Raw genomic sequence first — 144,179 nt, 5'->3', positions numbered from 1 at the left:
TATCGAATTCTTCATAAATGTAGATGACAAGAGCTATGACATACTAAACAGCTGAAACATTTTGAGCAATGGACATCAAGACCATAGTGAAAGACTAGTCTTAGAGGATGACTGTGGTATTACAACTTGGATCTTTGTAGATTTAGCCATCATTCCTGTTAGTGGTAGTATGATTGTAACAAAGTAAATTAGGTGTTAAGATCTGGGAATACAGCGGCATTGTTAAAAAGAAGTCTGACAGGACAAGCAAACCCCTGAGGTTGGACTACCTAGCCTGGACAAAAAAAGACCAAGGCAAACAGTAAAACTATTAGCCAAACTGTCCTCTGTAAACAACCATCACAGTTAACAGACTGACTTCCTGATAAAGCTTTGACCTGCTATACTAGCTGTACTTTGCCTGTGCAATGAGGAATTTCCCACATTTTGGGTGAACTAACTTTTGCTTTTACTTTCAGATAAAGTGACTGGGTGTAACTATTATACAACATAACTGATTATCTTGGTGCCATCTCTTTTCTTGTTCATTTTTTTTTTTACTTTTTACATTTTTATATCTTTCCCCACCTGAGATGTGACAATATGTGAGCAATATGACACAATAATTTGAAAGGAATAGACTTAAATAATAAAATGAATTGAAAATGCATCTGTCTTATATGAACTCAGTTGTGATGTTGCACGTGGGATTGGAATTCAGACCAAATATTCTGTATATGCAAATGAAACCAAGTCACACTTAAATGGATGGAAGAAGACATACTATGTTTAGAGGCATGAGTTCCTAATGCTTTGAAATCCTGGCATAGCAAAAAAGAAGTGCGATTAAATCTGGACTTTGTACTAACAGTAACACTGGACTTCCTGAACATCTAAAACAGAGCAGAGAAAACAGACACATTCTACATCACTTGTTTGTGGTCATATGTCAGTTTTACCCAAACTGTCGTCAAGCATGTGACTTTTTGGTTAAAATAAATAAGGCTAAGAAAAACCAACCAAAACCAAAACAACAACCCAAAAAGGTAAACTTTTTCACTGCCCCAACCCCATTTAGATGCAACTGTACCTACAACTTATTTCTCTGGAACCAAAAATCTAAGAGCAGCTGCTTCTAACAGATGTGAAAACAACATTTTCTCCTCTGTGAAATTCTAAAAGTTTGCATTAATTTTCCCATGGTGGCCTTTTTATGAATAATCATGAGTGACCGCCTGGTACAAAGTGTTACCCCAGTCATTTTGTATGCAGCCGATGTTAGTCATTTTGCACTTATGTGAAGATGGCTGTGTGAGTGATGTGAAACGTCTAAGTATTCTGCGCTCTCATCTCCATACCTCTCATGCCTGTAGCAGGTGATTACCTTTCTCACTCTTCCCTCTCCCTTTCTCATTCCATCTCTCTCTCTATCTTTATGTCTTGTTGTCAGTAGTAACCTCTCCAGGGAGATGTATTGCTTTAGGCGATACAAGAGACTATGTATTGTATGCTCTATCTCTTTCTTACTCTCCCTCTGCCTATTACTTCTTCTCAGTGGCTGTCACTTTTTTTATTTGATGGGAACCATTGATACCAGACAGACTGATGAACCTTAAGGGAAAACTCAGGTTTAATACAACTTGGGCTTTATTTTTTGTAATTTGGGCCATTCTTTTGGTAACATTATGTGCATTTGTACTTAATAGCTAAAGCCCAGTTCAGACATGATTTGGGACAAAAACAAACAAAAAAATCAATTCAGAATGTTGAAATAAAGTTTTAGTCATGTGAGCTGGCCAGTCTCAGCTTGACTCTAGTCGGCTGATAGAGTCATCTGCGATTTAGCTTGTCCAGTTGCCACTGGCTAGTTTTACAATGTATGGCACGTGACCTGTTTGAATAGCCAATCATCTGCAATTATCTCTGTAGCAAAGACTGCTGGCCATGTCATTTAGAAACACGTGTTTGCTTGCTGTGGCATTCTCAACAGCCGCCTGTCCCCTCTGAGCCCAAGTCTGTTTCATTTACATCCCTGCAGCAGCTTACACGTACATTATGTCTGTCTCCATCCTAATGACATGACAGTGTAGGACTGTGAGCTGCTGCTGCTTTTTGCTATATAAGTGCATGTCATACACACATACTCATTGACAAATTGGTGCTGTTTTTTTTTAATTATTGTGGCACATATATTATAAATACATTCAATGTGATGCTTGGTTATTTTGTTCATGCTTTTGCTGTTTCATCAATACTAGAAATGCAACTCTAGCATGATCTCACCATCATCATTTGTGTTTAAAAAAAGCTACAAATTATATCCAGCGTCAAAATAAGCCTGGAAATTAGAAAGGAAGTACAGAGATTTGTCGCTATGCAGATGATACCCTGCATCGCTGTACTGGTGTAAAATGAAAGGTTTTCTGAATGTTGCAGACAGAGACATAACAATTAGTTGCAAGTTTCAACTCGTCTGAACTGGGCTATAGATGTTTGACTTTGCGTGAACATGGTCAGATGGGGCAATAAATGATTGGTCAACAATCTGATAGGTTGTACACAAGACAACATTCCAGCCACATTAGAATTCTAAAGCAGTTAATCTGAAAGTAAAATGTGAAATGACTCCACCCAAAACACTGGTTATAGTTCCTCAATGCATATGATAAAAAACAAAACTTTACCATGACATTTGGTTTGGTACAGAGCAATTTAGATTTGATAGATTCTTTAAATTGGGGCGTTTCAAACATGCTGTTTGTTGACACCTTTTGTCGTGGCTTTCCAACTTCTATAAGTTCCTCTGTACACATCAATATATATCTGCAGAATGAGCAAACATTATTTTACACAGTGCAGTCAGTGCCCCTCTGTTTGGGAGCCTGCTGAGTTAATAATAATAATCATCACGACGCACTCATATTGCAATGCAACCCTTCAATCATTGTGCACTGAGCTCCACTCAAGCCTTGAATGAAAAAGCAAATCAAGAGCATCTAACATCTTTAAATCCTCACTCTGAACAGCAACTGTTGCCTGCAGATAAAGACAAATTAACCTCCGAACAGTCAGTGCAGTGCTCTCAGCTGCACTAGACAACAAAATGACATTCATCCAACACTTTTATCTCACATTTTAGACATTTAGCTGATGCTCTTATCCAAACAGAGTGAGCGCAGCAGAATAAATCATCAGTTTATATGATATTACTACAAATGACAGGTTGAGGAGTGTAACTGTGGCCCTGTCTACACCTGATAATAACATGCTTTTTGGGTGATTGGTTCACAAGAGAATAGCTCTAAGTACAAGTGTCCTCAATGCATTTTGAGACTTTTTTGCATTTTGCTAATGTTTCCACCACGAAAGAACAGTCTCTGTTTTAGTTTGGTGAGTAGTGACAGGAATATGCAAATGACGAGAATTTAACCTACATAAGATTAAATGACAAATGAGATAGAATAGCTGTCAATCCAGCCGATGATGAGCGTGTGTGACAGCTGAAACAATGGTCCGTTTCACCTGTGCAATTGTAAGACAACATCCTGTCTATTAATCTTATACTAAAAAGAATAATGTAACAAGTCCAGAACTGTGTATACTTGATATGTGGCAATCTGTGTGTGTCCGAGAAAGTAAGTTGTGTTGTCATCAGTTTATGTTGGCTTCACTACACATATCCTACCAAAATACAATATTGATCACAGACAAAAAGAAAAAAAAAAATCCCTTTTCACTATTACTGACTTTTTTCTGTCTCTGGTTTGCAAGTGTCTCCTGCCTTGTTTTTGTTTTTTGTTTATGTTTGTTATTATTTCAGACTCCCTCATTGTATCTGCTAACACTGCACTGAACACTCAAGGGACTATTGTAAATTGCTGCAGTTTTAGCTAATTAATGCAAAGCTTCTCCTCTACAACAAGTTAAGTCCTTCTGGATACAGATTCTAAACACAGCAGTCAACATGGGGACCTTCATAAGATGTGAACTCAAGGGATGATGACAAAAATACTCAAAACTTATTTTAGTAAAACAAATCCCTATAAAGTCCCTTTTCTAGAACATATAGGACAGTGAGTGTAGGCTAGAACAGGTGGTGGTGGTGATGGTGTTGCTTTTGTTTGACATTTTTTTTAGTTTTGTTTGCTTCATCCTGTGGATGATGAATGGACAGAAATACCAGGATGAGACAACCTAAAAGAAGAAGCTATGTGAAATTAGGCCTTTTCAGACTGCTGACCAGAAGTGTTTGTGAAACACATGTTTGAACAGCAAGTCAAACTGGTTTCCTGTAAACATGACGACTGTTGTCCTAGATAGGTGTGGACAGCCGTCATCACTCTGGTAGACCTCTGAGCTCTTGCTCCATCCATCCTTCCGCCTTCGTTCACCCAAACCCTCCCCCACCCTCCCTTGTTCTTTCAGGTGGCTACTGTACTGCATGGTGATGAGAGATTTATAGACTGATGCGGGTTAAGAAAGAAATGCATCTGGGAAAGAAAAGGGGAAGATGACAGGCTAAAACTTTGGGTTGATAGGGATCTGAAAACCATGCAGGTATGCACTGTTGCACTTTTGCTGTGATAAGACAAACAGTTTCAAAATGTATAACAAGGAAGACTTAAGCTACGATTGTGGACAAGATAGCAGACATTATGACTACTCCGAGTCTTCAATACCTGCATTGCAGTGTTCAATAATCACCAATAAAGCTTTTATCTACTTGCTGCACTGTTGTTAAGAATGTAGCATATTCATTACCTGCCACACACAGTTTTTCTCAGGGCTCGGGGAAAAGTATAAGGTCGGTGAAGTTCTTGGCAAATATCAGCAAAAGGGGGAAAAAAAGGTATCACCCAATGTATTACGTCCTGCACAGGGCAAGAATGTCTGTACCAAATTCAAGGGTAATCAATCAGTTAGGTGTTAAGATATTTTAGTGGATAAATGAAAAGTTTGGTTGGGCGAGAGAAGTCAGCGGTTCACCAAAGTCAGTACAATTCATTCTTGGGGTACTATGACTGTGTATACCAAAATCTCAAGGCAATCCATCAAATAGCTGTCAGGACAAGTCTCTAAAAAACAAAAATGTTCTAGTGGTGACAGTACAAGACAAGTCACAGCATCTTGACAATGGGAGGGCACTGTCATTGGAGGATTATGAGACAGTGGGCCCATGTGCTCAGACATGTAATGAGCCCCACAACCTTTCCAACAGAGGACTACATATGGTTTTGTGTCTCTTTGTAGTTTTTCTGCATCTTTATGTGTTTTGTGTCTCTGTGGTCATCCTGTGTCTTTTTGTAGTTGTTTTGTGTATCTTGGAGGTAATTTTAGGAATTTTTATGTAGTTCTATACCTCTTTCTAGTCACCCTGTGTCTCCTTGTGGTTGTTTTGTGTCTCTGTAATGCTTTTGCATCTCTTTGTGGTTGTTTTGCCATCTTTTTTATTATTTTGTGTTCTTTTGCAACTCTCTTTGGTCTTTTTGTGTCTCTTTATTGTCATTTGAGTCTTTTACTGGTCACCACATGTCAATTTGAGATTTTGACATTTTGTAAGGGAAGGCAAGGTGCCCCCTGACACTTTGGGTCCCCGGCCTGTGCCTGGTGGGCCCACTCAGTGGTCCATAATTTCCATCCATCCATTTTATTTTTGTCATATATAACCTATTTATTTTCTGTTTGTTGTAGGCATACATTGATAAGGGTAAACATTTGAAAGATGAAGGTGAAGAAGAGGAAAGAAGACCAATGAGTCATGTTACATAATGAAAATAAACTTTACATATCAGTCATGATAATGGTCCGTGAAGGCTTCATTCTGTACATAACAATACACAAGTAATGATGGAGGTAAAACAGCTTAAACGACTAATTCTGCCTTTCTCTGTATACACTGTAATTGATATTAAGGGGATTTTCACTCTAAAGGTATGCTGATGTACACAATGAACATATTGTAGCCCCATTTTGTAACCGACTATTTGATAAGTCCTCTCATGTCTTGTGACACACATATCATGTGCCTATGATAACGATCCATTTAAAATAACAATATTCTATCCTTACATTATTTAAATGTATGATTTATGTTACCATTCTGGTAGAATGCTCTGGTGAGGCTTATGTAAGACCATGGAAAACATGGAAAATCATATTCAATTTTTTTTCATAAACAATTTGTGTCTACTGCTCATTGCCAGACCCTGTGCTCACACACCAGCTGATAAAGGCTCAGTGTAGTTTCTTTATCTTGGCTACGAGTTGAGTCACAGCGTGTTATTGTGGCGAGGTGTCCTTTGTTGTTGTGTTTACCTCCTCTCTGCCTGTTGTTGTCTTTGCTGTTCCAGCCCCCTGGCACGTACGCAAAGTGCTGTGTTCTTGTTTTATCTGATACTGTTGAGTTCCAACTTCCTACAACCTTTACTCTACTGTCCTCTCATGGCATGTATCCATTAACATCAGGGGCTCGGAGGTTCAAGGAGAGAATATGCTGGGTGTAGTCCCCCTCTGGTACCCACTGTATTGCATGAGGTGGGTGGTTTGGATACACAGACTGTAAAGGACTGGACATAATTTATTTGTGTTTGTGGAGGATGTGATAACAGCTGTTGTGCTAAATTTTAATTTACCAAAAATAATGAAACATCTGAATACATTTGTTTTATACCATGGTCTGGGTGGACACTCAATTCTGATTTGCTGCAGGGTGTCCATAAATTCCTGTTAATGGACACCTACTAAGTAGTTCCTGGGAAACTGTCTGTTCACTGTTCTAAATAAATTTGCTGGCTTCACAGTATCAGCCTGTATCTAAAATGAGCAACCATAACAACAAGGATGCAGCGTCTGTTTACAATTTATTGCAACATTTTAGCTTGCTGACATCTAATTCAACACAAGTGACTTAAAGTTTCTTTTAGCCTATACCTATTTGGAGAATATGACAATATTGAAATATAGCTAGTCTGGCCTACCAACCTCTGGTGGCAATGGCATCAGCTGGCTGCAGACACCTCAACATTAGAAATAAAATACATGGGAAAAAAAAAAGAATATTTTTTTTCCAAAACTGAATGTAGTCCTTCGGTGACTCATCCTCTGAACAACACATAATGTCAACTGAAACACACAAGCTGCAAGAAGCACACTGCCCCTCTGAACTTAGTGATAATTTGTATCATATTTTAATTATGATCTCACATCCCATTCGCTATTCAACTCACTACGTCAGGCAGCGGCCAACAGTACACATGCCCTGTCATTTGTCTGTGAAAATCTTAACATGGGTTTGGGGACAATTGATTTTTGGACAATAGCATGACTCTACTGCCACTTTACTCTATGTCAACTGTAGGCAATGATATTTGCTTTGAATCTTGTTAGCATAATGTTAGTCTTTTGGGTCATAACTGAGCCAAAGTATTCTCTGAAGTGAGCAGAGATAACTCCCATGGCCAAGTCATCCATTTATTAGAGCAGTAAACAACATTTCCATCACATAAGAACCTTGTGAAATGGTAACAATTGTTCCAGGTAATAGCAGCGAAACTGAGTTAAGGCTTCTGAAAACTTTAAATTTTGATCGCAAAAACATCAAAATTTAAATGGACAGAAAAGACCACATTTCTTTGGCAAGTGATCAAAGTATGAGCAGGATAATTCCTTTCAAGGTTTCCATTGTCAGGAATATTGGACAACAGGTAGGCCAGACATGCAACCGTCTGACATGTTGCATTTGCATACCCTTCTTATAAATCCTTTAATCACAGCAACAAATTGCCTCAATAAAGCAATCTTTATGCACACAAAGAAGCAAATTCACAAATAAGTGATGAATCGTGCATCACTTGCAATTGCTATCTGTGCCGTCTCAAGGGCCAATTCACAAAAGATATTTCACTAGTTTTATTAAAGCGCAAAAAAAGCCCCTAAAATTTTGCAGCTGAGTGCAAATTGGCCTTTTTTTGTGTTTGACTTCAATATTCAAAGTGGCAAAGTATACAGTAGGCAGAGTAACGGTAAATTTTTGGCAGTGAGCTTTAGGTACGGTTGAATGAGATGCAGAGGCATTCCTCAAAACCCCCAGCAAGGAATTTAAACATGCTTTTAAAATGTGCTTCAGTTACCAATATATCTCTGAAGATGCTAATAACTTTACTGTAACTGCATGTGACTATTACTGTTTTGCTGATGTTTGCAAATTGGACTTTTTATGCAATGAGGCTCATTTGCATAGAAAGGGGCCAATTTTGCACAAGATGTAAGCATAAATATGTGCAAATAGCACAGGAGCACTGAGACACATTTGTTTGGCAGCACTGTTAGGGGTGCATTTTACCCTTTGCAGGTGCTTTGAGGAATACACAGTTTGTTTTTGTCTTATTTGTGAACGTTTAGCAGCTGCAAAAGCCCTGAAATCCTTGTGCAATTCACCAGTGTCTTAAAATACTGAAAATGCTGAAGCATTCTGAAATGCTTAATCTCAAAAAAGACCACCCATCCACATTGCTGCTTCATCTCTTCTTATCCTATCAGTGTGTTACAGACTGCCAAGAGATAGGCTAAAGCAATGCATAGTGCCCTTGGATAGAATCAAGCCTGTTTAGACATGCAGATGTCTGGCGACGTAAGTACTCCCTTACTTGTGCAAAAGCATCTTAACAATGCCTCAGTGTCTGATGCTCTCTTTCCCTCTTTGCTGTTATCTCAAATGTTGGTTTGACCACGTCAACCTTTGTATCTGCCCTTTAACTGTGTCTTGTGATCACTGCCCTATTCACTTCCATGCTATTTATAGCTGTTTACAAAGAACAAAATGAGACAATATGTCAAGGAAGACTATAGGTGCTTTCGTATCTTTGAATCCTTTCACGCGTGGATTTCAGCTTTAATGTCCTACCTCACATGGTACATCAGATACACACTCCAACAGAAGCTGTGTCAGAAATCTGATATACCTTTTTTTTGTCCTTTTTAAATGAATGCATTGTACTGGTAGTGAATAGAGGCCTAATATGTCACAAATGTTGCTGCAGTGGCATTCAAAGCACATCAAAACAAAAAGGAGAAAAGGACCATAAAGTGTCGTAACAGGTCTTTGTATCAACAAAACAAAGACACAAATAAAAAAAAAGCTTGTTTCTATTGAGAGCTAAAAAAAAAAAGGGGGTGTCAAAGTCAAAAGTGAATGATCTCCTGTACCATTGAGCCCTTGCTTTATGGACTGCTTTTGTTGTTGTTTTAAGGTTGTCTTTATAAAAAAAAACTGAATAAACTTGTGTAACAGCTCACTCATTGTTACCTCTGTTAAAGCCCTTTGTTAAGGCTTTCAGGTCAGCTCAGGTAAGGGATATGAAAACTCTTTTTCCTCACCAACCTAAATGTATTTCCACCCAGTTTTTTTCCCCACTGGTACTTTTCATAACCATGACTCAGGGTGGAAAAATCCTGCCTTTAAACGCAGGGGTATTTTCTTTAGCGAGAGCATGAGTTAGTGTGCATAATTACTCTTAAAATTGAGAGTAATCGCTGCATTCACAGTGTAAATACACACGGGACTCCAGCATGCAAATACCTGAGAAATCTCTTTTTTTTTCTTGTTCTTTTCTCAGTTTAATATACACCTTCAAATATGAGCTAGTGAGCTAAATGTTAGGGCCAGATTAAACCGTTTTTTTTTGTTTTGTTTTGTTTTTTTGAGCGCATTTACGTTTCTATTTTAAACCCTTTGTGTATAATGCCCTAGGGAGGTTTGGGGCATATTCAAGTGCTCCTGTATCTGACCGTGTAATTATTTGGGTCTTATATAAGTAATGAATCTGCTTGGTATTTACAATTGGCCCTTGGGCAGCATTCCAAAATGACTGTCGCCAAACAAAACAAGCAAATTGTTCCTGGGAGTAATGCTTAATCCTTGAGACAGTGTGCAAGATCTCTATCTGTGTTTCTTGTAAGAAAGGAAGGAGTTGGCCTAAAGTTGCACATATAGCTCATTGACAGTAAGGAATCACAGGGAACATGCAGGTTATTTGACTGTGCAGTCATGGATATAATTCTCTCTTCAGCAACCACCTGTCATAAGGCATTTGTCTTTATTCCTACCACTGCACACAATATTGGTTATGTGAGGACCACAGAGAGGGCATCTGAGTAGCAGCAGTGTCTGACATAGTGCTTTATAAACTCAGGGTTGGATTCGTATACAAATGTAGTTTGGGGTGCTGCGTGGTGCTTGATATCATTTTCAGAAGTAAGGAGTCATAATGAAAGAGGTTTGAAATATTCTGTTCTGTGCTACTGACAAATCCTTTATTCTTAAGTAATATCATCTGATGGATAGATGGATAGATAGACAGACAGACAGACAGACAGATAGATCGACAGATGGGTTGGGGGGAGGGGGAGTTTGATTAAAGTTATACCACGTTGTTTTTTTTTTCATATTTACGAAAAAACCCCAAACTTGGACATTTTCTGAGATTTAAGTGATAAATGTACAAAACCTCAGTTAGACGTTTAGTGAAACTCATAGAAAGAACTCCGGATTCACTGAAACTTCTTTTGATAAATATACAACTTTAATTTCAAAGATCCTCCTTTTTTTTCTCAAGCATATTACTATCTTTCTCTGGCTGTTATGAAATCATGACCAAACCCATGACCTATGATACACCAAAAAAAATAAATAAATAAAACAAATAAAATAAATTTAAAAAGAACACACGCTCAAAACAGTCAGAGATATACATAGCAATCTCCAGTGAACATGCAGTGAGGTTTCGCTAACCATTTCTCTAACAAATAAGGTAAACTACATGCCTTGCTCTCTGCACTGTGGCCATTGAAACGTGTAACCATTTTTCACCCTTTCAGCATTTCTACAGAGAGAGAATATGGTGTAAACACTGCCATGAACATACTGTATTTACTAGAGCCTGTCAGCAGCAGTGTGCTGATGTCAGCCAAAGAGAACGCATCATCACACACTGTGTGACTAAAGACATCTGATAATAAGACAGCTCTGACTGCACCCTCACAATTAATGACTGGAGTGCAGTGATATTTGTCTCGATGTTACTCTGACTCAGATACTAGTATACAACTCAGAGCGGCTAAATTGCTGAAATTATCGCCTGGTGTACAGCCAGTCTAACTGTAATGTGCAAAGAAAAGATGCCTGACTCTCAGACAGGCATCTCTTACCAGACACATTAAGTGTATTTCCCCAAAATCAGATAAATCGAGGTGTTTTGCACAGCCATTAACTCACCAACCCGTCTTGTGCTGAAGGAAAAAGGAACATTATGAGAAAACAGCTCAAAGAAAATAGTACTGCAACACTGAGTTGAACTAAGATTTCCCTGCTGAAATACAGCTGGATGACCCAGTGATAAGCAACCACGGCAAAAAGGCCCTGTTTAGTAAACCCTTTAGTGTAACATCGCTTGTGACAGAAACTGTCTTTATGTTTCTAAAGACACATTAGGAAAGTGCTTAAGCTGGACCCCATTCGGCCCACACTTCTGTCAGGATCAGGGACAGGTTTTTAAACGCACGACACTTTTGCAACGCTCAAGAGACAATGTTGCTTTCAGCAAGAGTGAGGACACACCAGCTGGTGGTGTTGCCAATTCAAAAGGGAGCAGGGCTTAAGCTGCCAGTGGGGACACATAAATTAGCATCCTGAAAGACACCACCTAGATTTACTTTCCAAATGGGAGAGTAAAACTCGACAGGGGTCACTGTTCTCTAAATGAGCAACCTTAAATGTAGACCCCATCCTCCGCCAACCGACTGCAATATACACACCACAGGGACGGCCTCTTTGGCAGGGAATAATTGCTTGATTTGAATGCAGCCCTCTTAGGCGAGTTAAGGGTTCACTGTCAATCAATGAGGTCTGTTGGCCAATGAGGACTTGCTCTGAACCATCCAAATGCATTGTGCTTAGTAGCCTAATTTTCTTCTGATTTCCACTGGGGTTGTGTGATTAGAGGCGTTTGCTGGAACAAAAAGGCAGAATGGTCAAAGTTAAAAAGTGTAAAAGATCAAATAAAACATCACAAGACACGTAATGAGTCTGACACTTAGGGATATTTTGGCATCTCAAGGCATCTGTGCAATGTAAACTCAAGTGTTGTTTTCAATTTATGACACAGAAAGTTTGATAAATGTGGATGATTTTTGCTGGATGAGGAAAAGTTTGAAAATTACTGTCATGCACTTTCAGCATTGTGTGCCTGACGCAAAACAGCACGTCTGACCCCAAAAACAGCATATTTTCAACATGACGTTTTGACGACTTTGTTGTGAGGAGGAGAAGAGATAGTGATAATGGCCAGTAATAAAATGCTCTGCAGGTTTCTCGATGATGATGATGTTCTCGTCAGCGGTCCAAGTCAAACACAAGAGTTTGATGAACCTGGACCTTGGCAGATACCCCCACTGCTCCTCCCTACATACTCCCTTTATCGTTTCTCCCATCCCAGCCTGATATATCATCCTTGTAGCTGGACTTGGAGAGCCTGGGGAGGGTCCTGCAGCTCCAGATAACTCAAGACAACACAGACATCCTCGCCTCCCCTCGTGTCAGGGAGTCAAAGCCATATCGCTGGCTTATTCTGCTGACTTAACTTGTGTTTAAACAAGTAGGAAGTGGCGACAGTGCTCTGTGACTCTCGTGTTTAAACAAGGATCAATTCATCGAATTCAAGGGAAAACTACTAAGACACAGATGGGTGTTTTAGACTCTACGCAAATAAAAACAAACTACAGCCCTAAAGTCACATAACCATGCTTTATGCAGTATTTCCTTGGAAGTTACAGTGCCTTTCATGCAGTACAATGAAGTAGCAAGGCGTAACGCGGCCACAAAGACTTAAAACAATATTTTAATAGCTTAATCTCACTTAACATCGGCGACAGTTGTCTGTACACAGGTTAAACAAACGCACGATGAGCTCTGCTTGTTACTTTTTTTTTTCTTTCTTATCTGCGGTGCTGAAGCCTTCGTTATTCCACTGCAACCTTAGCATTTGGGAAAACACAAGGGCCTATTAAAATAATAGGCCTTTCACTCATGGCAGCACATACCTTCCCTGTCCTCTGAGGTAGTCTGCTAGACAATGTTTGTTCTGTTATGGGATCTCACACAGCTGACTGTGTGTGTGTCTGGGTGTTTCTGTATGAGACGCGGAAAGATAGCACGTATGTATACACGGGCGACTGCATGTCTGTGCATGTGTGTGTGTGTGTGTGTGTGTGTGTGTGTGTGCGATAAAGAGAGCCTGTTATCACTGCATATCAGCAAGGATCTAGCACAAGACCCATGCCACTCCTGAATATGGTACTTGTTCTGAGGAGTTCGGCTTACGTCTCTCTTAAGGCACAGCTTGACTCACAAAACACAGCAGCTTGGATCTGATCCACTCTCCAGGTTTGAGTTTGGTCTCTGTGCGCCTGCTGTGAAAACCATGATAGTCATACCAAGTCCTGCTTTATACCTGGAGCTGATAATATCAACTTGAAAGTTTGACTGTTCCCACAGGATGTCCAGTAAGCTTTTAACACTGTGAAAATTTCACAGTTCTTTACAAAGCAAAAAGATTATATTTAGCTGAAACTGATACTGTATAAGCACAGTTTTCCACTATGTGTCAGCCATGACCTCAATACAAGCTCCTTAAAAACAATGTACCAAATGTAAATGTCACTAAATGCCGAGAGGATGTCAAATGTATATGGCATCTTGACCAATATCACCAATTATCACATCCATATCAGTTGGGTCATTAGTGGTTTATTACACAATTAAAACCATTATTATAGTAAAGGCAGCATACAACATACAATTCAATTTAACACTTTGCTGAAGAATGTTTTCCTGTAAATTATCCTAAAGTCTTTGAAATATATTGCAATCACCACTCATCAGACATCCCTATTGACACTGGAGTGAAGCTTTTTTTTTGTTTTGTTTGTTTTGATTTTTAGGGCAACTGGGCTCTGTGCATAAGACACAAAGTAGGGCATGATGTCTGGGTTATGTGCTCCCAGTGTAAGGCTCACAGGAACGATCTTATTGGCAGTGTGACACAGCGGGATAGAGCAGGACCTGCATGCAGATTAAAGTTTTAGTTGATCACTCAGTTTTTTCAAGTTAAAGCAGCTCTAGGAGTGCAGACATAATCGTATTGGTTAAGTTAAAGTTTGCATATTGGCTGAATATCAGACTTGTCAAAATACAGAGAAAGGTAAAGAGGATAACAACTACAATTACCTTTTTTCTGTTTTTAACTCCAACACTGATCACATTTACTGACTCACTCTGAGGCTAGTTAACTTCACGTGTTCCCAGTGTGTCAGTCTCAGTCAAATAATTTAGTGGGTGGAAAAATTAGTTAATATTAGTATTTCACAGAGGTTTTCTTCTTACATCTCACATGGAACTTTGCCAGCAAGTTTATGATAAAGACTTATGGGATAATGCTACTTAGATTTAAAAATTAAAAAAGGGACCCTTTTTGTACACTTTAGTTTAAAAGATAATTTATGTGTACTGGTTATTTCTGTAAAGTCAAAGTAAGAGTCGAACATTTTGGGCAATTCACTTCTTAACTTTCTTGCTAAGAGTTAGAAGAAACAATTGATAGCAAACTCACGTCTGTACAGTGAATATGTAGCTAGAGCCAGCAGCAGGTTACCATGCCATAACCTAGCCAGTGCATTAACATTTTTAGAAAATGTTGATTTTTTTATTCTTATTTTTTTATCTATTTAATGAATCCAGTTTTAATATGCTAAGCTTTAGTAAATCAGTATGTTTGTATTTTTCAAAACAGCTAGGCCTTCATCATTTAGTGCATTCTCATGGTCTGAGGCAGTTCTTAATTTGTTCGCAGACTACAAACAAATTCAGGTAACAAAATATTTATTAAGGAAAAATGTGTGTGTAAAAGGTTATCATGCACACTTTAAGCACATATGTGTGCATACTAACTGTTTGTGGATGAGGCCCAATGTGCTGATTTTATACTTTAGTATAAAAAATAACTTTGGTAGATAAAACATCTTAATTTGTGAGCTTAAGGGGTGCTGGTAGGTGGATTTTGATATCTCTAAATAGGGCCAGTAGAGCTGTATCCTCTCAAATCGTTCTGCTAAGCTAACCAGGTGGTGCCTTCATATTTATCAAACAGACATGAGTGTGGTACCTCTCTTCTCAACACTTGGCAAGACAGAAAAAAACATTTAATTAACTTAAATCTGTTTTTGTAACTTGTCCAGTGTTTGTTTGTTTGTGTGTGTGTGTGTGTGTGTGTGTGTGTGTGTGTGTGTGTGTGTGTGTGTGTGTGTGTGTGTGCATAAGTACATTTGTACAGTTTATATTTGTGTCCATAATGCTGTTTTCTTTGCATGCGTATTCACTTTTGAACTACTCAGTTTATACAGAGGGCAGAGGATTGCTTGGTTTGATAGGGCATTTTTCATCCCTTAATGATATCCACCTGCGACGACAGTGGGGTGGGGGGGCTCAGGGGCTATCGATCACATTCTGAGGCAGGAAGGGGGGAAACATCACTGAGGCTGTCAGATGAGTGGGCGAGGAGACAGATAGGCCTTCTTGACAAGTTGCAGACCATTAAAGCATGCAGATAATGTGAGAAAAGGGGTCCTGAGAGAGACACAGTCAGAGCCATGGAGAACCATGTGAGACACTGCTGCAAAAAGCAGGAGGACCAGAGAAATTCCAGCTGGTTAATTTAGAGCTTCAACTTCTCGAAAGAAAAAGAAGAAGGTAAAAAAAAGCAGCACGGGTCAAACTTCATATGCAAATGAATTGTTTTCAGATCTTCTTGAAGGGCCAGATGGGTGTGATTTCTTCTGAAACAGTCAGATCAAGCATGACGCATTATGAGAAAAATTGACTTTTAGATATTTTGTTGTAGCTGTCTAAACTTTTTGGTGCTCATTTCTCTCTTTCATGTGTAAAATGTCAGACATCTGCTATTCTAGGCAGGCTGAAAGAAAAGAATTGTGTGCAAATCTTCCACCTGGGCTCGGCAGGTGAGACACGTATCATAGATTTGACAATATACACTTACTCTTGTATGAAAATAAACATTATCATGACACCTTCTCAATGTAGCCTAGTGTGCTACAGCTGAGATCTCTGTGGCACAAACCCTGAAGAGTTATCTTGACTCAGAACAGCACATATGTTCTGTGTTTGAAGAAAAATTCAACGCCACACACTGTAGCTTTTAATAAAACTGCACAAGAGCTGAGACAGCAGCAATAAAACAAAAGGAGTGTTGGCAGAGGCCTCGAACCGTTGTCTCAAGGTTACCGAGGTATCTGCTGGAACGCCTGTGAACAGGTGTACTGATGCCCTGTTAGCCATGTTAATGAAATCATTAGTGCCAGGCTTCTGGATGCGAGTGTCTCCATGGGATTAGGGGAAGAAACCCTCGACCGTCTGTTTTGCTCACCTGTCACACTCGAGATGGCGCTCATGATTTAATTAAGTAAACAAATGCCACCGAAAGCTCCCCTTTGAGAATGTGGCTCAAATCTCAGCTGTGTCCATTCATTAAGGTAGATGACGCTTTCATCAAGCACTGTGACATGTTTTAAAAGGATGCATGACACAAAAACAACCACATAGGCCCAAATGTGAACTTCACTGGGTAAGTGCACAAGCTTTACTTATTTGGAACCCCATTAGCCACTACCAAGGTACAACCTACAGTATACTTCCTAGGGTACACCCAAACATTTAATCAGGCAGAACAAGTGGCACCAATTTATTCTAGACCTACTATATTATAAAAGTATTGCCGGTGCAACCTCAAAATTAGTTTTGTATGTTATCAAACTGCTGTCTTGAATATGTTGTTGTAGTAACGTGACTGCTGACTGGATTATATTCCGAGACAACGTGTCTTTCAGGTAACGAAACACAACATTCATGTGCTGCGTAGGCTTCGGAGGGGGGATGGTTGAGAAAGAGGTTGTGCGTTCAAAGTTCAGGACTTTGACACCAGAACTTCAAGTTCTCGTGCAGACTCAAGTCTAAGGTTTAGGCCTGGTGGCAGCCTCTGAGGCTGAAAATTCAAACCAATGCACAAGTACAAAAAACTGTAGTTCTTCTAATGGCCACTTGAGGCTGGCTCCAAAAGAGAGTCAATCCCCATAGGACCCCATGTTGAAATGCTCACCTTTACAGCAGAAATAAACATGTCTACAGCCTCGTACATGAATGGTTTTGGTCTCTATAGCTAATTTCAACAACCAGGGGGTTGAAATTTTATATAACTAAACTGTTTACATTTCATTAAGGGCCAAAGTTATGCAAATTTAAGGGTGGGGCTGCTTGAGTGACAGGCTGTAACCACAATCTATGAGTCAGATCCATCTCTCGCTCCTCCACAGCTCCAGCCTCTCATCCCTATATGATCACTTCTGGATTCAAAAAACCAAGAAAGCGACAGCTGAAATGCCTAACTTGTGACTTTAAAACAGTGCTCCACAGAGGGTGATGTTACAGTAGCTACATCCATTATTTATACAGTCTATGGTTTAGGCAAAAAAATCACTTTGGTTAAGGTTATGGAAAGATCATGATATTAAATTTTAATTAACAAAAAATATTTGAAAAAAATATAAGTTGATTAGAGAAGGGATGTTAAACCTCCACAACAAACGTACACCTTTTGTCTCTCTTACTAACAATTAACAATATTGAATCTCAAATACAAAGCATTAACCTCCATTGTCAGACTTTTAAAAAGCCTGTGTGTGGGAGTTTCCTTATAAGCTTAAATAATTTAGTTCAGCTGCGCACCAGTGACAACAAAAAAAGGGAGGTCTGAATCGGCAGCACTAATAATTAAAGTGTTGACTGAGGCATAAAATGCATTTTACTTTATGACCTTAAGAAATTAAAAACTGGAAAAAAAACAGAGAGAAAGACAAGCAAAGCATTGTATAGGTAAAACCTATTCAACAGAATCACAATGAAATGAACTGAACAGAACTGAACTAAACTAAACTGAACTGAACTGAACTGAACCAAAAGATCAATGGACTTAAATAAGGCTCAAAATCATTGATTTCCACATCTGTTTGATTTTTATTGACAAATGTCATTTTGGCTGAATTACAGGTCATTGTGGGAAAGTGGGAAGAAACATAGCAGATGGTTGTGTATGTGTATGACTGGCTTAGTTGCCAGTATGACCAGCTGAAAGCTGAATTATTTGACAAGTAGCAGGTGGAAGACTGTACCAAATCCCGGACCATTTACTTTTACTGCACAGCTCCATGCCTTTTCTAACATTTCTGTTTATTTCCTGTGCATGTGCATAATGTGATAAAATAGAAAAAAAACTTATTTATTTTGAGGGAAGAAATTAATTTTTGATGTGATGCTAGAAGCAGACTTTAAAGCTTGCTTCCTGTTACTGACAACAATTGTTCAACTGCTTCAAGGATGATTGGTACTCATTGGGGCTCATTGATTGCTGTTCAGCTATACAACTAACACACATACTTGTCATGTGAAAATCCACAATTATTCAAAGTTGCCTAAAGGGGTTCGCACGGGTGCACATACACAGCTGTCACACATACTGGCTTTCACTCCTACTCGTAAAATGTCCATCTGTAGGGAAGCTTTGACAGCCAGATTCACATGCCCGGTTTATCTTGCTCATTTTATCGAGCATCTCCTCCAGCTGAAGACAGAAAACACTGTAGTGGAATTGATTGGTTGTCAGCATGCGGAGTAATAGCTCTGCTCATTTTGCATTGAAAATACATATTTTTCCCCTTCTGCTTTGGGAAACTGATGCAGTGATGAGAGGGAGCAGAGTGATCAATGAGCTGCTGCCTTTGTGGGGTTGAATACACCGAAGATGTAACATTGATTCTTGCACTGAATGATTCAGTGGATCAGCTGACACTGATTTGGGTTATATCATACTCCTTCGGTGAAACATGCACCACCAAACCTCTAATCTTGTGACAGGGTTTATGGCAACACTAATGGATGTATGATGAAACCATGGGTGCCAAGATGAAGTGCAAAAACTGTCTGACCACGCTTGTAAAGCAATTTCAGCATCCCTGAAAGACACTTCATAAGATCCATTTACGAGTCAGTTAATGCACACTCTCCAAGCACCAGTGTTGTTTTTCCCCGGCGTGTCCTGCAGTCAAACAATGCCACATTCATCCTGCACCCCGAGACGTAACAAGAGGGTGATGCAAATTAAAGTGGCATTAATTTCATTACAAGCGGAGAACAGTGCGGGATAAAACATTAGAGTAATTCAATTGAGAGGCTGACAGCACGCTGAGAAGGCAGCAGTCCACTTGCCTGCAGCCAGCACAATACAAAAGCCCCAGAATAACCCTAGAAAGCGAGTTTTTTTTTTCTTTTGTAACACGACTGCTACTGGCTAATGTGATACAAAGCCACTCTATAAGCTGACGGCACTGATTATGCATTTGTAGTAGCACTTCAAAACACTGCCATCCACCAGTGGGCCAATTTTCAGCAGCAGTTTAGAATAATATACATTAATTTCTCTTAGACAGAAAAAATTAGTTGAGGTTTTGTATTACAAGCCTTGGCAGCTAATGGAAAAATAAATCATATAAACAAACCACATGCAGAGTGTTTGTGCTGGTTATCTCGTCTAGTTCCATGTAAATGGCAGGCACTCGCTCGGTCACTGTGGGGGTGCGCTGTGCCAACCTGCTAGGGTTATTTTGGGTGGTTGTGTGAAATGTGTGTTGGTACTTGAGTCTCAAGTGGACTGCTGGCTCTGACAGGAAGGGAGGCTCACAGACATCCTTTAAGTGTCACTTTACAAAGCACATTGCAGAGCGCAGCGCAGTGGAGACCTCATGTTACCAGTGGTTCTCCAGGTGGAAACATCCCACACTTTGTAAGATTAAACTCGGCAACGTGTTTGCCATTTGAACACCGTATGGGTGATATTTGCACTGTAAGATGTATTCAAACCCAGATGCTGGTTTCACATTATAAAGTGTCATCAGAGCAAGTGCTCTCGCAAGCAAATGCAAACATAAACTTTGATCAAAGGGCACATATTCGATGAAGCAGTGTTGTGGCTAGATGTGTCTGCCGAACCTGTTTGTCTTGTGGTTGCTTTATCATATGAATGTGCTGAAGAATGACTAAGCCACCCAGAGCCAAATAATCATAAGCAGTCTGCAGTCTGAGGCTGAAGAGTGGACAGATTTGTGACATCAAAGGAGCTCCCATACTGCGAACACCCATGCTGCAGCCGTTTTCATGGCACAATGATGAAATAATTAGCTTCCCGTTGTTGCGTGAGAAATGGAGACAGTGTCGGTTTAGCGCAGTTTTATAAACCCTTCCAAAGCAGCTCAACTAGTTATTAAGTACAGTGTTGAGTGGTTTTATGTGTTTACGTACGGTTCCAGTTTGATCATTAGCGGCTTGGCTCAGACTATAGGGGAGTATCATTAAAACGGCAGGGTAATGTGACCAGGGCGCTATTTGGCGTTAAATGCCATTTACAGTAGGTTGCAAGCAGATCTGTTTCTTTGGTGGAGGCCACTACTTGCTTTGAGTGAAGCTCCATACAGCTAAAAGATTTTGAACATGTTGGCATTCCATTCGACAAATGCTCCTTCTTATTTCACTTGTTACATGACATATATGCTAATTATCTTTACAGACCTACACTTTTTATGTTTATGATTTTATGTTACCTCTATGATTTTATCTCTGTTAATGGTTTGCAATATCTTTAAATTCATGATTACTTACTAAGCGGGTGATGCAAATTAAAGTGGAATGCGTGATAGCTTTTTGCCTTGCATTCAAACTTTGTGGCTTGACCAAGGTTAAACAGGATCATGAATAAAAAGGAAGGGAATGAAAAAAATGCTGCTGATAATCATCAAGATGCAGGATGTGTACCTCATTTAACAGGTAAAATGCTTGTGATTCCTGATTCATAATACAAGCACAGTTCAAACAGGAACTCATATCCACATGTAGCCTTTATGCATGTTAATTTGACATGGAAGCTAAGCAATGTACTGTTGTGGAGGAACAAACCATATTTTAGCCACCTAGTAAAATTTCCACCCAAAATAATCAATATCAGTTTAGGTGGCTAAAAGATGTTTGTTAGAAACTGCCAAACAGTTTTTACAAGTACAGCTGAAATGATTAGTTGATTAATCAATTAGCCAATTGACAGAAAATAAATTGCCAACTATTTTTTCTATTTTTAAGTTATTTTTTTCTGCAGTGGGTAACTTCAAGTATATTCTCTAGATTATAATAACTTACTTTTACTTAAGTAACACTTTCAAGTCAAGACTTTTACTTGAAACAGAGTATTTTCACAATGTGGTATTTGTACTTTACTTAAGTAAAGGAACTACATATTTCTTTCGCCACTGGTTACTGACCCATCCACATCAGTACATCTCTTGGCTTCCTTGTCTGACACCAGCCTGCCTCTCTAAACTGACAGTGTGCTGTCTGATAACTACTGAATGTCACAAACTGACTGTCGATAAATAACCCAAAAAACCCCACTTCAAAAAATCTGAACTGGCCCTTTAGGCAGGGTCGAACGTGGTATCATTATGAGCATCATGTTCACTGCTGAAGAGATAAAAAGTGACAAAGCAGATGAGCCATAGTGCTCAGTTGGAGGCAAAATGGCCTCAATGTTAAGCATAAATGTTAGTGGCTGTGGTGCTTTAAATGTCCCCAATTGGATAAGCTCTAAGCTGAGCTGGTTCTCATTGGGAAAGCTTCATTAAGCACATGCCATCAGAGTCTGTGTGACTGAGCAGTACCCATTATTATTGTGTCTCAAGTCGAAATGCAGAATTACTGTCAGCATTATGAAATGACAAACCAACGGGCCTAGCTGCCAAATCAACCTGCAAGGCTTTTATGAGGGAAGTTTGCTTTGCAGCACTGTAAACAACATGCCTACTTAAGTTCAGGTTATAGAATTATAAGGAAGATTTTTATTTTTTTCTGGTTCTCAAAATATGCAAGCATGCAAAGAATCAGCCTAGTAAGGACTAACAGGAGATGTAGGCACAAGAGAGACGGGGGGAGGAGGAGAAAGTAAAAGCTTGAGAGAGCAGCTGATGCAGGGGGGAGTAAATGCTGTAAGGAGAAATGAGAGCTACAAACGATTCTGTGACAGTGCTGTGTGTCGCATTGGCAGAGGCTTAGACATACGGGTTGCTGTGACACTGACATGCCTTGCAGACGACAGCACATCACAGGGTGTCCGGTGCTGTAGCGGTGGGCAGTGATGATGATACACTGTCTGATGACAGAAAGAGAGAGCTTGTTCCTGGCAGAGCTCTTTGGCTAATTGGGGATAATCTTCAGCACTGTTCAGGGCTTTTTTTTTTGTTTTGGGTCAAAAAGTGGAGCAATATGCTTTGTAAAAATGAAGGACGCGGTAATATGAGGGAAACGGTGAAGCAACACACATGGAGGATAACACCTGCAAGTCATTACATGATGGAAATTTAAGATCATACCATATTGTACCTGGAATTTGCTGAAAGTGATATTTGATCACCCCCCCTTCCTTACACACAAGCCAAAACACACTCTGTAACTGAACTTGTTTTGCTTTTGCAGCGCCAACAGCCGTTACTGTACCTCAAACTCTCATTAACATACCAGGATGAATTGATTCCAGTAATGTTTTAATAAACAGATGAAAAGACCGACTGCTGTACACTCATTTCCTTCCTTAGTTTCATTCTATGTACTCGGCCAAAAGCTTTAATTGAGTTAGATGCATGAACTCGAACTATGGCCTTTCTCCAAAGTTTGATGCTTAATTAAACTATATGGATGTTAGCGATTAAGATCAACTTAACAAAAAAGCCTGTAGAAAAAAAAACAGCTGCAAAGGTATGTTCAAGGTGTTACCTCTAAACCACATCCATGATCCAATGCCTCTTCCCACAAGCCAACTGTAGACCCTAGTCTTACAGTAAACTGTCAGTCAGACTCCCTTCTTGAAAACTAACTCCTGCGTTTGGAATATGTGGTGCTGCTGGAAGATAGCGGGCCTGAATGGAATCAAGCGCAAATGAGTCCAAAAAGAAGCGATCAATTCTAAATAACAAGAAATTAATCTTGCAAGCACATTCCGCAAAGGGATTTGGGAGAGCAGATTGCCGTCGTCAGCCTCCTGGAAGAAGTTAAAAACATTGTCCAGACTTTCTCATTCCAATGTTCCCCTTATGCCCATGAGGGCTGACTCCATTCACTCTGATCCACTCAGCAGATTCCATCCCATTTTCCCATCGATTTCCCCCAGCGAAAGCCCTCCAATCTCACCTCCCAAAGAAGAGCAAATTAAAAGCCCGACACATGGTGTTAGAGTTCAGGTTGAGGCGCAAAAGAAAGAGTGACACAACTGGAGACCTTGTTGCTACAGTTTTGTTCTCAGCACGAATGAGTAAATTAGACAAAGTATAGTAATTAGGGTCAAAACGGTGGCAGATAATAAGCTTGCTTGCCATTGAAAGTGAAAGGCAGGGCATTGTCCCTCTATAAAAACATCAGAAAATTATATTGAGTTATTAAATTGTATCTGCAGAACCTCACATGTGGACCTCCTACAGTAGGTGATATAAAAAGTCTGTTATTTTAAGAATTGTATTTTTAATAATATACATGCCCCATTTATTATATTATTACATTTCCTTCCTTTTCCTGTCTAAAGATCCTGACTCATTTCCAAAACTCAATAAAAATCATATCCTTTCAATTTTGCAGCTGCCTAATAAGTCTGACAATCAAGTTAGGGCTTTCATGGTAAAGACACTTAGCTTGTAAAATAATGTCAAGCATATGAGAAGAAATTATGGCGTACTTCTAATATGCCAATTCTAAACTGAGGGCTCTGGGCTTAATAAATCCAGACTAATTCAGAAATGTATTTCTGAATTATGTCTGGTCTGTTAAGTGCGTTATAATTCTGTTCCATTGTGCAGTCCTCATCTGAACAGTTGTTTTTATGTCGATGGTGGCTGTAAGTGTGAGCACTTTTGTGTCTGAGAACAACATTTTATAATAAAATGTATGTTAACAAATATTTTACACTTACAGCTGAGTTTTAAAACTATCATGGCAGGTCGCTGAATCTATAGCTCCTTTTACACTGTCTGTCCAAGGCTGGCCACTTTTAAGCTGTTATCCTGCCTTGCCGTTCTGTATAAACATTGTGATTTCAAAATGGAGGGACATGGAGTTGTCTCACCTTTAACTCTGCAGTGGAGGAAGTAACAGTGCTGAAACAGTGTCTGTGTATAAGGGACAGATGGCAGAACAGGATGATGTGAGGTTGTGATATGACATGTTACACATGTTAAAGTACTGAAAACCACTAAAAACAATTAGATTTGGCAGCTCTTTACCCTCCGATAAACTAACAACATTAGCTATCATATAACAAAGAAGGCTAATGACTGTTATTGCTGTCATATGCCATTGTAATTGATTTTAAAGCGCTGCCGACACGTATGTTATATGTCATACTAGGGGCCAATGCTGTTGTGTTAAACTTCACATACATCTCTTTTGTGTCCACGATTCCAACATTCTATCTAAAAACCAACACTGGAATAGCATATTGCAGCTGTTGTTTGGTTCTGTGTAAAAATGCAAAGGCAGTGTAAAGGAGGGACTTTGTAGCATCCCTATTGTGCAATCTGTGTGAATAAAGGGATTATGAATGTGCTACACTACACACAGTTACACAATGGTTGTTGTACCCCATGCTACACTGTTGCTCCATTTATTTGTAGTCTTGCTTTGCATCCCTGTTGCTACATTAGTGCACTGCTTCATTATTTCAATTAGGCCCTGTAATTACAAAATAATTACCCTGTAATTTGCAGTCCGTAACGAACACAGTGGGCCTATCTTTAGCCTGTTTCCTTCAGTCTGCACTCCAAAACACTGGGATGCCCCAGAAGTCAGCTGGATTTGGCTCTGTTAACCTGCTAACACTCAGATGTCTGATGTTGTTTTTTTTTTACTTGATAGGAAACATTAGCTATTGCACAGGCCAGGTGTGTTTCGAATACATTAAAAACTAAAAACTTTTTTAAAAAAAGCACAGAATTACACAGTACACTACATACTACTTAGATATGTGTTTCCAACTATTATGTGAAAATTTGCTAAAAGGCTTCTACTAATCAAGTTTACTGGTAGTGATATTGTTGAGTATGTATAAACATTCAAGATGCTATAAATGCAATCACAGCTGTGACAGACATGAATTATCATAGCTGTTCATCCTCGTTGCCAATTAAGCGTAAATGAAAGACCTCCTTTTTCACACTAACCGGAATGTGTGCATGTTTGTCCTACCAACCTATCACTGCTGGGAACTCCAGACAGGTTACAACAGCTCTGCTGCTCTCTTACATCCTGGAGGGGAAATGGTACCTTTCCTTTGTTAAGGGAGGTGGTAAAATGCTTTCATCTTGGATAGCAGAAGCATCTTGACACTGATGAAACTTTGGGGCCAGTTATTCATGGATGCAAGCCCATTTTGTGTGTCATATCTGTTTTTGGTCATTTTATTACATTGCTGTTTAACTCAGTGGATCATCCTTGCTTTCCCATTACCACTGCCATAGATGTTTCATTCAAACTTGGAGTTTAGGACAGCAATTTGGAATGAATTGTCCTCCAAATGGCATATGTTAATCAGAGCAGAGCACTCCTCATGGAGTACAAATCACCTGCACTCCAAAAAGCAGTATTTATCCACTTGGTGAATGCTCCTATATGCATTAACCTTAATAAAATCTATTTGCTCTGGTTCCCTACAATAGCTTGTGAATGACATCAACAAATAAGTCATATTTTCAATATGAATGAAGCTAAGTGAAGCGCAGATCCAATACATTAATCAATATGTCTTTTAAACACTCACTGTTATTAGAGTTCTTTTGTGTAACTGGACAGTAAAAACTTTATTGCTCTTTTATCTCATTCCCCATTAAACTGAACCTGAATATGATGGCCAGAAGTGCAGTGCAGTGAATTTGATTTTAGAGAGGATAGAGGAGGGGTTTTGTTTACTTAGTTTTATAATCGGTCTTATTCACATATCAAAGGATTTACATGCACAGCTAAATGACCTCACCGATATACTGTATGGACTCCATTCAGTAATGACACATGCATATGAGTGCTTTCATTATGAATACACCCTTCATTGCCATTTAACTTTCTAGAGCATTCTTTTCCTATGATCTGTTGAGGTGGCGAACAATGGAGGTCTTTTCAGCCTTTTCATTTATAAAAGCCCATAGAGAAACAACATGCCATACATGAGTCATAAGCCTGGTCATATTCTTTCGTGAGACACTTGATCTTTTTGGATGACAACGCTTCTGGTTTGGCTAGTTAGACCAAGCCCTCTTTTTTAGCAGAATGCTTTATAATCCTTTGTTGTCTATTCTGTTTTTGTTCAGATGATCTAATGATTATTTAGACTGAGCCACCTGTGCATACTTTACCCCGCATGAGTGAATTGTGCCAGTTACGGCTGACGTCCTTCAACCTTGTGATGACACATATCTCCCTGAATGGATCTAAATTGGCTACATGGAGCATGGGCATCATTTGATTTCATACGGAGACATTACTATTGATATTTTCAATAAACAAGACCATTGTGGAGAATCCCTGTAACCTGTAACTGCGTCTATGCTGCATCTTACACATCTCTTTAATAGTACACTCTAGGTCAAAGTTAAGCAAAACAGTCTTTATCAGGTGAGTCAGCTGATAATCCTTACAGTGATTATGAAGATGGTGTGTGTGTGTGTCTTTACATAATTGCTGTTGTGGGTACACATGACTTTTTTGTCTGAGCCAATCACTGGGACATGGCAGGAAAAAAATACATCATGTTGTTCTCTCAATACTGATGATATCTGGATCTCTCTTCTTCTCTTTGTCTCAGCTAGTTGTCATAGTTCCCAGTTACAGGCACACCATTGATCTTTGTTTGTGCGTGTGTGTGTTTTCGGAGGAAGCGCAAGGTTATGTGTGGTGTTTGTCAGGGCTTGCCTTTTCTTGCCTCATATGGACCCCGAGAGCAAGAAAACATGACACAGACAGAAGAATCCCCCCCACCCCACTGTTTGCTATATTTTTTCCTGTGACAAAAACCTTTTATATTGTCCCATCTGCCATTCTAAGTGAAAGATTCTTCTGTTTTGTCAATTTAAATGAAAGGTTTATTCTCTTGAAAACATCTGTCTATCTATCTATCTATCTATCTATCTATCTATCTATCTATCTATCTATCTATCTATCTATCTGTCTGTCTGTCTGTCTGTCTGTCTGTCTGTCTGTCTGTCTGTCTGTCTGTCTGTCTGTCTGTCATTTTATTCTGAACAATCAATCTAGAATTAAGAGCACAGGACTGACAGCAGGCATAAAGAAAGACTGTCATTGTGTCTGGGGAGTTAACTGTCTAAATTGCACTTGCACAGTATCAAAAACAACACCAGATAAGTGATAAGACAGGAACACTTAACTGAGGCAATAGAAGGCATTATCATTCATCTATGCCTAAAGGTAGTGACCTCCTAACAGCTTACAGGTTATGTATGAGTTGCATTAGTGGGGACCGTTTTACCTGCCCACCCCCAGCCTAGAAGATGGCTCCTTTAATGGCCTCTGTGAAACAGGGGGCTAACACAAAGACTAGCTATACGCATGTCAGGAATGATTGAAGTGGCAATAAACCATTCTGTCCATTAGTGGGGTGTTTTTTGCTATTAACAGAGCCAGGGATGGTGTTTTAGCTTGTCAGTGCCTTCAGCGATCCCATATTGCCTGTATGAATTGGTGGGTGGGTGGAAATTGCTGGATCTGTGGAGTTAAAAATACACAAGGGGGTGATTTTGTGTTTAGTTAGGGGGTGAATCTCATCCGTCTTTCCCCCCTGACATATGGTATTGAAGGAGAAGGAGACAGGATGCTAACAAACACCACTGAACGTCCTGTGTGTGTTGGTCCTCCGCCCCTCTCAACAGTGATCCGTCTCCCTAGTGTCAAACTGAGTTGAGATGACTCCGAGGCCATGTTGACCCACCGAGAAGCTTCCCCTCAGAACACACGCACACACTCATGCACACTCACATCAGCCCCAAAGCTCTGGATAAACACAATTAAACGACCCCACCCTCCACTGTCAGTCTTATCTTATCTTGCCCTCTATCCCTAACCCCATCCCCAACACATACACACTGGAAAAGGCCCCAGGGTGGCCCCTGAATCCTCACCTTCCTCCATACACACAGACAGACAGCCAGAGCTAATTAATTTCCCCTTAGTCACTCCATCATTTTCTTATTCCATGTCCCACCCCTTTCCTTTCCTTAACCTCTGTCTTTTTCTCACACCAAAGTATCACAATGAGAGGCTGCCCATAGAAAAAAAAAAAGATTTAGCGCTTTGCTCAAACCTTTCACACATGTAACAATAAATTGCATTGAGGTGTAGTGTATCACAACCTACTTACTGTATTCTATTAGTGTCAATTTTCCTAGATGGAACAGTTCACGGCTCACTGTTTTCAGCTCGACTTATTGCTGTATGTGTTTAAACCATTATGTAGAATGAGATGCCTCGATGCCAGGAGAACCTTTTGGCATGGCTGCAGAGAGGGACAGAATGAGACATTCGGTGTCATTTTCCACCGCTCTGACTGCATAATGGCCAACGTTGGGCCCTGCCCTCAGCCTGTTATATCTGATGTATCGCACCTTGGGGTGCGTTGTTGAATATATGAACTAGCTGGCACAGATGGCTCAACGCTTGGCCGCCTTGGGTAAATAGGTAGCATACTTCTCGGACACTGATTTCTGTATTGCCTAGGAGCCTAAATTTATGACAAACAAAACAGAAGGTATTATCATGTATCACAACCCTCCAGGTAGCTACAGGGCCAATAATGGATTGTGTGGCATGGCCGATGATACATTCGGCCCTCTGTCTGCTCGTGGTGGAATGGCTTCATCAGTCACTCTCTGTTTCAAGAGCAGTGGAAATGAATGATTGTGTTGCTGTTGTGAATCAGTACATGTCCAGTAACTTCTGCACCGGTCAGGGTTGTGGGTTGTTTCTAGGCTGTAATTGAATATTTTAAAGTGTTACCCTGGTGTGTGGTACACCAGTTCTGTGTACCAGAAACACCATGCACTGCTCCATACGTAAAATGGAATAACAGGGTTTTCCACACATTAATTTCTTTGTGGCAGCCCGACACATTGCACTGCATTGTGTACTCTGGGCACAGACAGAGCAGCAGAAAGTTAGGTGCATTGAAAGTGAAACTTAACCACTCATTCTGCTGGATATAAAAGTTTGCATTCACTTGCAGCAGCTGCTCCTCTTATCCATCAATCAGATCAGCTCTGAACGAATCGACAAATTAATTAATTACCCTGCAAGTCACCAACTGCTGCTGAGGAAAAACAGAAAATCATGGAGAGCTCTGCCTGCACTGAGTTCAAAGACCGGACCCCCAAAAAGCTCAGATTCTAGAAACACTGAATAGTCTCTGAGAAATTCAATACCACTTTTGAAATAGTTGTTGATCAAATGTAGTTACCAAAATGTTTTACTATTTTTTTAAGAGCCACATATTAAAAAAATACACATTTCCCAAATGTTACTGATACTGTCAACATCTACACCTGACTTCAGCAAAGATTATTTCCAGTGGCCTTTATCAAAATACGATTTCAATGGGCATTTGCAAGGAGAGGCTCTAAAAAATAACCAAGGGCATCCACCAACAAGACCGTGATAAAATATGGCGTCTGACCTGCTCAGACAGTTACTTATACTCTTTTTCATTTCTAGTCAGCCAAGCTAGACAGGAGTGTAAGGCTATCTAGTGGAATGTAACGATCTCTACACCTCCGTAGAACAAAGACTCTTATCTCCCTGTGCCTTCTGCCATTTCCTTTGCCCCCAGGCTCCATGGACATGAAGACGAAAAAGGAGTGTAAATCACCGCCTCAATATCTCTTCTCCTTTTCCTTTCTTTCCTTCCTTCCTTCTGTCTGTAGCGTCACACTTAGTATGGTGCTACAGGGTGGATCTGTCTTCTGCAATAGCAAGAAATCTCACGCTGTTTATTCGCTCTGTATATTTTTCCTCCCTGTGGCTGTTTTTTCCTGCATGGCAAAACAATGCTTAATTTCCTATTTATCTCAAGCTCATCCTCTCACTCTCTTTGATACATCCTCTGTCTTACTCTGCCTCATTTTTCTTCCCCTCCTCCCTCCCTGCTCCTGCTTCCTCCCTTCCTTACAGTAATGGTTTAATTGGAGCCTTTTAAGGTGGTTGCGGTGGATGCAGAGGGTAGTGAGGGGGTGTTGCACTGTGGAGGCTGCAGTTGCCTCTGCCGCTGTTGGGCTGTCTGTTGAAGCATGGTGTGGCCAGCTAGAGATAAAGCAGTTCTGTGTGTGCTGTGCGAGAGACCAGCAATTAAGGCCCGCTGCAATACAGAGGCTAGGAGAAGAGCCGACGTCAGCCTCTGTTCCACCACATTGGATGTGGAGTGATGGCAGGATGCACGAACAGAGAGAGAGAGAGCCAGAGAGAGAGAGAGAGAGAGAGAGAGAGACAGAAGCAGATAGAGATAGAGTGAGAGAGTGATGACGAGTGATGGGACAGAAGTGGAGGGATTAAGTGAGAACGGGGATTGGAGGCAGGAGATTGACAACAGAGGAAAGACGATAAATAATTCTCATTAACCATAAAATAATCATTTAAATATAAGCATGGGAGGCATACAAACACAGTGAAAGACTGAAAGACTAAGAATGATTTGCAGCTATAACCCCTGAACCCATAAAGGCTCTACTAAGCTAAAACATGTCATGGTATATAACTTGGAATTACACTTTTTTAATTAGCTCGCATTGTAATGACTTCACTACAACAAAGTACCTTAGATGTTTTGTTTATTGCCTTCGTGGGGGATTCTGCAACACTGGCAATCGACTAACTAACCTTCCATTACTGCATTATCTAAAAGTGTCCAATAAATGTATAGTTCTTCACCTCAAATCCAAATCCAACCAGCTGCTTTAAACTAGTTTCTCAACTTTTATTTATTTCGGAGGCTACCCTGTTCATGTGGCCTAATACAAATGGCTGAGATAGAGAGCATCACCGAATGATGTCAGTGGCCTGTGGCGTCACTTACAGTAGAGTCATTTCTATGGTTAATTGTCTCACTAACACAGACCATTATGACATTGGTGTGGCACGACTGTGCTGGCTAAAGAAATAATCTGTTAGCATTTGGATAAACACTGTAGATAACTGTTCTAATTCGCTCTAACACACATTGGCCTCTAAAAATTACATGCATTCATCTTTTTAAGGTCCAGTCTGTAGGATTTAGGGAAATATATCTGCAGAAATGGAATATAAGATTATAAGTTTGTTTTCATAAGTGTGTAAAAGCTGGTCCTTGTCTACAGAGATTTCCATGTTGCATGGCCATGTTTCTATAGCAGCCCAGAACAGACAAACCAAACACTGGCTCTAGATAGATCTGTTCGCGTATTCACATCGGCCACCATAGTTTGCATTCCCTCTGCAGTGAGAGTGTTAAAAAAACACAGATTTTTTTCAACATGAAAGTGCTTTATTAAGTGTTTTTAGCTGTTTAAATCAGCGGGTCTGTTTGTTTTGGATAGGAAGAGACCTTTGCGGATAATTTAGTTGCAGGTAAAAATCTCCTGAAAGTCTGTATCTAAAGTTATCAGGCGCTGGGCTGGCAGACCGTTTCAAAACATGCCAGACGGTATACGAAAAACATTGATCTGTGACATGAAACTGCTATATTCAGTGATTTAACAAAGAGGAGACCTGATGATTATTCGGCTTATGGTAAAAACCTCCTAAACAATGAACACTTAAGGAATTCTAACCAGTAAAAGTTAAAGCTTATTACAACCTGCATGACCAATAGATGCCACTGAGTGCCCCTAAATCTTACTCACTGCTCCCTGACATATATCTTTTGTTGCACAAGTAACCTTAGCATAAGCAATTATAAAAATAACTAACTACTACCTACAGAAAAGGGAACTTTATGAAGCTAAAATAAGTGATAGGACTGGTCAAACTTGACAGATAATCTACGAGAATTGTAGTGCCATTACTTATGCATGAGCAGTAAAGAAGTGTTCCCTCACTACATTTTCTTTCTATCTTCCTTTTCTTTTCTTTTGATCTTGTTACATCACCATCTTTCCTGTCACTCAGCAACCATTAGCATCTTAATTACCTTGTAATGGTAGCAGCAACATAGTGACTGCAACAAAATTGACTTTCCTTCACCACAATTTAAGTCGTTGACCAGGGATAAATAGGTGCTCCCTCCCGTTGGTAATCGCAAGGATAATGGTGTATGGTTGAGAATTGTTCGTTTCCAGAAGGACAGTTTGAGAACTGATGCTCAGGGTATCAGTTTTCCTCAGAAATTTATTAATGGGTTCAAAATATCAGGATTTATCAGAAATCTCAGTATTGTACTGTACAGAAGTATTCCTAAACTGCTGCCTGTGTATACAGGGGTTAATAGAATGAAAGACAGTTGGAGCACTGTAGGGAATAGACTTTAGTGGAAACAAATGATTACAGCTTGAACTCTGATATATGGCAAAACATTATATTACAATACAGTAACAATGGAATCCACTAAATATATATCATATATACAGACATATCATGTTCAAGAAAATATTAGATCTTTATCTGACATTTGAGCCAATATATGCACTTGAGTTGGCAACTAACAGACTTCACACTTAACTGGCAACCCATCTTTCACTGACTTCAGCCTTGACTCAGACTCATTCATAACTACTTCTATAATGAATTCAAAGAACAAACAACAGCAACAACTCCCACAAGTTTCACAACACAAACACATTGGATTGGCTAAAACTAACCCAATTAAAAAACAAATCAGTATATTTTTCCTGGTAGAACTATGTCACGGCTGTTCTTGCTGTACTATTAGATGTGCTGGCCGCTTGTTAAATGTAAATAGTACTGAGTGTGTTCACACTTTATCATTCTGACAGTTTTTTGCACTACATTGCAAGAGGTTGTTGATAGCTTGGTTTGTACCAATACTGCTTGCAATCTTGTTAGCTGTTGATGTTAACTTTCAACTACTTATTAGAAAATATTGTTTATTTAACTGAAATAAAAAAACAAAACTATCACAAATCATAACTTTGCATGTCTTAATGGCTTAATCTGTATGCTCTCCCTGGTTTCAGTTGGCCTTAAACATGTTCAGTGCAATATTGTGCTGTAAAGTCATTGCATATCTTTTGTTTTATTATTTTCTTTTGAATTGCATGTAGTGAATGGGAGATGCATTCTAGCCATGCTGATGTTAAACCACCACACTTGCGTGACTTGAGTCTTCGTTTTGTGACTTAAGAACATCTGGTTTGATCTTAGTGATTCTTATTCCCTCAGTACGCAGACAGGTAGTCGTGTTTCAGCCTTGACTGTTTGCATGTGGGAAGGTTTGTTATGTCTGTATGTGGGTTTCACCCTATGATTCACTGGCCTCTATTATTTTATTGCAGTCGCTCTGAAAAGTGAAATAAAAATGTTTGTTTATTTCCTTAGCAGAAATAACTGGGAATTCCTTTGAAAGTCATTGTGTAGGTTGGTCATAGCTCTCACGCCTTAGTATGTCATGAGAGTTATCACGCAATCATGCCCCATTGTTGGGGTCTGGTCCTAATGCATGGCATCAGTCAATGCTGGTCACTGGAAGGGAAGGCTAGCAGTGAGCCTAAAGTTGGAGGCTGAGCAGGAATAGGTTTTGGCTTTTTACAGAGGAAGAAGTTTGTATGTACAGACATGTTCTCCCTTCCTCATGCAAACTCACAACCAGCATGACAGACCTACTACAGTATATAAAATGCTCATTCATTCTCACGAGTGCACATGCATGCACCCCATTACAAACTCCTGACTGAACTCTTAGATCTAGATTTGATTTTCTTCTCAAAGAGCTCCTTTGTCAGATAACCCTTGCCTATTAAGTAAAGTACATACAGTACTGTGACTTGATTTGAACTCGGAAATCAGATGCTGTAATGTGTCCTCCTATATCAGATTACTAGCTTTACCCCTCGTGACTGTTCTGACTGATGTTCTTCCTCTGATTTCTGCCTTTGCTTTTGAATGAAACAGTTCATTCATGTTTTGAAAGATATATCTGCTTCATCCAAGATCTACTGTAGATAAAAAGATCCAGAGTACTGTGGCAGGAGAGGGACAGAGTAGAGCGATACAACTTTAAGTCCCTCTCCAGACATGTTTTAAAGTAAAAAATACTTAAACTAAAACAAATATTTGGATTAACACAGTTCTTCCAAGTAATAGTTTAAAAAAGAAAAAAACAACAACCCCTGAAAAAGGGTCTGGAAGCAGATCTACTCTTTCTCCCTTTTGGAGAAATTTCCATGCTAAGTTTTGCTTTCTGCTTTCTCCAGCACAGCTCGTGGTTGTTTGACTGATGCAAGAGCTGTGTGCACCAAGTCAGACCCAAATGTGGACCAAAAGTTTGTTGTGGACCAAAATCACAACTAACCAGTCAATCAGAATGGTAATTATAGTTGGCATCTTTTATTTTTATGTTGCTTGTTAGCGTGTAGGCTAACTGACGGTGGCTATGTAAGCCACCGTCAGTGTTTGCGAAACATACAGTAGGATGGGGTTTTTGGTAGAAAGTGAAAGGAAGCTCCAGGGTTTGGTTTGCATCCAAAAATGGTACAATCTACACTGTCTGCTGTCAGAACTTTCACCATCCTAATGCTAACTCTGCTATCTACTGACAAGTCTGCTCCATGCTGGAGGTTTCAGGTTACTTTTTTTGTATTGCGTCAAAGTCTGTCCCTCTGCCAGTATGCGTTTCCCCTAATAGACAGTGACTGGCTTTTGTATTAGTGATGTACCTAATCTATCTTTCCCAACATTCTTTGGATCTCAGCTTTTGGGAAAGTGCACAAACATCGCCCCCCTCAGTAGAGGAATATGAAAACACCTCTCTAGTGACGCGCTGAGGTCAGACATTTTAGGGGATATGACCAGAAGAAAAAAAGAAACATTTCTGATTGGAGTTGGACTCTAAAGTTAGAGAAACAAATGTTACAGGGCAACCAACAGCAGAAAAGTTGAAACTTGAAGAGACAGAGTTTTTTCATGCATAGAAAATTTAAAGGAAGCTGTCTTACACCTTTAACAAAATCTGACCATATACACTAGTTTATCAATTAGGCAAATACTCCTGAAAAAAACATTATCACAACTGTTACATATTTCAATTTCTCTCCCTACAAAAAAATCCAGTTTCAGGGTTGAGATTCCACCTTTGACACATAAGCAAATAAAAAGCCTGAAATTACATTGAATCACATGTTAAAGTGCATGAAGTCAGGCATGGAGCGGAAGCTGATAACAAGTGAAAAGGAAAGGGAGCCACAACAAGCTTGTCCTGAACATAAATCTGTGAAGCAGACCTGAAGTACAGATGTAATGATGCAGAAGATATGCTGAATTCACCACGGTTGACTTTCTGCCCCCTTGAAGGAAAAAAAAAACCAAAAGAACTTCCTCTTGCCCTTCCCTTCTGTCTCACAGCATAGCCAAATGAAAGGCATGGGATTGCCAAGATTATTTAAAAAAGATATTCTATTTTTCTTTGTTTAAAAAAGGGAAATTATTGAGAAATCATTTAAAGAATTGATATTGAGCTGAAAAGAACTGCAAATAATTAGTAAGGTAGGGCTGACCTGCACCACAGGAAGCAATGCTAATGTATGGTAACTCAATTTCGTCTCTCTCTCGTTGGCCCTACACAACAGAGCCTCAAGACGACTGGTCACGTTTTTCTCCTACCCCAGAATTAAACATCTGCTTCTGACACAAAACATGCCATCTGTCCTTTCTCTCTCTCGTCATCTCATCCCATTTCATCTTATGCAATTATGTGCAAGGCAGCTTTTAGGTCAAAGGTGTGGCATGCCTTTTCTAATGGCCACATAGCTGAAGCTGTGATAAATATAAATAAATGTCAAGAAGTGAACACCCAACACTATAATGTTACTGTGTGCACTCATAGGGGCAGTTACTCCATCCTGTAAATGGCTTTTGGTCTGCCCAGATGAGCGTGCCTAAGATCTCCAGTTTGGGGACAAAGACCTCTTATCAAAGTGAAACCGGAGATCTCCAAGGAAGCATCTGGCAACCTGGACACTGGATGAGCCATGTAGATGATCTAGGGATGAAAAATGCCAATAATGCATGCCTCTGTCAGGTCTCTTGGCAGGAGTAGGCAAACTTGATACATTCCTTCCTCAATGTTTCTCTCTCTCTCTCTCTCTTTGGCTATGTCCAACTCTCTCTCCCTGCCACTCTGTCTTCCCCACTCTCTCATTTGTTCGTCACCCTCAACGCTGGCCGGGAGAGGGAGAGGTGGGCTGACAGAGACAGGATACGCTGTTTGTCAGCCAGCAGCGGACGTGCCTGGCGGAGCTCCGCTTTCAGCCGAGGTGTCAAACAAAGAGTCACTCGGTCCAGGAACTGCGGGACAAGCTGTAAGTCTGTCCGCCCTCAGAGTCACACCCCCCTCCTCCTGAGATAGTGCTTGCCAGTGCTCTCCCTCTCTCACTACCTGACCCCCCTCCCTCTTTCATCCTTTGCTGGCAAGAGCTGCCTGAAAAACAAAAAGAAACTAGGCAATAAGGTGACACCGTAGACGTCTAACAAATTGCTTTCTTGTGTATTTCCCTCCTCGCCCCCCTGAGAGCTGAAAGGTGACAAGTCAAAGAGCCACTGTGTTTCCGTGTGTGTGTGTGTGTGTGTGTGTGTGTGTGTGTGTGTGTGCATACTAAAGGCGGTGCAGGGGGGCACGCAGGGCAAACACAAGTAGATTTCCTCTTGGACACAATCTCATCATCTTTTGTTGCCGCTGTCAGGCAGATGGTGCCGCCTGGTTCCTCATTTAACACACACACACACACACACACACACACACACACACACGTGCGTGTGCTATCAGACATACAAGCACACACACACACGCCCAGTAAAAGACCATACATCATTTCATTACCCGTCTTCGGTTTTGTACAATAACATCCGCTGGGGTAATAACCACATGCTCTCCCAGAACATTTCATCAGGGATATCAGCCCGTACTGCTGGGCAATGTTGCCAGGTCTCGTCTTTTCTTGTAAAACTATCCATGCATTTCCCCTCCAACACCGCCAGCACCTTCAATCAAACAACACCTGATACTTTTGATTAAATGAGAATCTACTTCATTCAGGCTGGTGGCACCAGTGCTGGAAAGTGGCTACAATTTTTCAGACCATATTGTGCCTTAAGCAAACTATCACAGAAGGAATGTAAATAATGGAAATCACAACCTCAAACACAAGATAAATATTCTAATTTATGTTTCAGCTGTAATAACCAGTAGCTCAATAGCCATACAGTATGAAAAAAAGAAACTGGCAATACTGCTTCTTCATGTATGATTTTGAACACAAAGTGGTTCGGAAAATATCTATGCTTCTGGGTTCTGACAAACTAAAACCAAACTAGGCATTTAAAATTGCACTGACTGATTTTTGAGGCACTTAGCACTTTTGTCTGTCTGCCATTTAGTATTTGTAAGGTAGTGTAAAGACTTTTTTTTAGAACTACTTCAAAGAAAACAGCTGCCTTATGTGGCTGTAAACAGGGTTGGTGGGAGTAAACCAAGTCAGCCCGTTTTCACACAGAAAAAATACCATATAGGTGGACTGTGCATGCAGCGTATTATAACACATACTTAAGTTTATTGTTCGGTGCCAGACAAGAACAGATAACAAACTGACGTGAAGTATCATACAAGTTTGTGTAATGTTGTAGAAGCTGGAAGGAAATGCTGATCCTGGTGATAATTGTCACTATAACTAACACTGTTCACACTGCACACAGTAATCTGACTGTGCATGAGTTGGTGCAGCCATAAAGATGATGTGTTGTACTGTAGAAATCTTAGGTGCCATCAAACCCCTTTGGTATCTAATGGAAATATCCCTATATCATGCCATATTGTCTCTCTTTGGGTAGGATTCCACAAGCAAAATACACCAATGACTACACAAGGGGGCCAAAAGCGTTTTTTTTGTGTGTGACAGTGCATCTTTCCATACACCTCCCTCTGTGTTTACAAGCTTGAGTGAACACAGTCATGCATGTGCCTCCACATGTAAGTGCATATCGCTGTACACTCGTGTGAGCATAATCCTTCATTGTTTTCACACCACTTTGTATATGTTTCAGCTTTCACTGTGTCCCAGCTTTGACAACAGAGCTGTCATACAAGGAAGCAAATCATCATCACAATGACTCAACGGTCGAGTGATAACACAAAGAATCAGCATTGACACATCAACACTGAGCCAGGGCACCGTGTCATAACTGTTTATAGACCCACGCATGCACAGCTGCCTCCTTTACAATCTCCCATCAACACCACCCCTAACCATGCAGGGGCAGGAACACTGACGGTTTGGATGACTTTCCTCTATTTGACTGCTGACATTGTTTTAAAGTGTTGTCTGTTCAATTAAGCCTTAATGCAATGGGAATGTGTACGATAGGCATTCACACCCGGGTCAATTGACTCTGCAGTAGACCTCAGTAAATACTGCCTCCGGCTCTGATCGGCATCGATATGAACACAACACCCGAGTGAATGCAGTAATTTCAGCTCCTTAACCAGCAAGATGCATCGGCATGCCTTCAACTGTCCATCTCCTCCTACGCAGCACTCAAACATTATTTAAGTTAGTCTGCACTGAGTTTAAGAGAGACTGAATAACTATAAGATCATATAAAGAGAAGAAACCACAGACCTCTGTTCCTATTGCTGTCTAATGTTTACCTGTTCTCCTGCCTGTCCATGATGTCACATGCACCCACCCACACCCACCCACCCACGCATGCACGCATGCACACACACACACACACACACACACAAGCTGACAGAAAGTCACATGACACATGTGCTGCAGCGCTGTGTTCACAGGCAATGGAAATGCAGTCTTTCACCTATGTTTAGCGGTTATACCCGTGTTTAAAAAAACCAATGTGCAAGTATTAATTTTGGTGGGAAAGGGGTATTAGAGATTCCAGTGAGTTATGAATCATCATTGACAATTTGTAACTCCAAGTAAAGGAATTTCTGTTAAAATGTCAGTTTCTCTTTTTTTTAATAAAATAAGTATAAGATCTTTAAGCAGTTGCTAACTACTATTTGGTGCTGTAGCAAATAACTGATCTACCAGATTTACAATACTTATTCATAGAACATTTTGACATATATACAAATGCATCTTTAACACTGTTCTATGAATTTTCAGTATAATTGTAAATAATATACATTTAAGCAAAGCAAAGGCAGACGCACATAATGTTATATGTAGGAACTGTTCTTCTTGCATCCTTTTTGTGCATATAATTAGGTCTATAATCATTAGTCAACTACCTTTTTACATAATGTGAGGACAAATATCAATGTCAACAGCCATGAAACCTGGATTACTGCAAACACTAATGTGTTATGACTCCACCAACTTTGGGTGTCCTGATCGTGAGGGAAATGTGTCTGTGCATGTGAATGTGGAAGACAAAAGTAAGTGTGTGTGCGTGTGTGTGTGTGTGTGTGTGTGCGCGCATGTGTGTATTGTAAACCAGCCAAGCTTAAGCCACACAGCAGATGGACAGTTTGAATAAATAAATGTTGTGCATGACATGATTGCTCTTTCTCCAATCTCCCTCTCTCTCTGTCTTTCTCTCCATTGCTCTCTCTCTCTCTCTCTCTCTCTCCCTCCCTCTGTCCATGACTACACGAAGGCCAAGTCATGAGCTGACTCTTTGCTTTCAGAAGCCTTTTGTCTGGCTTGGCAGCAGAACAGATCCAATCATGTCTGAAGGTCAAGAAGTTAAAAAGCCCCGAGTTGCCTCCTGTTTCTCTCTCCATGAGACGGCAAGAATGGATACAGGGAAGGCTTTAAAAAAAAGCAGACATTCAAACTAGAGGAAATCATTCTGCAAGTAAACATTGCCTCATTTTTTTCTAGGGAAGCAGTCAGTATTGACATACACAAACATGCACACGCTGGATACACACCATTCCTCAGAAACATAGCCAAGCATAGGAAGGAAATAAACAGTAGCCCCGAGTGGAATTTATCTTGTATTTCAGGAGTGCGCAGTGCAAGAGCAGACAGTCCTTCCATTTACACCTACATACACACAGAGTTCGTAATGTGTATGTAGCAAGGAAAATGACAGTTTGACAGTTTAAAATGTAAAACAACTTGCAGATGGTTGCTTTAACAAATAGCTTATTGGTGAGTTAGGTAAATAACTGCAAAAATAAATCCCATTAAAATACAATCACACCATGTGACACCACGTAAAATAGTTGCTGTGGTGATTGTAGGGGTTTTAATGAAAAAAAAATCCTTTTAGTTGTTTAAATTGTGAACCATCCAAGAGATTCTACTTGCGTTATCTGATGTGGATCACTTCTGTAACATTACGTAAAGTTACGCAGAAGCAGCTGCAGAGCGGGGCCGATGCCCATGGTGCGAGAGAAGTAACCATGTGGTCATCTCATTGGGGTCAGGATGTGTAAAAAGTTAAACCATTCCACGACCAGAAACCACAGATTTACAGAACCATCCTGAAACATGGACAATATAAAGCAGCAGCCAACAATGTCAGAAGACACAAAAAAGGAAATCAACAGAAAGGTCAGAAGAGCTGATGGGATCACACTGTGACAAATGATTGATTGAAATGATAGTTAATTTTTTTTTTCATATTTTTACTTTTAAAAACTGAAATTCAACAAGAGTCACTGTCTTCCACGTGCTGTACATCTCATTTAAAAGTGATCCTATACGCTGGCAGTTAAAGTCTTTCAGTGAGATTTATCATCCATCAAAAGCAGAATGAACATGAAGTCATTAAATGTTCAGTAGAAAGTAGCCCTCCAGGAACAAAAATGGCCACTCACATTTTTTCTTTCCCCTTTTCCTGACAATTCATTTAATCAAAAGGTGTTTAAAGATGGAACCTGCAAAATATTTTGGTGTTTTAGTCTGGAGAGCTGGCAGTTTTGGGCTAAGAGAGAAGTGTATGGTCTTACCACAAGCAGTAGTGGTGGACAACCAAATCCTTTTTAAGCAACGGGGTTGAGGATTATTGAAGTGTGTGTGCTGGGGAGGACTGACCAGATTAACATTCCTGGGGGAATTTTAACACTCTGGGCGACAAATTTGCAACACTGTTCCCTCTTGTGTTCCTCCTGTGCGCTAAGCCCAGGACCCAAGTTTAGAGGAGGTCATCTGGAAAGAGCAGAGCAAAATCCCTTCTTCCCTGAGAGCTGTCGGACTCCACTAAAGAGAAGGCCCAGGGTGTGCGTGTGTGTGTGTGTGTATCTGTGTGGTAGGGAGGAATTAAGCAGCAGTGGGAGGAGGAGATATGTTTTTCAGTCTCCCTGTTCCCACTGGCTGAAACTGAGCCTTTTATTGGAGGTGGTCCCTGCCATTGTTTTGGATGCTGGCGCACAAAGAGCTGAGGATTTGGTATTGGAATGTAAATTGATGCAGTTTAGAGTTATCTCCATTAGCTAATGCTCTAAACACTGAAAATCTAGACTTAAAGGAGCATGTCGAGGTTTTGGAAGATTGCTCTGTTGGTCAGCTTACATATTTTGGAGTAAGTACAATGACACAAGATTATCATTGTGTCTTTGCACAGGTCATTGACTCTGTGCTCTGTGCTGCCACTCGCATTTGCATTTTTATTACCAATCTGATTGTTTTGTGATGATCAACGCTGGTAGACATTTCTGCATGAGTTGTGTAATGCATGTCCCAAAATCCCACTCATTTATTTTCAAGGGTAAGTTTGCCCAAATCAAAAGAAAATTATATTTTCTCATTAACCCTTGTGACTTAAGTGAGAGAAACTTATGTAGAAGTAGTACCACTGACATTGGGACTCATGCAAGAATTTATTTGTATTTTTATCTTAAAATCCTCTTTTCAGTTGCTTTTTTGTGCAGTGGGTTCATATACTAAGTCAGCAAACCCTCCGAACTTCAGCTAATTGTCAAAATACCTGTATAAAACATGATGGATGCTACCTGTGGGTAAATAAATGTGCATTCATGACAACTGAAAATTAGCATAATTAACTATCAAAAATACCATATAAGGCCATCCTGCCCCACATGTCCTATTTTGAAGTTATTTTCGGAGATCCTTACCATATTAAGCCAAGGAATAAGAAAAAATAATAAGGGTCGTGTCACCTGAGGGTTTCACTGTCACTGAGGAATACTGGGAATAGTTCATATGAAAAACATCTCACCACAGCAAGGAGAGCCATGACTGACACCGGAGAGGGTCTAATAATTTAAGTTAAGATATACTTATATTGACATTGTCATTGATGATGGCATAGTTTGTAATAAACCTGCATTGGTCGTAATGTAACGTAAGCTTTCAGAAATGTGCATAAATATGGATGAAACAAACACAGTACAGACAGAAGGCTCCTTCCATGTCCTCTAGGTATCAATTGATGAACATAAATAAGTCTAAATCAAATGGCATGAATCTATTTCCACGTAACTCAACTAAAGTGGAAAGGAGGTGGAAATCTAAAAACTACCTGCATAGCTACAAATATCAGGGGGTAAGAGAAAATGTGAAAATGGGATTCAGTTAGCTGACCACGTAATGCATTTTTCTTCATTTACATTTAGATTTTTGAGAATATTACAGTATATACAGTCCATATGCTTGAAAAAAAAAGGTGGACCTGGTTGAGAAAAAAAGCCATTATTTTGGTTTAGGGCTGACAAACAATGGTTGAGTCTAAAGTACAGCTGAGATTAGAGACCAAGTCAGCAAGATTCAAATCCAAGTCTACCGGAAAGTGACCAGCTGAGCAATCTCCTCAAAACTCTTTGTATTCACATAACCTTGCCAGTAAAATTGACCTTGTGATATTTACAGTAATGCACTCATCTCCGTGGCAGAACTGGTGTCTGCGGTTAAATGTGTCAGGCTGGCTAAGTGGAGCCAGTGAAAAATATCTCAGTCGCTCTCCCACAGCTTATCTGTTAGCAGCTCTTGTGTGAGTCAGGGCAGGGCAGGCGTGGGAGGCAAGATACCACAGTGTCATCAGCTCCACACCAAAAAACTCAGGTATCTAAATAAAGCATAAAGTGTAGCACTGGCATAAAAACAGATAAGCACTCTCATTCCACTCACACTGTCACGCACAAACGCAAACAGCATCCTGACACAAAGTCTTCAAAAGGATGTTTTCAACATGTCCATGGGCAACATCTATTCGTGTTTCTCTTCAAAGTTGTCCCCTGCTGCCGTTGTGAAAATTTGAATTTCGATCACTTACATGTTAGCGAATAGGTTAATGCTACAAGCTTCTGTCTGTTTAAACATTTCAAAACATTCAGAAAAAGCAGTCATTTTGGAGATACAGGGTTTCCTCCTGACTGTGACAGTGTGTTGAACAGAGCATGCATTAGGTTTGGTTGTTATGTTTAAAATGACTTCTTTTTTAGGGTAAGAGCAATGAAAAATGCGCCAAGTGAGCACAATGGAATGACAGTGACATGCAGATCTTCACATGACAAATACTTATATAAGCTGTAAATCAGAACTACAAATACCGCCTTACGGCTGTATGCCTCTGTACACCTGTCAAGTTGCAGTTACATCCGTGTCTGTGAAACCACAGATACTATACACAGAGGACCTATTTTAATCAGCATAATTTGAAGGTTGATGCCCAAAATGAATGTCAATTATTTGGTATTTGACTACATGTAACCCCTTCTGTTCCTGAGCAATGACATTGATTAATGGCCAGAAAAGGCAGAACATTATGATGTCACAGTTAAGATGACCTTTTACCTTTTGGATATAAAATGTTATCAATGATCATTTCATCGTCCAACGTGAAATTTTGTCTTAATCACATGTGAATTCTTGAAGTATGGACAACACAGTATGTTTTGTGATGTCACAGTGACCGTGACAATATTTTAATCAGGTCATTCTTGAGTCTAAGGCCTTCTTGAGAAATCATGTTAACAAGAATAAGACAGATGCAAGGTCACAATGATCTTGATCTTCAGCCTCCAAAATTTAATCAGTTCGTTGTTGAGTCAAAGTGTATGTCTGTGCCAAATTTGAAGAAACTAACTCAAGGTGTTCTTCAGATATCCCATTCATGAGAATGAGAGCGATAAAAGGTCACATTAACTTTGATCTTTGACCTATGACCACCAACATCTAATCAGTCCATCATCGAGTCCAAGTGGATATTTGTGCCAAATTCGAAGTAATTCCCTGAAGATGTTCTTGAGATACTGCATTCACAAGTATGGGATGTACGGACGGACATATAAACAGACTGAAAACATACTGCCTCCGGGCCATGGCTATTGCCAGAGCAGAGGCACAAAAATAAACACTTAAAGTCTGGTTTGTCTTACATCTAAACCAGTACACACACACCCTCATCCACACACATACTACAAGTGCTACACATATCATCCTAATGGAACACAATTGTTGCTTCCCCTTTCCCAGCATGCTCTTACAGCTGCAGTGGAGTGGTTAAAACAGCAGGCACTGATATGAGTTTGTGTGTGTTAACGCGTGTGTCTGGTAGCTGTATTACTGGGGCTGTTCATAACACACTGTCGGCTGCAGGGCACCAGCAGCGGGAAGAGATTGTGCAACGACAAACCAGGGGATGAGAAAGAGAAGCAGAGTCAGGGTCAGCATCTGGTGTTTGGGTTAAGGCAACACTTAAAAAACTCCTTCCCCAAGACATGGCAAAGTGTGTCTGCTGACATGGAAATAAGAAGACTGCTGAATCTAGATTGCCTACTTGCATACTCAGGGAAATAAAGTGCTTGTGTGATGAGACAAGCTATGGTTACATTTTTCTCACTTATTTTTTTTTTTTGGATATGCTTAAGAAGCTGTGATGACACACAATATCTTATTTACACAACCAACCAATAACAGTACTTAAAGTATGTATCATATACTGTAAATAATGGTAATAATGTCCCTATGCTCCCTTTGTATGGCCTAATAGCAGTAATATACACTGTGTGCCTGCAGTGTATGTGGTGCACACATTCAGAGCTGTCAGTCATGTCCCTGGGGCTTCAGGTGACAAAAACAGCAATAAAGGTGTAGCCATAACAGAGATGACAAGCTGTGGAGGCTGAAGAGCACAAAGTGATAACTGAGTCTGGCAGAACCTTGGCTTGTATAGCTTCCTGGCCAGTATAACTGAGTTGAAACATTGTCAGTTATCTTTCCCATGTGTGCCCAGTCCACTTTTGTCTCTCTCAAAGCCCTCTGTTCTTTCCTTTCAATTCAAAATCACCCAAACTAATGAATGCAAACAAAAGCATATGCTAATAAACTGAAATTATAAATACTGCACTGAATACTACCACCTATGGGAGTTTGGCATAGTCCCTGATAGAGATTAGACAAAAAACAGTATGCAAAGGGAGAAATGAGACTGTAAATACGCAAATTAAGGGGGACTTTTTTTTAGATGTTTCCGCATGCCATAATAGGGAATGGCGAGTGAGTGAGAAAAACACACAGCAGGAGCTTGTAAAGACAATGGGACATATTTTCAACTTGAATCATAGCCAAGAAGCGATACAACCCCCTGGCTCCACCAAAGTTCAACATCGCATTAAAGTTGACTTTGAGGTGACTTTAACGGTCTACTGCGTTGACCTACCTAACCGTGACAGGAAGACAAATAGGTGAGCCACTTAATAAAGATATCATCAAAGAAAGAGAAAAGTTTGTAAAGATACTGTGCAAACTGATGAGATGCTCCCCGAGCCAGGGTGTTAAAGGCCTCCCTCTTTTGTAGGCCAATAGAAAAAAGCTAACACACACGCAAATACACTCAGGTGTACCCACACACACCTGTCCAAACATGGGCTGTGTCAGAATGGTGTGTGGACTAAACACGACTGATGGGTCGTTCATTTCCAGGCTCAGACAGTAAAGTGGAGAGAGGAAAACTGGCATGACGGATGTGTTTATACTCTGTTTATGCTTCTGTATAGTATAAAAGATTTCATCCCTAAACTGTGTTTTAAAACAACAAATTTATGTGCTTGAATGAACAAATCTTATTGAAATACATTCAGATTCACATATTATTATGGTTAACTAGTAGACTGAAGACCTTAAGAATGAAAGTCAAACATTATTGCAGAATTTATGGGACAAGAATAACATTTGATTACAGCTTGAGCTCACAAAAAAGTATGCAAAATATAAAAATAAAAAAAAATATTTAAGTGACATCATTCCTTAATAACCCTTTGAAGCCTGATCTATTTGATTTCTATTTAAAAAAAAAAAACATGGCAGGAAAGGCAATGACCAACTTGGCAAGAAATGTTCCACAAACGTCAAGAACTTGCAATCCTATTGAATATAGGCATAAAGAAGCCAAAAAATAATTTAAAAAAAAAGAAAAAGAAGAAAAAGGTGACAAGAAAATGACCTCAACATCAGTTGAAAAGAAATTGAGCAGGGTTGGAAAAATATTTAAAATCTAGGGAAGAATGACATCAAATTTATATTAACTATAGTTTTAAATTTAAAATGGAGTTACAAGAAACCAAATTATATATAAATACATTTTGAAAAGCAATTTACAGTACTATTTTGGGGATCACTGTCTTGTTTGCTTTCATTTTTTACTTTACTTTGTTGCGTTTTTTTCCCACTTTTCTTGTAACTTTTTTACTTATTTGCTTCTAATGTTTTGGGTCATGTTTTAGTGAGTTGCTCATTGCCTCTTCCTATCTTTTTGAAAGAAATCAAACTAATTTGCTCAGGTTTCAAAGGGTTAAAAGCTGGCAACACCACTTTGTGAGTCTTTGGCAACTGAAGTCATGCTGCAAATACACAGCTTCAGCTGGCTTTCAAAGGAAATGAGAAATTGGTGAGGACAAAAACCTGAGCAAGAGAAAAAAATAATCTTCTTTTAAAAACCAAGCAGAGGCAGCAGAATTATAAAGGCCTGCTTTATGTATCACCAAAGTGAAATGACCTCCGTAGCAAATAAATAACAGGGGAGTTTAACATATTACCTGTCAACCACTCGGCGTATTTGGCAGAGGATAAAATGCAATTTTACAAACCAGCAACTAATTATGAAACAGGGACGCTGGCTGGAGGTTGGCCGTCCTTGATTGAGTCATCAATAACGCTTTAGCTCTTTCCACCATTATCATTGCCCTAACACTGTTATTAATTCCTCTACCTCGTTTCTATTCATTCACCAACCGATCTGAGGGGAGATAAATAAACGTTTTCAGGTGGAGGATGGCCATGCCACTGTGAGTCGATGATGAATCAGTTTGGACAGAAGTGAGACCTGTCAACTGGGACCAGCCAGGCTGTCAAAGATCTGCATCACTCATGTTTAATTTGGGTTTTGTTTTTCTAACTCAACAAGGGTTACGGGCTCCTTTCATTATTCATAGTGTAGAAAAGCTGACGTGGCTTTTTGCGCTAAATGGATTAAAGGCAGTGGAGGTTTTTGATATATGGCGGTCTTGAGAGAGAGAAATCATCATAAACGTCTGCATTAGTGCTGTTTTCATTGATTCTTCCGACTTCAAACTGTTCATTCTATGCTAATCTAAGATAAGGTGCAGCACGTCTTCTGTATTTGACGTTGTAAGTTAGACATGTTGAAGATTCCTTGTGACAGACCCTCATGAAGAAGTTATATCATGACATTCAGCAGTGATGTATCATTTGATCTGCACAGCAGAAGTCTTGGCATTTTCTATTTTAGTATTTCCAAAAGGTCTCTTCACTTATGCATGCAGAGGAATGCCATGTGAATTGCTCCAAAATGACTTTGGGGTCGTCCCAATTCAGCCCAAGCTTCCATTTTCTATCTACTGCCTCCTGCGGGTGAGCTGTTTAAACCTTAACAACCACCAAAATGTCAACCACTCCCCTGACTGGCAACTCTGCCGTCTCCTACCTCGTCAGAGCACATGTGTAATGGAATACTGGGACATAAAACAAAAGGTTAACTAGGAGGTTACGGTGTGACAGAATCCAGGGGCAGAGCAGACCCTTTATGCCTGAGACAGACTTGATCTAGACCTACCGCTGCGAGCCTCTTTGAGCGCTGCCGATTTACAGTATCCTGTGTGGTTTGTATCTGCCTTTCCTGCGTATGTGGGATTTGACTTATCGAGATCTGTATCTGAATGCAGTCATGCTGCATTCCTCCCTCTGTTTACATGGGGATTGTGTGCGATATGTCCATAATTGTTCAGGGCTTTGGGATGTTTTCTTCTCCGTGGTGGTTTCGCCTTACAATATCACCACTAATGATTTTAACTTTGTTATCATCATGTGTTTGGTGTTGCAATCGCTATTAGAGGCTTGCAGTTAACCATAAAATAATCCACTAAGTGGTGAATCAAGTTTTTAGAGACAAAATTTAAAAAAAAAAAATTGATTAATGGAAATCGTTGTTTGTGATAAGTAAAGCATTTTATGTTTTCCAACATCTTAAAACCTTGACTTCAGATTCATATCACATTTGCATCTATACCTCCTCTACTTAGCTCAGGAAGCCATTACTTTCCCAAACAGACAAAGACTGCATTTTATGACTGGTCAACTATTCTTTCCTGGATTGTTTAGTCTAAAAGCATTTCTCATGGCCAGCTTAGGAGGAATTATGTGGCCTTGTGTCTTGAAACAAATGCAGTAAAGAGCCAGAAACATGACTCTTGTAGAAACAAGGCGGTAATAAATGTGTCAGAGTCCTGTGAACTGGTTTACATCCTGGTTCTTTCTCAAGCACACTGGTGTCTCAAGGCTACTTGCACAAGCATTTCACCAAACTTTAATAAAATAAATATCATAAAAGAAGCTCTCAAAAACAGATAGAAACCTGAACAAATTTACTCAATTTCTAAGCAACGTAACAAGAAAAACTTAAAAATTACCTTAAAATATGCACAAATAAATAAATAAATAAAATAAAACAAACACCAAAACCAAAAAGAAAAAAAATACCTAAAGAAAGTGCTAACAAACATTTTCTTTTTCATGTAACTTAATTTCAAATGCATGATAAAGTAAATACTTTTTAAAATTAGTTTTCTGGAGATTTTTCACTTGTTCTTTAATCATATCTCGTAATCCCCCCTAGCTAATTTTCTTGTCACCTTTGCTTTTTATTTGTATTTAATAATTTATTTTTGGACACTTTGCCCTATCTAGACAATCTATAGCGCATGGTCTAAAGCGCATGGCGCAAATGCATTTAGGTCATGCCAGAGTACATTTGGCATACGGTGCAGAGGGGTTGTATTTAGACTCTGAATTAGTCATGGGCGTGTTTTGGGCGGAACATGAATTAACCAATCTGTGAAGCAGCTCCCATTTCCTTTTGAAGCCAGGTGTGCCAGGAATTGGCGGATTGCGATCGAAATGACAGATTTGGCAAATTAGAGATGTGAGGGGTGTTCTGCCGAAGAAACCAATCTTTGCTGGAATTCATCAAATATCCCCATCTGACCCTTGCCTTCCAACTTAAAAGAAAACAAGTAAACAAGTAAATAAAACAAAAAAGGTCTGGCAGTCATTTATAACATGTTCTAACATGTTAAGAGCTGTAAACTGCATACAACACTATAATTGTGTCTGGACTTGAGTGTTGCAAGACTGTCCAACAAATTTAATAGTTCCTAGTTTACCTTTACTTTTGTTTTGCAATTTGTAGTTTGCAGGACATCTCTTGCCAGGTTGCTCTTTTTTTGCTGTGTTTTTCATTGAAATGAAACCAACTTCTTGGGTTTCAGAGTTTTCAATTCTGCTGAGAAGGGTCTAAATGCAGTACAAGAAGACTGATGTCGGTCTAGGTGTTAAAGGTTTAACAGCGATACAACTTTTGTTTATTTTAAATTTTAGGGTATACTGTACAGCAAGGGCAAGGTTTTGTTCATGGTGGTATATCAGAACTTGATTAAACATTAAAAATCTGAACTTTAGAAAGAGTAGAAAACGTTTTAGTTGAGTTGGAACTGAACAGGAGACCAGAGTTGAAGGTAAATGTATCCATACTCTTGATTCAGTGTCAACCTACCTGCTTCTGGTCGTCTTTCCTTCATGTTTGGTGCCATTAAATATTTCTCACTTTTTCAGCATATCTTGTGTCATTTGCTCCTTAAGACAGTGACTGATCCCTACTGTCAATGACCAATGACATCCATTCACACCTCTACAGGAACACTAGATCAAGATTAATTGCATCTGTTACTCCAGGATGTAGTCAACCACAATCTCACAGTCCAGCATGTAAAATATCACCACCATGAGGCTTCTAGCAGCTAAATCTGATACTTCACTGAGTCCATTACTCCCTAACCTTTCTACCATTAACATGCACTTAGTCATACATGTTTACGGCCATTGCATTTAAGAGCTCAGAGAGAGCATGCCTTCCTCTGGCAAATAAAAGCCCTAAAGGAAGTCCAGACATGCAACGACCTCCTCAGAGTTTTATGCTGTAATAAAACATGTTTACATGCTTTTCGCCTGTTTGGACCCCAAGGGCACAAGGGTGAAAAGGTTATCATGAGGCCGCCATCTTCCACAACCTTCAAAGGATTCTTTTTTTTATTCCTTGCCCAGGGGCACTTTTGATATATTACATTTTTACTGTCTTTGATTTCTCACCCCTATCTTTCACAGAAGTAATGTTTTAGCAGAATCTCTGAATGAGAGGAGGGCTGGACAAAGTAGCCAGTGTTTGTGAGAAAGCAGAGGGTTTCTTTTGCCCTCCTAAAACTGCTTTGAAGGATTTATTACAAAGATCAATACTTGGATTTGGATGGGAATCAAACACAGACCTTGACCTCGGTTGAGTCCTTCAGAAGGAAAACTAAATGTTTCTTTTGGGGTGGCAAAAAGACTGAGAATCTGAACCCATTAGAAACCACCACTCACCCCTCTTTGCTGTTTAGTAAACTCAGCTTACCCATCAGCCTCTCTTATGTCTAGTTTTCATTTCTTAATCTTTTCCCTGTTAGCTGGCTCTTTGTGACTCACTCTTTTATTCTCTCCCCCTTCAGTCTCTCTCTCTCTCTATCCCTCTCCCATTACCCTTGGTGCCCTGCTACACATCGTTGTCATCAAAAAATGGTCGGGTCTCAGTTTTATTAGTGCCCCTGTTTAAAACTGGCTTTCTGAGGGGAGCGCAAAGGTTCCTCTGCATGGCTGGGCCCATCTGTACTGTGGCATAATGATTTTTTCACGCCGCATTAAGTTAACACTGTGCTTCCAGCAAAGCTAGCCAAGAGCCAGTCTCTAATTGGACTAAGAGAGGGAGAGAAGCAGGAACAAGTGCAACACAACAAAACATCAGGCACCTTTTAACCTCAACTTCATCCATTCTTTTTATCAATTTTCCCATCAATTGCTATGTGGCTGTGGCCTAATACTTATTGTATTTCCCCCAATCCCATCTGTTGTTCCTATGTGTCCAGGTTTGGACGTGGACAATGGAAAAAAAGGATTGACATTTTGCTTTTTTTGCTTTGTTTTTACCCCAGGCAGATTAAAAGTCAGTGTCAGGTCATAGGGTTGGCCAGATTAGGTATTTGGGATTTGGGATTGTGCGCAAGGCCAGGCTGCTGGTCACAGCCAACAAGCTACTCATGGGTGAATTTCCCCAGTAGGCTTAAGCTGCAGTCAAGCGCGCTGACCCACTGGACTCTGTTAATGCAGTTTTCTTCTTTGGCAAGGGAAGCCACCCCGGAGCTCTAACAATCATTTAGCTAGTTGGCTTTGAAGGAGAGGGAAGGAGAGGTACATTGACCTGTTGAAGTTGGATTCAGAGTTGCTAACATAATTAACAAAATAACTTTGACCACTCAATTTCAACCAGGCAAGAATACTGCTTATATCAAAAAGTGCATGATTAATTTTTGGTAATTATGTAGCCAAATTTGGGAGTTCACAGGGCACAATTTCCAGAGCAAAATCCTCTCTGGTCGACGACAAAAAACTTTTGAGTTGCTTACAAAACAGAGAAAGAAATCCCCCACTCTGCAGATACAAACACTCTCAGTTTTTACCATATGAAGAGGTTCAAGTCTGAGAAAATAATATGTGTTGCCTTAAATCTCAGGTTTATGCAGTCACATTTGCTGTCTCCTCACTTGTCATAACCAGTCATGCATGTGTGCTGATAACGGAAATGTAATCATGACATGACATGTATTGGTGGGAATCACAGCTCTCTGCATGACTGCTTTTTGGAGATGCTAATATTGGTATGACATGTTTTAATTTGCTCTGTTACTAGAAGGGCGGCCTCTAGGACATTCCTGCACTGTGGAACCCATGAGGCCCAATGTACCTGACATACTGATTATAGACAGGTGAGCAGGAATTGACAAGCACGGTAATCTCTCCTGCTCTGTTAGGGACTATATTGATGTGCACTGGAATCTGCTCTCTTACTGCGCCTCCCCAACCCTATCCTTCATGTCAAGATCTGACAAGTGCTATGTCAGTGACAACTGCTGTGCAAGACCACGCTCATAGCACTAGGGCCTCATGCTGAACTCTGATGTCATGTGTAATGTATGACCTACTGCATACTATATCTGACACCAATACCATACTGTATATAACTGTCATGTCACAAAGAGCTGTGTTTACAAAAGACAGCATGTTACTTCAACACATTTTGCTTTGGTAGGAACTAGCACTGCCAATGGGAAATGTTCGACTGTGGTACCAGAGGCTTAAAATTTCCATATTTTAAGGAAAACTTGTCATTTGCAAGTTATGTTATCAAAAACACATCTAAAAATGACTTTTTGACACCCCTAAGCAAGCTGACATAGCTATGATGCATGAAAGGGAGTCCATTAGTCCACCAGTGTGACTATTTTTTTAACAGTGTTCTATTACTACATTAAATTACAAGACAGCATGACTGTCTTTTCATAATGTATAAAGGGAGTGAAGGCCATAATGTTAATCAGATTAAATAAATATTTTGAGTTGGTTTTTTTTCAAAATAACTCAATTTGAATGCAGCATACCATAGCGAGAAAGTTCAAGCTATTGAACAGTAATGCACGCAGGTCATGTTTGTAATAGCCCACAGAAAGCCTAGTTGGCTGAAAAGAATCATGAGATTTGTAAACTGATAAACAGAGACACAGGATTCATATTTTTTTTCCTGATAATGTCAAGAAATTAATTAAAAAGAGGCAATGCGGACTAAACCCAACTACAAATTGTAAGTATTACAAAATGGTCAATTATTGTAAATCATGGCAATTTTTGGCATTATTGAACATGCACACTGTAAAAGACAAAAAAAGAAACCTTTTTGTTTTAACTTTTAAAAAAAAAGTTAGCGTCCAGGCTGCCTTAAAATTTGAAGTTGACTGACTTGAGGGTAATATCCTGCCTAGCCGCAGGGAGGTTTATTGTACCAGCTATCATAGGCCAGCAGAGATTTAAGTTCATCCCAGTAAACACAGGTGTTGCTGATTAAGGGAAGCAAACAGTTTTTAACTGTGCTCTGATGTTTTTTTTTTGTTTTTGGCCTAATTTGTTTTAATAACTGTGATTGTGATAACACTTATTGGAAGTTATAAAGACATGCCGGACGCTTGATGAGAACAAAAACATATATGATATAAGCACGAGCAGAGACTGGAAATACTTTCACTGAGCACACGTCAAAGCAGCTCGTGAATTAGCAGCCAGTATCAGCTAAATTATAGGGCTTCAGTCATTACAATTTGAGAAGACAAGTTCTGGTAATTTTGTAATAAGTAATTTTTCCCTGTTGTGTCTCATGCCTACCATGCTAATGCTAGCTCAAGCCACCATGCAGCCTAAATGAAAACATGTTGAGTTACTATTGCCACAAATTCCATCTAAATGTCAAGAGACTTGAATGCCAAGTCACATGCAGATTGCTTCCCCTGAGATTTAATGTGTGAGATTGAATCTGAGTAAAAATCAACACAATGATGTTTCCTGTTAAAATGCCAGGGAAACATAAGATCTAACTCACATGCAAAGGAAGATGAGCCGTTATGTAGCCACATATAATATATAGAGGTACAGAAAAAGCCACATTGATCATTGCGCATTGACAACAAGTGAATATCTTGTAAATAAGTAATGGTGCCATGTTAAATGCAGCACTACAATGAAGCCTGTAATGCGGCCACTGACTGATGTGCATATGTCTGGATGTAGCTGGATGACAATGTAGAAACTTCAAAAGCTTCTTAGCTCCTCTGAAGAAAAACAACCCATCACATTAAATGGGCCATCACACGTCTGTACTGTTATCATGAGTTCAGAATGAGTTTCATGAGGATGAATATAATTTTAATTAGAAGCAAGCAAATTGAAATTCTGATATTTTCAGGTCTGCACAGGTAAAGTTTTACAAGTTGTACACCGCAATCAGAAGTAGTGATGCAGTCATTCATTGTCAAATCATGTATAGCATGTGTACTACAAGGCTATGTTATCATACTTTAAGCAGGGATGTGGGCATTTGGTCTGTCTGATAAGAAAGCCTTTTTGTCCAGTGTTTGAGACTCATCAAAATATATTAAAATTTTTAAATTAAAAAAAAGTACATGTACATTATTTCGGCCCTTGGGGACCCACAGACACTTTCGCAAAAGTGCTCACTTGCGGTCCATTAGAAGAAGCCTGATTCAGCAGTAGTCATTGCCATGTTGATTAAGTTTAAGTCTGTTCTAAATATAGGTACAGTTTGAATTTAAATAGAGTCAGATGAAGTGGTATGATCTTGAATTATGCAATAAAGGCCATGACCAGAACAAAAAATAAATAATGTCATTCCGAAAAGTAACAGCAATAATAAAGGGATTATCTACTGATCAATAGACCGGTTCTAACACGTTCTTATCCCAAGTCATCACATGTGGGCTCTTTGCAGTTGAATTCCGCATCTACATTATGCTCTCGGTCTCCTTCTCTGTCTGCTTTATATGTTCCAGGATGCAGCTACAGTGATGTCAACACAAGCACATGGTTAGAGGACTCTGCATGTGTTTATATTTTAAAAACACAAGCACATGGTAACCAACACCGGGACCCCAACAAACACACATGCTGGCACGGATGGTTAGGATTAGGCAACGAGGGCATGGATGGTTAGGGTCAGGGGAAGGAGGCACATACTGTGGTGTAGGCAAAAAAAAAATCACATTTAGACAAGTAGCAAACATTGGACTCCTGCATGAAAGTCAAGGTTTGATGGACCCACCCAGCACTCCTCCTATAGGCACCCTTGCATTCCATCATCACTTATAGAGTTTTAACCTGATGCTGGATCATGTGCACGCGACTGGCAGGATAGTTTGGCTGTGTTCTCAAGAGACGCCTCCCAAACCTTTATATTATGCAAACATGGCAGGTGCTGTCTGGCCAACCGCCGGCGTACAATAAGACCGCAACCAGTTCTGCCCAGGCGTGTTCTCATCTAACGCAGAAAAAAATCAATTGCCCATTGTCTAACTAGAAGTGACTGATGTAACCTTCAATTTAAAAAAAAAAAAATCAAAAAGAAATCAACAAATTGTGATGTTTGAGGGTCAGTGTAAAAGCTGATTCTTTACCATCGGTGTGCTTAATTAAAGAAAAAATGAAAAATTGAGAACCAACAAAAGTAGGCTAATTACTTAGATTACAGCTAAATATTCTATGACATATGTAAACCAGATGTGTCTCGATCAGTGGAGACTCAAAGACAAATCCAAGTCTTCATAAATGTCTCAAACACTATAGCCCTGTCACTTTGCACACTGATTAAATGCAACATCAGCTAAAGATACTGTACATACACTTCATGTGAAAGACAGACAGACACACACACACACACACACACACACACACACACACACACACACACACACACACGCACACACACACACACACACCAGTGGGCAGTGATGCAAGCCACCAGTGCCTCCTTCTATCTCAACCTATCTCACTTCCCTCCATCCCTCTCCCTCTTGCCTCTCTTGGGGTCCTCATCCTTCTTGCCTTGTGAACACTGGTGTCTTCTTCAGGTGATGAATGCTTCTTCCCTCGCACACTGTCTGGGTTTGGACACTCTTAAATTACCCCAAGCTGTGGAGAGGAGAGGAAAGAGGAACTTAAAAATAGCATTTGGACTTGGCTTTTTTTTTAGGCTAACAGTTGCCCCTCTCTGACCCTGCGTCAGCCCCCTTGTCACTCTGCCTTCACTACATTATTCCCTTCTTTCCACCTTCCCTCCTCTCTTTATGTCCAGGGGAGGGGAGGTGGGTTATTGATGGTAATTCTAGAGACCTCTGTTACTTCCACACATACACACACACACACACACACACACATACACTCACACCATTTTCCCCCACAGGCCTCATCTCTCTTTCTCTTCCTCTCCTCCGGCTCTCATATGAATAATGTTGTCCCCAAGCCAGAATGAGGTCAGGAAAGTAATGGCGAGACATATTGTGCAGTTAAGGCGGTCTGCAAATAGCCCATCAATAATCAAAGGCCACGCATTAGGAGATGCAACATTGTGTCTGTGTGTGTGTGTGTACAAGTGTAAAATAGATGGTGCAATTGATTGTCTTATCAGCTAATTCCTTTAGCTTTTAATGCAAAATTGATTGTCTTCGAAATCAAACCTAGCATTAAACAATATGCATTTGGAATTAATGGGATCCTAAAATTTTTTAACATCTTGAAGATATTTCGTATGGAAAAACCCTCTCTTTGAAATACATGTGTTTTTGTTTTTGTGTTGTTTTTCTAATTTGATTAATTAAGATTGACTATTGACATTCTGTGATTAATTGTGATTTTTAAAAAAATAATTGTTTGACAGCCCTACTAAAAATATTCCCACAGGTTGTAGGTACATGTGTTGTGGTTCGGGACTTGACAAATTAATTGTTATTCCTGCAGTTAAAGTGATGAAGAACCTACAGCTCCACCAGGGTCTGTTTGACCTCCACTCTTGGCACATCAGCAAGCAACACAACCTGTCATCAAAGTCCGTTTCAGCCCAAAGAGCTGCAGTTAACCTTTGACCTCTCACCTCTGCTGCCCCTCCGTAAAGTGGGCGCCCTTAACTTTGGGAGACTGACAGCTTTCTTAAAGAGCATTTTTGGTTGTTAGGGGTTCTGGGTCACAGATATTCAGGATGAGAAGAAGTGGGGGGTGGGGTGCAGCGTCATTGGCTTGTGGTACTGGTGAGGGGTGGGGGGCTGGCTTTGTGTTAAAAGTCTTAATTGTGCCCCCCAGCACTCTCCTCAATCTCCTTTTACAACTCCCCAGCTTAAATATTTACAAACAAACTAGCGCCATGACCACATGTTTGTCCATTTGCTCATTTGCTGGTGATTAGAGAGCTCTTGTTCCTACCTCAAAAGCCCACTTAGAGCCGACCTATCTTCCCCGGCCACACTCCCAAACTCCCTTCACCTATTACCATTTTTTGCCCAAGACACATTACTCATTTTATCATCTCTGAAACTATTTTCTGTTGAGTTTTTGTCCACAGTGGAATGATGAAAACCCAATTTCTTATATCTCTGTTAATCCTGGAGGTATCCTTGCTTATAAAAGTAAATAAAAGTAAGTCTTAGAATTGAACTTTAGCCAAACCTTACTAATGAACTTACACTTTAGGTCCATGTTAATCCAACTGCAGCATTTTTGAAAGGGTTAGACAAAGTTTACTGCGCTCTTTCAGGCCTTCCACATAACTGCGACTACAAGCACGCAACCGATTAAAAGTTTTAAACGGTGCAGAGTTTCCAGACGGTGGAGAAATCAAAGTATGCGTTTAAGACATCAATAAGCGTAGCATGCCAATAACAGCCAGGGAGGCCAGGGAAGACGGGCAGGCAGACAGGGCCTGTTAAAAGGAGCTGACTTCCATTCAAATAGCCTCCGATGCCGCTCTGCTCCACTGAACAAGCTGAACAAATCAATACCATTCATTTGAAGGCATTTCTTGGTGGATATATCAACAAGTGCTGAGGAACGTTTTCACCAGTGTGCATACGTGTGTGTTGTGCTTTATTGGCCCATTCACCGAAACAAAAAAACAGAAACATGCAAATATCCAACATGCATATTTCGCTCAGAGGATTTGCAAGACAAATTCATACAGCCTTTTATCGAGTCAGAAACGCACAGGCCCATGGGGCATACTTTAAAGGCTAAAGATGAGGTCCCGAGATATAAAGTGAAATAAATGCACTGTGATGAAATGGGGCTGCAGAATATGTCTTCTACTCTGCTGCTGTGGAGCAGAACAGATGCGTTATATTGAGCATATGGTTTTGATTGGGAGATCGTATTGACATTCAGACTCTTGCTTCAAACTCTCACTTTGAATGGCAGGTAAGGATATTGATCAAGAGGCATGTGAGGGGTGCTACAAGCAGCACCAGGGCTGTTAGTGTACTACATGGAGGCCAGGGGCCTGCTAAGGAGACAAGCCTTTTCTCTCACTTACAAACAATTCTTATTTGTGGGCTCTAGTTTAAATTTTCACTCACAATAACCAAACAAACAAATTAGTGTCATATCATGTTTGTAGGGTTAGGGAAGCTTTGTGTGATTATATAAACAGACAAAATTCCATATCAATTTTTTGATTTTTTTTGAAAGGAAGATGCAGATTCTTTTTAAAATTTTTGTCTGAAAATAATTTGCATTTGTTTCATACTATCAGATAGGACCAGAACTACAACTGCCTGACAGTCATAATCTTGCCGAATCACATGATATTGGCACCTGTGGTTGACCTGCTGCCATTGCCCCTGGCATTGAACATTTCTATAAACCACTGATATATACGTTTGTACATTTCATATGTAGTGTATGTGTCAATGCTTTCTTTCCATTTTCAATTTTATGTTGTGACAGTGCTGGTTAACATGTGGTTAGGTTTAGGCACATGAATCACTTAAGTAAGAGTGAGAAAATATCACAATTTTGGCCAGTCTTTTGCCCAGGTGTCATGCCATCCACCATACCCTCCTCCTACAGATGAGAATCTGAGCTCATATTCATGTGATCTTAACTGTCATATGACGTGTACAAATGTAACATATCCAAGGTCCGCAGAGATGTACAATGCCAACATTTTACTGTAGCGACTCGGCTGCAAATTTGAGGTCAGAATGCCATGCTATTTTTGCCACACACTTCAGAAAAAAAGATGTTAAACACAGAAATTTCAGTTGCCAAAAAGTAGTTCTGTTTGTCAAATCATAAATTGTTTGCACACTGATTTACAACTGACCTGTTTGAAATGAAAAGGAAACAGAGTTTTGTGAGCTCATTTTACAGCAGCCTCGTGTTGGTTGAGCATGATTTAATCAAGATAACCACAATGGATCATTATGCATAATAGCGCTCCACTTTGGTACGGCACTTTTCAAATTACAGGCTGCAGATGTAACACACATACAGTAGCTGTCCTGCTGGCTTCAGACGGCTGTGGAAGTTTAATCAGCTGGAGAGGAATGCTTTCATAGAATTCAGTGATGACAGATACTCTAGGAAAAAAAAAAATCACCCATTAATCTTTTGCTCATCGTGGCTGAATGGTTTACTGGCATTCTTGATACTATTATATTAAACTTGTATTTCTCATGTCAAACTTAACATGTTGATAACACTTAATGTAATATTACTACAACTGTATTGTCCTTCATTTTCTGTTTACACAGCAGCCTCCACTCACACCCTTTACCCACCAAAAATAGCATGCATATACAGTATTTATAAACATGGGAAATCTGTGAAATATAGGCAATAGACAGCTCTTCTATGCCAGTAGAGCAGAGCTGTGGACAAGGCCAAGCAGTAGACAAGTGACTTTTTAAAAAACAAAAAAATTATTACTAGTGTCTTACATTCAACTTCATGGAAAGGCATTACATGGAGTACAGTGAAGCATAACAGTGGTTATTTCTTTTTTTTTATATCCCTTACTTATTCAGTCTCTCACAAACTTGGTGCCGACTAAATTATGTGCAATTTTTAATTGCTTGCTCGTTCTAAGAAAGATGATATTTTGTGGCAGCATATCATTGTATTGCGCCTGCAAAGGGGGTAAAGTAAGTGTGTCCTCTCAGTGTTGTGTTTCCATTATTGTCAGTCGGAGGCAATTGGGGCTGGAGCCAATAAATATCCACGGCTACTGCCGGGTCATTTGTCCTGGGAGAGAATGCTGACTGTAACCTTTTCCATTAAATACAAAATCCAGATGTTAGTGAGTGTTAATGCTCATTTATTCTTCCTTTAGGTGCAGTCAGTTTCAAACAGTGTTAACGTCACTGCCCTGACACATGCGTCCTTTATGTTGACTCATTTCCATGCAAAACAGGTGAGCGACAGTAAATGACTAAGTGTGTGTGCTTGTCAATGAAAGCATATGCGGAAGCAAGTCAGTGTACGTGATAGTTTACCTGTCAACAAGACAGAATGATAGATATGAGAAGATAGAGGGCAATGAGTTTATTCGAATTTGCAAAGTGAGTGAGAGAAAGAGGGAGAGAGTAAGTAAAAATAATGTGTACATGTTTATGTGTCTATGCATGCCGCTGTGTGTCAGTTTAGATAGTTTTGGAGTATTATGAGTACTCGGCAGGCCAAGCTCCGCAGTGCCTGAATATAATGAGGCAGCAACACAGCTTACCTGTCCACCTGCCAGCAAGAGGTCAACCACAGGTGAATGCAGCATTCCCTCCTCTGACACAAGCACACAGATGGATGCACACACAAGCACTTCCGTACACACACCCACACAATAACACACACTTTTCTTAACTAATATCAGCAAAATAAGCTTTTCACATTTCCTGCACTATACACTCTGCTCAGATACTTTCAATGTTGATGCATTTGCTGACCCCTTTTCTCATCACATCCTTCCCTTTCCCTTTTCTGTCTGACTTTAAGTAGCACAAGTTTCCCTAAATCCGATTACTCTTCCAGTATACTGTAAATTTAATTTTTTTTTCAACGATGAAGATGAGATGGCCTGCCATAAAAAAAAAGGTGTCTTCTTAAGACGCACGCTTTTCCCTCTCTGTCCTCGGAGGATTCAAAATCCTCCTTGACAACGTGCATCTAAAGGCTGACAGTCTCGCACCTTTCTTTCCCTTAAGTAGTACATCCCACCATTTGATGCAACTCTTTTTATGAAAGGCGATAAGCTGTCTAAACCTAGGTACAGAAATTCACGCGTTACATTCTCTGAAGAATTATTACCTCTTTTTATAAAAAATAAAGAGACGTTGACAGCTTTCTCAACAACTTATGTAATCAATTTGACTGAAGCTTAACAGTCTTTCCTTTCTGTTTTCATAATGCTGGGAGAAAATGACCATATATAGGCTCCTGAAAGCATCTGAAAAGTATGAACTAAACTGTCTGTTCATTGAAATTAGACAATTTGTTCCATTTCATTTAAGATAACTTTTTTTAAACAGCCATTTATGGCAGATTGCTGGTATTAACACATTATAAAAGACGAAATTACACCTGTATCCTGACATTCTTCGATGAAACTATTATTCTGATCAATAATACCGTATCCCTCCCACAACATACACATGTGAAACTTCCAAATATGTCACAAAACTCTCCATCTTAAGGGCTTTGAGAGCTGTGACTGGTCTAAAAGGCTGAGTGTGACAGTCCCAGAGGAGCACAATGCTAAAATGTCACTGTGGTAGTCCATTTAGCGCTGCTCTCCCACCAGAGAGCCATCGGGTCTTAGCAGCCCTAATGGTGTTCACTGCACCAGCCTCTTAATCCAACCCTGGCCTTCCACAACTCAGCTCTCTGCTACTTACACCCCCCCCCAGCTGGGGAAAAGGGGACGTGACAGCGACAGTGTCTCAGAGTCAATTACAGGTCCAAGGCAATCCCTGAAGAGCCAACAACTGTGTTTGTGACAAAATGGTCTGTCCTCATTCCTTCATAAAGATGAAATTTGTAAGAGCAGGGAGAGGCTTTTGCAGGTAGAGTGCAGAATGCATCTCCTCGGAGCAGAGGATCATGGACTCCCCATAGACGATGCTGTTAGCCCAAATGAATAAATGATGAAATGGGCTAGCACATTGTGCTTTAATGTAAAAGTTGAGTGCAGCACAGTGAATTTACACTGCGTGAAGTGTCACAGGTTTAAAGTATGGTGGATCTATAGTTAAGCTCAGGGCATTTATGACTTGAGTGAGCAGGGCACAACTCAACTGACTGCAGTGTTGTTGACAAAGAATGAGGCAGGGAATAAGAGACTGACCTGAACAGTAGATTCTTGAAGCAGAGAGAAGTCACCTTAGATAAAAACGACAAACCTCAGCAGTAATCTAGGCTAGCAACTGTATTGTTAAATTACCAATATGATAATTTCATTGCAAAACTATGTTATTCATTGGTATCGCAGTTAAAGTTGAAAAACAGATGTGGCTTGTCTGCACAGTTATGCCAGGCCATTCTCCTTTTGAACTCCTAAAAAAGCAGCACTCTGTCAGTGCTTTTGGCGTTAAGTGTGAACATTAAAAGGCACCTTTCGTGTTTGCATAGAATGCACAGAACCGGTCACGGAGTTATTATATGCCAATCGACGGCCGGACAACACCTGCCACGTCCACCCAATACACGCATGAGCGGCGTCACCTGAGAATGCAGCGGGATGGATCACACAAATGTTTAAATGTGATTTTTTTTTCTACACCCCACCACTTGCCTCCTTCCCATACACCTAACTATCCCTGACTTTGCTGCCTAAACTTAACCATACATGCTGTTATTGCATGTGCCGTTGTTGCCAAAACACAACCACGTGTCAAGTTATCTCATCATATGCATTTGTTGACATCACTGTAGCAGCATCCAGGGGGAATAACCATAGGCGCAGAAAGATACCTAACACGTAATATGTAGAAGTCGAGGTCCACTGACAGAGCTGCAACATGTGGCTAGTTGGGATGAGAACATTTTGCAATCGAGTGACGTTGTAGCAGAGTCCAACTTACCAAGGCATTAGTGGGTTTGTCTTGTACTGGTGGTAAGTGTGGTTTGTCGTGTTGGCTTCAGACTGAATGTGGCTGCAGCTATACATGTCTCACAAAATCATGCAAATATGGCGAGGTGAAATGCCAAAAAAGGCATAACTAGAGGTTGTCTTTAACTTTAGCTTTTGGTGGCAGGTGTATTTACAAACAGTAACTGACAATCCTGCATAGTATACCTTAAACAGAAGCTTGAACAGGTGATTTATTGCATAGGTACTCTTAAATCACATATTTAATCAATCAATTAATAATTAATGCATTTGTGACATTCAGTCCTTGTCCCCAGCACTGTCTCTCTCATCCAGATTTGATTTTACATTGGACCTCGCTCCAGCACTTCTTGTTTACTCTTTGCTGGCCAGCTTTGGCTGTTATTGTTACTGTGTAATGCAGCAAAATAAACAGTGAAAGTTTTCAGGTCAGGGCAAAGGCAGTACTTTGGGATTTGGCTGGTAAACATAATGACATTTCGGGGGGTCAACTGACTGTTACTGTTCTGTGAACTTATCTATGCAACTAATTATTTCAACCTTTCATTGACCTCCATTTAAATGTGTTGGTAAGTAGAAGTTACCTAAATTGATCAGACAGCATTAATCGCAATGTTTCATCCACTGTCCTGCAAGTTATCCTCAATAACATTTCCCTGTTGTGTCTTCCCAGTAAATGTTTTTACACTTTTTTTTTCACTTGTCAGAGTCTCTGCAGATGTGGTTGGAAAGTCATTGGGCTGAATCTGGATCATATGAGGAAATTCTGGAACAGCTAACAAAGCATGCCAAGCTTTTCCCTTTCTCCTGCAGCTATAGTCAGGGCACCCTTGAGCAGAGTGCTTAAGTGTCCCAGTGGATTGACTCGGTGGTGACTGGTTATCCTACAAAATCCCCTAAAAAATGAAATGTGTGCGGGTGAACCCTCTTTTCCTCCTGCAACTGTACTGCGAGGTCGCTAAATTAAATATGAGATTCTCCATCTCTATCACAGCCACAGAAACATCAATATTGTTTTTTAGCCTTTCTTTTGTTTCACCAGTGTTTTGACTTTTCAACTCCCCCAACTCAACGCTTGGTAGTGATTTCAATCAGCTTAATGGCTGAAATGCAGATTTAAATGAGAGACAGACAGCATTTCTGTTGACTTTCAATGACCTGAACATATTTCATATACAATCATGGGTTTTACTGCGCTACACAGTGATGAGCTAAGGGTCTGGATGCTAAGCTCAGTATTGACAGCACGCCTACATTATCAGACAATTTCTGACAAAATAAAAAAGTTTGTGTTTTTCTGTCGATAGTATTTGAGCACTAAAGTTTCAAAAAGTTTATTTGACTAAAGTTGCTGGAATCTACATAACTCGATTTGTTACTTCTGAATACCATCTTGTATGCTGTAAGGTCGCGCTCTGTTTGAGAATAGTAGCGAGTTAATGCTGCACAATAAAATGGCTGCGAATGCCAACAAGCATGACAATTTGCATCTGACATTTACAACATTCCTTTGAATAATTTGTTGTCCCTGAACTATCTTGCTCAAAAATCACATCAATCCATCAAATTATGAGTAATCTATTTACATTTGCACATTGCTATGACGTAGCTTGCTGAGTTTCATTCATTTACCATAGAGGTAAGATGTCAGTTTCTTTGAGCCCATCATGGCAGTTTATTGGATTACCTGATTAAATGAAGACGGAGTGATGAGAGGGCAGAAGGCTACGCTTTCCACCTCTGAAAAATGAGTTTGGGAGCTAGTATGAATCGCGGATAATGTGCAGCTTGTAGAAAATTCATTTTCTCCCTTTTTCTGTGCATAAGTACAACAGTTTAATGCAGCGTGTGAAAATCTGAATTCCAGTTTAACAACAGTGACAATATAAACAAGTCATTACACAATGGAATTGGGTTTTTTTTCCCAGCAGATGCCATGCTAATGCATTTGGCAACACAGGAAGTCGCTCCATTTTCCTTTTATATTTGTAAGGACAAACTCCTTTAAAACTCTGTTTTCTTTTGTGATTTATATCCTCTATAATGATTCCAAAAATGTGTTTAATCGTTATGTGGCAGTGAGATGACGGTGCTTCAGCTGCCAGGGAGAGTGTTTATTTTCACAAGTCTCAGAGAAGCATAAACACAGAGGACTGAGTGTGGGGGTGGCCATTTCCATGCCAAGTCTGCAGAGTTTTGAAAGCGGCTTCAACCCTGTGTTGTTCTGCAACAAGACAAGGTATTCCCTTTCATCCGGCAAGGATTCACCCCATTTCATGTCAACAAGGCCCTTTAAGCTCGGAAACTAGGTGGAAAGGAAAAAAAAATCAACGGAAATCACCATGACTTGTAGTTGACAGACAAACCTCTTCCTCTAGACAAGAAAAAGAAGAAAAATGAGGCTTGTGTTGCAAAAACAAATGATCTGAATACGTCTCAGAAACTTGTCCTGGCACGTTACGTCTCTGATGAGAGTTTCATGTGCACCCTCATGAAATCACTGCTCAGTCAGCCTCGAATCACTGCTAGTAATGGTGCATGATTAAGTCAGAATTGTAAAAAAAATTTTTTAAAAAACAGTGCTGAGCTGTTACTGGGTTTGAGGGGTTGGGGCATTCCTCATGTTACCCAGGTGACGCCACAGCCGGACGCAGGTGTTGTCTGCTTGGCTCTTGGTCAGACCTGACTGAGCCAGGACAGAGACGCTGCCACTCAGTCATTCATCCACCACCCCTCCTACCCCCCTTCCCTCCTCCCTTTTAGCCTTAAATGCTTGGGCTATCTAACTCAATCAATCACCTGAGCAAAGAGCAATGGTTGTGTGTAAAGGGAGGACTTGGCGGTGGAGGGTGGGAAAAAAACAGAGAGAGCTGTGAGGTGGGTGTCAGGGACAGGTGGCCAGGGTCAGTATCTCTCTCACCTTGGCAGCTCCTCTCCAAGTGCTCTTGACAGGCTTACATGCATCCACCCACCTGCACAAGCGGGGCCGCGGGCACACACATACAGAGTAGGTGTCTCTCCCACACACTCTCGCGCGCACACTCACAAACACCAAAAAACAGCGTGAACTGCTCCGGGCTACTGGCGCTCCCTAGGGGAACACTCGAACTATGCTAATGCATGCCAGTTCATCAATTTAGTCCTGGACACAACAAGCTTTCTGGACTGCCTGGCCATGCATATTTCTCAAGGTTAAAAAGTTGTCAGGGATAAGATGGCCACTTCTGTGTGAATGAATCTCCATATCATGAAAGGAAAATCAATAGCTGTAGCCAATAATGCGGCAGATGGAGTTAAATGCATTAGATGCACCCAATCCTTTTTCATAAAATGTCTCTTATCTTGTTGGGATGTGCCAATCACAGCAAGCAATACTCATGTAAATAATATACAGTTCTGTAAATATTAAAGAGATAGTTCAGAGGTGGGTGGTATGGAGTAGTTATCCTTAAGCATATACCTATATGAGCTTCTTAGTTTGGAGCCTGCTTCTGAAAACTGGGGATGGTAATACACTGGTAAAATATATGGGTATAAAACCCCACTTCACAAACTCCAAACTATCCCTTTAAATATCCACAATGACATATTTATGTATATTTCAGGTTGAACTTTACTGTGGTTATAAGTTGTCCAAACAGAGTAAAACTGAGTTTCAGGAGTGATGAATGTTTTACAAGTAAAGGCTGAAACACCAAGCGTCAGCCACACAGCAGGATGTGTTATAGAATAAGATGGGCAATTAGACCAAGACAGAGAGGGAGGGGTTTTTACAAAATGAGTGCAGTTGACACAAAAATAAAACACACAAGGGAAAGAGGAAACAGAGCATTGAGATGATGGGGGATTAGGTAGGAGGAGAGAGTGAAGGAGAGAAGGAGGGTTGGGGTGGTAGGAGGTAGTATTAAGAAATCTCATGCATTTGTAATTTCCATTTCTATATTCAGATTTGTGTCTTTTTTTTTGCCTCTGAAGAAACCTCATGAATATGGATGAGTATGTCAGTGTAACGGTAGTGTTCCTTTACATGGACCAAATAAACACTGTTTCCCCACTGTGTTCACTTGACCGAACATGGCTATTTCCTCTGCAGTGGTGTGTTGCCTGATGCTTTCGAAACGGCGCACGTTTTGCGAGAAAGCAGGCATGTTGCGGTTTCACCTCCTTTCTATTTTGGCATTGTAACATGTAAATGAGGATTGTGGGAAGTGGAATTAATGGAATGATTTCACATGTGTATCTCCCTGCACACACACACACACACACACACACACACACACACACACACACACAAGCTGCAAATACATAGAGACTTTATTTGAATAACTATTGGCATGGGCTCCCTACTGATTATTTTATTGGTGCAAGCTATGCAGTTAAACAGTATACTAATTCAGCTTCGTATGTACCCTAAGCCTACATATGTGTATGAATAATTTGAGCCCCCACAACCTCAACCTCTTCCCAATAACATGTCAGTACTAAGCTTCCAAGTCAGCATAATTTTAATCTTAAATCCCAGTGATCAGAAGATTTTTGTTTAAATCCTGTCATTTTGCCCTCCAACACAAGACATAGTTGTTTTCATCACTTCAAGCCTGTGATAGTGGATTTAGACTCTGTAATGATGCTGATAAGTACAGTGTAAGTAGGGGAAGAGAAAGGAAAGGCAGAAGGAGAGAAAGAAAGACGTTAGGACTTATGGCCGGGGAACGCTCCCTTGTTTCGATGCTGCTTAAAAATAATGAGCGGCAAACCAGATGCATAATTTACAGTGTAGTTAGGGCATGATAAAATATGTCAGCTGAAGAATAATCTTTTTTCCTCACAATCTCTGAAAAAAGAGAACAAGGAATGAACAAGAGAGGGAAGGTGGCGATTTTTAAGGAGCCGAACGATCCGCTCTTACTTTTGCACATAAAAGTAAGAGCTGAACAGAGCTCGACATTATCTATAGTCACAGCCAACACACAGACCAATCACCGCCGTTCTCAGCCTTTGGTTTAACATGAAGGAATCACCAGAAGCAGACTCATCTGGCTTTCTGTAGTTTCAGCTCAAAGCACTTAACCCTCGACACAGGTCTGGGTTCAGCTCCGAGGCATGGCTCCTCACGATAACGACCTCCATGCTCCCCTGCCCTAATGTAGAAACTCCTTTCAGGCCCCTGAGGGCCAAGCAAGGAATAGCTGCTGTCACAATGAGTTGGCTTTTCATTTGTTTTTTAAGCAGAAGTGAAGAGGTGGTTGGGCAGAGAGCAACCGTGGAGCATCTCCCAAGAGAGAAACAGCCCGATATCTTTTCTCTCAGATACAAAGAGGATAAGCTGAGTAGGCCAACGTTTATATATATTCTTCCAAATGAACCCCAATAATGGAGTGGGATTTATTTGCAGGCTTTAAGGTAAAGGAAATATCTTAAGATTCATACTGTACAAGACAGAGAATACAAGTTTTCTTACTTTGATGAAAAAAGGTAGTGCTGATGAAGTATTGAGAAGAAACAGGCGGACACTGTTGGCAAGCACACACAGTGGCCAGTAGCCTCAGGGGAAATGCCAGATGTGACCAATTTATCACAGAGACAGGTAAGAGGTGGGAGACAGACAAAGGAACCCAACGGCTCCCTGTGTCTCTTAGCAGCAATAACGTGTGTGTGTGTGTGTGTGTGTGTGTGTGTGTGTGTGTCTGTGGGAGGGAGCAATAGGGAGGAAGCTTGGACTTGGATTGATGAAATGTTTGATTAAAGTAATGTTGCAAGATGTTCTGATATTTATTTTTTGTCTTGCATGGCCAAAATACATAGAATAACAATAATAAAACCTGTACCAAATGCTAAAGGCTTGCTGTTGTATAAACACTTTGAATCAGGTAGGTCTTTCCCAGAATAAATCCCCTAGCAAACAGCGGGTGATCCTTTTTTTAAGTTGCAGCTGCTTGTTTTTATTATTTAGAGCCAGTCCTGGCAAGTCTTGAGCAGTGATAGCCACCATAAGGAGCGGCATCTATAGAAATTGACACAACAAATACAAAAACACAAATATTACTTGGTTTGCTGCCTCTTATGCATGTTAAAAAATGATCTTGATCCTTATTCAAAATCCCAGCGTGGTGAATTCCATGCCAAAGAACGTGACTAAATGCATCCCTACACCAATTAGCCCCCTGTCGTGCTGTACAATTCAAGCGTGCACACTCAGCAAATAGTCCCTGCCCACAAGGCTGTAGCTTCTGCTCCTGGGCGTTGTTTTCACCCCAGGTAGGTTCACACATGTTGCCAACATGAAGACAGGCTGGAATCTGTTTGCAAAGCGACACAATGGACCCACACCTGTCTGACTGATTATAACCTCAAGCAGGGATTAAGAACGTCTGAATTCCTTGCTCAAACCAGCATTCAGCGAGCTGTCAGTGTCAATCCTAAGTGATGGAAAGAGGCCCTAAATTTGACAACTGTCCAAGTAATTAGTAGTTGCATTTTACATTTTTATTGTAGGTAAGAAGACTATCCAGAGAGACATGCAAGAATATATTCGAGATAATGCTTGAATTTCTGGATTTCTTGCTTTATAAGTAGTCAAAAGTAGAAGTCTGCAGGCAGAATTTGCAACAGGTAGACTAGTTCTTCCATTTCAATTCAAATTCTTCCACAAATAACTTAACTTTGACACTGAAAGTGAATTTCAGATTAATATGATAACAGAAGGGTATTTATTTCACATTGGTATGTGCTATGACTCTGTCTCAGATTTCATTTCACCATCAGCTGTCTGTCATTGATAAATTGATAGAAACACATACTTTTGTCCAGGTACTCAGAAAGGAATGCAGAAAGTGTTGATCTTTCTTTAGAATTCAGTTCACACACAATAGCAAGAAGAAAACAAACAAGGAAATTGGCAAACAAACACAACTCAGGTTCTACTTGTCATATCATGAAGATTTAATAACTTCGGGTGCAGCTGTAAACTCTACTCTCAAAATGATTTAATGACCTATAAAAAAGCGCAACCTTTTTTAAGACTCCTGTTACCACACTTCATTATACTCTCCAGCCTGTGTACTTGCAGGGCAGGTGCTGCCCCAACATCATTTAGACATGCTAATTACAGAGTGCAACAGCAATTACGCCTGTTTTTATTTTTTTCTTTTCTCACACCTGGTTGAGCCGTCAAGAGTTTTCCGCATCAAGCCACTAGTTTGTTGCGGCATGTCTTAATATATGTTTAAGTTGGAGGTGCGCCAAGCATTTGGAGGTGAGTCAGTGTTTGCTTAAAAAAGGAGAATGGCAGTTTTCTATAAAGCTTCAGGTTTTTTCACGCAAAGATCTGGTCTGGGAACTGAATGGTTGAATGGTCTCAGTTTACCTCTTAAGAGTCTCGCACGACAAGGGGAGGATGCTGTGCGGCGGTGCTGTTCAGGTCAAATCCCATATTAAAGCTTTTACATCTCAAATGACATTATATTGTTTTTACTGAAAAGACTGTAAAAGTAGTCACAAAACTGTAACTTCATCTCATCAAATGTCTTGTCTAAAAAAAGGATATTTTCTCCAGTAAACTTATAACATTTTACATAATGATTAAACTCACAAATGTTTTTTTTTTTTATTATTATTTTTAAGGCGACAATGTGATAACACAGCTACAAAATGAATGCTTCATGTCATGGATTAATTTTCTGCCAACCTTCTTTGCTATGGACAAAACAAACAACTCTAAAGTACATTCACATACATATCATCAAGATGCAAAGCGAACACAAGTATCGTGCTAATTATTGAATTCCGCAGCATAATTAACATAACTCATTATATATTTGAATAATCAATTTAACGTTGTAGTGACCATAGTGAGGCATCAGCAGTTTTCTTTTGTTTATATTTAATCAATACTTTTATAGAATATACAAAGCATTTTGGTGCAGATCTGATTTTGGGATATGAAATCTGTTGATTAACTCCTGGATCACAAGTTGATTGGCGGCCTGATCACTGATGCTGGAGATCACTAATCCAACACTGAGAGGCTTTACAGATACAGGCCTTCCTGTAAGACAGACACAATAGCTCTCCTGGGGAGCTTTGCATTCAGATCAGGTTCTGTTGGAGCCAAGTCTGTCGATTGGCACGACAACAAATCCGGCTTGGTCCTTCTCTAATCTTTAGCCCTATTCAAACGGTTGTATAAAATCTGAGATGATGCTGCCATGTTTTTGCCTCTTTTCACCTCATCACTTGATGGTGCGTATGGGTTTTGATGGAATAAATCTATGAACATAAGAAGAAAACTACACTGTACCAATGGGAGTTCTCCAGAGAAACACTGAAGATGATTATGACAACTAGAACCAGCCCTAAATGCATATGGGAGAATGGGTAGTCAGCTCTGGTCAGGATGATTCAACTGATCTTTCAGGATTTTTTAAGGAGCAACTTCGCACCAATTCAAGGGGTTAGTACCTGGTTTGAAAGGTGAAGCCAATGCAAGAGTGCCTTAAACCTGCATTCTTTCTATTTACCAGCAGGGGGTAACTTCACTGGTTGCTGAAAGAAGTCCAGTAGTATACAAGTCAAAGCAAAAATGACCCCACTTCTAACTTGATTTATTACTTCAGTAAAAAATTGCCTTATTACTTTATGATCTCAATCGCTAGTTTTAAGTCTTCTCCAATACAGGATGATATTCATTTTGTATATTATGATCCCATTTTGAGTAAAATAAACAATAAAGCAGGGTATGCTTTAGGGCATGGCTACCTTGTGATTGACAAGTTGCTACCACGATAGTGTCTTCTGGTTTTCAGCCAGATCCACAGCTCCACTGTCTCATCCAAATACGTTCACCGTTCGCTATCTATCTATCTATATATATATATATATATATATATATATATATATACACATATACATATGTATAGCATCAGGCATCAGTGCACGGCAAGCAAACTTGTTAAGCAATTTTCATGTTAGGCAGCCAAAGGATTGAGGTAGTACTTGACAATTTGCTTCGTTCTCCTTACAGCCACTGAAGTATTCTTGTTTTGTTCACTGGGGCTAGTCAGTGGTAAAAAAAAAAAGGGGGGGACAGTTGTTTGGACATTTTTCAGTATTATGCATAATGGGTAGAAAATGGTTCCTGGTGGAAACTGTTGACAGTGTGGTTGGTGGGTTATGCTGAGTAACCACAGTATTGTTTCTGAAAAGACACATTTATAAAATCTTCAACGTTTGAGCGCCACAAATAAAATGTCATTCACGCCCCTCTGTGTTACAGTGGTGGCAGAAGTCTCAGCAGACAATACATATCTCTAAACCTCAGCAGGTAAAAGTATCTACATGGCTAGCAATGATTCCTAACGTTTCCCAAAATATCTTCTGGAAAAATGTGCATGATCCTGTTCCAATTCTCTGATATATGTGTAGGTGGAGAGAGCAATAAGAGGAGCAAAGGTTCCTTTCTGCTCAAGAAAAAGTAAGTCTCACCTTTTACTCCAAGCACATCATGTCTTGTTTCTGCATTGCGTTTTGATCTCCCGAGGCTACTGTGGGTGCAGACACAGGCATCTCTGCCAGTTTGACAGTGGTTCTACACGTTAGAGTGCTGAGCATTCGTAAAAAATAAACTCTCAAAAGGAGCTCATTTTGGCTTTAACCAGGCAATAATGTCTCGCACTAGATACTGCTATCTATTGCATTTAAGGTGTTTTTTCAGCGAGAAAATATCTTTATTTGTATGTCTGTTGTGCCAAATGCAGTAATTGAAAATTGGTGGAATCTGAATGCCTACAACTAACAAAAAAGATTTTGGAAGAATTTTAATTGTGCTATATGAGATTAACTGAGGCTCCAGACACTGGGGATGGTTTCATGGTGATAAAATATTCTTAGTCAATATCAAACACCACAAGTGTCACGTATCACACCCAATTTGGTAATGCAGTATTATCACCATTATATTACCCATGATTGACATTAATATAAACAATATAGAGTTCAAGTCAAAACAGATTAAAGGAAATTTCTTACTTCCAACCACTCTTTAACCAACTGAATATTCCTTTTATCGTTTAATGATTGTAAAATTTCTCTTGACTTTAATGTTGTCTGTTCTTTTTGCTTTCTGTAATCAAGGCGCATCTGACAAACAGCCGTGCCAGTCCCTTTTAAAATAAAATCTTCTGTCTACTTGGTAGTGGCACCAAGGAGACAGAAACAACACACGACTGACTGCATACCATGATCATGAATTTATTAAAACCATCTAAAAAGCCACACATAAACCATCAGAAAAAGGCATTTGTTATTACTCCTGCCATCTTTTTCACTCTGTGTTCCCTTTTTGCCCAAGCACTGCCTCTCCTATCCAGACAAAAATCTTTAGTAATCCTTTCATCTGCATGCTTTCCATTCATCACAGGCACAAACACACACACATTCAGGCTGTTCTCCTAGAACCAGAGACAGCCACACATACCCATACCGCACTTTTAAGTCAAAAAATAAAACAGAGCAGTATGACTTGATGAATGGCTGCATCATCAGTCTTTTTAATTGTCAACAACTTCGACGGCATGTGGCATGCTTTGCCACAAATGGAAATCAGCATAAGGCTCCAGACAGTGGAAATTGTATGTTGATAACGAAACATTCTCAATCAATCTCATGGCAGCCCCAGATTGCCAATTGATTAAAACATTCATCTCATCTGAATTTAATTTACGGTTCCATTCCACAAAATGATTAACACTATGATACACTGCAAAGTCGATCTGTGTCACGTTTTCATTTTCTTGTTCCTTTTCAGCTCCACTAAAATGAACCCAACCATTTTCTGTAAACATGGTAACCCACAAATGTTTTGCTTTTCGACATAATGGGATTTTGTGCCATCAAAAGAGAAAACATGAAATAAAAGCCTCTTTGAAATGCCAAAACAAGAGACGATAGAATCTTGCCATTCTCAGGGCTTAAGTTTTGTTCTGTTTGTGCTTTCTAACCAGGGCCCCATGCTGGTTTTAAGTTAGCTTCACAACAAAGAACCCATTGAATGTTAAAGCAAGAGCAGCCAAGACGCTTAAAACGTCAAAACTCACGAATAGCTGTCAGTCAGCAAAACATTATCAGGTCAATAAGACAGTGACGACATTATGCTAACGTCCATGTTTTCTGGTCTCTCCTTGAGCACTGAACCTTGGTACATCAAGATGAAAAGGGCATTTGGTGCGGTTGTGTTTTCGCTTGGTGTTGCATTACCAGAGAATGGTTTTCTTGCTATCATTTCAATCATGGACTATTATTGAAGTGTCAAACCCATTGCAGCTCTATTTCCCCATCTGTAATGATGTTTTACTGCCTGGAATTCAGCTTGACTTTGGAAAGTCACAGGAACTTGTCACACCTAGTCGCACCTGCCAGTTCTCATTGTGCTTTCCTTTATTCTTGAGATGAATCATTTGGAGTATGTGTTGTTTTGTTTGAGAGTAAATGAGATTGTGGGTTGAGAAAGTGAGACAATGGAAAAGAATAGGAACCCTGGAAGAAAGATTTTTCTTTTTCAAGACTGTAACCTAGTGTCAAGGCAATACTGATGTATCACCTTGATATGAACAGCAGAATTGCCATTTTCTTTTTGTTGGTTTACTCTGTATTTGAGTCTTACAATCTTTGATATTCACCGATCAAGATGACAAATCACAACTGCTTTTTTATCGTTGTGCTACCTCACAAGAGACAAAAATAGGACAACAGTAGTATGGATTACACTGTAGCACCTGTACCTAATTCATCCTGCCAACTCTACCTCCAGGTCTGATGTGAATGATACTGGCACAATGGACTGTAATCCATTCATCCACCCCTGAGCATGCATCCATCCATCTATCTATCCTTCAGCACTCTCACCATGCATCTACAGTAAGCTGTTTTATCTGTTCACACAAGCAATTTCTTTTGTGCTTGTGGAGGTGGAGAGTATCTCTGTCTGTACCCCATCTTTGAACTGCTGTGCCCATGCCAGCTTATTCTTCTGCAATAAATGGCCCCGGCTCACAGACATATTGTCTGAATCCTGCCACTGGTGTTAGGATGGCAGCTTTAGGCATGTCAGGCCTTCGGGCATCGGGATTGGGTTTCCCCAGACCCCCTTGTCAAAGGATTAGCTCACACTCTGATCATCGGGAACGCAAAACTGTTCCTCCTCTTTTCTCCATTGCCACTGCACACTCACATTCCTTTGTACTTCTTTCACGCCTGGTGAAATTTTGCTAAATGTGTGGCAGCAGTCTTACTATATTCCCTGTTCCCCTTCCCCTGCTTTTTTCTCTCTCTCGTTACCCTTTCTGCCCATTCCTGCCTCCTCTCTCTCTTTCTCCATCACTTCCTCCTCTCTTCTTCAGCCGTGTGTTGATGAGCCTGAGCACTGTTTTTTTTTTTCTTTTTTTTTTTTCCGAGGAAGGAAGAGGGATTATGTTAAGCCCTAACTCGGGGAGACCAGCCTTATCTTGCCTGTAGCAGCTCTGTGCACCAGAGAAAAACAGGCTGGAAGAGAGCACGGCTACAGGCCTGGGGTAGACAGTAGGGGAGGAGACAACGATGGGCATGGCCAATAATATAGAACACATTCAATGTTTTCTTACATTGTTGGAACATTTGGCCATCTTTAACCATGGTTTTCAGCTTGCTTGTAGTACAATCACTCCTCCAGTACTTGCATACAAACTGGAGATGCATGATATTGGATTTTTGCCGATGTCCTATATGTCAATATTTTCTAACTCATTTTGGCTGATAGCCAATGCACATATGTTTTTTCTACCTGATTGCAGAGATCAAGTCTCTTCTGTAGTGAAATAAACATATTTCGGCTTCTCTAAAGCCCGGTATACACTGTGTGATTTTGGGTTGTACCAGATGAAAGATGACCATCATGAAAGAAATGTGGCGATATCTTTGGTCATGGCTCTGAAACGGAGGTCCTACATCACACAGTGAAAGAGTTTCAAGGATGGCTGGTCTTGCGATCAAAGACAGCCTAGGATAAATTTTGGCAGTTTCAGAAACTGTGTGACTGCTGTTACCACCTACATCTACTTATCAACCAATAGAAATGGAGCATGAAATGAGGCACTGATCAGCGCGACACTGCTAAATGCTAGTAGATGCTAATACTTAATTCAAGCTCTAGTTGCAAAATTGGCATGCCAAGTTGACCCCTTTTTTCGCTGGCCACAACCATTTCCACATTCTCCTCCTTCTTAGACTTTTTTTCAATACACATATATGCCACTATAGCAAGGGCTGGAGTCATGTTTGTTTTCATTTTTCTCTCACCACTACAGGCGCATAGATGGTTGACACATGATGATGACATTTTGCTCTTGCATATTGATGTCGATGTACGTACATCATAGCCTGCGATTCAGTTGGTGTTGTCATCATACGGTCTGCATACATTAAACTTGATGTTGTACCTAGGTTTATTAGATCCATTTTGCACAGTGTAGCTTGCACTAAACTCTCACAGTCTGCGGAAGGCTTTATTGTGATGGCCCACTGGTGGCAGATGCAGACATTAAATACAATAATTAAAAAATGTACACCTTCAATGGGCAAAAAAAGGAAGCTACTTTAACCTGGGTTACATGTAAAACATGCCATACTTATTTCCTATGTAACAATTTTCAAACAAAACTGAATAATGCCTCCTGCTTTTACAGGCTTGATGCTCTCCATGAGGCAATCCTGACAAGAGCCCAAACCAGGGCATATCTGACATATTTCAGCGAATTAAAGTCACCTAATTAGACTGTCATGTTATTGGTCTGTCATATCAGCAGAAATGTTTATTTCAGGCTGATGCCAATATTTCATTTTAAAGCAGTTATCTGCCGATACCAAAGACGTGCCGATAATATGCTGCATCCCTAATACCAACAGAAACAGTAAGTTTTTTTTCCTTCTTTGCCTTTCTGCAAATTGCTCCAATCACATACCAGATGTTATTTATGCTGCGCTGGAATGACAGTGTTCCCCAGGTGATTCAGACTCCCTGTCCCCTCTAAACAGCCCCTCACCAGGACACTCACTTGTGCCGGACCCTGCTCCAATCCCTCCTTTTAGCGAATCTTCAATTACGGCTGCATTATACACAATTATGGTGACTCTAATTAAAGTCCCATCCCCTGATCCATTTCCTGAATGAAACCTTCCCCCCTCTTCCCAAGTCCTGAGACAATGGGCCATGTTACAGCAGGGAACAAGGCCCCACTGTAAGCAGGCTGCTGGCCTATTCACCTGGCCTAATTGCCCTAACCCTATGGGGGGCTGTGCTCCTGGGAAAGGCCCTGGCTCTAGGGGGCCCCGCAGTGAACTCAAATTTCCTTACTGGTGCCAAACAGACCTCCGCCCATGCACCAACAGGAAAAAAAACAATGGCAGAAAGTGACATCAGCATTTAATTCCAAAAGGAATATATCATTTGCACACAAAAGAGCTGGTTTGACCAAAGCATGTTCATGTATCCAAATCTCTCAGTAGCTCAGCAACAGCCAGGATCGAAGCCACTCAAATAAATACAACATTTGCGGAGGCTTCAACTTGTTAAAAGTAACAGATCACTCAGGGGGAGGCCCATGCAGACATTAGCTATGGATAGCGTTTCTCCTTTGTTAGTGTTTGTTGTCTGGCTCCATTTACTTCAATGTCATCTGAAAGCTTTTGCCAAGAAAGCCGCAGCAACAGATTAGCTGGGACTTGTGGGGGCACCAGAGCTAACAGAAAGTAAGCCTCCATAAACCCAAGGACGACATTAAGATACCAACCAAGGACTTGGTCTTTCAAATACGCCAGAAAATCCAGTAGGCAAGAAAACCAAAATTGATGAGACTTTAAGCCCACGCATTGTGTCTCTCTAACGCACCCTATGGACTCTGTAATTCCTTGGTGCAACAATGCCATGGATTCTCAAGGCAAACAGATAACTGGTAAATGTTGTCCTTTTAACATTTTGTATTACAATGCTGTTTTTTAGGGGGATTTTGCAACTCTGCAAAACTATTCTTTAATAGTAGCACAGACAAATAAAAAGAGCGGGGAATGGTGGATTTTTCTGAGATTTTAAAGGAATAGTTTGTATTTTTGAAGTGGGGTTGTATGGAGTACTTATCCATAGTCACTGTATTACAAACAGTAGATGGCAGTTGGCATGCCCCAGTTTGGAGTAGCAGACACAGGAGCTAAGCAATGCACTACTGTGAATAGTATCAGCCACCTTAAAAATTCAAACCTAAAAAAAAAAAAAAAAAATCAGTAGCAATTTAAGTGTACGCAATATTGAGAGTATCACCACTTTCCCTTTTTGTTAGACTACCCGTTCTGATGAGAGAGCCATTAATGACATCATTTCCCCATCCATGCATTGGCAAATATAGTGATTTTACCACACGCTGAATATGGAAACTGCTAGTCTACTGCTGCTTCAATCAGTTTGTAAGTCTGCATTATTGTGTGATTTAGGTAATCCGAACTAACCCTTTTATATGCCAAAGTCAATCAATAAGACAAACAAACTAACCGATTGAGGCAACGTTAGACCAGCAGCTCCTATGTTCAGCAATGTTAAATTACTGATTTTGCCAATGTCTGGCTTTGAGGAGAGCTCTATAATGGCTCCATTTTCCCATTGGAAATCACTGCCTGACATTAATGTGAAAATACTCTCAATATAGCATACACTTGCTTAACTTCCATGTCCTATTCTAACCTGCCTCTCCAAACTGGGGGCGCGTCAACTGACATTTACTGTATTTAATATATTGTCAATGGATAAGTACCCAATACAACCCCACTTCCAAAAAACTGAACTATCCCTTTAATGGAGTTTTTGGTAGTTAGAGTGACATCATAATCATGCATGTATTATTGACAGTATAGTACAATGCGTTTTAGTTTAAAGTGCATCATTTTTGGGGTGTCCGGTGGCTCAGTGGATACAGCAGGCACCCATGTATAAAGGCAGTCCTTGCCACAGCAGCCGTAGGTTTGACTCCGGCTCTCGCCCCTTTGCTGCATACTGTCCCCTCTCTCTCTCTCTCCCTTTCACACTAACACACTGTCCTATCCAATAACGGCAAAAATGCCAAAAAATCTTTATAAAAGAAAAAAGAAAAAGTACATCATTCTTTATAACTGTGCATTGCATTTTAGAGCCAAAACTGTGTAAACCCCAATCTCAGAGTGACCTGAGTAGCCCTGGGGTTATTAGAAGGCCAGGGTGGGGTATCAGAGGGGGGAGGTAAAGGGCAACAAAGCCTCTTTCTTCACTCTTCCTCCTGATCCTATCACTCCATTCCTTGGCCGTGCAGATGAAAGACTAGTCTGTAATTGGAGAGGAGGGAGCAAGTGGAAGTAATGAGAAAGTAAAAAAAAACGGGGGAATAGGATAGAGAGTGCTTGAGCAGTAGGTAGGGGAGAGTGAAAGAGCAAATACTTTTGATTTCCTCAAATTAAGTGAAGAAAAACAGCCCAGCCCAGCTCTTCTATCAGCCCAGAGTTTGATTGACATTGTAGCAACGTGAGGCTCTCGGCTGTAATAACTTGCCTTTGTGAGGAGAACTCAACGCTTTGTCTTCCTTGTTGCTGGGGCCCAGGGTCCAGGGATCAGCCTTGACTTATTATGACTGGCTTTTGTCCTTCAGGAGCTGTGGGAGACTTGACTTGCCCTTTCGTCTGTCAACGGAATAAGGATCCCATACTGGGGCCGTTCACCAGGCATGGGAATGCCTGAATGACAGCCGAGGACAAGGCCAAAGCATGTAGTCTCCTCTGGTATTGTAATACACATGTTCTTATGAGCACCATGGTGTTTCCTTAAGCCTAATATCAATTTAAACATTAAGTTATTTTGAATGATTTGCAATAGTGAATCTATTTAGTAAAATGCCATTATTGGCCCCATACTGACTATTGACAAACTTATGTAATGGTCAACCAGCACACACAAACAGTGGTGGAAGAAGTATGCAGATCCCTTATTTGAATTGAAGTACAAATATCATCCTGCAAAAAAATACTCAGTGACAAGCGAAGCCCTGTTTTGAAATAAAGTAAAAGTAAGTATAATCAGGATTTTTTCTTAAAGTATTGGAAGTAGAAGTAGTAGTAGTAGAGTAATCTTCAAAGTCCAAAAACCTCAAAATTATTGAAAAAAATCTTAACTTGTAAAGTTACTAAGTCAGATATCATTTATCAGATAAATGTAGTGCAGTAAAAAGTACAACATTTACCTATGAAAAAGTAGTTGAGTAAAAGTATAAAGTGGCATGAAAAGAAATTACCCAAGTAAACAAAAAGTACCTCAAATTTGAACTTAGAGTACTTGAGTAAATGTACTTTGTTTCATTCAACCAATGCACACAACTATAAGCAAACATATCTATCTATCTTGCTGTTTTTAAAAGAGGTTTGAATGATTGAGACACCTGTGCATGCTCTTAAGCACATATAACATTCATATAGCTCAGTCTATTCACTTTCACTATAACTCAACTGCGTGACCTTGCAACCTTTGCAACCTCCCAAGCACCCCTACAGTTAATCCTTCTGGGAACAAATCTTTTGAAATGGAACCCAAAAAGATAAAAAACGATCTGTGGGACATGCAGACATAACTGGTTAGGGATTTGAGTTATTGTTCTCACTGTTAAATGGCCAAACATTGGATTATTATGCCATGAAGATTTATTTTCATCTCCTACTGGAGTTTTTCAGCTGCTTGTCCATAAAGGAGAATGTCTTCCATTATCCAGTTGGAATTTTTAAGGAGGGACCTGGGCACTTATCTCTGGGTTAAATCTGTAAAGCTGGGGTCTCTAGTTCCCTCACCCTGCCTTCATAAACTAAGGCAATAAAAGAGCTGTTTACCACACCCACCCATTCCAAGGGCAACACCTGGCCACAGCTGGGGCTGAATATTGTACATACAGAGCGGGTTACACTTTAGATTACGGTAACCCAACTGCAAGAAAGAATATTGACATTGTACATTTCTGCACACCATGGACACATTACATTTGTACATTCGCATGCAGGAGATTCATTGAATTTTAATGTTTCCTTATTTTTTAACAGTGCAATGGTTAACGTGTGGATGGGTTTCTGCACAAAAAACACTTGGTTTTGGTTGGGAAAAGGTTGCGTTTTGGCTTGAAATACCTGCTTTTCGTGGCACTATCTTGACTGGCAATACAGCAATGTCTTTAAAAAACCCCAACTGCAATTCGTAGCACTATTTCAGCACGAAAAGCAGGAGTCTCTCTGCAAAAAAACAAAAAAAACAAAAACAAACTTTTTATGGCACATCCCCAGTGAGAAAAACAGCAATAGGTCACTAAAAAACACCAAAGTTTGGTGATAAAAACCTGCTTGTAAAACAGCTTTGGGTGGCAAAAAGAAAACCACTTGTTTGTTTGTCACGAACAGTAGTTTACAGTGGTCTGCAGCTTAGCAGGCATGTCACCGAGGTGTCACGCCATCCACCATCCTCTCCACTTCTAGATCATCTCGTAAGCTGATATACAACACCACTTCAAAAACATTAATATGATATGTATGAAACATACAAATGAAAAATATAAGTGGTTTTGCAGAAATGTACAATGCCAATAATTTCTTCTGGCAACTGGGTTAAGTACGGCCAGAAATGTAGTTTCACCCTTCCTTATATACAGTTAAATTGTTTAATGAAGTACAAGCATGTTACAGAGATAATAATCTGAAAATCTATATGTGCTTTTAAAACTTCCCTAATTGTTATTGCCTTATTTCTTTACTTCACATCTTGTCTTATACATACGAGTATATATCTGTATGTGATTTGGTAGTACAACATTAGTACAAATAATTGGTAAGAACTACTTAGTGCATTGTGGGCCCTCATCTAAAGTGTTACCAAAGGGGACTGAGGACTAAGAGTGAATGCAGAGTAAGATTAAATACTGTGAAGGAGAAACTGGGGGAGGGTAAGTGAGACACAAGGGCATGGAGGTAGAGAAAAAGAAGGTAGAAGAAAGGAAGAATGTCTATAGCAAGGGCCAGAAAGGCAGCGGAGGGAGAGATGAAAAAACCCCAAAAAACAAGTGTTAATGTTTCCAAAGAAAAGGTTTTCAAAGCACTACAGGGAATTTATATCAACAGGACTCAGCTATACATTTTTCTTTCTTTAAGCTGTAGTTATCCTTTACATGCCATGCTGTGACATGCAATCATTTATGATCTGCCCCAATATAATCACGGTCATAAGGGGGCAGTGTTAAGACATTTTCCCCAGCCAGTGCATAAAACCAAACTTCTGTAAACCATCTTTTTTTTGCAAAATCCTATCCTTTACCCACTATTATGTCAGTATAATCAGTCTCTTTTTTAAGAACAGCAGTTTAGTGGTGACTCGATTTAGCTGAGCCTGAAATGACACATACATAAACAATTACAACCCACACACACACACACACACACACACACACACAAGCAGGTACACAGCCTATTTAGTCACGAGTGTGCCCTCTTGACTTTGAAAGCGACATGAGTGGAAAAAAATGTGCGCCCAACCTGCAAAGAAATTGGCTCTTTTCCACCTGGCCACCCCGTCTCATTTCCATTCAGCCATCTTCACATCCTATCAAGTTAACGTTAAGATGTAATTACCTCTGAACTGGGTGAACTATCAAGTGTGTGTGTGTGTGTGTGTGTGTGTGGGTGGGGGTGGGGTGGGGGGGGGGTTGACAAAGTTACAGGGACCCACTGAAAAAAAAAACAAAAAACAAAAAAAAATTGTAGCTTAGAGTCACGACAGGTGTTTTCTCCTGGGCCAAACCAAACTGAACATGGAAATGAATGTTTGAAATGCATTCAGTGGGGATAGCAAAGAGAGAAAGGGAGCACGGAGGGAGAGCGCGCATCTGAGCAACGGAGGTAATTATTCCGCAACTCCTTCACCTGTGACAAGAGGCTTAGGCGAGTGGGGTTGTTTCAAAGGGAGGCAGGAAGGGATAGGGTGGGCGGTTGCCGTTACCCAAAAAGCAATTGGCCCGAGACCTCTTGTGCTGTCCCCGCTGACTTCCACAATGACAGGATAAGCCCTCTAACTCTCTCTCTCTCTCTCTCTCTCTCTCTCTCTCTCACACACACACACACACACACACACACACACACACACACACTCTTTCTCTGGCTGATGACCGTTCGTTCTGTCTTCACTCATCTCTCTTTATACAGCAAACAGTTGGGCCATTTGCTCAAATGAAGTTTCATTTTTCTCCATTTCCACATTCCTTTTGTGCTAACCAGAGCCACCCCCCTCAGTCCAGGCCACAAGTAACTCAGTCAGGAATGGAAATTGAAGGCCAATTGCACAGTGGTTATTACAAATTGTGAGGTCTGCAATGTTGTGGCTACATCAGGTGTATGGCTTCGATTATTCCGTGGCCCCTCATTTCTTTTTTAAGAGCCCTGCAGCCTTGGTCTCTCTTTATGTGCATGGCTGCACATGAGCTGAATAAGACAGAAAGCACAATAAGAAACTGAGAGGGCGGAGGTGAAAGCAGCAAAACACCGATCAGCCTTTGCTGGCAGAGGTAGAGAGTCAGCACAGAAGCACATCTATTTTGTTGAAGTGTCACCGATCAATAATGCTCTGTCCGTTCTTCTTTATAAAATGATACCTCTGAAGGAAAGGAAGAGTGAGGGAATTAGGTAGGTGGAGAGAGTTATGGCCAAAAAGGTGACAGTGGGTTGAACTTGTGACCTGTGACTCATGCTGTGGGCTAACTCATTCAATTAGAGAGTAGACTGTATGTTTGCAGGATCTCTTTGCGCTGTACGTGGATCTGAATTAAACATTTAGCGCGTAACTGTGTAACTGCAGGGGATAGACTTGTTAGCCTGCTCAGAATTTTCTTCTGCACTTTGACTTACAATAAATAAAAAAAAGACCCACTGACAGGAGGAAAGTCTTGTAATGATTAAGAATTATAGTATTCGGAAATGTCCTTCTGTAAATTTAATCAAAAAACATAATGTGAAAAACCCCATTTTATAGATGCAAAGTGGACGTCTTAGAGGGGGTGTTTTTCTTTCATTAATAGAAATGCTGAGGCTTACAATAAGTTGAGTGGATTCATTTTACTAAAATTGTTACCAGTACGGACTTAATTCAATTTACCCTCAGTCCCTGTGCAGTACTCCATGCACAATAAACCTGATTCTCAGTCCTGCCCAGAGGAGGGCTGCAGATGATGTCATGATGCCATTATCAGCCAATTACATTACAGGGCAATTGCCTCTGATATATTGGCTATTCAGAACAATCACCAGCATCCACTGGGGCCATCAGGAGCAATGCCGTGAGCCCTCCTCGCTAAATAAATGCACAGTTTTACAGCCATGCTTTGAGTGCATCTTTTGTATTAGTTTTAACTTTTGAAAAAAGCCCTAAAAACTGCAGCTCAGTTCATTACATTTCAAGTGGAATGACAATAAAAAGCCTCTGAGAGTAAAATCTAGACTGTTTTACAGTGAAATGTCCCCTTTCCTACCACTGTGAATCCAAACAGTAGGCTGGGCAGTTAATCAAACGCTGCGAGTTGCCATGGCTCCGAGGTTGTCGTGCATTATCGGCATAAATTACAGTGTCACCCTCATGTGCAAAAACATCTTGTGTTACCACTGTCGCCACCATATGGAATCTGGTAAAAGAATATAAGGCTGCAACTGAGACAGATGGACACACTGAGAGACAGACGGAAAGACGGGAGTGTGATCAAATGTCCGCAGTGATCGGACAGTTTCGGGAAAAAAAAAAAAAAAACAGGCCAGGGTGAAACTCAAACCGAGACCAAAAGACAACCTCCTAGTTAGTCAGAGGAGAAAATATGAGCACATTAAACAGGAGACAGATGCTGCTGCCAGTAGCAAAAATTGTTTTTTTCTCTTTTCTTTCTTTGCCTTCCTAAAACAGTTTCAGATATATTGAACTTGGTTGCCAACTACTGAATACTGACGCCCTTTGACTCCGGAGAGTCTGCTTTACAGAGAGAAATCTGACCTATGAGTCCGAGTAGTGTTAACATAACTCTGTATTTACGTGAGTGTTCCCGTGTTTGTATACATGTGTTCATGTTGCATGACCAAATACCCGGGCGTCAGCTTGAGTGTGACAAAGTGCCTGTTGTGAAGTGTGGGAGCCTGTTTAACAAGACTTCAAAGAGAGCGGGTGCTTGTTTAACATAATGCGAGTATTTGTCAGTGCTGCACACATCTGGAGATACTCATTTCAGTTGACAAGTGTGTGAATAAAGTGTGCGTGTGCGGTGATTGTGTAAATATATGGAATTTGTATGCAAGTCTGTGAATTCCTGGCAATGTTTGGCTCTGGCTTCTTTTCCATTCTTTTATCTTGTTTACTGAATTTAGGAATGCAGCCCTCAATATGTGTGTGTTTCAATGTTCATGTTTATAGGATGTTTTCATAATGTGTGGGTGGTACAATGATATATTGATTTTATATACTGATATTGGCCTTTCAGTATAAGATAAAGGCTAATCAGTGGTGTCTCTTGCCAATATGAGAGTGTGAGCATGTGATTCTACTCAACCAGCTGAAAAACTCCCCACAGGGGTATCATCCAATTCTACAAACTAGTTGTGTGAGTCAGAAATGTTAGTGTGAAATTTCACCACTCTCCCTTATGGTTACAAATCACACATCCAGGAATTTGTAATATGATATGATCAGGCACCGCTCCACTGATTAATAATATACCAGCCACAGATTTTAATAGATGGATAGCATAGTTTAGTCCCTTACTAACTAATGTTAATGTAAATTTAAGCTTTATGTGACAAAAAAATCCTCTGAGTCAGTAAAGTCAGTGTACAAAACAAATCTACAGAGCAGATTTAAGATAGTAAAAAAAATCCAATGGTTATTTCTTCTGTTTCTAACTTGAGGTTAGTTTTGAAATGAATTGTGTTTTACATCAGTTGGTTGCGGACCTACAAAACGAAACAAAAATAAAAAAAAAGAAAAAAGAAAAAGTCATCATGGTTACAGTAATCAACTGCTCATATGGTCAAAACAAGCTTGGTTCTCTTTAAGTAAGGTGCTCATAGTAATGAAATAGTATGCTTACAGTGTTCATTTTGGGTCTTTTTCCTACATGACAACATATGGAAAAACATTTAAAGATCATGTTGTTGATTTTTTAAATTAAATTAACTCACATGACACTTTGCCTGGTGTCAACCCATCAACACAGCCAGCTACCTGAAGCTGCTGGTGCATGCAAATTACAGAAAAAGAAAGTCATTTTCACTTAGTGAAAAGCATTGTCTCCTTGAAGTTTAAGCCAAGCTGCCACAAAAAAACAAGCAAGATGCAAAATTTGGGTGTTCCTAGGCTACCTTGTGTAGTCTACTCAAACAAGGTAAAACAGCCATATGGCTGCTGGTGGAGCCGAAACCTAAGGTGCACAGATAAGGCAGCTGTGGTTGAGGCAGGTGCCCAGGAAAACAGCTCAGCCTTGCAACCAATTTCCCCCACTGGCCACTCACAGTATTGCAGCAAAAAATCCCTGACTGCCCGAAAAGCATTTTACCCATAGACCACCATTATTATAAGAGACATCTATAAAACTGTTGACAGGACACCTTGAACAGCAAGCAAGGTCAGTTATGACTCTTTCTATAATGGATTTCTTTATCCATGCATATTTTATATTTGTAAAACTTTTCCAGGAAAAGCGATTAAAAAAAATCTGATGTCATCACAATGTAAAGTCTATGAGCCGAACAGAAACTGGCAAGCACGGGCAGCAGGAGAAACACTACTAGATATATTCAGTGAGCCGCATACTGTAGAAGTAAACACGTAAGCTAAAAACTTTTTTTAATTTGGCGTATGCAAAAGGCGAGCAAGTCTACTGGAATGAAGAGGCATCATCTTGGCATTCAATGTCTAGTTATTATTATAAATCTATGAGTTGAAGCCCAGTCGAGTGAATTGATAATTATAATGTCACACAAGGTCCGCATGTTTAATGCTCCCCATAACTTTATGTTAATGTAATAAATATAAAAATGTCAATTAGATGGCGATATAGATGAGAAATAAAGAAAAAGGAAAAAATAAAAAGGTTATAATAATCAGCAGACCTGGAGCGACATGACCACAAAGAGGGTCCCACTGTATTATTATTTAGGTGTCCCACAGTGGTCTAAATACTGCTGCAAGGACTTATTCGACTATGAACTATTTAAAATTGATGTAATATTGTCAACCTTAAGACAGAAATTTCAGTATTAATATTAGACTTTAAAGGTCCATATCACCCGAGTGTGCAGTTGGTCCAGTTCCCTCTCCTCAGAGATGGACAGTTCTTTTCATGAAAAAGGCTTTCTTAATGAACCTCCTGGAACCCACTGAAATCTCGAAACTGCCTTGAACTTCACAAAGGGCCGTCTGCCATCCCCCTTGTGCCAGCTACTCCTCACTGTGGTGCCGAGACCGAGGGAGAGAGAAGAGGAGAGAAATAAGGAGCAGCTACTGTTAAGAGGTAGAGGAGAGGGAGGGCAGCATAAGACAGGACAGTGAAAGAAAGAGAGAGAAGAAAGGGAAAGAGAGTTGCAGTGAAGAAGAAGAAGAAGAAAAAGAAGGGAAAGCTGGAGGGCGCAACACTTCGAGAGAGAGGAGATGACAGGAGCAGAAGAAGGAGGAGGAGGGTTTGTTCTCTTTTCTCTTTTCTCTCTGTTGCTGTGTCTCCCAAGAGCAACAGAGGCTCCCGTCTAGCCAGAATGAGGATGCTCTTAATCCTGCTTTGCTCGTCTCTGCTGTGGCCAACTCTACTGATTCATGGTGTTGGCTCACACACACACAGGGGCACATATGCACACACAAACACACATAAGCAGGCAGACACAGGCAGACAAACGCCTTCACAAGCAGGTACACTCAGACACGTATGACACAAATGGGCTTTTATACCACATAAATAGAGCACCATATAGACATAGCTCATGAAAACTGAACACATAAATACATATACTGACACAGTTTAATACACACAAGCACATGGAAACACACACATCTGTGCATTCACACACAAGTATGTATATATGCAAACCCACAAGAGACCAGTATATATGCACAACAACAGGTGCACAGTAATTTCAAAGAGGGTGGTTACTTGCCAAGCGGAAACAAACACACACACACACACACACAAACACACACACACACACAAAATAACAGACCCGCACACACACAACAGCCAGGTGTGTGAATTAAAACCCATCCGATTCCATTAGGCTGATCGGTTCGATGGCGCTGATTACCTCTGATTGGGTATCACAACATTGGCAATGGGGAAGAACAACTGCTTCCCCTGGACACACGACGCCGCCGACCATTCAATCGCAATTATATCCACCATATTAGCAGATTAGCAGACAAGCTGACCCCAGCGTGGAACGGAGCCAAGACAGAGCCCAGGCGAGTTATGAGGCAGGTGTTATAACTCCCCCCCTCCCTCCTCCCCTGCACCCTCCATCCGCACACTCTGCCTGGGCTGCTGGCTTACAGCTGCAGCAGCGGCGCACTGTGCGTTAACTCATTAATGATACATGGCAGAGGGGCCCCAAGTCCCTTTATCAGCTTATAGTGATGCAAGATGACGGAATACTGTCTGTCCTCTGGTTTATTTGATGGAAATAGGAGAAGTAGGCAATTACTGCGACCAAACATATACATGCTAACACTCTCAGCATTTAGCATGTGCATGTTAACAAATGCAAATGTACTGAAAATGCCAAAATCAGGCCTCTTTGTTTTCCAGAAATCTGCACTCAGAGTTGATGGTGGTGGCCATGGTGTGTCTCCGGCACAGTTGTTCATCTGCCACAACAAACACCTTTGCTCCACTGTTATTTATTTATTTTTTTTCGTATTTCACCACATTCATACCTCGAAGATCTTTCTGCATCTGTTCTTTGGGAGTAAATATTATCAAAGTTTTACTATAAATAGAAAGACAGCCACTTGAGTCGAGAGCATGCAAGGGTTCAGTGACACTCATGTCAGTGGTTGATTTTAATGTGTACAAATGATCTGTTGTTGGGATCAATCATCTGCCGCTTGAGTTACAGTGAAGTACAGCAGCATGTCTCATCCCTGCACTGCCCCGCTGATCATTATAATGCCATAAATCATCACTTTTATCGACATTATTATCACTGCCACTCTTGTCATTATCATAGCCATCAACTCCATCATCAAGCCGTTTACAAAAACACTTCCAACCATAACATTTTCGGCACCTATGTTAGCCAGTGACATGTACTAATGTCCTGGCAGCCGGTACGACTATGAATGGGTTTCGTGTCTCTGTTTAATAATGCCTCCCATTCACCAACCTCCTGTCCTGTCTTTCAACTCTTCTCTCCTCGTGTGTCTGTCTCATCTTCCCAACCCACCTTAGGGTGCACCCAGAAATGTGACACACCAAGACAAGCGGACACACAGACTAAGTGGGTGTACATGCTGTCAGTGTCCTGAAAAGTGATGGGTGGGAGGGGATTTTTTGCAACATGCTTCCTACTTTTTTTTCGAGTGGCAAAGTATGGGCAGCACAACATCAGTCAAACAAGATAATTGTTTTATGTGTAGAACCTTCTTTGTGAAACATTTGTATTAAGGACCATTGCCTCATACTCATACTCGAGAAGGCTGAATTTCATGCTTTTCTTAATGTAGAACAAATGACAACCAGCCAACCAAACACACACACACACACACTAACACACACACGCACAAAATGGCTTGCCCTAAAAAGAGATTCATTTGACCAGAATTATCAAGGTAAAAATGTCCTCATCAAAATAGGCAAGGTGATTTTGATTTTTTTTAATCACTAACATAAAAGGAGGTAAGGAAAGACACTGGAACATAATGGAAACAGAGTGCCAACAATATCTTTATTTTGTCTCTCAGACTACTTCAAACATTTCTGTTTTTTCGGATTTTAATTTTTTAGCAAACAGTGCTCTAATTTATGCCTGAAGCCACTAAAGCTACCCACAGAGGTCTTCCAAACCTTATTATATGGTGACTCTTTGGTGATGAGTGAGATTATGGTATAATTCTTCCATTAAGAGAGCTGCAAGTGAGTAGATTCTGATGTTTCCCTTGTGTTTACCAGGTTTCGTTGGAAGCACGTAAAGTCAAGTAATTAAGTGGTCTCTGATTAATTAAGCGACAATCTATTTTCATTCTTTCCCGTAACACCACAACAATGTGTCGAGATTCCCCAAGTGAAACGCCTGATAGAGAAAATAACATAATGAACGGGTGCAATTTACTATGGGAGTGTCTGCAAGGAAACTCGGGGTAACACGGATTTAAATGGCTTTTCTTCTCTATTAATATTCATTGCATTTTCATAAAGGGGCCTTAATTAACAGACTTTTCTCCCTATTAACTCAGGCTGCTTCAAACTCAGAAAGCACCAAGATTCAAACTACGTACGCACTTTAATTCCTTCTAAGATAAATAATTGTTAAAACTGAGCACTGCACTGTGCCTATATATCATTTAAGCCCATAGAGAGTCTTTATTGTCTCTGTTAGTTTTTCTCTTCATTCCATAAAAAAAGATGAATGCATTTGCAAAAAGGACTTTGAGGCAAAGATTAGCAAACACCTATTACAGCCTTCGACCACTACACAGCTGATACAATAAATTCACACAATTTCTTTTGCTCCATTCAATAAACCTTGTTTCCAGTTGGGTTGGACCCCTGAAGATCTGATTCTCCCTCTCTCCACAGCCACAGGGACTCAGACTGGGATCCACGGGGTACTATTAAAATACATTTCAAAGGAATATTGCCGCCTCTAAGTAGAGTCTCATATCACACGCCAAAATGTGATATACTCCCTTGCCAAAAGGACAGCAGAGGGATGTAACATGAAAGAGAAACAGGGGCTAGATTTCACGTCCTGTGGCTATCGTGTATTAAATTTCTATTGTTAAGAGCCAACAAGGGATCCAAGTCATGTTTAATGACACAATGTGTGTGATTAATAGTATATCTCTGTTACAATGATAAAGAAAAAAAACACGGTACAGGTGGTAGTTTTTATTATGGTTGCAAATGCGATCCCCATTTTCTGCAAGCATTTTAAGGTTCAGTGTGTAGATTCAGGGGGATTCAGTTACGTAGGGGTGAGGATTGCGCATTGCAACCAGCTGAAACTTCTACTGGCTAGAGGTCCTTCAGTGTTCAGTGTTCAGGAGGTTTCTACTGGGAGCCAAATTATCCACAGAGGTCTCTTCCTTTCCAAAAGGAATGGACTAGGTGATTAAAATTGGTAAAAACACAACAAAGCAGTTTCACATAACAAATCAGTGTTTCTCCAACACTGGCTGGCATGTCAGAGACGGGCAGCTTGCCCACAACATGCTATTGTGTTCTCACCCTTTTTTCTCTGATAAAACATCAAGACATTAAGGAGGTTTTTACCGCGAGCCAAATCATCCGCAGAGATCTCTTCCTCTCCAAAACAAATGGACCAGGTAATTTAAATTGGTAACAACTGTGAATAAAGCAGTTTCACGTTACAAATCAGTGTTTTTCCACATTTAAATAGATGAGCCTCTAATAACGGTGGCAGACACTAAATCGCAAATGGCTCTATCGAGCTAGTGTTTAGTTTAATCTGGTTTACTGCTGAAACATGATAGTAAACATGGTGGTTGTTGTAAATGTCGAACTGCTGTCTATGTAGGCTCGATTAAAACAGTTAACTCTAAGTTAAGAATAACACAACTATTTTTTTGTTTCACGAGATAATACACATAAGAAAATATACTTAAAATATCCCCCTGACACTGGACCATTTTCAGGAAATAATGGTTCAAATCTTTTTTTTTTTTTTCAAATACCATTTTGTGGCACTGCATAATAAAAATATGGTAATGTAGAGTATATACTTCAGATAAACACAGTATGTAGCAGGTCTGGAGGCCAACCTCGTCTCAATGGTCAGTTTTCACAAAAGTTTTTGGGGTTGGTTGAGGCCATCATAAAATCTGTACAACATCAGTGTGTTTGGTAGGAATTGTTTGGCAGATGTGGCTATCTTCTCTCTTTCAATTATATTTCTCCCTCCAGGTCTAATCTCTTCTTTAATATTAATTCCTTTTCTTCTTCTACCCCGTTATCTCCATCTCTCTGTCTCAGGCCGGGCCTCATTTTTATGCCCCTCTCTTCTGCCTCATCATTTCTCATCTCAACATTTTTTTCACCTGCTTTGACGACACCTTGTGGGGTATCTATTACGTGAACACAGCTCCAAGAATCCAATTTTACTCATTTGATGATACTGTAAGAAACCTTCCACTCAATTTTCTCCATTTGACCTTTTCTTAGAAGAGTCCATCTGTGTTGGCTCCCCGTGACTCCTCAGTGTGGACCCATCACTGCCAGTTTCACGGATCACAGCGTCTTGACAGACATAAAAAAATAAGACTACGAGATGAAGTGCGCTGCCATCAGCATTTCAATGAAATGAAGCGAACCAAGACGGCTGGCCATAACTTGCCCTAACGACTGAATCACTTATTTAGATGTCACTAATTAGAAACACCACTTGTTGTAGTGGGGAACTGTGATCCACTCATTGTTTTGAATGATAATGGTGCAGAGCTTTATAAATCATGCATAGAAAGCTAATAGCTGATAAAGCACACAAGTAATTTTATGCTGACCACATCAGAACACACAGAGTCAAGGCTAAAGCAACAAAATTACATTACAGCTCATCACCAAAAACCTCAGTGTCAATCAATTCAGCTTCAGAAAATCCACTCCTCTGGAGTTGTTCTCTCCCCAGTAACTCCACCACCACCACATAGGCCCCTTTAGATTAGGAAAGAAAGTGGGTGCAGTGAAGCATTTCGGGAGCAGGAAGCCTTGGGCTGGGCAGAAATCCCAGCCTGGATTCTCCAAAGCCTGCTGGCCATGAAAGATGTCGGCTGCCTTTATAGATGCCCATGCTGAGCTGATGGGGCCTGACACGGGTTGGCTGCTGACCGCCTCCCCGACACCCACTAACCTCCAAAAACCCAGTTGGGTAAGGGTGCCCCGTTTTGAGCCAACATGGCTGACGTGTGAAAGAAGCCAGATGCCTTAACAGAAAGAACCGTGGCATTGCTGAACTGGGCCCGCTCCGTTCACATACTGGGGGATCGGCAGGAGGGGATCGCCGGGGGCAGCCAAGATCCCAGGTGACAGGCGGCTGGGACAATGTCCCAGTGGTGAGTTCATAAAAGACGATGGGTTGTTTTGTGGTTGCTGCCTACCCCAGGACATGAATGTAATTAGAGCACAGTTGAAAGGTCAGGGCTGCACTTTTAAGTGGCACTGAACACTACAAGGGCCTAATGTACCATTGAGGGAAAGATTGACTGGTGCCCCATCCTCCCCTCTCACCCGTCACACCAGGGCAACCGGCAAGTGTGCAGTCTTTGTTGGCCTGTCACAACAGTGGTTGGGAAGAAAAATGTTTGTATAGAGAATAGGTCTTTGAAGATGTCTAAATGAATATTGTTACTCTTCATTTAGAAATATGCATGCAACAAAACAATTTAAGGCATCATAATTGTCAATATAATTCATTATGTTAACCCGAGACTACCTTCTCCAATGCATTCTCATAGAAAGGGTCATTTGATTATGGTCTCACTGTTATGTTTGTGTGGATCTCCTTAAGGATCTTGTTTTGCTGTGGTTTAAATAATGTTATTGAGCAACTTTTTGTGGTCTCCTTTATTAAGGAAACAGTCTTGTTCCATGTCATTTAATCTTAGTTTCTCGATTTATTATACATATACAATTATCATTGTTGGAGTATATTAATATTTTTTAATTTAATTTTAATTGTATTATTGTTGTTATCATTTGTTACTGTTATAATTATTGTATTTTTTTTTTTAATTTTATGACTTGGAATATTGCACGTAGACTAAATTACATCAGAACTGATAGGGTTTGGGGTGGGTAAGGGTATGCTGGGTGGATATGTGGGTTTTGGTATAAGGTAATGTTAATTTGTTTATGTATGTTATGAATGTACTTTTATGTGTGAAAGAAAAGTAGACACCCTGGGGTGATGCTGATCCAATTTCACTAAGAAACAAATAAATAAATATCCTTAGATATTTATTTGGACAACAGTTCGTATGATATCCTACAAATTAGTGCAACACAAATGACATTATGTCGTTTAAGTAAAGTTACACAATTAACTTACAGAGCATAGGTTTAAGCAAGGAAAGTTGCTTTGATAAGATTTAGGAAAAGAAACATGGTGAGGACATAATTGAAAATGACTCAAAGTTCACACACACACACACAGGTCTGAATATGCGAAAATCCTGGGGACAACCTGTGGTTTTACGACCAATTGTTTACTCCCATTTCACCACTGGTGCTGTGATCACAGCCTTCAAAAACACTTGGGTTATATGGAAAGTACTGGCTCATGATTAGATGGCATACGAATTTGGGTGCATTACTTTTCATATGAAAGCGCACAAACAGTTTATGAAATCAGACTGCCTTATCAGTCACCATAACAGACACCATATCAAACATTATAATGAGTATATTCCTTTTAAGCACATTTCCTATATGTCTGTGCTCTGGTTGCTGGAAAGCTTTTGTTTTGTTAGTGTACAAGTGGTAAGTTGACCAAACAACAATTAAAGACCCATCATTTCACCAGTGTTGTAATGCTGCTATTTTAGTACTTTAATGCGTGCTACAACTTTGAGACTGCAAACTTCAAAGAGCTGTGATTATCACAGTGTGGTTAATATGTTAATTACAGTTTGTGTTAAACCTATGCATTTGCATCCACTGGCAGCTTGACATGCAAACATTGCACATTTTATCTCTTGGATGCTTTCCTATCATCAACACAGTCTGTCGCTGGACCCTGCCAGACAGGCAGCTCTGTTCTCCTTCATCCATAATGCACCAGATTTTTCCTGTACTGTAGATCCATGTGATCTGCAGAGGGATCGTGCAGAACTGTATTGGTTTTACTCTGCCGGGGCAACAACTCTGATAGCGGTTAGCCTGCTCGCTCATCACGCTCTTTATCGCCAGGGCAACCTTAGAGGCGCCTGTGAAAACGATCCGTCATGTTCTTTGACGTGAGGCTTATTGTCACTGCAGGAAGAGAGGTGAAGCTCTACTGGACAGCTTTTCATTGACAGCAACAATTTTAGTTCTGCAGTGTGCAGCTTGACCCCGATAACCAATTGTGAATACTCATACATCTTGCTCAATGGTACCCTTGGAGGAGTGTGTTGCTGCTCCTCATGTATGCTTGTGTGTGTGTATTTTTTTCACCTTCCGTCTTTTCCCGAGGCTATATTGAATTATGTCTCTGTCAGGTCCCTAAGCCCCCTATATTTCCTCTACTGTGCAGCAGCTCTAGATTCAGTATCAAATTCTCCTCATGCTGGCACTTTGTGCATCCCCCTGGCCCCTCAGATCTTTATCCCAGCATCCCCTTCCCTGGCCTGTGGACAATGCTGAATTCATGCTAGGGTCAGGTTTTAAAGGATTTTACCACAGATAGAACATGCAAAGATCTGCATGGACCCCGCACACGTAATCAATCAAAGATTTAAGAGTGCTGGGGTCAAATTGTTTCACTGCACCAGACCAGCTTAAAGGGTCCTGTATTATTCTGAGGCCAAAAATGAAAAAGGTATATTTAACATTTATCTTCATGCTGAAATAGCTAATTTAAAAACTATTTGAGTGCAATAGTGATTGGCTTCAGTTTCTGGAATGGCTAATTAGCCCTGTAAAAGTGTATATTTCCCATCATGCACTTAGAAAGTGTATTTGGAATCACACAGTTGATCTGATGGACCACAGACACCGGTGAATTGAGGTAGACAGAATGACGATAGAGATCCCAGTCTTGCATTGCTCCGTGGACCCCTGTCTGAATCATCAATGGTGGAGTAGCAGGGAAAATGGGACCGATTGCTCCATTTTCTCAAATGAGGCAATTAGGAGGGCAGCCTGAATGGAGATCAGGCTCAGCTTCACTGTGCCACAAGGAAATGAGCGAGGCAGAGAGAATGAGCGAGAGCGAGAGACACAGGGCTCTCTGCACCTCCATTGATTCCTTTTAGCCCAGAAGCATCAAGAGCTCCTGCGAAAATTGATCAGAGCAGGGAGCCACCTTTGATATCGATAAAGATAAACTGGGAGTCTCCCCAACACCAAAAGGACTCAACATGGGAAAATGGCTGGAGCTGTGAAGACAACCTGGCTGCCAATGCAGCCGTGTAGCCAAACGGGGAACAGGCTGGCAAGAGGCAAGGGCTTCAGACCAGACTGTGTCCTTTGGGGAGTTTGCTTTCACTGCAAGGTCAGTCTCTCAAGTGCTTGATAAAACTAAAAAAAAATCAAAGCCCTACATCTGAGAGCTATCTCTGAGAAGAAAAAAAGTGTCTCTGCAGCCCACACTGACAAGACGGATGATCAGAGATGCAGGAGCTCACATTAATGCTGCTAATTAACAGAGAACATATTTCAAACTACAAACGAAAAGTAAGCGTGCCTGAAATTTCAAAACGCAGCCGAGATCGAGGCACTATCCTGTCTGTGGATACAGGATATAGCGTCACAACTACTTTACTCAGCAGTAAGAGATGTTGTTTTATTGTACAAATTATATTACTGAAAAAATGTGTATACATACTACATAAACATGGGTTGATTATGCTGATTTTAATTATGTAATACAGGATTTTTTTGAAGGTGAATAATACTCTTCGTTTTCATGTTAAGTATCTATTGTTTTCAGTGACAGGGCTTAGGCTGTTGTCAAGACCTATGCCAGCATTCCCATGCAGTAAATCTGCACTATGTGTCTAAGACATAGGTCAAGTAGTATTTGAAAGTCAGTTCTTTTACACAATGTTACAGAAAGTTGCAGAAAATTATTGTGTTAGTCCCACTAAAACTAGACTGTCATGCATATGCCTCAGGTGGACCTGAACTGGTCTAAGCGTTCTGTGCATGCTCCAGAATTCCCGCAATGGGCTTTGACCCAGAAGTCAAATAGCATAAATTTGCAGAGGAAGAAAGCCAGGATAAACAAAAGAAGAAAAATGGAAGAAAACAAAACAGGATGAAGGCATCAGCATGGCAAGTGCTAGAATAAGAACCACGCATTTTTGGACAGACAAGGAGACACAGCTTATGTTGTGTCAGCTAAAGAGTTGAAACATATTAAAGTACTTGGATGGAAGGTTAACATGGAATGGTGACCTATTTAAGAAAGTCACAGCTGGATGAAGCTGGATGTTCATATCAATCCAAATATTATAGTTATCAGTGCAACCAGTGCAAATAATAGTAGTCTCTTTTGGTTCTGGTACAGTCAGAATTTGAAAAGATCGTTATTTTAAATTTCTACACAAAACCATCTTCAGGCAGACAAAAACTGAAGTCACATCTGGATGCCTGCTGGTATCTATCAGTGGAGCTTCACTGAAATCAGTCACTGACAGCTCATATGTGCACTCAGAGCCATGACGGTAGTAAATTGGACAAAAGCAGTTCTATGTTGTCATAACCTCGCCTAAAGCTTCTCCTCTGATCCAAAGTATTGCTCCATGGATCCTTTTTGTGTTTTCCAAAAGGGATCCAGTCAAAAAAGGAAAATGGACGAAGAAAACCTGCATGTGCCAAACACAGGGGTCATTTCAAGACCGCAGAGGGCATCGGGAGTGATACAACCCAATGAGGCAAGTTGCTCAAGCGAGTCCAGCCTGTCTTGACTGCAGATGGGCCAATTAGGAGATGATGAAAAGCTCTGGGTATGCTGGCCTAAACTCTGTCTTTGTATCTGGCTGGATTTTCTTTGAGATAAGAGAACACCTGCTATCCAATTTTACATCAGAGTAAAAACGCAGCATCTCCAGAAGCAGCAGAGTCGTGGTGGCAGACAGACTTTGCCAGACCTTCTGGAAAGAACACCTAAATTCAAAACCAGAAAGCTGATACACAATATCCAATCAGGTCTGGGAAGTCTATTGAATGTGTGTGGGGGGGGCATTCCAATCTGTATTAAGTATATGTTAGTCTTTTCCTGAGCAATAAATTTTGAGGTAAATTGGAGGAGCTCAAATAGCAGTAGTCTTGAGGGCACTGACAACATGTCTGGCTCATAATGACCCATGAAAGCACTCTGACATTGGTAATAGCTGGATACTGATGAGCGGGAAACACTGCTTCGGCATTTGAGGGAAAGCGGTTTCTTCCCTCCTCCCACTCGTCTTCTTTTTTTTCCTACACTACAGGCATGACTACAAGGGATTTTTTTTCTTCTGGCAGGCCATCCTTCTCTTTCCATTTTCTCTATCTCTCACCTTCCAGAGCATCCTGCTATTTTTCATTTCTCCATCCAGCATGGTGGGTTTTTTTTTTTTTGTAGAGAAACAGTACGGTGGGGAGTGTTTCAGCACTTCATAAATCCTTGTCTATGTTGTCTCATTTGTTATCCCTTTAGGTTTGTGGTGTTCCCTGTTTCTATGTGGGCAGACTAAGACTTGATCCCTGGAGGCCCCTTGGGGCTAGAGGTAACTCCTCCTGTAGTTTCCTTAACAGTTACAGCATGCGTGGCAATGGGCCATGGAAAGCCTAAAAGAATATGAGGACTAGGTTGGAAGCATTATATGGCTGGTGGTGGTGCTATTCATTTTATGACTTGAATCTCACCTTGACCTGGACCTCATTAATAATGCTCTCCTTTTCTCGCTTTAGCCAACTTTGTGGTAAGCATTTTTCTAGCCTACTAAACAGTTATCCTGATTAATTTAAATGAGACCAGCGCCACCTTGAAATAGTCGAAACAGTTCACTTGTATTTGTAAATAATCAATGTAACATTTTCAGATATCCTCTAACAGCATCTATGTCCAGTAGGCTGTGCATGCTGCACATACAGTGGTGCACATCTCAGTACCACACAATATTCCACCACACACTGAAAGGCTTAAAACAGGTAACTTGTCTATTCAATTTATTATGATGAGCAAACCAGACGAAGCCTGTATTATGTTGCAGTTGATACCAATGATATTAGATGTATACATTTTTATGAGTGCTATGTGTAGTTCTTAACCTCAGGACAGTTTGTCATATTGAAATATCACTGCATCACAAAAACTATATCCCACTGTTAATGACAGTTGAAACACTATGTACATCACATTTGAGCTGACAGGTAAAAAAAAAGTTGCTGAAATTGACTGCATGAGCATAGTCATATGTTTAGTGCAACTATAAATGAGTAATCAAAGTGCTTAGAGTAATAGTCACCAATGCTTTCTTATAAATTGCTGCCTATTCCTTTGCTAATGCACTTAAATGTCTAGTGTGTACGATTTAATGGCATCTGGCTGCAGAACTGAAATTTCTCTGTGTGCCAACCCCAAAACTCAAAAGGGCCCTATCTAGAGCCAACGTTTGATTTATCTCTTCCAGGCTATTACACAACAAGATGGTGGGCCCTACCAGTGGGGACCTGTTCCATATGTAGAAATTAACAGCTCATTCTAAGGTAAAAAAAAAAAAAAACATTACACACAAATGTTTGTGTATTTATCATAAAGTCACAGACTTAAGGTAAAGTTACCGTAGTTAGGTTCAGGGAAATAAGCACAGTGACAATGTACTTTAAAATGACTCAAAATTCTCAGAGTTTGCATAGCTCTGAATAACGGTCTTCTGGGGAAAGTCCTATGTTTTGTGAACTATCCACCACTCACACCTACCTCCATAACTGCTTCTTTCTTTATGTTTTATTCTCATCAGCACGTTGGTCATGTGATGCCACTCTTCCCAAATATGCAGATTATACACAATTTACTGTCTCATTATTATACATTTTGGTGCTGTACTTTTTGTAGGAACACATATGAACAGTACATAAAAATAGCCTGAATCAAATGATTTTATGGGAATAATATACAATTTCTGCCAACAGATGTCCCTAAATCCTACATACTGGAACCTCAATAAATCAAATCATCACTGCTCACATATTTATTGCTTTTGGGCTATTTTCATCCCACTACGACCTCACTGTGTTTGTTTAACTTTTGTCATTTAGACTAGACAAATTGCCAAAATGATGAATTCAAAATAGAGTCTGTATTGGATTTGTTTCCAGGGATGCCACACAGGACTTTCTCACACTGCAGGACCTTGGAGGGCTGTCCAGCCATGGCACTTGGCAGAGCCAGGCGTCTCCTCCCCTCCCTGAGTTTGTCTGTCTGTAGTCAGTCCAGGACCACAGCCTGTCAATACTGACAGAGACCCCACTGGCTAGGAAAGGCTGGTAGGGCCCCACGCATATGGGTGTATGTGTGTGAATGACTATATTATATTTCTGTAGCCAAGTTTTATTCCAGGATAGTGAAAAAAGATATATTTTCAGGCGCTGCCAGTCATATACACTTTAACATTGGCTATCCAAAAATGCCCTGTAGTACATAGGAAACAAAAGCATCAAACAATATTTGTGACAACAGCAGTTTGCTTGGCATTAACCCTTTGAAACTGGGATCAACATAACTTTTCTTGTCCTCAACTCAGATTCTTTCCACAAGTAATCCTTTGAATCCTGAGAAAATTGGTTTGATTTCTTTCAAAAACATGGGGGGAACAGCAATGAGGAACTTGCAAGAAATTAATAGTATTTGTAGTAGTAATTTGGGATATGTGTATTTAAAAAAAAAGTTGTTAGAAAATAAATTTCAAAAATTAAATTATATTTAGAATAATATAATGAATGTGTTTTATATAATTTTACATGTTGTAATGACATTTTAGCACCTTGTCAGGTCATTTTCTTGTTTGTTTGTTTACCTTTTTACTTTCCTACTTTATTTTGTATAATTATTTATTACTTATTGCTGATTTGGGGGTATTTTCTTTGGTCTTATCACTAATTTCTCCTATATTATTGGGTCATTTCTCCTTAAGTTGCTCATTGCCTTTTTCTTGCTTCCTATTTTTTTTTTTTTTTTTAATAAAAAAAGCAAATTAACACGGTTTCAAAAGGGTTAATAGAAAAAGACCTGGGTGGGTAATAGTGAACATGGTTAAACACAGGAAGGAGCCTCATAGGCTTAAATGTACAGGGAAAAGGCCACAATATGATTGGCAGGTAATGGGCTGTTAAGTGCAAAACACCACCACAATGCTGATTAAGTACAAAATTTGGCACCAGAAATAAATAAACCAGTGTTGTGTATTTCTGCTGTAAAGCTGTAAGTTATAGGGCTGTCCTTAAGACTGAGATGAGTTAAAGCTGCACTATTTTATTTAAAAAATAATGTAGCTATCTTACCAGCCTAAATCACAAACCTGCTCGCTGACTGAAAAAGAGTGCCCCATGAATCTCCCTCTTCACCTAGAGAGAGATAAATTAGAGCCCCAGAGTGGTAAAACGCAAGTGCTTCATCCAAAAGATAGTTGGATTCACCAACATGAGATATTTTGCTTCTGTTGTCCAATCTGTTATAGACTGATATTTATGAGGGTGCTGTCAACAGCTTCCTGTCATCATGTTTCTGTACTAAAGCTTACATTTTTCAATGACTTCCCACTGTTATTTGGAGCCAATGGTGTGCAATGCTGCCTTAAGCAGATTTTAATAATTGTCCAGCACAGAGAGAGAATCAGTGTGGTCAATAATCAGTGATATTTTCCAGTTTGTCTGGTGTATCCCATCTGAAATGTCTCTTCCAGAATATTACATAGGGAAAAAGAGCAGGCATCACCTCTGTGGTTTGGTTTGTCAGCATGTTTGTATGTGTGCTACTGCGTGTTTCATCACTGTGTGGAAGTCAGTGCTGACAAGTTCAGGGAGAGAGAGAGAGAGAGAGAGAGAGAGAGACAGTAGAGTGAAGAGAAGTTAAGTAGGAAGCCAACCAGGATAATGAGCCGACAAGAAAGGAAACGCAAGGACAGAGCCTCGCAACATCCAATGTTAGAGTCTCATTCATATTCACAGTCATCTGGCAGCCGGCAGGCGGATAGCTGGGGCAACAAATTTAATCAAGGCCCCGGCGAAGTATGAGTGTGAAGGCTCAAACACTGGGCAGAGGCTATGAGACTGCATTAGCATCCCGGATCTGTAATGTTTTGAGCATATGAATAATGGGTACAAGCACAGACTCTGGGGAAGTGTGATGCAGATGATTTTTTTGCAACTTTTTCATCTCATTTACATTACAGGAATTTAGGGGACACTCTTATGCAATATAAAATGGATGCATTTCAAAAAGGTTAAATTAAATGAAATTCATACATCACCAGATTCAAACATAAGAGCAAAGCAGGTCAAGGTGATAACAACTCCTGAGACAATAGTCATCACTGAGGAATTCTTCGAAATGATGAAAACAGGTTAATAATGAAGTTTTTGATAACCTGCCTTACAATTTTTGCAATTCAACTGTTTATTTTTTTATTATTATTTAACTATTTATGTCATCCACCATGCTATTTCCTGTTTTCCCTGCTTTTCCTGCATTCCATGTGAGCACATTTTACCAAGCAAAATCAAGTCTAAGCGCAACTTTGTTGTTTTTATTGCCTTAAAAATGAGCCGTTTATATCTTCACACAAAACTGGTCATCTTCCAAGGAGCATGCCATGTTGTTTCTACAGTAATCCATAATGGACAAACCAAACACTGGCTCTAGATAGGGTCGTTTAATGCATCAGCCACCATAGTTCTCTTGCTTGGCACTTAGCAAAAGTTTCACTTAGTTGCAACCTAAAATCTCACCACACACAGCAGACCTTCAAAACATGCAGCACGAATGTGAACAATATGTCAACATGTGTGTTTATATGCACACTAGTATCCTAGATATGATCGGGATTATCTCAGTTAACTGTTACACGTATAACCATCATATCATGGTTTTAAGAAACCCAAATACAGCGGCATGTAAACATTTATCTTGGTTTGTGAATATTCTTTGTCGGTAGAGAATCTACAGTAGTGGCTGAGATGATGAGCAATCAAGACACACCTGCAAACAGGTGGTCACAAACACCTGCATACTGTTATAGTTATGTATACTGGGATGTGCACAATGCCAAATCCTGAGGATGACCAATTGGGAAATGATATATAATGTAAAGTGTTAAGACACTCCCAAAATAAAAATTCTTCAGAAACGTGTATTTGAGAAGAGAACTATAAGAAAAATAAATTGGTCACATATTCATTTAGTCTGTGCAAAATTAAAAAGTGCCTCTCTATTTAGCAAAAGTCTATCAGAATTATTGGCAATGGTCTTTGCAATGAACACTCTTGAGCATTTCGCTCCCAAACTGAAAATTGATTAATAAACACAATGAACTTTTTCTGACAGCCTTTTAACAGTGTCTCCAGATTATTTTTCATTAGTTCATTCTTTTGGGACTCAAACACACACGCACGCACACACACACACACACGTATATCTGGCAGTACTTACACATCTAAGTGATGAACGAAAATAAACTTTTTCAAACGAGATAACTGAAGGCCATCTTTTGCAAGTAATTCTGCAAGTAATTATCCATAGTAAGCCTCTCCTTTGTTAAATAGAGGATGTAAAGACTTTAGAGGTGATTCAAGGGACATTTAGTTGAACATATCATAACCGATTAACATGTCCCATGGGGAACGCTAAGTGGTGTGTCTGGTATGAAGTATCGGTTACTTTAACCACTTGTTGCTGGCTAATCAGTAACACACATCTAATTGTAACAGGTATGTTCAGAGATGTAATCAGCAACTCTTAAATAGGACTTTGTTGAGTAAGGCGAGGGTGCTTTTTCTGTTGCAAGAGCAGCAGTGAACTGCCAGATCTACAACCCTGATATCCCACATTCCTAGCTTCTCCTATGTCCCAAGCTCAGCTAAAGCATTATGCAATCACTACATACTATATATCATATACATATATATATACAAAGAATGAAACTTTTACCCTACCATTCAAGTAACCAAATTGAGTGTTGTACAGTATAATTTTGTACGAATAACTAGAATAACATGTTAAGATTCCTGGCTTCCTCCTGGGATGGGTCACCTTTATATACTGCTGTTTGGATTTCACTACCTACACAAAACACTGGCACAATATCATAGGAATCTTTTATGGTGTACAAAAATCTTGGTTGTGTGCAGTGTTTTTTATTATTATGACCACTTTATTTTCCCCTGTAACCAGTATGGTAGAAAATGATCTCTCTTGTTTTGTTACACCTTTCTGAACTCCGCTGGCTGCAGGCTAATGGCAGACCTTACCACAGGTTTTATTATCTTGTTCGGGTTTAACTTGAAAATTAATCATTTCAAATTTTTGTTTGTTTTTGGGGTTTTTTTCCCCAGACCTTACGATTAAATGTCATTATTATACAACCTGATAACTTTGCATGAGACATTTGGAAGATGTTGGAGTTTGACTGTTTAACAGTACAACTTAAAACGAAACATCAATGTCATCTGCCATCAGTAGTCCACGTAAAATTGTAGTCATTAGACATTGTCCTGGTATTGATTTTTGGTCATCCAATGTCAAAACTTAAATCCAACTAAATATCATCGTCTCACAATGTTGGTGGCAATAAACAGCCAGAACTCAGATTGTTTTGTTTTTTGTTTTGATTGTTTTTAAAATCAAATATAGCAAGGCATAAACAAGTAAAAACCGATAACTGGGGGTAGACAAAATAATGTAAAGACCTCAAAAGGACTTTTAATTTCATTAATCTTATTTATACAGGGGAGCCATTAAAAGTAACATTAGTTGTTTTACAGTTAAAATTGGCCTGACTCTGTTAAAAAAAAGGGCTTTCAACAGGTTTGAAACAAGTTTGAAATTCCAAAATTGCAAAAGTGCAAAAAAGATGGGTCATTGTGCTGGTTGGCAATATTTATTAGCCACTTTAAACTACATGCCCTTGTATCTATGGGGTTTAGATTCAACTTGTCACTAGATCTTACTGCATACTTTTTCTTAATAAATAATAGTGTATATTGTTTACATTTTAAGTGCCAGTTGGCATTTATTTCAGTTATTTTCCCAAATGGTATCATCTCAGAAACTTATAGACCAATGTGACAGTGATTTATCCGCCAAAATTTTACCAGCATTTGGCACTTGGCAGGTGGTAATACTGGACCTGGATGGCAGGAAATGAAAGCTGAATTAGACCATAATGAGTTTGTGGCCAATAGCCAGGTTTCTTTGTTTATGTGAAAGTAGCCACTAGAATCATAATGAAAATCAGCTCTGTTTTCCCACTTTCTGTTCTACATGTAGGAAACCAGGGGTGATGGTGCATAAAACTGGAAAACCATTCATCTTTAGCACTGGGGTTTGGTGCCGCCACCACAGCGGGGATTAGGGACATCTTCCTGTCCATCTGAACTATACAGAGAGTTATCGCCGTCATCTCGTCAATCCATGTGCCCAGATGGCATAGAGCCCTCACGTCAACACACTTACTGCCCATTCCAGGGTTCTGGCTCGGTCTCCCCAACAGGCAGGAGCACTGACTGACCATGCCAGCGACCAGCCAGGACACAGGGCCCAAAATAATAGATAGAATCCACTTCCAACTTCCCTCCTGAGTCCTCTCTACCATCATCCATCAACAAAATGAATCTACACCATGGGGTGCCTGGGTTGGATTTATGACCAGTTAGACTGTCTTATTGTTGTTAAACTTAGTGGAACCAAATGAGAGAAATCTGACCCTTGCCTCCTGACATGGAGGGTAAAGCAAATTTCATATGCCCTAATAGATTTCCAGAATACAAAGACATTTTGCTCTGATGTGTAAATCTGACTGTTTTAACCCAGTAGTGCAGATGCTTGTGAAAGGAAGTGCAAACGAAGGATAGAATGGAATAAATGTATCATGAAAGCAGATGCAAAGACCTCTGCCAGTGGTTGGATGATCCTTGATGATGAAGAGGAATGACAGCTCAGCCAGCAAAGGCTTTTAACCACCAACTTCTCTGCAACAAGGTAATTTGCTTAATGAGACCTTTGCTTTGTCCTTTATTACTGTCATCAAATGTAAGATCCTCACAAGCTTCAAATGCACAATTAGAGACAGAGCCGGTTGATCAAATCATACTTGTGCCTCATTATTTAACCACTGTGCTCTGGGACATAACAGCAGTGAAGTTATTTCAAAGCATCAAAACTATGGTAGAAGTAAGAGCTAAGGTAGAAGTAAGAACTAAGGTAGAAGAAACAGAGTCTGCATCCTGCATATCTTTAGTCTTGAAAATCATAATGATATCTTCATCATGATATCTTGTATTGCAGATAGTTTATTGTTGTTCCATTAAGAAAATACAACCTCTCTTTACAATGAAAGCACTTTTTGGTTAGATGTAGTTCTTATGACACTGCAAACTGTGGATCTTGATTCTGATTAACCCGAACAGTGCTTAGTGAAAGATACATTTTTCCTGATATTTTTTTAAATGTAACTTTTCAGTGGTTTGAGAAACACACACTGAATTCCGTCCTCCCCTTGTGCTTGGATTGAGACAGAAATCTCAGAAGCAGTAAGCTCAAAACCTGGAAAAATAAAACCAAAACTACCTCCATACCACTAGGGCTGGACCCAAATATTTGGCTACTCGAAAATTCATTAATTTGGTAGTTATTTGGTTTTCAATTTAGGGATTTGGATTTTTTTTTTTTTTATTGAGAGGATCACTGTCATTTCAATGTTTGAGAAAATAAATAAATTAAAACATCTTAAATCTTAGATTTGTTTGAGTAAGTATGCTCTGCTCCTGTTTCTCAGGGCTTTGTCGGGTTATTCTGAGGAGTTTGTAGGTCTATAACAAGTTGTCAATAATGCAGCGGAACACAAACGTTCTAGAGACCAAAATGCCCCAGAAGTAAACTACACAGAACACTGACAAGCAAAAAAACCCCACAAAAATTACTGCTCGACTTGAAGCAATCTCAGTTGACTGAGGGGTCTCTGGCTGATGATTGGAATCTCTGACTTTCAAGGGGAGGCCCTAATATATTCAATTGAATTCTGGAGAAAAAAAAAATTAACTTCTGTCATTTGGTTTGTCAAAATGTTCAGGGAAATTTGACAATTCAAGCCTGAGAGTTTCAGCACAAACATGTCCATCATTCCAAATGCCAAATGTCCCTAATCAGTGTCTTCTTAGTCAATAGATTCTTTTGTCCTTTCAACGTGCAAACAAAGTCATGCAAATACTATAATGTAGAACATACCACAATAAGCCTATGAGTAAAACTAGATTCTGGACAATCAAAAACAACTCATTGGCAGAGCTGTAATGGCATCACTTCTTTTTTTTTGCAAAAGTAACAGCTGCAAATTTTTAGAAAACAATATAAAATGTGACTTGAAGCCATCCCTTATGCTTAAACACAGATGGCTACTAGAGAGCTATGGGGAGCATAGGGGAGGCCAAAACTGCAGTCACAGGGTCACCAGTGTCGGCATGCCTCAGAAAGAAGACGATGGTGTGTGTCTGTCTGTGTGTGTGTGTGTGTGTGTGTGTGTGTGTGTGTGTGTGTGTGTGTGTGTCTCTGTGTCACAGGGGCAAGTGATGACAAACGATGGCAAATTGGAGTGAAGGCTTCCCGCTGCTCGCTCACCATGCCAACAGAGAATCAGAGGCAAGGAAGCGGCTGAGAAAGTGGCTGTCAAAAACACACACACACACAAACACAAACACAGGCACACAAACTGGCAGGCACAGAGGCCAAGTATTTACAAAGGCGGGTGAGTTGCAAAGGGTAAGGTGGGGAATCACAGTGGCGCCACTCCAAAGAGACACTTTCAATAGAGTGCTGGTCTTTACATTTCCTTTAGACGGACTGATTAATTTTTTTTTGTTTGTACTTATCAAAGCCTGAGTCGTCATTGTCAACTTAAGCCTGGCATATACAGCAGCAATCAAAATGCAGAGTATTTGATAAGTCCTCCACATAGTTGAAAAATCAAAAATACCTTCTCCAGCAGCCAAGAAAGCGGAGATAAAAGAGCAGACAGGTTTTCCAACCGCCTAAATCACTCACCGTGACCTAAATCCATTTCTTTGCATTCTAAAAGATGCTAACATCAAAGATGAACGTACACGTCACTATGGATGTGCCAGAGCACAATGCTTTGGCTGCTCTTCCTCCTTTTGTCATGAGCATTCTCTCTCTAACCAGATTATTTTTTGACGGCCTCCTCCCCCATAGCGAAATATACGTCACATCAGTGAGGCTCCGGGTCTCTTGGCAGGAGCCCAAAATCAAGATGCTCCTAACTAACAAAGACATGTGAGTGAGTAACTCACCATTAAGTGTAATGAACCCACAATTCAACTATTGTTTTCCTAATGATGGATTGACACACAATAGAATGGGATGTCAGTTTCACTCACGATTACAATGATAGACGCTGAGAACTGCCTGATGTGTTTCAAGACAAAGGGGATCATTTGTCAGAAATATTAAGTTTTGTTCTATTCATTTCAGTCAGGATTTTAGGCAGGAGAAGATTTTAAATGACTTGGACCAAACACATATATTAAGGGACGACAACAAATAATATTGAACCAGTGCTTTCACGTCGAGGTTTGCTTTTTCCTGACAAGCTCTTGAAGAATTGCATCACGATCAAAGATACAACCACATCCCATTATTCCAAACGTCTGACAAGCCTTCAGATGAAATTCTTCACCTCTGCAAACAGAAGTCATATCAAATTCTGAAAAATAGAGAACTTCAAACTGCACTTGTAAAAAGACTTTTGACTGAAGTCATTAAATATTCCAAGCTGGCCCTGTTCCATAACCCAGAGAAATCTATTTATTCATGGAAGTAATTGAATCAATAGCAGATGCTGTATCTGGTGTTGCAGCAATCCTTTCCTTTGAGACCCTGAGCTCAATACTCTCTTTTGGCTGCCGAGTTGCCCCTGCTCTCATGGCTTAATGAGAGATGGCATTTCAAAAGCATTAATTGAGATGGTCGGCAAACATCCTTGAATCTGGCAGCCCCTTCTTGGCCGAGAAAAAAGTCCATCATGCAATTTAGCACCCACCACTTCACCTCTTTGAGAGGGAGGCAGCTACAAATCCAGTCTTGCTTTGGTGATTAGAAAGCAAAAAAAAAAAAAAAAAAAAATCACAAAAACAGACAAAAAGCTTCTGCAGGAAACCGTCTTCTAATCCAACATGGTGCATTTTTGGGGCTTTGTGATGATGAAGACAAGTTTTGTCTTTCTGAAGGTAAAATAGAATAAAAATAAGTTTTTTTTTGCTCTTGCAAACTGTAATTAACATTTTAATCTTTAGCTCATACTTTTACCAAAAGATCACTGCTTTTGATGAAATTAATGCCATTCTTTTTTTTTCTGTATTAGAATAGGTGGTAGGTAAAAAAGGTTTTTAGTGACCTAACAATTCTAGGATGTTTCCTCACAAAACAAGTCATTAAAGAGCTGTTGCAGCTCATCTAAAATGTATGCTTTGAGATTTCAAGGTAGGTTCAAGGCTATATCAGGAGTGTTGACCTCCTCTGGACGTTCTCTCTCACTTAAATGGCCACGAGGGAACTGTGAATCTATCTTCGCTTAATGGATATAGGAATCTCACTTCCCGCCTCAGTGATGAATGACTATGAATGGGTGGCTAAAGTATCACTCTCAGTGGGATCCACAGCTTCATTCATTCTGATAAGAATCATAAAGCCAGGCAGGCATGCTTTGCTTGGGTCAATATCCTGTTCGAGGAGCCATTAAGCCACGTGCGACAATGGACACTAATATCATCAAGGTGTACCCCTTCCCTTCTGTCATTGCGTTAATCTCAAGGTGAATTATAAATGGCCCTCAAGTTCTACACATTCTAGCCCAGTAGAAAGATAGCGATGATGAAATGAATCACGCAATCCATCAGTGTTCAGAATGAACATGCGTGATGATCCTATGGTAAAAGTGCAACATTAAACATCTCTCCTGACAGACACAAGAACCAGCCCTTTTAAGCTTCCTATTCAGACTGCAATAACACTATCTTCACACCCAGCCAAAGGAGCTGTCACTGTGATAAAACACTGCCTGCCATGAGACGTCAAGGAAATTGTGATATGGATTTTGCCGATACGGTTGGTTGTTGTCCTTTGCTGCTAAACTGTGCTGAACGAGCTATTTGATGCAACTAAAGAGCTGTATGGCCTCCTCTGACAAGTAGATGAGTGTCTCCCAGCGAGCAAGTGTAAGTGTGTGTGTGTGTGTGTGTGTGTGTGTGTGTGTGTGTGTGTGCGTGCATGCGTGTGCATGTCTTAGTGTTGTGACATTTCAGCAATGCTTGACATGAGCTCTTGAATGCAGAAGGGTGACTTGACAAAATGAATTTGGTTATGCTTTGGGTCAAAGCTGCCACTTTCAGGGTAAAGGTCTGGAAGTGGTGATTTGACACCAAGACCAGTTGTCTTTTGCAGTTTAGTAAGGAAAACCTATTAAACCCTCAAGTTGTTCAGTTCAGGAGGCCGCTGTTAAGTTATGAGTTATCGCTTTATCTGTTAAAGAAGTTGGACCTGGCAGAAGCTGAGACACCTCAAACAGCAATAATGAATAAAGATCACAGAGTTGTTGCAGAGTGTTGTGTGGCAACCTGCTGTTTATCCTAATCTGTCAATGCAAAACACGGAAAATGAGCCATCTAGGTAAGTGTGACACTACTTATGGCTGGCTGTTGTGTTTTTGACAACCATAGTGTGAAAACTCACTTCACTTTTTTGGCGTCGTCAACAAAGACAAGTATGGCCAAACAAGTTCAGGGACATTTTTTCAACACATACACAGTCCAGATTCATTGTTTGATGCTTAACCATGCATGTTGATGAACCTTGAATTAATCAGGGTTTCCCACACATTCACTTATTTGTGGTGACCCGCCATGATCAAAACATCTGCCATCACCTATTGATTGTATATTTTGGGAGCTGAACCATTCATTGGGCGCACTATTGGAATTTATATGTCATTCGGTTATTCATTGCACCACATTCTTGGAGTGCAGACCATACTCTGGGCTCAGCCAGAGCAGCAGGAGCAGTTATAGTGAAACTTAACAGCAGCTGCTCTTCTCATCCATCGATCTGATCAGCTCAGACTGGACTGAAAGATCAATTATCTACACAGTGACTCAAACTGTTGCTGTGGGAAAAAATAACTCATGACGAGTTTCGCCTGCGCTCAATGATCCGCAAAAATGTCAAGATTTAGAGAGGGGAAAGAGAATGATAAAAAATGAAAAAGGGACACAGATTTAGAAAAAAAAAACATTCCACACTTGCTACCCAAAATCATGACAAAACTGTTACTTAGTCATGGTAAAGACATAATGCTATTGTACTGGATAACTATCACCCTGCAAGAACAAGTGCACTGTGAAATACACACATGCAGAAAAATTTAACCCCCTTTTTTTCCCCTTGAGTATTTTGAGCTCTTACTCTAATTCTCCAATTTCAAAATGTATTGTTCATAACCCAGTTTCATACATTGTCTGTTGTGTATGCAATTTTCTGTATCTCAGTTTCTGTCTGTTTCTTTCTCACCACTCGTTGTCTCTCTACTCTCTGTTGTGTAAAAGGCAAATTCAACCACATTCTCCTGATTTAAAGCATGCTTTTTGTTTCATGTATAGATTAAGTTTAGGCTCTGCAATGGTTTCAGCAGTTTCACCTGCATTTCATCAAATCAAGAGTCTCAATGGAACAAATGAAGAACTGTCCCCCAAACTAACCTAAAGACTCTTTACACAGCTTTGTTCTTCTGTGAATGGCTCCCGCTCACAATGAGTGACCTTTTCGGCAGATGTTTTGATGTGTATCCTGGATTGCCGCACAGTGACAGATGTTGTGACATGTTGTGGATTAACTAAAATCTGGATTTGTTAGCTTGCACTGTCTAGATCAGTGCACCTGGAGTGTGGGTGAGTGCACCTGTGTGGGAGTGGAGAAGTGAAACAGGCCACTGTTTGTCCACGTTTAGTCATTAACTCGATCGTTAATCTTTGCTGCTTTGATGGTTAGTCTTGCATGGGGCAGCCTTGGTTTAAGGGTAAATAGCCCGAGGGAGGTGACAGAAATAGCATGCATCCCTTTAAGATAAAATGGAATTTTGTTACTCCACAATGATTTAAAAAAAATGAAACGTGCTGTACTTTAGACACAGTTTTTCTAATTGGGAAAGGTATTTGGCTCACAGGAAACAGTATATTTTACAAATACAGAAATAGTGGTTAGCATTGGTAGTGACAGCCACAATGGGTAACCAGACAAAGAGTGCCACCTATGGAAGGTCAACTGTACCAAGAGAAAATCTGTGCAAAAAGCATGTCACAGTACTGGACTCTGACTGACATGTGATTTCTCAGAAGTCCAGTGTTGAGCGGCTACAGTAGTTGTTAAGCTGTTCCAGTTGTCAAGCTTTATTTATTCAGGAAGTCTCATTTAAATCAAGATTTATTTTGCAAGAGAGAGAGAGAGAGAGAGAGAGAGACGGAGACAGAGAGGGAGAGATGGAGCAACCTTGTGGCCAAGGGATTTCGGAAGCAGACCATGTAATTGCAATGTCCCTGGTTCGAGTCCGGCCAGGGACCTTTGTTGCATGTCATCCCATATCTACCTCCCCCCACTATGTGTCCTGTCACTTTCTACTGTCTCCTGCTTAACAGAGGCTAATAAATACCCAATGAAACACTTAAATACCAAACCCAGTCTGGAACCAAAGATTGAAAAAAAATATGACATTCAATGTAACAAGTGGGAGATAGACAAATAGTCATTTAAACCAATTTTGTCAAAAATGAAACATGTTTTATTGTGGGTTTTTTTTTGTTTACATTCCCATCAAATAAATATTCTAATTCAAAGGAATACTTAAAGTTGTAAATCAATTAAGTTTGTAAATCAGCCATGCCGCATTACCTTGAATTTGTAAAGAAAACTTTGTTTTTCTTGCATGCCTCCATTGAAAACGGTGAACATATTGATTTGCTGATTGATTGGGGATCACATTTAACCACAGCAAAACTATGTCTAAACATCCGTTAACAAACTCTCACACAACTCGTGCAGTAATTCAGTTTTCATTCATTTTTATTCATTTATCTCATCGTATGCTCGGTACTTCCCAAACACATACTTTTTTGCTAAACAACCTTAGTATTTAAAACTAAACTGAAAGTGAGACTAATCTTTGCTCTCTTCAAAGCCAGACTCAAATACCAAGGTTTTTCTTCATTTTTTTTCTTTTTTCTTTTGCTAAAATGCACGAGTTTGGGAAGTACTGAGCATTTGACTGAGTAAATGAGACTTTGATTACACTGTGTGAGTTGTGTGATTGATTTCCATGGAGACCTGAGAAAAACACTGAATGAGTGACTGATTAACAAATGGTCATTTTGTGATTGAACTATCATTAATTAAACTTAATTAAACTAATCATTAATTGTTATTTTTTTCTAAATATATGTATCTTTTAGAATTATAAGTGTAGTTAACAGAAAGATATTTTGTATTATATCCATAACACCTATGGATGCTGCTGTGAAAAGTATTTGTGAATGTATATTAGGTGTGGTTTACATTCTGAGACGGGGCCTTTCCTGACCTTATCTGCCCATTCCATGCCCTATAAGCAATTCAGGAAAACGCAGAGCAAGCAGCAAGGCAGGAACTCACTGACGTGCTGCCCCACATCCATTCTTGGGCTGATAAAACCCACATCCACAGGGCGTCGGGAGGAGACAGTAGCGGTGGGATTTTGCTCACGTGATGTCAAGGATTAAACTCGGTGGGATCAGCTTCGAGGAGACAGCTTCCCCGAAGGGCTTGCTCCATTTATGCTGCTCTACCCCCACCCTACCCTCCACACCCAATCCCCCACCCCAATTCACTGGCACTTTAAATTCCACACTATGAACTCCTTTGTCAAATTTATTCACCCTCGGAGCCCTTTCAACCACAAAAAAAAAAATGTCTTTCTCATCCAGTGCTATAGTAGCTGCTACCTGGGCAGAGGTGGGCCTCAGGAAGAGAGAGCTGTCAAGATTGGGACTGTTTAGAAGAAATACTCAGAGCCAACTGCCCTCGCCTCTCTCCCCGTGGCACCTCCTCTTCATCCAGCCTCCAGTACACCACCCCTCAGCTTTCCTATAACTCCATTACACGGCACATTCCTCTGAAGCTCAGGAGATGTGAAGCCTCAGGCCGGAGCTGAAGTAAGGCATAAGTGTGCATTGGGGTGGCTTGGTATTTCCTTTTCAACAACCCTGTTTTGGTATTTGATTGGAGTTACCTGTGTGCATACATAGTTTACTTTCACTTAGTATGTATTGGTGTTATTGGAAGTGTGTGTGCCATTAATGGGGGAAGAAAGAGGGTTAATCCCCCAACTACAAAGTAACATGATTATTAAGCCTTCGTTTTAATCCTGCAGACCTGAGGAAGCTGTGGTATCTTGCCTCAAGGGCAGCTGGGATGTGTAGTGTGTGTGGTGTGTGTGTGTGTGCATGTGTCTGCCATCCCTCATATGTGCGTGCATATTAGAAACCACAAGGTTTGAACTCACAGGCAAGGCTGCTGTATGTGATATACGCCCGCATCGGGACTTAGTATGTTCTTTCAGGGTTAACATTACAACAATAAAAAAGCTTTCAAGATGAAGTGAGCAGTAAATCTCCACACAAGTCCTCATGAATCGGACTAATAAATGCAGCACAAGCACGAGAGGAAGTCTGTACCCTGGCTGCCAGGGTCTCACGGGGCCACGGGATAGAGTACTTCTGATCAAATCCCAGACCAAATAAAGCAGATATGGAGCGGTGATAGTGATCACTGTTAACAGGTATATGGGTTTTGAAGCTGCCCCATAAACTCCACATGTTACAAAGTGTTACTCTTCTTACACTGGAATTAATTGAGTTTATATTAAAGCAGCAAATCTTGTTGAAACATGATCGCCGAGATGTCATTCTCAATCAAGTGGCCCTTGTCTCCTTTTTTTTCCTCTTCATTTCCTGACTCTTTGTTGCTAGATTCTTTCTTTTAATTTCTGATCCTCACTTTTCAGCACTTTTCAGGGCTTTCAAGGGTTTCTAATAGCCATTTAAAGATTGTGGTTGCCTGGGAAAGCAACATTTTGTGGTAGCCCTTTCACAAATTCTCAAGTTGAAAGCCTGTCACTCACACACAAATGGGTGATTTGTTGTACACGTCTACACACACACACACACACACACACACACAGACACATACACACAAAGACACACACAGAGATTCATGGACAATGGACTTGGTGTTCTGCTACAGCTGGAGCTTACTGACTCCATATGTCCTAAATGCCCTGCTACCAGGGAGTCTTTACGGTGGGCTAGTATGAACAAGCTGAGAGCTGATGTTGGATTGTTACATGTTGAGTAAGCTGCTTGCTGGACGTGGACCCCAGGTGGACACCTCCAGACCCCTGTTGTGAGGGTTGTCAGCCCCATTACAAGGGCCATTAGTAGCATTTAAATAAAAAAATACTGCTGCAGGGTGTTGATGGGGTATTAATCAGTTCCAGTGACTCAGTGTTTACAACACCAGATTCTGACATAGTTGTTGAGACTGACACTATACTTTGGAATGAAAACTCCCTGTCTGCTGGCAAAACACTCTCGATCCCTCAGGACCACCTACAGTTTTTTATTTAACAGTTCACAGATAGAGGACAAAGCTACAAGCAACAACTGGGACCGCAGGGCATTTTACTTTCAAAGACTAAAAACCTTTGTTCTAAAACCAAAAACAAAAACAAAACAGTAAAATTTGGTAGCTTTCAGTAGGCACATGAAGTTATAAGTTCCACATTAATAAGCCAATGAACTGCTGATCTATGTGAGCCGAAAACACAACCATTTACAGGATGTTATACTTGAACAACCATCTAAATGCATCTACTGGTTACTGCTGCTAATATCTGCTGTTTAATCAACATGGTCTCACCCACTATCTCATCAAATACCGTTGCTTAGTCAGTGGCCCTCTGCTTCAGACACCATTGCACAGAGGCACCCTTTTGTGACAGTATGAGGGTCAACAGGCAGCAACATTTTTGATGCTCTATGCAGCTAATATTGTATAAATTCCCCTCCCCCTGCCTGCCCAGATGGAAGCGGGTGGTGGATATGTCAGATAATGAACTGAATTTCACCCGTGAGCATTCGGTTTGTGTCCTGCGTGAAACCAAAGGTCAATCGAGTTATTTTAATAACAACATAGTTTGCTAGTATGTGCAACATACCATGCTAGAGATGTATGATGTTAAATTACGTTAGTAACAAATGAATTTGAGCCAATCAATGATGTTTTTTTGTCTAAACCTAACCACATCTTGCCTAAGAAAGTAAGCCTAAAAACGTGGGTTACTTTCATTTTGGCTTAATGATAAAAAAAATTTATTTTAAAATGAGACAATACATGTGAGAATCGTAAACTGACACACCACCCTGAACATCCAAAACAGATGCAGGAGGGTTACCTAGCAGCAAGTTGTTGTTTTTTTTTGTTTGTTTGTTAGCTTTCTAATTGGACCGGGGCACTCTCTTAAATTAAGCCATAAAGGCATGACAAATTGAAAACTATAACTATTTTTCTTACTGAAATACTTGTGCTTTACTATGTGGCTTTCTGAAGGTTTTTTTTAATTGAGTATCTACCTACCTTTTTAACTTTTTTTAAATTATTATTTTGTTTGGGTGTATTTATTGAAACACAAAAGGACAATAAAAGACAAAAGGTTAAGTTCTATTGATGTTGTTGCCGCCCATTGTTCACAGATAGTGGCTGGTAAAGGTCACCAAGACTGTATGCCCCCTGTCAGATTACAGCAGCTCTACAGAGGGTGAGCTTCGGTTGCAGAGCTACTGTAAAATTTGCTCTACAGCAGGCGGGATCGAGGGAATTTCCAGCACATGAGAGCGCCGTTCCGTTTGACACTGGAATGAGGGAATTAGGAGATTTATGATAGTCCGAGGTCAGAGAGAGAAGCATCTGAGAACAGACCCACGCCTCCCCAGACTCCTCACAGTGCTTTACAGTCTGACAGCCTGTGTCATCTCCACACCCACACAGAAACCTAGACAGGCGCGCGCACACACACGCACACACACACATTGTTGTATAGACATAATACAGTCACAAAAATGTGCAGACAAAGTAATATTAGTGGGACAAGCTTGCACACTCATCCAGGCGAACAGATGCATACGTAGAAATATGTAGTCACGGAAGGACACTTATACTTGTCAGAACCCTAAGTTGCACATTTCATTCTCAAGCGCCTAAAATGAACCTTAACCACCACAGCTAGATGCCTAACTGCAACCCACGGTTTCCATATATTCATTTATTTTCGACAGCCCGCTATGATTGAAACATCTGCCACCACATTTTGATCTTCTATTTTTGGAGTTTGGCTTGGCAGCGCTATTAGAATGTATATACCATTCGGTTATCCATTGCACCATACTCTTGGAGCGCAGAGCATATTGCCAGATACTATAATATTAAAACTTAAATGTTGATTGCACTGGGTCTAAAAGTCTGCATTCCCTCACCTAACCAAACTGCCCCTCAGGAACAATAAAGGCTTTCTTTCCTTTCCTTTCCTCTGCTGCTCTGATGCGCTGTGATTGGATCAACTGATCAATTATCCACCCCACAAGTTCATAAACTGTGGCTGATGGTGGCTATATCGCAATCACAGACCCGCAAAAACGTTTGAATTTAGAGAAGGGACACAGAATGATACAAAGGACATGCACCTGTAACCATTACTGTAACATACCTTCAACCTTGACCCTATAAAAAAGTATAAATACTTATATTAAATAAATATGTTTGTGCACACATACAGGGATCAGCAGACTAATCATGGTCTCCGTCTCCCACAGGACCTATGCAGACAAAGCCTCCGCTGCTCCGCTGGCTGGCAGACACAGCCACTGAAGGAGCCTTTTGTCCTGCAAGCACAGACGAGTTCATAGGAAATAGTTGGAGGGCAGACAGACAGACAGTGGCCGTCCTATGTCATTAGACACACACACACATTGTGACATACTCAGTTTAGTATTGTATGTCACAACACTTTCCTTTTAAACACTCATATTTCATTCTGTGACAGTCTTAACCAAGTAGACCCCCCTCCGCTCAAACACCGCTAACAACTGTCTCATTTTTTCCTGGGGCTAGCTGAGGAAGGCAGGGAAGTGAAAATTAAACAGCTGCATTTTTGTGAAAGGAGGGGAGCCGCACACGTCTTTTCAAGGTCTACCTCGGTGCTGTCAAATGATGAATTTGTAAATACCATCAGAGGTAAACACTCAGTGATTAAACAATCAGGACTAAAAAAGCTTTGGTGTGAACACATCTGTTTCAGCATGTGAAAAACACCCCATTTCTAGCTAATTTCACTTATTTTCACATCAGTGTCATACTGTATGTCATATGTTAAATGGTGAGTAAATCAGATTGTCTACCCTCCTCTCCATTACATCCTGTTAGTAAGTTAACTCCACTGGGACCACCTCTCTCATAACTCTCCATACTGCAGCATCCAAGGAATGTTAATCTTCGCTCTTCCCTGGGAATGCAGTGTCCAGGCACCTCGCCTCTCCACAGACAACCCACAGATACAGCAGTGGAAGTGTCTAGGATAGGGTCACCGATAGGCTTCCTCCTTAACCCTCTTTTCCCAGCCCGCCTTCCTTATTTTCTTCTCTTTTTTTAACTCCACACTGTGTTTTGTTGTCTCTCCCACCCCCCAGACCTCTTACTTTCCTTCCACTTTCCTGCAGATTGTGTTACTCTTAGCCTCGTTGCCTTACAGACACAAATATGCAGGAATGCATCACGCTCATTCACATCGAGGCATTGTTAGCACACCCTGACATTATTACCCCTCTTTGATTGATTATGTGCTTCATTTAGAGTGAGGGATGTCTAGAGGTAAGCTTCCTGTGTGAGTTGGGGTAGCGTTCAGTAGGTGCACACACTGCGAACTGATGGAAGAACTTATAAATCTGTTCACCGGGGTGACGTATCCCCACAGATGGAAAAATCTGCACTTGGATGCTGTTAGTGGAAAGCTACTGGCTTTGTTGCAACTGCTGTAATAAATTTCAATCCAGTCGAAGACCTGGATGTAGCTCCCAGCCATCTTTGGGAAAAAATATTGAGGTGAGAATATGTGAAAGAGAAAAAAGAGGGGGCAGGAAACGAAAGCTAGGGTTTGGCATATTTAAAATCCCAAAATCTACTGGTTATCCTAAAAGTAGTGGGGATAAGAAAACCTTGAAAGACCTTGTCTGGAAGGCAAGTAGATGGATCGATGGGGAACAGGTGCATGAGGAGAAAGGTTTCAGAGATATATGGGCGTATCTACCATCAAATGGAATCAAACTTCTATTATTTGCCTGTGAAATGACCAGACAAAAAATGTGTATTGTAGTTTCTATGTAAGCAATGGGTATTTCATTCTGGATGTTGCTCAAACACATCTAGTGATTGCCTTTTATTTTAAACCTGGTCCATGTCGTGCATGGCATTTAATGCAGCTGAAAACTCACAATCAAGTGAGCCATTGTCTGCAAACCCACAGTCATTCCAACCACAATTAAAATGCTGTTGCCTTTCTACTATGTTCAAGTAACAAATCCCTCAAGTGGAAGTAATTATGACTTTAAGAACGTTTCCAAACAAGTACAAGACATGTGTTGCTCATTACATCTGTATGCTTCAGAATGGGAGGAAGTTTGTGTTATTTTTAAAGCACGACCAATTTTTCCCGAACTTTAACCAAGTATTTATTGTTGCGACCACCATGACGTTCTGTAAATTTACAGATTTTTACCCAAACCACAATCTTTCATTAGACCTAACAAGTCATTTGGGGCCTAAGAAGGGCCAAACATTAACCGTGGAGTTATCACATTATAAAGTATACACTATTTTATAAAAAAGACAACATGCCAGCTCCCCTCGAGAGAAGGCTAAACATCACAAATGCCGCATGGGGGCTGGCTGAAGTATAGGTCATGAACCCTGCCCCCACCATGTTAGCAGATGGGACATGGCCAAGCTAAATGGCCATAGTACAGGTCGAATATTTTTTTCCCAAAGATGATTTTTCTCATTTAGCTAGTTTTTTTCATGTAGTTTTGTTTGTCCCTTTCTGGGTGGCTTAATTTTTTAACAATGGGAGTAAGGGGAAAAGTGTCATCCATCTTCATACAGTCTATGACATAAGCCAATAGGGGTGTCAGATTAGAACATGCATTCTACGTGTTATTCTAGATGGTGTGGACCAATGTTTTTTATCATTAAAATGTCAACATGCAGGCTCCTAATGCTAAATGCTCAAAAGACTCCAAATTAAAAACATAAAAAATAACAACTAAGGAGACCTTTTGCTAGAACACTGTCATCATTATTAACATTGTTCACACCATATACATTTTGTTTGTTTGTTTAGACCCATTTGTTTAGATGGCATGTTTTCTCTGTGTATATTTACAGTGTACTTAATCAAAGCAAGATTCAACACAACACTCAAATGACAGTGACTATTTCTCCTGCACGTCATCTTTTTGGCAAGTGCATATAAAGCAATAACATAAGGTTTACCAAAGAAAGGCCATATGGACATGTGATTTGCAAAAGTGACAGCAGCATTTTTGCTTAACTGTCAATGCATATGTAAACACACAGATATAGCACCAAACCGCTGCAATTACACGCTTGCACTGCAGCTGACCTTATACTATGGAGTCATGCACATAACTCCTGCAGGACATACACACTATATTTATGCAGTCACCCATATGCACACACACACAGAGTCAAACATGGCCAAAGATTTCACAGAGGCACAATTATGCAGTCAATCACACATGCATTGACTCCTCACGTGTGTATGACATCTGTGTGTCAGTGCACACCATCTGCGGTGTTACTAAGTGACAGGGGACTTAATACGTCAAAGAAAGTGGCTCACCTAGAGGAAAAGAACATTTACCCTTTATACTCTGATAAGTCAATAATGCGCTTTGCATGACACAAGATCATAAGATATGGCTTTAATCCTTCATTACTAAAAGTGTTGCTGCTGGTGACACCAAAGTATCTAACTGAGTTGTTAGCTCCACCTGCCACATATTTAGCAAGACTGGAAGCAGAGGCCCACTGGATCCAGGTGTTCCCCAAAGGCTCTGGTGACCTCTGCTCACATTCACCGGCAAGAAAAAGGCATCAAATATGACATCATATCAACAAGCAACAAGACGAGTATTCACTAAATTCAATTAATAGCGTTTGGTATTACAAGTTTAGTGTGTAGCCTAGTTTAAAAACAAAAAACTACATCTTTTTTTTAGAAGAAAAGAAGCATTCTCCGAGGTAAAACAATTGTTTCCACACATTAATGTATTGTCGCGAGCTGCAACGTTCAAAATATCTGCTGTCACAAACTGATTGTCAGAGTGCAGAGGATTATCAGAGATGAAGTAGTCAAACGCCAGTCACAGTGAAATAAAAGCCAGGGGCAACCATGGCTCACCTGGTAGAGTGTGCATCCCATGTGCTGAGGCCTTAGCAGCAGCACGGGATCAATTCCAGCCTCTGGCCCTTTGCTGCGTGTCGTTCCCCTTCTTCACAAAAATCCACAAAACATAATCTTTAAAAAAAAAAAAAGTGAAACTTAACCGTTCACTGTATTGGGTCTACTTTCACTTTTTATGCAGGAGCTTCTCCTCTTGTCTATCAATCTGATGTGCTCTGATCAACTGATCACTTATTAATGCCCCAACTCAAACTACTGCTGAGAGATTAAAAAATACATCAGGATGAGGTTCACCTGTGCTGTGTTCAAGGTCTTGCAAAAATGCCGCACACAGAGAAGGAGCACAGAATTAATTTTTTTTTTTTAAAGGAGACATACCCACACAAGACACAGATTTTAATTCTGTGGAAAATATTGAAAAAGATTATAACAAAAACTTCTTTTGTCAAAGGAATCAGTATTTTTCATGTGAGATATTGCTTTCTAACACACACAAAAAAATATTAATCTGAAAAAAAATTCCATGTTTTCACATTAGATCTAAAATATTTTCCAAGGCTACAGTCTTGCAAAATCACACAGTGCTGAAAGTCATTTTGTCATCCAAGAAAGCCAAAACATTTTTCACATACACAGAACACATTTTCATACACAGTAAATTAAATCTTACATCGACCAAGATGTTATTCTGAAAAAAGAATATTCTTTCACTGCTGATTAATTGCATGAATCAGTGTGAATCACTGCCTCAGCACACATGCATTGTAATCCACAAAACAGCACATGAAGTAAAACTAAAGCGGATTTATCTCAATATATTGTTGGGTCATGCAAAACATCCAACAGGCTATACTGCACACATCAACATTCCATAATAACTGCAGCACTTCTTACAGGTCCCTGGATGGCTATTTTTGCCCATAATAACACACTAAACTGATTTTATTTGGGGTATACTGCAAGTCTAAATCACGTCTTGCTTTCACACAAACAGGAAAAGCCCATTTTAGTCGAATGAAACTGCAACCTTTGTTGGTCTTTCTGAGAGGCTGATGACATAGTGTTGGGGCTCGCAGAGAAAACAGCCCTTGATAAGACCTGCTATTCTGGATGCCCTCTGCCTCAGGGAAGTGGGCGGCTTGTGAATACATAACCTCAGGCTCCGGAGCCCTCTGCCTCAACGATTGCTGTTTAATCCATCTTTGGAGCCGTACCTGTTGCACGGCTGGCCTCAAGGGTTAACAACGAACAGTAAGAAGAGGCTGCTCTGTGTACTGAAAAGCTTTTATGGTTCAATATAAGAGATTGTGTTTAAAGTTTGGGGGATGAGGAAAAGTGTAATCACAGAATCAGTCAATTCTTCAAGTGTTTTGTGGTCAAATGGCGAGCTAATCTCTCCAAGAAATGACTATAAAATATCCACCTTGGGAAATTTGCTGATTTATTTTCACTTGTTTAATATGTTCTCACAAAAAATGTACAATGCTGGAGTGCCAAACATTTGATTAATTGTCTAGTTTCAGAACAATAATCTATTTTATGAGTTTGTCTGTTAACCATTCACATAAATCAACCAAATTATTATTGGGTGAGAATGTGGAACTGAGTGTGGGAAGACTCCAGATGGTCGATCCAGAGGATACGCTGAAGAGACTCCTCTGTTCATCTTATCTCAACGAGGGGCTGGAAATAGCAAAGCGCTGCCATTCCCTGTGAGTCCTCTCAGCTCCATGACGCGTCAACACTCGTCTAACACCGATGAAGCATCACCTCTCCACCACTTGCACTCTATTGTCTCTGTCTCCTTACCATACAGCTATCACTTTGTTCCACCACTTTACCTCCAAGCTGTTTTTCCACAACCGGTCTGCTCTTTAAAACTTTAGGATCAACACTATTCTTATTCATTAGTATTAAGTGTGTGCACTGAAAATAGTTTAAAGCAAAAAGAGGAAGAATGTCTAACTGACATTCTGACAGGTAAATTCACTAAAGAATTGTGTGGCTTTTGTGGCCACTAAATTTGTGTAAATAGGGGAAAAAAATAAATTATGTAATAGTTTGATGTAACGCAAATGGTGAAATGCACCCTAAACTGTGCTGCCAAGCCAATAGCATCAGGTGCTCCTGTGCTTGGTGCACGTATTTGGCAAGATGTATTAGGTGCAAAATCGGCCCTTCCTATATGCAATCAAGCCTCACTGTAGTCCAGTTTACAAAACTGAGCACACAGCTACATGCAGTTACAGTGAAATCATGAGCATATTTAGAGAGTTGGTAGCAACTGAAGCACACTGACAGACTATGATATTAAATCTCAAATATGATATCTCTCTGTCACTATTAAATTCCTTGCCTGAATTTTTAAGGAATGCTGCTGCACCTTGTATTCTGCCATGTTCTTGGCGAAAGGCACCATTTATACTTTGCATATGTTAACTGCACTCAGTTGCAAAACTTCATGGGTCTGTTTGCACTGTAATATCACTGGCGCAATATCTTTTGTGAATGGGCCTTAAGAGGGGGCAGATAACAGTTATAGGTGATACACAATTCATGGTGCTATCAGTGACCGCAATTGATTCTTTGTGAATTTGCCTCTGAACCTAGCTATTAAAACACTGTTCTGTTTGCTTGTTTATGTCTTCGTACTTGCTCTTTTCCTGACATTGGAACCAATAAATTATCACTGAAAATTTGGTCCAAGACTGTACTCACTGGATTAGAACCGATAAAGTCCTGTAGTACCAACATTGGGGACTAATTCAAATACACCCATTTTTAAACAGTTAATGGAGAAATCATTAACAACATAAAATAGTCAGCACGATTTACTAATAATGCTGTTTCTCACTTGACTGCCAAATAAATGCCATTAGTCAAGGCGTCTGAGTCATCACTTTGAACAGAGCATGTGAATTTAAATTATTCTTTCCTACCTCCTACACAAAATGTAATGGCCCACTCTAGCTTTTCAATTAAGATGTGGCCTTGAAATCCACTGTGTGAGGAGGCGTGGTGAGGCTTGTTTATTTCTACACAGCACCAGAACAAAGGCTGAGTATACAGTTAATTTCATCAGCGCTCAGGCGCATGTATCTGAGGCATTCTGCTTCTGTGTGTGTGCACGTTTGTGGGCGAGAGCAACAGTGGAAGAGGAGAAAACAGACCCATGTGGTCATGAAAAGGTCTAATCAGCCAAAATCACTGAAATCACCTGAGTGGGTTTATGGCCTTTAGAGTGTGTCTCGTCTCTGTGTGATTATTCCAGTCTCAGCAAAGCATGTATAAAAGCCTCCACTCCCTACAATTTTAGGCACTAAACAATCAAGATTAGCTTCTGTGTTGGTTTTTGTTTGTTTGTTTGTTTGTTTGTTTGTTTGTTTGTTTTTTCCTTTGGCAGCAAGAAGTGATAGGAATGAGTCACAGTGTCCAATATCTGCCTGGATTGACTTGAATTTTCACATCCTTATGATTGCCTGTATCTTTCTTTGGGGTTACTTGTCCATTTTATGCCATGAGTTAAGTTCACTATTCTGCCAGGTCCATAAAAACAGAAAAAAATATCATGAAATTCATCATCCAAGCTGCTGTGGTGATTCTGAACTGAACTTAAAGACATCATCTCTGAGGCAACCGTGTATTTCTCAGTGTCAGAGGGCTCGTGGCTGAAAGGTGCTAAAGCACAATTTTGTGAAAACATTTTAGTTGCACAAGTTTGAGCTAATCATGTACGCATTGACTGCACGTACTTGTGCAGCCTACAGTTCTACAAAGATATAAATACAGCAACCATGACCTGCTAATTGTCACAGCCCATTTCATTGCCACTCTACACCACTCTTACATTATTCTAAACAACCTGCTCTTACACACTCCAGACATAAATCTATTGCTTCCTTTGCACAAGATAAAGAACATAACTAAAAATTCCGTGTGTATGATGCAGGGGAAATATTATCAGAAATGGAATATTGTGTTTTCTTTAGTGTATATCATCTGAAAATAAGAATTGCTGTGTTTTGCATACCTTAGAATTAGCCATTTAGGCTTTATCTGCACACAGAGTGGGTCCTTGTCTATGGCAATCTTATTTAAATTAGACATCTTCATAGTTAACTTAATAACAATGCAAAAACCTGGTACTTTATTTAGGTTTGATGAGGTCAAGCTACAGCTGGATTGTGCCAAATGTCATATTTGTGATGTAACTTTAAGTCTTTCTTAAGGACAGAATTCATCAGGAAAACAATCAGCACTCCTCAGTTTGCTTACTGAACTCCATTAGCATGAACAACCGTTCCTCCCACTGGTGGGTATGCATGTTTGCACTTTTAACGCATGCTCTTTGAGATGCTTTAACACTTTCACTTTGAGATGTTGATGTGGAGGCATGTAGCCCACCCTTCATACCCCCTACAGTGGTATCCTGCTTAGACATGCCCTCAGGGGCATGAAATGAATATAAATGTGAAATTAATATAAGGCTGGTGCGGTGGCATCCCTTAGATGTATGCAGATTCACTCGATGTTGCTCATTCAGTATGTACCGTTGCAGGTAGACCTCAAGCTGTGTGTTTGTTCAATTTATCCCTCCTCAGGCTCAGTGAACGAGGAGGGTTCTTAGACATAAATATATAGATGGTAATATATGTCTGAGTCTGGTTAAAACCTTAAATTGGATATCAGTGCAGCATCTGAAGTGTGTGATGTTACTCTGAATGCCATTTGCAGTAGAGGAAGTGTTGTATCAGGAGATCTATGATTTGATTTCTAAACATGCCAAGCACGTCAATTGAAGAAGCATTTATCAGTGCTGCAAAGGGTGTGAAGGGCTAGATATAAGAAGGGTATCCAAAGAGTGAAACAATGTGTTTATGTTATGTGTTTTCTGTTGATGTACTGGTTCTGCTTATCAACAACATGGACCTTGAACTCCAGATACTCCACATCCAGAAGGTACTACAAAAAGTGCCGCAAGAGTGAATCACACACCCAGTTCCTGTTGACATGGTAGATCACGGAAGCTTGCAAATTTGTATGTAAAAGGCAACATACAGGCCACAAACACCTACGCCTTTCACCACCTGGTAGTTCACGTCAGTGTCAAACAACTCAATTAACATTACAAATTGTATAACATGGCATAAGGGTCAGTTAGTAATTTTGACGGCAGTACAAGGCTTTGTTTCACAATGAGCTGCCAGAGGGTGAATTTAAACCCAAATGAAATATGGAATATAGTGTTCAACATGGTGTGTTTTAGATCCAATCTTGTAATATATCATATCCTGTAATAATGTGGTCTCTCTGCACTTAGTTTTAAATGAAATGGAACAGAAGAAAAGGCATATTTTATTGCACATATGTGAATGAAGCTTTTGAAGAAGGCATGTCTCTGCTATGTTGTAATTACAAAGAAAAACTGCATCGGCAAACATACTGAATATGTTATTATAATTATTAGACTTACATTATAATTGCTAAAAAAAATTAACTCTCATGGTATGACTTTATGTTATGAAAGTGCAAAACATGAAAGTATAAGCAATTCTTTGCCAACTCTTGAGCATAATACCTTTGTAAGATCATATAATATGTTAGTATTTTAGACTCACTGTCATTTTTTCAATGTTGTTCCTCTCCAAGGAAACACAAATCACTTCAAAAAGTTATACTTTGGGGGACATGACATCCCACTTTTTCTCAACTGTACTTTCTTGTATAACGGTACTACAAAAGAGAAAAGAAAAGTGATAATTGGGTTGAGAAATGTGATTGAGCATAGAGACTTCAGGCTGTAAATATAATGTCTCTAAATGAAAAACAAATCTCTAATCTCAAAGTGAGGAGCCAATGTGTCAGACTGGATATTCTGGAGTGTCTCCCTGAGTTGTATTGGTGAGCAGCTGACATTAATGGCAAGCTGGGCACCCAGGTGTGGAATATTGGGCTAAGTAACTAAATTGTGATGAATGACTTGCAGGTTTGTTGTTTTTTTTTTTTTTTTTTTTTTAATGTGTAATGGTAGTCTGCATGCTTTCAGCTCTCCTTTGATAATTTGCAAAAATAAAAGGACTGTCTGTGGTATTTCCTTTACAGTAAACTTCAAACTCAAACACATAAACAGTTATATAAATCCTTCATAAAAGAAATCCACTCTGTCTTTCATTCTGTGTTGTTGTTAGGGTTCAAGGACACTGAAGAAATTACATCCCTTAATAGAGGAAGCAGAGGAAATATGAATTTATCTATAAACCATAATGCAGTTGACACACAAGACATGTTCCATTTTGATTAGAGAGCGCACCTTTCATTTTTCTGGAAAGAAACTCTGCTGTTATAACTTCTTTTTCCATTTAACCCGTTTAACCTTCTGAAAGCAACAAGTTCAAGTCCATTCATCCATTCAAAAGGGATTTTCGAAAAGTCGGAAATCACTAAATGGAGCAAAAGCAGATGAAAAGGTTGAGGAAAAGTCAATGAAATGAATTTTAACACCATTACAGAATAAAGCTGGGACATAGTGAATATCACTGATGTTTAACAGCACAAGAGCTACACGTGAAGGGGGATATTTCTTTTAAGAATAAAGTGTTTCCCATGGAGTGCTTAATCACAACAATGGCCCAGCCTGTTATAGTGGTTTAAAGGAACATAATCTCTGGATACTGAAGACAATCAATACATGTTACCTGCTAATTATAAGATGCTAATGGTCCCAAAATTGGCACCAAACTGGTGATGCAGTTAAAGCTGTGTAAATAAACTAGCCATAAAAACATCTACCTTCATCCATTAATTCCCAAAATTTTGTTTCTGACTGACACCTTGCTATCACGTCACCTTGCCTGCTGTCTCTCAGCCTCCATTTATTGGTAGTTTACTATTGAGTTTTGAATAATTTAAGCTGAGCGTTAGTTAAGTATATGGATAAAGCCTTCTGGTGGTAATTAGTGTCCATTTTGTCCATATCTGTGCATGTTTTCTGAAAGCTTTAGGATACAGACAAAATGAAGCAGTACCACTGGAGATTGTGGGGGCAGTGTAGCTTAGTTTAAGCAAGATGCAACTTCAGGACACAACAACATTTTAAAGATGACATAATGGAAAAAATCTGTAATATAATGAAAAGAATCTTCCATCCACATGTTGTGATCTATTTAAGGCAACCCATCTCTGTCTAATACACTGCCTTTGGTATATTATTGTGACCTCCTCCACTGACACTCACTTTGTTTGTTGTCAGAAACATTTGACTCTGCCCTCTAGTGCTATATAGTGGATGTATCTTTACCAACATAAAGAGGTCATGGAAACGGTTAGCGATGGTCACAGCGTTTGAAATGAACGTATCTATTTTTGTACACAAAGGGAGTACGAATGAGCCTCTAAGACCTCAGTTTTGAAAACTGAAACATCACATTCAGATTTAAAAGATATATTGACAACATTTTTGAAAAGCGAGTGAAATGATAAATATGGGATATTCTAGCCAGAGAGCAACTTAACTTGCAATGCGGAGTTTGTAAAGCAAAATGTCTCTCAGACACCATTTTGAACATTTTACTCAAAGGTAGGAACCACACAAGTTAGTCAATTTAAACTACCATATCAAGCTAGAATAACTAATTATGTAAGTATATAAAAGTAACTACTAGAAAGACAATGAAGTGGCAAGAACTGGCAACTTTGATCAACATTTTCAATGCTTAACGCAATTAAAAACTCACTATTGAACTCATGGCTCAACTGGGCCACCATACCCTCTGTTTATGGACTTGGATACAAAACAAAGGAGACACTTTTCCCATTAATACAGAAGTGCTCCATGGTCTAAACCTGGGACACATTAATAATTTTGCTAAGAGGACCTCTAAGATTTGTATTTGAGTCGCCCCAGTCTATACCAATAGATTGGATATTCCTTGGGCACATATTAGTCTAAATAAGAGATGAAACTCAGAGGTACCATATGTAGTCTTGTAAATGTGAGGTCACAGTTGTTCCATAAAGACCTAATGAGTTGTTTGTGCATTATACCAAGACAGATTATTTGGAATTAAATGCCTTTAATGGTCACAAATTAACATGCCATTTCAAATGATAGCTGATTGTTACAAAATTCAACATTCTTTCTTTGATGTCAATAAACCAAAGAGTACACGCCAAAGGCCATCTCAGAGTAAAAAAAAAAAAAAACTCAGCCTTTGTGAGACTGGGACTGGAGCTGGAACAATAAGATTGTTGAGGTACTCACTTGAACAGGTCCTTCCTCTCTAAGGAGCCGGTCCCGCAATGGGGGAAGGACAAAGGAGGATTAGCTGGCATACCATCCCACCCTGTCTGGCCTCCACATCAGGACCAGACCCTGAGGTCCACAGATCCCGCCAATTAACTTGTCATTCACTCTGCTCTTTTTTTTCCTTCTCTGAGACTTCATGGCTTCATTGGTGAAATGGCTTAAGCCCCCCGTCACCCTACCACCCCATCCCCAAGCACTCTAGTATGTCATTACCTTTACCCAGAATTCCCATCAGGAGAGACTTTTGTGAAAAGCAAGGACTACAAGTGTGCCAGTTGTATAGCTTGGCTCAATCAATTACAAAGGTTATTTCCTAATAGATTTGAATTATCTATAAAATGCCATATATATGATGATTTATATATAAGCTTTAAATACTACAAATATTGCAATATGGAAAGTAGAAAAACATGTTTCAATTGAGAACGTTTAGTCCTTCTAAAGCTTTAATAATGTCTAGTAGAGAATGTAATTAATTCAGAATTAATTCCCACTGTAATTAATCATCTATCATCAAGGTCTTTCACGGCAGCTTGATGTGAGTAGATATCATATTTTTGATAAGCAGGTATAAATCATCTGCCAGGGGGCATGCTTTTCCTGACACTTATTTTGGTTTCTCACAAGCCAACTAAACCGTGCCTCCCACAGTTATAGCATCAGCTTTGATAAATCTCATTAGCCCTTACTCTGCACGCTCATTTGCATAAACTTGTCTGGTGCCTACCAGCCTGGGGTTGGAAGAACCTCTGAAAATGCATCAGTGTGGTGATGACCTGATGAGTGACTCTCATTTCACTACTGTTTATGTCACAGTTTTCAGTGTTTGTTATTTTTAAATACTTGCTATGGTCTTATGTGGTTTGCAGAGAAGAAAACATATGGCAAGTCTATCCCACAGTTATTGTTTTTACATCCTCAAACACAGCCAAAATGTTGAAAAAAAAGGAAGAAAAATAAAACATAACATACTTTATACAAAAGCAGCAGTCTGCACTGAGTCCCCCTGGAATACACTGTGTTTTGGCACCCGCCGGAGCTCTCTCCACAATAATCAGCCTTTTTATTGTGTTGTTGTATCTCCACCATTCTCTGATCAGGCCAAACACGCTTCTATTATTCACCCAGTTCAGGAGTATGGCAAAGTGCGGTGCAACAAAATCTGTGCATTGGAATGTAGTATGTGGAATGTAGGGCATCGATAAATTATACAGTAGTGTTTAATGATACAGTGCAGGAGCCGTAGTAGCTGAAACCCCGCCATAGAGAACTGTGAGTATGAACTCCATTAGTATGAGAACATGTTTTACCGAATAGAAAGACCTGGAGCGAGACATTTTAAAGAGGTCAGACATCCTATTTCAAATGACATTTTTATCAGTAATATGAGTATTAACACCCATGTGGGGGTGATGATTATATTAATGATCAGGGGTTTTCCCTCGCTCCATGTTAGGGGTACAGCGGTATAGCGTGGGGGAGGGAGGCAGGGTTTGAATATATTTTCAGTCTGCCTTTGTCTCCAACAATGTGCTGTATCCAATAGATGACTGCAAGCGTACAGTGTGTTGTTGTTTGCTTATCTCGCTATTACTCCTGATAGACATGTTTACTTTGAGACTATCAAGAGCTTGTCTGCAATAGTCAGCCATTTGTCAGCTCATGTCCTCGCAACTGCACTGGAGAAGTTACTTTTTAGCTTGATCTTGCATTTTAGTTATCTTACATGCTCAAACTGCAAAATGTACCTTCTACTCTTTCTAATTGGAAGCGTGTATTTTTATCATTTGCTTGATAACATACTATGTAGAGCTGCAATCCATTAGAAGCCAAGTTTAAAATTTGTCCCAGTGCTTCTGTTGAAGAAAACATGGACACCTGCAGCAAACCGAAGCCAAGTTTTGAGCCTCACAAGCATCTACAAAGGACCTACATCAATGGCAACAGCGTCATCACAGAAGTTACAGTGTATAAAATAAGTCAGCTGTCTTGCCTATCCTTGCTCACTAAATGACTTCCAACTAAAAATTGTGTAATGTGTGATAAGCACAATGTGGATCACAGCAAATAGTATAGAGTTGTGCAACTTGTCTGCAACATATTGGGTTGGATGGAAACAGAGTGGGAGATAAGCAAGCATGACTTCTATCAAGCACAAATAAACTGAATCGAGATGGCAAATACAATGTTGTTCCAGCACTTTTCACTACACAAACACTATATAAACACTACATAAAGAAAAATAATAAATGAAAAATGTCATTCAGATCGGTTTACTGTGTGTGCCAACATGTTGCTATGAAGTCAGATGTGTTATTTTGGTGAACTTAGGCTAGGTGGATACACAAGTTTCAGAAATCCAACTTGAACGAGCTTTCGATTGCACTTTTCTGTGTTGGACAAGGGTTAAATTATGAATGAGATTTGAACGTGAATAAGACTATACTGTCCTCAGATAATTTAAGTGTGGTCTCATTAACCCTGTCTCCGAAACATTACATGAAACACGAAACAGTTTTTTGTTTTTAAAAAAAGCACATTAATTGTGGGCCAACATTCCTGTCTTTTAAGAGGCTGTACCGGGCTGAGTTTTAAAGCTTTAAAGAGTGATGATGCTAGTATGATATGAAACTAGAAGGCCTGAGGAATCCAGTGGCACCAATCATGCCATGCTAACTCCTCAGGAAGGGGGCTGAATAACATCCAGTAAGACTAAATTTTAGTGATGGAAAAACAGCATGGTCATTTCACTGGGGTCCCTTGACCTCTGACCTCAAGATATCTGAATGACAACGGCTTCTATGGGCACCCATGACTCTCCCCTTTACAGACATGCACACATGTAGTTTTATGCCGTCATTTGATTCCTAATAAAGACAATCTGTTAGAATAAGTTATTCAAAAACATTTTGAAATGAAAATAATGGAACTGAACACAATAAAAAAAAAAAGATTAATCGTGCTTAACGATTTAAATTTTGAGATTAATGACAATTTTAAAAAGCTATCGTTTGACAGCCCTAATATACTACTAGGAAACATAACTGCAATATGGATTACAATCACTAGCATTTTTTTCCCAGGCCTCAATGTATTATATTATTAAACTGCACAAAGCACTGGACTTTGGCAGAGAAAACCAGGGTTTGCATCATGATATGAACATTTTGGGACAATATTTAAAGTCCACAGTCTCTCTATGGAAGACGGATAAGTTTTACATCAAAATTTGTGAACTATTACATGTTACTTTTTTAATACTTCATCCAGTGAGTACTGTGAAGAAGGAGACTCAATAAGATCATTGTTTCTTTGTTCCGCATGTCCGGTTCAACTTGGTCAGCCTTGTATTGACAGACAAGGCCATGGTTAATCCTCACTCCTTTTATTACCTCCGCCATGTTTCACTCCCACAAGAAAAATCCTTTCCCCGTGTTCCCGCTGGGTGCTGGCAGTGGTGCGTAGTAGCTGGCCTTACCCCCAGTCAGTCGAAGCTGTAATATAATTTCATATTGATTTCTTGTTGACCTCCCATGAAGCAGTCATCATTCTGTAATGTGCTCCACACGTCTTCTTAATGAAATCAATAGCCCCCCTGCCAAACAGAAGTCCAATAGGACTCTCTGGGAACTCAGTGCTATTACAGAGTGAGTATGGGGAACATTTGTGGGTTAAAGATGGGATTTTCTCTGTCTTGGCTCATGATGAACCACATCTGGAGATACAGGGTGTATTTTAAATTTTTAAAACATACACACACAGTGGGCTTGTCCCGCATTAAAGAACAGGTTTTCACACATCGTAGCAACCATGATGATCACAACTCATGTTGAAAAATTTAGTTGTACACATGTCAAGCCTACTGTGTTTGTATTTTGTGTCAAATGTTTTGGCGATTGTGGTTGAGCTGTTTTTGCAGACGTGGTCAAACTTGAATTAGTGCGCTGAAAGAAAAAAAAATGAATCTTGCAAAAAAGTTTACAGCTTCATAATCCAGATATGTTGTCAGCATATCCAACCATTTTGGCATGATGGAGTCAACGAACGCGGTGTCTTCCTCTCAGAGCATGACAGTTCATATACACAGATTATGATTTATGCAACAAAATTGCTTCTGAGGAATTGTAAACAGTGAAATTTCAGATTGGGACTCGAGGATCATTCATCACAGATGCTGTCACAGTTTGTTATGTCTGTTCAATCCTGCTTAATGTGACAGGGAACTTTTACAAGGAAGAATAAAGTGCATATTATGATGGAAAATCCTGTTGGCGTGAGTCACTAAATCTGTCAGCTCGACATGTGCAGAGCATTGTAGTAATGTAAGGTAAATCACTAATCCCCTATTGTGTGGAGAAATGGTGCATATCAAGTCGGGTGGTGGGGAGTTGACATAAGAGGTTTGAGCGAAAACCAATATTGTTCAATTTATTCTTGCGAAGGTAACCTATGTCTGAATGCACACAAGCATCATCACATACATGCATACACACTCAGTGCATGAACGTGATAATATTCCCTGCGGTTTTAGCAATAACAGGTATGACACTATGCCGCCTCTGTTTTGCTTGCTCTGTTTCAACATTTGCAGAGTCTCCTCTGGACTGTGTGTGATGTCCTTTAACGTGCTTAACACCCACCATCTATTTGGATGACATCGCTGTCTACCAATGACAGCACTGTTGTGGAAACTGTCAAGGTGACTTTTGCACATCCGACCCGATTTGCCAGTGGCACTAGCTAAGCCAATGTTGACTGTGGGGCTTTTCCACAGTTTAATTTTGAAGAGCCGCTTTGGACCTCCACCAACACGGCAAAACACACAAAGTTGCCCTCAAACCTGAAGTGGGCACACTACAACTGTGTCAGAGGTGGGTTAGGTAGTGTTCTCTGCAACTTTTAAGTGTTTAATTTGAGGCACTTTTATGATGTGGTCATTTGGTTGATGATGACAACATGTACATATTCATAAGGTCCAAGTCGAGAAGCAATGAAAATGCATATTTAAATGGTGGTTGACATAGAAATCAAATTTTACAGAAGGATACAAGTCTCCTCAGTCCAAGTCACAAACTGGGGCTGTAGCAGAACACACCATCCTCAAAAAGTGACACAATTAGTGGATTTGTGTTTTTCTCAACCATTATTTTTAAACAGAGTATCAGAACCATGGAAGTCAAAAATCTCCATGGTAGTCAAAATTAAGCCAATAAATAAATTAATGATTTTGTATTTCTGCCCAGAAGAATATTCTTCTAGGGTGGAGTGGTTAAGAACATGCAGAATGTTAAAAAGAAATTGCAAAAGATATAATTGAACTGTTGACTTAATAAATCAATTCTAAAGAATGCAAACATTTTAGAGACTTTCTTTGGTGTCATGGGTGGGTCGTTGGGGGTTTGGAGGAACTCTTGACCTCAGTACTTTTAAAATACTGTCTACAGCCCTGGAGGGGATGAATTAAAATTAAGAAGCAATTCCTTCAGTATTTCATCACTGAAAAGATTGTCTTTTCGTAGAACTAGGCTGTCCATGCTATAGAAAGACAAAAATACTTTTGAAATTGGTTCTCCATGACCAAAGAAAAAAGAGAAAAAATGACTGTGGCTTTGCTTTCTCTCACAAGGTAGAAAACCTACAACTAACAAAATGCACTGCACTGCACCAGACTAATAAACGCTCCCGCTCTTAATGCAAACTCGTACATTTGACACAATGCTGGCTGGCTAGTAACAAACAAAATCTTATATTACAGTTAAACAATAAGCTAAAATATGTTTCTGAAAACATCTGGGGCAAGAAAAAAGCAACACAGTAACAGAATCTTGGTTTATATTTAATCAGCGCTGCTTAGTTTTGAAGTTTGACAACAGTTTTTCTGGCCTCCATTTCCACTATTCATGAAACAGTAAACCTACTTCCTGTTCACAGACTCTCACTATTACAGCTTAACCGGCCATGAAAATATGTTTCTAAAAACATTTTAGGCCAGAAAAAGTCAGTGCTGTAACATTATCTTACCAGCAAGACTCTGCCGGACTTTCACTTGAATGGTAGCATGAAGATCTACCACTGGGAGGGTTACCACAGTTAATTTACACATTTACATTTAATTAAAGAATGGTTTCCATGCACTAGTTTTTCAAGTCATATCCACCTGCCACTTAAATCTGCTAAAGAATAGTGACATGTTGAGACATGTCACTATTGCCCTCTCAAAGTGAGACAGTCTCTCAGGATAGAAGGGAGATGGCATGATATGGGTACAGAGCTCAGCAGCCAGTGATTGGTGGTATACTCAAAGGGTAAGAGATTTCTTCAACTGGAGCTCAGAGAGGAAAGAGAAGGCAACTCTGATGGGGCTCATTATCAGATAAAGACAGACTTTTACCCCCCATGGGTTTAGAAAGCTTAACTTCTAGACTCTCACGAGCAATGACAACACTTTGCTTTACGAGTAGCATCTCACTACATGTAAAACTGTATATATACATATTTAATACAGCCTCTCTCTGCTGATACACTATATTATCAGTGCATATTGTATGAAGTCCAACATCTAACATGTAGCAAGATCAGTCCCTGCCATGATGGTCTGAAGTTTGCGACAGCGACACACTGACAACCCCCCTCATGCTGCTCGCTCTTTGTAAGTCACTCTGGATGAAAGCATCAGCTAAATACCTTCAATTTAAATGTAAAATGTGTTTCATATTCATGTGGAGCAGTGTGTCAACACCTGCTAAATGAGAGTCATGGTACAGAAAAGAGCCACTGTGGGTCTCCACCACACACGGGCCTGACACATTAAATAGCTTTTTAAATGAACAACAGCAGAGAGCTGGCATGTCTGACAGAGTCTGATAGCATTATATACATGTCCGTCACAGTCATGGGTGCTTGAAACATGAATGTATGTGTTACTTGGCTTCAGAAATATCAGCCCTTGCAGCAGAATGCTCCAGATTTGCACTGGGCCAAGACGAGGGGATGGAGAACAAGAGGGAAAGGGGGCGGAGGGGGGAAACAGCGAGAGGCGGGTTGGGGTTGACGGGGGATGGGAAGTGATGCAGAGGGAGCAGAGGGAAAGAGCAGGCGTGAAAAATGAAATGCACAAATGGTGTTGACGGAGTAAGCACCAAAGAGGATGGGGCAAACGTCTGCACACCTAATGAGTTCCCTCCAAAGACAAAAAGACTGTCCTTCACAGCAGATTTCTGCAGCCAATTGTCAGAAATGCAAATGAAGAGATGTACCATTGAGGTACATGAATACACAGAAAAACACACAGTTTCAAGGCTCTTGTACGACGGCAATACAGCACAACCTATGCAAACATAATCTGAGACAAAGCTATCACATGAGCATGTGCATGTCTGACATCTTCAACACATTTACATGCATAACCTGTACACACATTCAGGAATGCAGTAATAAACAAATGCAATGGAATGGATTTATTTTTCAGTGAGGTGTTTTTTGTTTTTTTGTTTTTTTCCCACCACCAACAGAAAGCAATTACAACACATTGCCTGCAAATTGGGTGTCGGCCAAGTATCCCCTGCACACCACATGAGAGAAAAGGAAAAGGAGAGGAAGAGGGAGAGAGTGAAGGGGCAACGCAGGAAAAGCAAGGGAGTTGATCTTACCCAGAGTAACAGAAGACAAAGAGAAACAGATGGAGAAGACGAAAAAGGACCTAAGAGAAAGAGGGAGGCAAAGAAAGCGAGAGGAAGATGGACAATGTGAAAATCCTTGAAGCATTTCAAATAACAAGCTCTCAAGATTCGCTCCAGAGGGAAGTCTGAAATCTCACCATAGATCTGTTTGTAGATGTGTGACAATAGAGACAAATCTTCAGCAGTGAAGTAAATACAATTATCTATTTAACTGCTCAACACCTCTGCATAGAGTAAAGTGCCTCCACTAATCTACAGGTGTACTCAATATTCTGGTGAGGTGTAAAATTTGTAGTCAGGTAATGGAGCACTACTGGTCTGTACATTACTCTAAATTTCATAACACCGATGATAACATACACTTTCTTTTATTTATTGACACTTTTTTTATAATAAAGAAATGTAAAGCAATAGCGACTGGGTTTCATAGACATGACCACATTGTTGTGTATTGCATGAACTCATTATTTACATGGAGAAAAGACGCAACACATTGTCTTCCACATTAATTATCTGAGGCAACAACAAGGAAAGATGGAGCCAGACACTACATAAGAGAGAGACTTGGGTAGTTAGAAAGAGTGTAGTGAAGCCTAGTGAGAGATTATGCTCTTTGCTACTAACAAGGCAGTGTGTAGGAACCCATTTAAAAATAGGCTAGCATTTAAAATGGGCCAGATACTAGATAAAGCAGCCACTCTCTCCCCGAGTAATGAGCTAGGACCCACTCGCTCTTTTAGCGGAGGAAGAGAGGGAGACACACACACACACACACACACACACACACACACACACACACACACACACACACACACACACACACACACACACACACGCACACACGCACACACGCAATCACACAGCTGTGGTAATTAGACGATGGCAATCATCAGATTATTTTTACACAATAACTCAGAACAAATCATCAATATTTGCCTGGTCAAATGCATGCAAATGTGATATGCTAATAAGCGCACGTGAGCATGCATATGTGACGGCACCTGCATGTGAGCATGGTTACATGCATGTTATAGTGTGTGGCATTTGTGTTGGTGCATATTCAGACAATAATGAGTGTGTCTATGTGGATTTGCAATTATTAGTCTGTGGTCGACATGGGGCAAAGGAATATTACACCCACAGTAGTAGAATACATGTGAGCAGATGGGTCACTGAGTCCTCACTTCCTTTGTTGCCCACAGTGGTGCAAGTCCAGTGTGAGCTAGTGGGCATATTGTCAATTTTCTGTACAAAGACCCCAGCCCCCATTTCAATCCCCAGCACTGGTTTAGTGCATGTGTGTGGGTGCACTCGCAGCATAAAATACTGCAAGAATAATATGCATATAGCCTACTTCATTATGGGATCACATTGAAGTGGATTAAATTGAATTCAAGGGCTTTAAACAAACTTTTTGTGTGTGTGTGTGTGTGCGTGTGTGTTTGTGCTTCCACATTTAGAGACTTTAAATAAACAAATAAGTAAATAAACAAATGTTTAATTTACTTTCAATTTAACATTGTAGCCCAGTATCCCTTGGAATTATATTTATATTAGACGATTAAATATCCCACAATTTACATGCGATGCCAGTATTCAGCACAAACACAGACATCAGTGTGCTCTGAATGTAGCAAGTGGATTTAAGAATATAAGGAGGATGGTCTATGACTTGTCTTATGACAATTTTGGGGGGTATTTGCATCCTTACTGAACAGTCTACAATGAGGAATTAGATAACAGGACAGAGATGGTATGACAAACCAAACCAGGGAAATTACCATTATTTGTGTCACCGTTTGGTCATCGGGGTAATCTGTTGTAACATTTCTGACTTTCATGAAACCTTTTTTTGTGTTTTAACAAATGAGTTACAGTTCAGTTAATGTTCACCTTTTTATTCATTGTTACCATGACCTTGCCCTAATCTTAACCAAGTCTTTCAGCTGTCTATCCCCAGCCAGTCATCACCCATTTATTTGCCACTACAATGATTTTTGCCCTAACCATACCTATTCTGTAGGTGCCATGCATAGATTTTGTAGGAACTGGACATTTTAAAACAATATATGTTTAAATAAAAACATCAGCATAATCCAGGGTTTTGCATAATCATTCAATACTGACCGTCTTGTCTCCTCATGTGGTTCGGATATGTTTTTTGTATAGGTTACAGAGTGGCCCAGGATCACGTTTTATTGCAGTAATATTAGTGGGGCTCAATCAGCAGATTCTTCAACGCCAGCAGTCATTTTTGTTTGTTTCTTTTTGTTGTTGTTGGTTTTTTGTCAGTGTGTGCAGTGTACTTCTGGGGAGGTTTAAATCCTGGGATTAAACTGCAGAGTAAGTGCTACTCGCCTTCAACACGATCTCCAGTACAGGCAGCCGTAGACACAGAGCACAGGTGAGTAACGTTATCTTCTACCTTCTGCTTAGAAGTGGTGATTTTACAGCTCACAGCAGCTTAATATGATACGCCTGGCTTTAGTTTGATAACTAGTGTGGGCAAACAATGTTGCACATTTCCTATTGTTAACATAGTTAGCACACATCACCTTAGAGCAATTACTCAGCCTGTTGACTTTATGGCATGAACGTCACTGTCACCCTAAATGTCCTGCCGAACCCCTTCAAACTCTGTATGAAAAAGAGGAATAAATAGTTGAATGTTCTTATTGGACTGTCAAATCCGATTTGACTGAGATAATTCTGAGTCAGATACAGCCCTCAACATAAGGCTAGCTACAAGTTGGGAGATGGGCCACTTGTCCGAAACCTCTCACAATTCTTCCACAGGCAGACATAAAGTCACCATTAAATATGATGCATCATCTGATGGCATGTGGTGCGCTAATGTATTTAAGCCTGGCAAAGATAGTGGTGTCTCGTGAAACTAGATAACCCTCAAGGATCTACTGGGACCAATCATGTGAGCATAGCTTGTCAGGGAAAGGGGGCCCCAAATTTAGATTAAATTTTGGTAAAGGGACCTATTGGAATGGCCATTTTCATAGGGGTCCCTTGAACTCTCATCTCAAAATATCTGAATGAAAATGGGTTCAGTGGAATTAAGGATTAAATAAGGTATTGTTGTGACTCAAAATGTTAACTGTCCTGGTATGAGTCTGTGCACATCAGATAAACTATACTTTACTATACTATACTGTAAAATACAAAAATAAAATATATCATTATGTTATTCCTCAACTCTCCATATTGAAATAAATTTAAACTAGTCTATATACTTCAACACATAGCAGAATTCCTGTAAATGAATTATGGTTTTTTAGTCTTGATGTGCCACCCCAAGACTTTCAGTGGCCCCATATGGCCACCTCTATGAGAAATTATTCGGGCGCCACTCGATACATTGTCCATGGCTACCATGCCACACAACTGTGTTTTTATATAAATATTATTAACTTGGTAAATGAATCAGTAACGTTAAGGCAACAGTCAGTAGGAAGATGACTCTTGTAGACTGCCACACTGTTTGCCCAGCTGAGAGGTAATTGTCCAGCCCACAATAATGCATTGTGAGATGTTTAGGGACTGCTTTGTACAGCTGACCCTAGAACCAATATATGAATAAACTGAAGCACAGCATCAAAGACATGCAGATGTATACTTTGCCTCAGGCTAAACCAGTTTCTCTTGCATGAAGGTCTGCAAACAACAACCAACATCGTGCCAATAGCCTTATGTCACCCAGGCCATGAAGCACATCCCTCAACGGGCATGTATAATCTCTGGGTGAGGCCAAACATCAAAATCCTTCTTTTTATTTCTCTCTCTCCCTCCACATTTGACACTTCTGTGTTCAAGCCACACTTATCTCTGGAAAACAGAGATCCATTGAATAGCCTCTTCTTTATGTTGTTTATTCGGAGCACATGGCTTGATGTATTTGCCCTGCAGCTCAAACAGGGTCAGAGGAATCGTGTATCCTCAATAGCACTGAGCCTTATGCACTGACATGAACACTAAGACATTGTCTGTTTTTAGTGCCCAAGTACTAAGCAAGTTTGAAGGCTGCAATGCAAATAAATTATCTATTGCCTACAAAGTGTTCTTTGGGGAATGGAAAAGGTGTGTAGCTGGGGAGGACTGCAATATTTTAAACTTCATCTTTATATACTTTTAGATTATTTTTCTTACTTTAATTAAATAGTAACTTAGAGAGGGGCATTTGAATTTCATGAGGATAAAATATATTATAAGCTTCTATAAAAAGTGCCAGCTGCATTCATAAACACTCTCACAAAACTCGGATATTTGATGTGACTGATTTGAATCTGATTCTTTTACAGAATTTTAACAGTTGAATTGAACTAGTTTATAGAATGATGCCACATGTCTCAATTGCAGGCGAAATAGTTTTGCTGTGTTTGGATTTTTCCTCAGCCAGGCTGGTCAAACAAGCTCATGGACACACTCCTGAGACACTGCTTCTGCCTGCTCTACATCCTAATACAGTGTTATGCCACATATTTTAGTTACCGTAGAACAGCAGTGAGATCGACTGACAGTGATACCCATTACTCAACCACTAAGGCCTATTGTGCTGGCAAAAGCACATAAATCACGTATCATTACCTGCTGTATGTTGCTGCTCGTCTGTCCACCACGTCACCGTGCAAGATCCATTGCACTTGATCAAGGTATATTCTGTTTCTGAGGTCTTCACAGGGCCGGGGCCAAGGCTGAGCCTGAAGTAGTTTTTAAGTACAACACTGAAAGCAATGTGAAACAGAGCAGCAGAGGAGCTGGAACAGAGTAGGAGTGTGGAGGCAGGAACGTGAGGTCATGGCTCCCCCTATAGGGCAATAGGTGCAGAGCAAACTGTACAGGCAGGAGAGAGCCTCTGCTCTTTCACTCTGCTACCCTCTCGTAGGAATGCTTGTGAAGTCTTATCCGCGCTGGTGAGCCCAGACAGCCATAGGCACTTAATATACTCAAGACTTAACAAGCAGGAAATATATACAACTAAGTACATAGAGCTTGTATTTCCCCAACATTTTGAGCATAGAGAGGAAGGATGCTCACGATGGGAGTAAATGAGGAGAGACTCATTGAAGGGAAGCAAAGGTTCGTTTGATCCGCTGTCGGTAGGAATCTGGCTGCTGAGGGAAAGTTCCAAGGCTGTAGAGCATGTGGGAAGGAGATCAGAGTGTTTCTACTCAGCTGCTCCGGGCCTCAGATTTTGGCCTTACCAGGAGTAATGATCTAAACCACCCCTTCACCTGCCCCCAACTGCCTTAGATTACCAACTATGTGCATCAAATTCATAAGTGCTGGCTACACATGCCAGACATTTAGGAGAAGAGCCAGCTACACCAGGAAAAGACAAGAAGAATGATAGCTCTGTTTGAGATATTAACAATGTCATATTCTGGACATTTATCATCCCTCAAGTACACACCTTGAGGAAAGTTGTGAGGGGATACGAAAGTAGCAACTCTGGATGCCTGCTATTGAATTGTTTTTGCCAATATCCAATATGCTGATATATAACAATTCATTTGGCCCATCAATGATACTGATTACAATATATCCACTTTTTTCCCCACCTAATTTTAGTGTTCATCAAGTCTCATCTGTAGTGGAATGGTCATAATCTTGTCGTGACAGCTCACCAGCAGATAGAGACATGAAATAAAATGCTTTTTAATGTATGTAATATTCTTTAAATGTGCAAATTAAGAAAAATACTTACTAGAGTTGATGTTTTGTACCTGTTGACTTTGTTGATAAAAAAATAAAAAAAATATCGATTTTCAGCAGAAATCAGCATGTTGGTCAATTAAGATATGGAACTTTGAGGCCAATATCTGATAAAGATGATGTGTCTATATATATACACACATACATACATATATACATACATATATATTGCAATACAATACAATTGCAATA

This window comes from Plectropomus leopardus, chromosome 5, assembly GCF_026936395.1.
Source record: "Plectropomus leopardus strain MGB_pleo_1.0 chromosome 5, ASM2693639v1, whole genome shotgun sequence".
In the NCBI taxonomy this organism is placed as follows: Eukaryota; Metazoa; Chordata; class Actinopteri; order Perciformes; family Serranidae; genus Plectropomus; species Plectropomus leopardus.
This window is presented reverse-complemented; position numbering follows the sequence as displayed.